The 124,239-nt window shown below is 38.3% G+C and overlaps 8 protein-coding genes, 8 long non-coding RNA genes, 1 other non-coding gene and 3 pseudogenes across 35 annotated transcripts; 6 read left to right on the top strand and 14 right to left on the bottom strand.

Annotated features, from left to right (window-relative positions):
- Window positions 1-3,833: 3,833 nt before the first annotated feature.
- Window positions 3,834-10,881, bottom strand: TIC (time for coffee). The gene is made up of 12 exons (XM_021964640.2): window positions 10,476-10,881; window positions 9,919-10,380; window positions 9,641-9,810; window positions 9,230-9,545; window positions 8,634-9,036; window positions 8,486-8,546; window positions 8,306-8,380; window positions 7,967-8,225; window positions 7,758-7,824; window positions 7,578-7,644; window positions 7,107-7,472; window positions 3,834-7,020 (listed from the first exon to the last, which is right to left on the bottom strand). The coding sequence occupies exons 1-12, from the start codon at window positions 10,570-10,572 to the stop codon at window positions 4,477-4,479; spliced, it is 4,887 nt and encodes a 1,628-aa protein (XP_021820332.1). The 5' UTR covers window positions 10,573-10,881; the 3' UTR covers window positions 3,834-4,476.
- A 7,105-nt stretch (window positions 10,882-17,986) lies between these two features.
- On the bottom strand, window positions 17,987-28,708 carry LOC110762043 (disease resistance protein RGA2-like). Its single transcript, XM_021964637.2, has 11 exons — window positions 27,504-28,708; window positions 21,993-24,810; window positions 21,583-21,640; window positions 20,582-21,112; window positions 20,414-20,513; window positions 20,224-20,295; window positions 19,498-19,764; window positions 18,870-18,959; window positions 18,628-18,720; window positions 18,444-18,522; window positions 17,987-18,335 (listed from the first exon to the last, which is right to left on the bottom strand). The coding sequence occupies exons 1-3, from the start codon at window positions 28,638-28,640 to the stop codon at window positions 21,600-21,602; spliced, it is 3,996 nt and encodes a 1,331-aa protein (XP_021820329.2). The 5' UTR covers window positions 28,641-28,708; the 3' UTR covers window positions 17,987-18,335; window positions 18,444-18,522; window positions 18,628-18,720; window positions 18,870-18,959; window positions 19,498-19,764; window positions 20,224-20,295; window positions 20,414-20,513; window positions 20,582-21,112; window positions 21,583-21,599.
- Window positions 28,709-29,797: 1,089 nt separating this feature from the next.
- Window positions 29,798-47,681, bottom strand: LOC110762046 (putative disease resistance protein RGA3). 3 transcript variants are annotated; one of them, XM_088246371.1, is made up of 4 exons: window positions 45,825-47,681; window positions 31,038-33,057; window positions 30,217-30,569; window positions 29,798-30,108 (listed from the first exon to the last, which is right to left on the bottom strand). In XM_088246371.1, the coding sequence occupies exons 1-2, from the start codon at window positions 46,308-46,310 to the stop codon at window positions 32,086-32,088; spliced, it is 1,458 nt and encodes a 485-aa protein (XP_088102497.1). In that variant the 5' UTR covers window positions 46,311-47,681; the 3' UTR covers window positions 29,798-30,108; window positions 30,217-30,569; window positions 31,038-32,085. The 3 variants fall into 3 exon arrangements, with proteins under 3 accessions (XP_088102497.1, XP_088102493.1, XP_088102490.1); XM_088246367.1 differs by having other exon boundaries at window positions 29,798-30,623; XM_088246364.1 differs by having other exon boundaries at window positions 29,798-30,569.
- On the bottom strand, window positions 35,525-45,818 carry LOC148297110 (uncharacterized). Its single transcript, XR_015826634.1, has 2 exons — window positions 44,484-45,818; window positions 35,525-35,679 (listed from the first exon to the last, which is right to left on the bottom strand). It is a non-coding gene; the product is annotated as an uncharacterized LOC148297110 (long non-coding RNA).
- Window positions 47,682-52,560: 4,879 nt separating the features above from the next.
- On the top strand, window positions 52,561-53,777 carry LOC148297109 (uncharacterized). The gene is made up of 2 exons (XR_015826635.1): window positions 52,561-52,701; window positions 52,782-53,777. It is a non-coding gene; the product is annotated as an uncharacterized LOC148297109 (long non-coding RNA).
- A 2,741-nt stretch (window positions 53,778-56,518) lies between these two features.
- Window positions 56,519-59,435, top strand: LOC110745565 (uncharacterized). Its single transcript, XR_002524844.2, has 3 exons — window positions 56,519-58,402; window positions 58,738-58,879; window positions 59,104-59,435. It is a non-coding gene; the product is annotated as an uncharacterized LOC110745565 (long non-coding RNA).
- On the bottom strand, window positions 58,877-60,991 carry LOC110745562 (uncharacterized). Its single transcript, XR_015835928.1, has 5 exons — window positions 60,805-60,991; window positions 59,708-59,905; window positions 59,480-59,604; window positions 59,298-59,369; window positions 58,877-59,191 (listed from the first exon to the last, which is right to left on the bottom strand). It is a non-coding gene; the product is annotated as an uncharacterized LOC110745562 (long non-coding RNA).
- A 1,759-nt stretch (window positions 60,992-62,750) lies between these two features.
- Window positions 62,751-67,004, bottom strand: LOC110751569 (uncharacterized). 7 transcript variants are annotated; one of them, XM_088246577.1, is made up of 11 exons: window positions 66,619-66,997; window positions 66,303-66,384; window positions 66,123-66,180; window positions 65,526-65,706; window positions 65,122-65,420; window positions 64,952-65,030; window positions 64,733-64,790; window positions 63,662-63,744; window positions 63,421-63,521; window positions 63,239-63,310; window positions 62,751-63,129 (listed from the first exon to the last, which is right to left on the bottom strand). In XM_088246577.1, the coding sequence occupies exons 5-10, from the start codon at window positions 65,220-65,222 to the stop codon at window positions 63,262-63,264; spliced, it is 471 nt and encodes a 156-aa protein (XP_088102703.1). In that variant the 5' UTR covers window positions 65,223-65,420; window positions 65,526-65,706; window positions 66,123-66,180; window positions 66,303-66,384; window positions 66,619-66,997; the 3' UTR covers window positions 62,751-63,129; window positions 63,239-63,261. The 7 variants fall into 7 exon arrangements, 6 of the variants coding, with proteins under 6 accessions (XP_088102703.1, XP_088102704.1, XP_088102705.1 ...); XM_088246578.1 differs by having other exon boundaries at window positions 65,122-65,514; window positions 65,614-65,706; XM_088246579.1 differs by having other exon boundaries at window positions 65,122-65,514; window positions 65,614-65,652.
- Window positions 64,522-64,962, top strand: LOC148297108 (uncharacterized). Its single transcript, XR_015832801.1, has 2 exons — window positions 64,522-64,628; window positions 64,708-64,962. It is a non-coding gene; the product is annotated as an uncharacterized LOC148297108 (long non-coding RNA).
- A 2,707-nt stretch (window positions 67,005-69,711) lies between the features above and the next one.
- Window positions 69,712-70,353, bottom strand: LOC148297107 (putative disease resistance protein RGA1). The gene has a single exon (XM_088246915.1). The coding sequence runs from the start codon at window positions 70,351-70,353 to the stop codon at window positions 69,712-69,714; it is 642 nt and encodes a 213-aa protein (XP_088103041.1).
- A 4,921-nt stretch (window positions 70,354-75,274) lies between these two features.
- Window positions 75,275-97,931, bottom strand: LOC148297103 (putative disease resistance protein RGA1; annotated as a pseudogene).
- Window positions 88,575-92,720, top strand: LOC148297104 (uncharacterized). The gene is made up of 4 exons (XR_015832800.1): window positions 88,575-89,029; window positions 89,142-89,203; window positions 89,354-89,429; window positions 92,396-92,720. It is a non-coding gene; the product is annotated as an uncharacterized LOC148297104 (long non-coding RNA).
- Window positions 89,936-92,377, bottom strand: LOC148297105 (uncharacterized). Its single transcript, XM_088246683.1, has one exon. The coding sequence runs from the start codon at window positions 92,375-92,377 to the stop codon at window positions 89,936-89,938; it is 2,442 nt and encodes an 813-aa protein (XP_088102809.1).
- On the top strand, window positions 91,886-91,990 carry LOC148297106 (small nucleolar RNA R71). Its single transcript, XR_015833269.1, has one exon. It is a non-coding gene; the product is annotated as a small nucleolar RNA R71 (small nucleolar RNA).
- A 1,561-nt stretch (window positions 97,932-99,492) lies between the features above and the next one.
- On the bottom strand, window positions 99,493-102,022 carry LOC148297102 (uncharacterized; annotated as a pseudogene). Its single transcript, XR_015832870.1, has 3 exons — window positions 101,360-102,022; window positions 100,909-101,170; window positions 99,493-100,440 (listed from the first exon to the last, which is right to left on the bottom strand). The product of XR_015832870.1 is annotated as an uncharacterized LOC148297102 (transcript).
- LOC110751566 (putative disease resistance protein RGA3) lies at window positions 102,020-106,358 on the bottom strand. The gene is made up of 2 exons (XM_088246573.1): window positions 105,089-106,358; window positions 102,020-103,576 (listed from the first exon to the last, which is right to left on the bottom strand). Exons 1-2 carry the CDS (start codon window positions 106,214-106,216, stop codon window positions 102,023-102,025), a joined length of 2,682 nt encoding a protein of 893 aa, XP_088102699.1. The 5' UTR covers window positions 106,217-106,358; the 3' UTR covers window positions 102,020-102,022.
- A 2,991-nt stretch (window positions 106,359-109,349) lies between these two features.
- LOC110745563 (uncharacterized) lies at window positions 109,350-113,538 on the bottom strand. Of its 9 annotated transcripts, none has more exons than XR_015835919.1 (11): window positions 113,485-113,538; window positions 113,305-113,362; window positions 112,798-112,890; window positions 112,306-112,698; window positions 112,113-112,214; window positions 111,917-111,974; window positions 110,831-110,928; window positions 110,255-110,521; window positions 110,043-110,114; window positions 109,861-109,932; window positions 109,350-109,751 (listed from the first exon to the last, which is right to left on the bottom strand). It is a non-coding gene; the product is annotated as an uncharacterized LOC110745563 (long non-coding RNA). The 9 variants fall into 9 exon arrangements; XR_015835918.1 differs by having other exon boundaries at window positions 112,798-112,836; window positions 113,485-113,528; XR_015835914.1 differs by having other exon boundaries at window positions 112,306-112,890; window positions 113,485-113,537.
- On the top strand, window positions 111,638-112,055 carry LOC148297101 (uncharacterized). The gene is made up of 2 exons (XR_015835922.1): window positions 111,638-111,812; window positions 111,892-112,055. It is a non-coding gene; the product is annotated as an uncharacterized LOC148297101 (long non-coding RNA).
- Window positions 113,539-114,521: 983 nt separating the features above from the next.
- LOC148297100 (putative disease resistance protein RGA3) lies at window positions 114,522-116,507 on the bottom strand. Its single transcript, XM_088253225.1, has 3 exons — window positions 116,370-116,507; window positions 116,001-116,058; window positions 114,522-115,908 (listed from the first exon to the last, which is right to left on the bottom strand). Exons 2-3 carry the CDS (start codon window positions 116,022-116,024, stop codon window positions 114,670-114,672), a joined length of 1,263 nt encoding a protein of 420 aa, XP_088109351.1. The 5' UTR covers window positions 116,025-116,058; window positions 116,370-116,507; the 3' UTR covers window positions 114,522-114,669.
- On the bottom strand, window positions 116,066-123,375 carry LOC110751565 (disease resistance protein RGA2-like; annotated as a pseudogene). Its single transcript, XR_015832869.1, has 3 exons — window positions 122,100-123,375; window positions 118,347-119,624; window positions 116,066-118,164 (listed from the first exon to the last, which is right to left on the bottom strand). The product of XR_015832869.1 is annotated as a disease resistance protein RGA2-like (transcript).
- Window positions 123,376-124,239: the final 864 nt, after the last annotated feature.

The following is a 124,239-nucleotide window of genomic DNA, read 5'->3' as shown; positions in this document are numbered from 1 at the left end:
ACCCGTATCTGCGATTTTTCTGGTTTATTACGTTAATTTTTGTAACATTGCTGTCTCGGTACAAATACATGATACATCTACACGGCAGCACATTTCTTTGTCCAAGCACATTTCTTTGTCCAATGCATTTTCTTTGTGCAATTTTTCTGGGTCCCACCCACCCATGACCCCATATTTCTGTGGCGGGAAAGCAAACAGATGGATATGAGTCCTATAATTATAATCCCTGTGAATATGGGGGGAAGTATTTTTCATATAGTTTATGAGTCAAGATTTCAATCCCTTCCCTTCTCAGCAATGAAAGAATTGAGCAAAAGGTGTTTCAAATTCTTTATTTTAATCCCTCTCTTATCCCTTGCTACAAAAAAAATATATTCTTTGGGGATGTAAGCAATCCTTGTATCTAAGTTTGAATAAACAAAGCCTAGCTAATTGGGTTGGGTTAGGTTGGGTTGGGTCCCATTGATATTTTATCAGTATTTTGGGTCAAAGATCTTTGAAGCATTCATTCCAAGTTTCCAAAACCGAATTAATATGAAACCTGCATTCATATCACTATTTAGTTTCAGTGAAGAATTAGTAACTAGGGTAGGGATGATCAAGGTTCCAATCTTACCCCTTTACCAAACTTGTTGGTATTAAATGTCGACAAGATTGTTGCTTTTGGTTTATGTGTTATATTAAACGACCAAATGGACCCCAATAACAGCAGACACCAATGGAGAGATGGAGGGAACCAGTTGCAAATTTTAAAATGCGTTGGAACCCACCATTTCCTAATAAGCTTGCTGCATACTCCATGCCCCTATGATTAATGGGGTGTAAAAGCCTAAAAGGTGAGAAGAGGAAAACAATAGAAACCCTGTTATGACATATTGTTAATATATATTTCAACTATTGAAATTTCAACATAGAGTTTCATTGGTCATTGGTCGGGGAATGCTTGCAACCTTAATTTTATATTCTTTGTTGTCCTTCTCAATATACAAAGTTGTTTGATAATTGAATACAATATCATTTTCGATGTCATTTGTCAAGGATCATTAATGCCCAAAAAATAGTGAGTGAAAATGGTCCATTGAATTAACAATGTGATATTTCAATGTTTGATCAAAACACTAGATTTGTCTATTTAGTTGATAACAATTAAATACCTAAATGATTTCTAATTTGGTTGGGAGATGATTTTTAAAAGGTGGCTTAAGAAGATAGACAATTCTGATCATAAAATAACATTGCAAGTTCCAATAAGTGTGAGGTTTTATCACAAAAGGCTTAAGTGATCTTGATCAGGAGTTGTGCTGGTGGTTGAGGAAGAAGGCACAAGAAGTCAACTTTCCCCCATAACTCAGACGAAATGGCGGCAAGGGGCTTCTGGTTGGTTGGTGGTTGTAACTGTTATGTTGCTCGTGTTTGAGGAAAAAGATTGAGTTCGACAAATAATTAGTATCCTAATACCATATGTACAAGCAGAGGTAATGAACTAGATTAACGATCTCTACATATTTGGGTTGGGGATTTGAAACACAACCCTAATACCCAAGAAGAAATCTATAATAAATCAAACACCATATTATATGAAATTCTAAGCTGTTGAAAAATGTGAACACACTGTAGTAAATGTCGCTAGTTAGTTAGAGCAGTGCGTCTGTCCCTTTGCACACAAGTTTGAATCTCCTCTCTTTATATTAATATAGTAAATTGTCGACTTGTCAACTAAAAAAGTTGGACATTTTGTAAATTAAAAAAAATGTATATATATATTGAAAATGTTTTATATATGTTTATTTGAGTATTAGAGAATCTTTAATCACCCCCACATTGGCGTCACTCTCATGAGTCATAACTACTCTTTTTTTTTTTCCTTCGTATATATAATATTAAATTTCAGGTAGTTTGACATATTGACTAAATATTAATTAGGGATTCCATGGGTCTTTTAACAGAATATTACGTCAACACCTTTTAAAAGTTGCTTATCTATATCCATTTCAAACTTGTCATTTTTTCTTTTTCTTTTCTAATGAATTTTATAATAAACTTTCTTGTTCAAATTCTGTGAACACAAAATAAGTCATTGAATAAATAACTTTAATTAAAGGATAATTAACAAGTAATTTGAACACGAGAAATTGTGGATCACGTTATTTGTGCGGCCACAAAGACAAAGAAGGGGGACCCTCTACATTGGAGTGGGACCCAGCATAGCATGGGCCTATGTGGAACCAAATAATGTGGTCACTCTCGTTTGTGTGTGTAGTTGGACGGGTGACGTTGTCCAACTATCTATTCCAAGAATTTTTTTCCAGCATTACACTACCACATACTTTTATATATTTGAAGTGGGGTCAGTGCGGTGTGTCATTACCTAATTTTGGGTGTGATAACGTAATCTGTTTTTAAAATTTTAAAATTCAGGATTTTATGCATTATACAATGGGACTTTCCTCTGTAGGTCACTTTCTCTCTCTCTCTCTTCTCTCTCTCTAGGGTTCTCTAGGGTTTAGGGAGAGAGAGAGAGAGAGAGAGGGCAATCAAGTGCAAAGATGTAGAAGTTTGAAATATTCTTCCAAGTCTCCTTATTCCATCACGTTGGTTGAGCATGGGATTGGGAGATATAGATGTATGAATGTATAAGATCCCTTTCTTTAATCTTTTTGGATGGGAGATATGGATGGGGTACATCTACAAACAAGAATCCACCCCCAAATCTTCTCAATTTTTTTCTTTAATTGGTCCCACACAATTATGGAATACCTAAACTCACTTAACATCCACAAGGAGGACCAAACACCAAAATAATTAATTTTATTTATTGATAGTAGAATTATTTCCAAAAGCAAAGGCCAAAGACCAAAGGGTGTCACCAAGTGTTAAATTTTCTGCCTTTTGTGGTTCTCTTTTTCCTAATAAAGAGTATAAAGCATGTGCATGGATGGACCAAGTTGGCGTTTACCCTTTTTCCCTGAAAACCCAAATGAAAATGAGAACATAAAGAGAGATGTGAACACGTGTGCATATGAGACTAAGTTTTTAAAAAATAAAACACATACAAGCGATAATCTAAACTTACTCACACATTATAAATTTTCACAAGATTGAAATCTAATCAAGACCTTTTTTCACTAGACTGACACACCGTGTGTGTGTGTGTAGATGAGACGAAACTTAATTACAAAGATATTTGTTTAATCTATCTCATCACCAAAATAAATTTAGGGATAGACCTAAAAAGATAAAGCTCCAATATCTCTACAAAAAATGGACATCATCCACGTGTAAGATACTGACAATAAAAGAGGCGCGCCCTTTTTCAACAACCAACTCCTGTCGAAAGACTAGTGGGTGCCATTAACTATTTGGCAAATCAAAGAAATTATATATAAAAAGGCCACAATGAGTGGGAGTGACTTTGGGGCCCCACCCACCATTGTCCATTTGTATGAAATCAAAACACTTTTAAAGTCTGAAAATGGAGAGTGTACAATTTGAACTTCCTCAGGCTCCTATTTATACACATCACCCTCACATCACACGTCTCTACAATTATCTATTAACTCTGTCCAAAAAAAGTCTTTCTACTTTATCACCAAATACATTTATCACAAGGTAAAGCTTGTGTGAAACTTATCTTCGGCCAATCACAACATTTTCCACTCAGAGATACTGTGATTGACCGAAAATAATAATAATTTTGCTATACCCATTCGAAACAAGCGTTGCTCCCTCGTAAGTGAGGAGATCTTAAAGGTAAAGTGAGGCAACCCCCAAATTCAGATCTTAGATTCACATTCACCAGGCTAAGTAAATGAAACATATAGTGACAATTTAAATAAAAAAATATTAGGAGGGTTACCCATTATATGTTCTAGAAATATACACATACACCCTCCTCACATTCCATTCCATATATTATGTCAAAAGTTTTAATGCTCTTTCTGGAAATTTAAACCTCCCAAAAAGAAATAGGAAAAAAGAAATCCACCGTTACAGCCCCAAAAGAAGGAAAGGCGGGTCTCGCTCTTCCTGCTAATCATCATCCTCCTTTGTGCCCAACATTTATAATAATTTCTTTTCTTTTCTTTGCCTTTTTCCCCCTACATTGCCCAACCTATCCTCTCATCAAACCAATCCAATTTAATTAGACTTCACCATCGACCCTGTCAGAGTATAGACACAAAGTGTACATGGCTGAATACACATTCATTAGGACAAAGTTCCCCACTTGCTAAACTTCCTTCCAAAATTGCGGGTTCAATTCCACCTAGCCTCCCTCTGCTCCGTGCTTCTTCACATGTGTCTTCTTCCATTTCTTCTCAGGCTGCCAGAGGCTATGCAAACTTGTCACTTCCTTGGCAAAAATCAGCCATTCCCTTCATATGTTCACAATCCCCATCCAAATATATTGCAGCTTCTTTTTCCACTTTCATTTGTCAATATATGGGGGTTGCAATGTTTTAACACAGGAACATCATTCTACTCACCAGCAGGTTGTTTCTTCTGTTCTGCCGGTTTCACCTGGACCACGGTAGGAACAGCATGTACATAAGGGTATCCCCCAGGTACAATCTGATGTGGACCAGAGGACTGTGCAGCAGCAAACTGAGCATGATGCATAAGAGTCTGTGAGGACAAGCCACTACCTTTCATGTTGTTAGCAGCTGCAGCCGCTGCCGCCTTTGCAGGATCAGTGGTGCTAGTATTAGAATGTGTAACAGGCGGGCACAGTGACAGCATCCCACTCGAGGATGATCCTGATGAGCCCTGTGGCGGCTGCTGTTGCTCAGGCCGACGTCTTGGAATATGATAATACCCACTTGAAGGGGCGGTAGAGGTGGCATTATTTGAATGTGAAGCTTGTGCTTGGATGTAGGCATTAGAGAAGTACAACTGCGCTGGCTGAATTGATTGCTTAGATAACTGCTGCTGATGTTGATGCTGCTGTTGTTGATGTTGATGCTGCTGCTGCAGGAGTTGATGCTGCTGCTGTTGCTGGAGTTGTTGCTGCTGCTGTGGCAATTGTGACTTGGTTCCAGTGCTAGAAGAGGTAATATGGGTGTTGCCTAGGATCGAAGGGACATTCCTCCCGCCAACAGGAGATGACTTCTGACTGGGCACTGATGGTGAGTTCTTGGCCTGCTGAGACGAAAAAGAAGAAGCTTGGCCAGCTTTATTTCCTGTGGAAGTCGAAGTAGTTGTTCTTGGGCTTCCACCAGCACTCTTGGACATTGACGAAGTTGTGGGTGTTGGTGAACCAACCATTACTGGAGGAGATGGGGACTGATTGCTACTGGCAGGTTGTAACCCTTGAGATTGGGTTGAAGACTTTGTGTTGGCTGCAAAAGATATCTGTGTGTGGCTTTGCTGCGTACGAGCATGCTTCTGAGGAAGGTTTTTGAGGGATGATGAGGTTGACGAGGCCAAAGACGATGAAGGAACTTGGGAAGTGGTTGTCCTTGCAGAATTCTTCCACTGAGGAGATTGAGCTGGACTGCTGCAACTTTGGACAAGGTTTTGGGGGAATGAAGATAGAGCATTAGGAAACTTTGCAGCCATAGAAGAGGTTGAAGGAAGGTGATCAGAGTAGACGCTGCCATTACTAGTTGCTGGTGTCTTGCTTCGGCCTGGAGCGGAAAATTGCTGCTTCTGAAGCTGAATCATCTGTTGCTGTTGCTGCTGCTGCTGCTGCTGCTGATTCCGCATTTGCTGGAGTTGCTGCTGAGATGTGGGAGCATTTACAGAGCTGACAGCGGGTGGCAAAACAGAACTAGAAGTCCGGCCAGGAGTAGAGCTGAGGTTAAGAGTTCGCGTTGAGCTATCAATGACATTGCTGCTCGGTATTGTAGAACCGGATGTATCTGTCAAGTCTGTCCTGGAGAATGCAATGGAGTGCCCAAGAGTTGATGAAGCTTTTCCTCCCACGGCCTTTCTTTCTTCCTCCACATTAGGGGAATCACCTCCTCCCGTTTTCCCTTCTTCAGGAACACGATAACTCTTCTTATGTTGTACTGCTTGGACAGCCATAAAATGTTGATAACCCTGCCTAGTAACCTCTGGAAAGCTCTGGATAATTGCATGATTATGAGCAAGCGATGTAAGGTCAATGCCAGTCGCAGCGGTAGCACCATTCATGGAAGCAAAAGACATAGCAAAAGCTTGAGATGCTTCAACCCCAGTCTTCGGGCCCTGCTGCTGTTGCTGCGGCTTCTTCTCAGTACCACTTGCACCTGTTGCACCACTGGCACTACCACTTGAAGGAGGTGTCATCAATGGAAAGTTTGGTGGGCGCATTGGCATTGCAAAATTCTGACCATAAATGTTCATGTTCGCACGAGAGACTCGACTATCAGCAGTTGATGGGCTATCTTCGCCCCCCATTTCAGTCTCAAGTTGGCGAGCTTGGTGTGGAGGATGTGGGTTCTGCTGCTGTTGCCGTTGCTGCTGCTGCAGCTGTAGTGCTTGTGAAGATGGGTTTTTTGAGGTAGGAAAGCCTTGCAAGCTTCCACTGCCACCATTGACACCACTGGGATGTGGCCTCTGCTGCTGATTTTGCAAATGTTTTTGGGATGATGATGAGCCACTAGAAATGCTAGGGTTTTGATGACCTTGTTGACTTTGCTGTGACTGGGATGGTGGTTGTTGCTGCTGCTGCTGCTGCTGCTGAAGATGAGAAGGATGGAGCATTTGGGAAGGATAGAAAGACCCATTAAAATAAGGCATTGGCTGAGCATGGGGTCCTCTATAAGCCGGCGGTGCACCTACATGAGTCTGCATTGTAAATGGATATGCATTATTCTGCAAAATTGCCAAATACTGAGGTTCGTTCCCTGCCATATTTGGGTAATTGAAGCTCATTGATGGAGCTGGAGCAGCGGTTGCTGCAGCTGTCATTGGAGCAGAGTTAGATGTACTTGACAAAGCTGCAGCACCAGCATTAGGAGACTTCACAGATGCAGGTCGGACAGAAGCAGCAGCAGCTGCCTGTTGCTGGTTCAAAGGGAATATGAAAGCAGGACCGTGCTGAAATTCAATAGTTAAAACTGCATTAATACTCAAATCCTCCCCAGCAATACAATTCAAAAAATATCAAGAGAAGAGAAACATACCAAGATATTACTAGGTGCCCCTGGAGGCAGAGCTTGCTGGAGAACAATTTGCTTTCTCTGTGCACCATCCACAAGGTTTGCTGCTTGTGAACTTTTGTCCTTCGCAGATGGACCAGGAAACATACCAAGCCCCTGTCCCTTGTCCTGCGCTGAATTCACCCCTCTACCTGGAATATTCCCATGCAATTCTGGAGGTAATACATTGGGATTGCAATGCTTTCCCCCATATAGAGATCCAGAACCAGCTGCTACTGGCCAAAAAGGATTCATCCTTGACATTTGCTGGTGATAGTATATATTCCTTGCAATGTAGCAATGGGTTTCACACCTCTTTGGCCGAGGTTGATTAAAAAGCAAATGTGGCGGCTGTACAAGTTCAGAAGTTCATTAGAAATAGAAGACCACACAGCTCCAAAGAGTTCGAAAAAAGAGAGAAAAAAAAGTATAAGAAAATAACCAAAAAATACATACTTGTATAGTAGCTGAAGAAACGGTGCTCCCATCCATGGATACAACTCCTTGTAAAGGTGCCATATACCTGCTGATGAGAACAGTCATTCCCCCAAGAGAAGTGTATGTATAAAAACCACGGAAATACACAAATAACCCAACAAAGAGTAAGGAACACATAACAAAATAACGCAACCGTACCCCATTGGAGGAAGCCCGCCTGGCCAGGCAGCCACAGACATTGGCAAAGGTACAGAGCTCGATTGGACTGAAGAATAAGAAGACAAGATCTTTGAATAAGTAACCCAAATGGGTCAGTCAAAGCTCCAAAAACCCAAAAGGAGAGAGAGAGACAGAGAGAGACAGAGACAGAGAGGGGAAGAGAGAAATGAATGCACAAACTAAATTACCAGTTTTCTCAGTGTTTTGCTGCTGCTTAGCAACATTATGATGCAGCTTGTTTCCACTAAAACAAGCAGTGCCACTATCCCTATCAGTCTTCTCCAAATCAAGCTGGAGATCAATATTCCTTTCTTTACTACCAACAATAGGCTTCTTGAACTCAGCTTCTTCCACCGCAGCTTTGCAGTTCTCAGTTTCCACATTTGCATGCTCTTCCTTGCCAAATTTCACAACTTTGTCATCTTCTCTGGTCACAGGCTTTATCTCCTGCACCCAAACAGTGACCCACATTAATTAAACTTTCACACCAAACAAGACTAGGCAAATGGCAGGGGTGGCCCACTCACCGTTTCTGCATCTATGACCGTAGGCTTAGGATCTACAGAGATAAAATCAACTTCACCATCCCTTTCTGGGGGAGCCTAAATGAATCAAACAAAAAAATGCACAGATTAAAAATTGCCCTTAAAGAACATTAGAAATAGAAAATCGAAGATAAAATCCTGTTATGACAAGAAGATCCTCACCATCAGATCTATCTGGAATTTTTCTTCTCGCTGGTTCTCAATCTCGGAGACCGTTGAATTTCTGAATAAAACCCAAGAAACGAAAATTAGAAAAGAGAATTAAAGGTTCTTTTGTTTCCAAAAAAGGGAATCAATCTTTGGTGCTCACGCTTTAGTCATTGTCATATCCTGACGATTATCATCCAGTCTGAGAGCAGGAGACTCCTTTTTGGGCGATTGAGGTTCCTCTTTGCTCACTTGAACATTTTGACTCTCTGATTCATCATTTGCTGGCTTTGAATCTGAGGCAGCTTTGCTCTCCGGCATATCTGGCTCCGGCTGAGCTTCTGAGGATGCTGGAACAACGTGAGAATTGGCCAAATTGTACGAAAATCCGCCATTTTCAGCTGCAGATCCTGAGTTTCTCTCCAATTTCGGAGATGAAGTCTCAACCTTTGCAGGCTGATCAGTCACCACTTTACTCGTAGTCGAAATGGCACTGTTTTGAATGGTGAAAATTGATGGGTTCTCATCGTCATACTTCACAGGTCGCGGTCTTTTCCTCTTGGGTGCTGTTGATTCGAATCAAAAAGACCAAATTTTCATCAGTCACCATAAAAACACAAAGACCCAGCTCTGTTTGCTCACCGAAAAACCAAGCTTTTCAATCCCTTTATTCTCAGTCTCTCAGCAACCAAACGGAGCATTGGGGTACCGAGCAAGAAATGAATAAAACCGAGCTCTGAGAGAACTTAAAATACCCACCAACAGCAGACAGAGAAGTGACAGAGGAGCTAGAATTCTGAGTAAAAGCCGACGGCAGCTGAGGCAACGCGCACGGCGAGTTCGAGATCGGCGACGAAACTCTCGATTTGGCATCGCTGGCGGACTTGTTGGCCTCTCTTGATTCAAACTTAATTGAATCGGTGACTACAATTTCCTGCTTTGTCGGTCCCTGTGGCTGCCTCTGCATGCCGTACAACACCTCGGCGATCTCTATTTCTATCTCGTCCTGATTAGACGACGTCGTCTTTGCCGAAGACGACATCTTCGGCGGCCTCAGCTTGGGTCCGTTGGGCTTCTGCAACCAAAAAAAGTCACTCAACGTTAGAAATGAAAAGTTCCAAAATAAACAGAACATAGAAATAAATCGAATTGATGAAATTGAAGACCCACCAGCTTCTTCCGAACCGCCGAGGCGTGGGAAGAAGAAGGCGAAGACGGGGATGGCGCCGCCATCGACGATGTAGCGGGCCGAACCGGAGATGTTGAAGCTTGCCGGTGAATATGGTCTCCTCCTACAACACCACAACTCGAAGGCCATTCATGAGACCTCTTCGTCGACGCTGAAAAACGACAAAAAAAAAAATACACATCAGAATCCCAGAATCCATTAATTTCTGACGACTTGGAGCTTCTTTTTTTCCATTAAATCACTTCATTTTTTGCTCTACCTGACCGTGCTTTTCTCGGTACGGACACACCAATCATCTCATCGGTGACCTTCAACGCCGGGTGTGGTCGAAAATGCTTGTTGTTACTACTGATATTATTCACCGGGGAGAAGCTTTTCCGGTGATTCAACAACGACGACGAAATAGATGTCGTTGATGATGGGTTGGGTGGAAGCATCCGAATCGACCCACCGCCTCCACCGCTCACACCAACGCCTCCACCGCCGTCGTCGTCCTCGTCTTCATCTTCGTCGTTCACACTCTCCTCCGAGCTGTCATCGCCGCCATCTTCTCTATTGCTTCCGTGCATCAATCTCTCACCTCTTCGCCTCTTGCTCCGGCTCAACCGATCCCTATCGCGGTCCCGGTCCCGGTCTCTCTCTCGATCCCGATCTCGATCTCGATCCTTCTTCCGATCTCTGAGCCTCGACGTCTCTTGTAACTCCACCGGACCATCGTCCTCTGCAAAACCAAAAAAGAAAAAAAGCCATTAAAACCAATGAAAAACCCAACAGCTGGGTATTGCAGAGAGGGCTTAGATCTGGTGAGGGTCGAACCTGGAGAGTCTCTGAGGCTGCTACTTCTATGTCTTCGCCTTGACAACCCATTTGGGGCCGCCATAGCTGCTCTTCTCGCATCTCTATTTCTATCCATATCTAATATAATTATCTACCAGCAAATCAGCTAAAACCGGAAGACTAATCCCATCTCTCATCACCGGAAACCCATCACAATTCGCCGGATAATTTAGTCAAAGAGACCGGATTTGCACGCTCCGAGCTTCGAACCTTGCAAATGATCCCCCACAAGTCTTTTCACACAGCCAAAGATCTCAGCTTTCGCTTATCTTCTTCACCTCTCACTCTCTTAAGCCCCCCCCCCCCCTTTGCCCTTCTCTTTTCTCTCTCTCTCTCTCTCTCTCTCTGCCTTCTCTCTATTTCCAACTCTCTGTCTTCTTTTTGTGCTCTCTATCAGTCTATCTCATCCTCTTTTCCGCTATTTCACTCCGAGCGAAGCCCACCCCAAAGTCCCGTAGACGGCCACGATTCACAGCTACAACACATCCTCCATTATCAGCCGTCTATTTCACGACACATCCTGCGGTTGACATTCAAGAAAACCTACATGGCAAAATCCCCGCCGTTCAAACCCGTACCCCAACCTTTTCCTTCTGGTACCGCCACGTGTCATTGTTTTTATTTTTCTTCCTTCCCAAGCTTCCATGTTTACTCACTCACTACCGATTTGGTACTTTTATACTATAAAAATCATAAAACAAATCAAATAAATACCGATAATCAATGAATATCGATAAAAGATAATAATATTATTATTTCCTTTTATTATTTTATTCCTCTCATAAACAAGAACACTGTATCCCACGAATCCACGATCAAAGTTTAATATTTTATAATTTAAAACAAAAAACAAAAAACCCTGAAATTGGCCTAAGCGACGTCGTTACCGGCTATTCCCGGTTGCAAAGACCTCGGTAAAAGCAACGTGACGATCACAAGGAATCTACATGACCGCAGATAATATCGTTCCAACCGGTCAAATTCATTATTTCGGTCCCACGTTTTTGTGTTTTCCTTTTTTTCTCCCTCCTTTAAACACTTCGTTTAATTAATTAATTACGGGTTAATGGCAAAATTCTAAAAACAATTGCCATAAATTGACAGCGCGGGCCCCACCCTAATGGAACTAGATGGCCGCTGAACGCTCCGGATCTTCCCGTTACCAGTAACACGAACTTTATTCGCCGTCCGATTGCGTTCTGACGTGGCGATAAGTTAATAAATAAAGAAACCCCAAAAACCCAGATTCGTCCGAGCTGGCACCAAACTAAAAGGGCTCGTGCGTGTCGATCAGTGCGCCTCATCTGGACCGTAAGCTCATTTCCATCCAACGGCGGATAGAGAGGCAGGAGGGAGGGAAGGAAACTCGAGTCACGGTCACGGAACTTCCGAGAGATGTGTGGGTCCCACGTTAGCTGCCGATCTAGAAATTATTTTCTCGCGTTGGCCTATTGTCACGTTCGTGGGATATGGCAGCTTAGTGTGACGTGTACTGGGTCCAACTTTACGAATAAAATAATATAATTGGTTTGTTTTTTTATAATGTTTTTGTTTGCGCGGTCAAAATTTACAGCGCAGTTAAAAAAAGGTTAATTTATTAAAAAGGTGGATATATTACATTTTTTTTATAAAAAAAAAAGCGCTTTCCGGCTCTCACTCCACGCGCTTATGGCGGAGTTCACATTCAATTACCCAGATATATATATAAAGCTGGTCACTCGTGGCAGTGTCATTTTCTCTACGTGGCGCTCGGTTATTTGGACACGTAACCTGTGATTTGCTGATTCGTCGCCATGGATCTTGCTATTGGCTACTTTTCTACGCTCACTAGCTAGTAAATATCTTTTTGTTCGGAGGTGGCGTGATAATCTCACCCGACTGTGAGTTTCCAGCTGGAGCGGCTGTGTGCGAGGTCTTATGGCACAGCTGGGTGGGTTAATTAGTGCTCCATAAAAATAAAAAGGAAAGTATAATTTGGGGGACAAGTGTGGCCACGTCAGACTGGGCCCGCGGAAATGGTTGACCCACCACAATGGATCCCTTTCTCCAGCTTTTGTCGCTTTGCCAAGGGGAAGGGGGAAGGGGTTTTGGCTTTCAATTCCCTCCCTCGCTGTCGCGAAGTCCCGAAGAGGTGCCACGTGTCCGGGAGTGGTGCTACGTCATCTGCCTCCGTGGCTTTGTTTATGACCGTTTACGTGAAACCCTAGCCGTCAACAACACCACCAATACACACACACAAACATAATCACACAGCCATAAGTTGGGCTTATATAATTAGATTAGATTAGATTATACTCACCACCACCAGTCACCACCCATTAATTGATAAATAATTAACTACTCTAAATGGATTTGATTGACGCATTATAATATAATACAGTCCCATTTGGTAACATAATTGAGTATGATAATGTGACAACCAAAATTAGAATAATAAATAATTTATTGTTATGTTGCATAGTTGCATAAGAATATTGATTGTCGATAAGGAGATACTCATTTTTTTTGCGAATCACAGTTTGACATATATGCAAAAATAGTTTATAAAAAATACAAAATGAAAAACTTATGCACACATGTTAGCATGAATGTAGTAACTCCTACTTACATTGTAAGGAATGAGGGAAGTATTTTCTGTCGCGTAATTGCAATATAATATTATTTCCAATTGGGGTGCATAAATGAAAAAGCAATTTGTTACTTGGGTAAGTTTATGAAATGTTAACACTTTTTGTAACCCGAATATACCACAAAGTTAGTCTATATTTGGTAGCAATATCAAGTTGAAGATTCCGATTTTCAACCCTGATTCTTGATTGTTCTGTGTTGTTCAAATGTTGGTTATTTCGCACGTGTTTGTTTTATCCCAATTTGATGAGGAAAATGACAAGGTATCTGCTACTCGATTTATGTATGTACTTAAAGTATAGACTACGGATCAGGTTGCATGAAAATCAAATCTAAAACGCAAGTTAATTAAAAGTGACTGCAGCAGGTACAATCCAAAACAAAAGGGTCAATTAGTCAATTGCAATACCATTATCCCATATTTAGCAATCATGGTATGTGATTAGCCTTTAGATTTTCTACATTTCTTCCTTTTCATAGAATTGTGTTTAAGGCTTTGTGATGTGACTGTCAGTTTTGGGTTGGTGGTCACCTGTTTGCAATGAATTGGGGTAGTAAATGTATAATGCTGCAGAGTCGCACAAGTCAATCTAGAATGCAGATTTTATTTATCTCAATTTAACCTATTTGAGATTGATAACAAAATTAGCCAATAAAGTTAAATGAAAGTGATATGGAATTAGTAAATATTAGGGTACAGTCTGGATTGGATCAGTTTTACTTTAAAATCACGACGGAATCAATTACAATATAACATTTGGTTCAATTTGATTTTGACAAAAGTTATGAAGAAAACCAAACCAATTTAAGATTGTTTGATTTGGCCGGTTTGGGCTTAAGCCCCATTCTCTTTTATTTTGCATTTTTTCAATATTATTAGCCCAATTACAACCAACAAATTCACAACTTGCTCCATTTTTAAATCATTCTCATATATTTATTACCTAATTACAATATTATGCATGTAAAATATAATAAAAATACACATAAATGGTTTAGTTTGGTTTGGTTTAGACCGGTTTACAAAAGTTCAAAATCAAACCAAACTAAACCATATATGGTCCGATTTGTTTTTTAAAACATTGGAATTTTTCTTGATCAAAACCAAACCAAATCGGTAATTACGATTTGATTCAATCGGTAATTACGATTTGATTCAATCGGTTTCATCGGTTCCGCCGGATTGATGCCCATCTCTAGTAAATATAGATCGGTTATTACTTAAGTAGTTTTAAAAATGACAGGTTTTACATCACATAATGTCATTTTTATTTCATTTCTTAAATTTGTATTGTACGAATCCTTCTAGCATTATAAGCTCTTTTTGCAAAAGCATTTTTACTTCAAATGTACAAGTGAGTGATGAGTGCATATAGTTTATAAACTCATCATGTCTAATGTTTATCATTTACGAATTGCATATGTCAACTCAAGCATGACATGTTGAATAAACATATCAAATTAGTGTTAGGTCATTTAACATTCTTAGGTAAATAAATCAAGTTAGAGCCGGCATGTATTTCACGTGTATTCAAACGGACAAGACAATATATGATACAAAATGTCACCGCTTCTTGATTGTCATTGTAGTTATTGCACGTGAAACATGAAATTATGCAATCAGTGGGGGTGTCGAATGGGCATTTTAAAAGAATGACACACTATTTGGAAGATTTGGCAAGTGAGGTTGCGACCCAATGTAATAGTGTTAGATGAGTTTATCACAATGTAATGGATCTAGTTTTAAATGGTAATATGGAGTCGTTTGGTGGGTGCCCATGTCGTTGCTTTAAACAAAGTGGTTTTGGGGATGAGATGCGAGTGAAATTGGAAATTTAGTTTAAGTACTTGCGTAGTTATATTTGCTCACATTTTAAATTGTGGTAAGTTTTATTCTTACATTTAATCTTTTTTTGGGAAAACGTAAATCTCTAATTTATATTTAATTTTTAAAATTAAAATAATTATCAAAGGAAAAAAGAATGGGCAACCTTCAGGCAGTGGGAACCCTAAAATGCAATGTTATTCTGGTTCTTGTTCTTTCTTAGATTAGGTTAAGAAATTAAAAAAAGAAAAAGAAAATCTAGTTCTTTCTTGTTGAACTCAGCACATTAGTTAATTAATATTTCATAATAAAAAATAGTTATCTAGTAAATAAAAAAGTGAGATGCATTTTTTTAATTATAAATATTTGCTAACAGCTAAGAAGTAATATTATATAGTACATATTACAAAATTCAGGTATAAGAATGAAGGAAATAATAATAATATATGAAAGCAAACTTAGGGTATGGTACTCATACAAACAACCTTTAGTGTGAACAAGCCATGTTGACCATAAACCCTAATGATGTGTAGCCTATGAGTTAGAGCAACTCCATCCATTTGCCTTTTGCCATGGCAAGGGGGGCGTGAATAGTGGTTACCCTTGCAAAAGGCATTTCCGTTGCCACCCATTGCCATGGCAAAGGGCAATTACTATTCATTTTTTATATTTTTTTTTACCTCAATAATTAATTTGGATAATATTTTCGGATAAAATTTTCGGGTTCCTACGTGTCAATACTATTCATATCTCACAATCGGATAAAATTTTCAATTTCAAATTTATAGAAAAAAATTCATTAATTTTTGGGTTTTTTAAAAAAAAATTCCGAATTTTTTCCAGTATTTTATTGTAAAAAAATTGGCTATCGTTGGATTGGAGGAAAAAATCCGATCGGAGAGCCCAGACGATGCCATGTGGCAACATAACAAAAAAATCAGATGAGTGGGCTGACGCCAGCCTGGCGTTAGCGATGACATTAGCCCAATCCTCGGGCTTGAGCTCGGGCTGAATTGGCTTGAGGGCCAGCCCGTCTTCGTGGGTCCCACTCCTAACCCGGGCTTGGGCTCCTCGCTAGAACGTCATTTTTGTTTGCCCCCCCCCCCCCTCCCAGTCTTGGGCTCAGCTAACCGGTGGAGTTGCTCTTAGAGTCCAATAGTTGAAAAAGAAAAATTAAAAAAAAGAAAAAGAAAAAGAGAAGAGCAAGCTTTTGTGGTAAGTTATTTTTTGACGGTGCAACGTTTAAAAGCAAAAAAAACAAAAAACAAAAAAAAAAAACAAAAAAACACGAGAAAGGTCCACAAAGTGGGACAAAGCTTGTAGCAATACAGTGACTTTTTAAATCGGGCTTTGTTTACTTATAATAATCCAATCCAAACTTTGCTTCTCTCTTTCCTCCTTGTATCCGAGTTTTGAGCCCCAGAAAGAGGCCTATCTTCTCTTTAATTTGCTAAAATACATGGAACTAAATCTTTAAAAAAGCACATAACATTTTTCACAACATATCCTATTGGAATTTGGATTGTTTTGACCTAACCTAAGCAAAGATTCAAATATTTTATTTCACTAAACTATTCATTTTATGTATGATAGTGGCACACGAACCTCTCATTTCATGCTCTCTATTAGTAGAAAAATGAGAGAAAAAAAAACACAATTATCTTGTCTTCTAATCTCAAGATTCAAGCTTATGTAATTGTGGACAAAAAGTCATCAGCATAGTTAATTTTCTGTTAATAGATTGTTAAGGGTTATTTTTGTATTGAGTCATGTGACAAAGAGCAAGGCTATGACTTGGAATTTTTGAATTAGTTAGCATGTCACCAATATGGTTCGTGTATTTGGGGTTGTTGCTTATTTGAGTAAGGAACAAAGGGTGTGTGACATGTGGCAACTAGTCATACTTTTCTTAGTTTAATTTTTCATTACCAACTATGATTTAGGAGGGATTTACTTCAGTTATTGCTATTGCAGTGCATGATTTTACTATATATTACTCAGCAATATCCTGCAATTTGTTTATTATTGCAAGATTTCGTTACTAACAAATGTATCAGTAATTTATTTATTTCATGTATGGACTCAATGTGAAAATTATTTATTTACAATATAAAAATGGAAGTTTCTTTTGTTTACTTACATTCCTTTATATATTTTTTAATATTTTTATAATTATTATTAAAAAAGAGTGTAAGTATTCAAAAGAAAAGTGGAATAATTAGTTAGTAACCAAAAATTAGTGTAATAAGGCTGATGGTGTTTAGCTTAATGAAAAAGAGCCTTGATTTGCATAGTCTTAGGTTCGAACTCTCATGACATATTGGTATTATGTTTGTGATAAGCGCCCTCCTCCTTATAATTTAGAGTACCATTTGTATTGTCCATGGTTTTAAGAAGTTGCAGTTGAATAAGAATAACTGACCTAATCCTAAATGATTTACGTTGTTGATTTTACTCTGAGATATAGAAAGTAAAAGAATTTTGTATTGTTCAGGATTTGTAAATTTACTGGGGTAAGAATGCTTAACACTGTAATCTCCAATTTCAAAACCTGCTCCAGCAACTGAAGATAAGAATGCTTATTGGGCTGCTCTCCAACTACTCGAAAGTAGGACGCATAAATGCCACTGGTTCTGTAAGTTGTGGGCCGAGCATTTTTTTATCTTCTAACAAAAAACAAAAAACCCAGCAATTTTACATAATTTAACCGACTAATTCTTAGTTTCATAGTGAAACTTTCCTTTCAACGTGAACGTATAGATAAGTAAAATCATGTATAATGTATGCAGTGACCCCTTATTTCTCCATTTATAATGTATGTATAAATGGAGATTTTAAAGCAATCTGTAGATAAGTTTTATGTCAGGACCATATAAGCTAATAAGTTTGACGTGAGTAATTTTTGTGATTATGAAAACAACCCAATGCAAGTTGCAACTATACTTTTGATGTGTAGCAGAATAAGGAATTTGTCACATTTAATTTAACTAGTGAGGAAGAAAAAGTAAAAGCATAAACACAAAAAGAACACACCATATTTAACGTGGTTCACCCAAAGTTGGGCTACATCCACGGGCGACGATGCCAATGATAATTCACTTAATCAAAAGAAAAAGAGTACAAAGAGTATGACAAGAAAGAACAAATAGGTTCTCACCATCAAACTAAATTTATCTCGCTTCTCTCATCCCATTATTCCCTATAGAAATAGAACCCCAAGTAGTAAGTACATCAAAAGGTCTCTCATAAAAGCAATTCAACTATCTTTCTTCGAAGAGACAGGACGCAGAGCATGACTACCCAGGAAAAGTATTCTCTACAAGGAGTGCTTCTCTTAATTAAGCTGCACTTCTAGAAGTCGATTTAAAGCACTTTCCCTCATTAAACTGCATAACAACAAACAAAAGTTGACCCTATGATGCAAAATTCATAAGAATATAACTCAGATTTGATTCTGAGTGTCAAGAAAACAAACTAAAGGGAAAGTAGCTTACTATTTTGTCCAAAACAATAAGGTCTAGACCACAGGCACATCGCGATTCGCATGCATGAGTTTCTCTTTCTATCTTGACTCTGCACGGTCAATATAACACCAAGACCAACTTAGCAAGAAATGTTCAAAATAACCTTCAACTTTTCAAATGGTGGTAAAAAGCTTATAACTGAAGATTCCTTTACCTGAGTCTTGCAATAGCATAGGTAAATGACATGCTATCAAATAAGACTAGGAACAGAGGCCTTTGTTCTCTGTGATATGCAAGAGTCCATGACCTTAATTACAGAAGCAAGAAAAAGGAAAATAGATCAACACCTTCCAGAAATAGTAATTTCCTTACACTACATGTATATATTATGATTGTTTTAGGGTACTCTAAGATATGTAAGTAAAAAAATCACTTCACCATCAAGAAATGATATACCATTTATATAGCAGAAACCTGCATAAGGAACCACACGTTGTACACAAAAGGTTAGACAGCATATGAGTATTGATTGCAGTATCTCCTTGCCTGTAAAAGAGAAAAATTAAAATTTGAAACATAAAATTACAGATGCCGCAACGACACCAAGGACTCATAAACACCTACAATTATATAGATTGCCACAAAAACAAAGCAGTTCTGTGAAACTAATGACTCAAAGCTTCTGTTCGATGATCCAAAAAATTGGAATGAAATCGTGCAAGAGCTGAAGTGTCTTGCCTGTTCTGTATGTATTAGTTTGTCTTCTATACTAGCAAACCTAATTTTCCTCAACAATCTTAAGTGTTATCCCGCAAAGATTGTGAAAACACAATGTCATATTTAAAGCAATAAGTTTTATTCTTCCATGATGCAAGAAAGTCTAAGATATTGAAACCAAACCACTAAAGAGTTGAATATATTCCTGCAATGTATAGTAATGCCAAAACTTTTTTTTTGGGTATAGTAATGGTAAAACTACTCCTTTTCTCTCTCTTTCTTTCTTTTTCTTCTTCTTCTTCTTTTGTTTTGTAGTAGAGAAAAAACTTAACTGCCATTAAGTTAATTAACTATAAATGAAACGTACACTTGAATCTTGGAAATATGAGAAAATCTTTGCCACTTGACTTGGGCGGCTCTTCTCGGTGCATCTTTTTGTTTTGGGGACATTTTCGGAGCCTTCAACTGCCGGTAGATACTCATTACTCGAGTAAATCCTCACAGAAACAAATAGATAGTTCATCAACAGCTGCAAGGTTCCCTCATCACTCGAGTAAATCCTCCAGATCATCAAATTTGTATAAACAACTTCTAGGGACTCTTTAAACTTCAAATGGATGCTTGTCCCAAAAATCTGCAAATGAGTATCATCAATTTCATAAATAACACAGGTTCTTCAGAAATGGTTACACAACAAGTGAAGAAAGGTGAAAGATACATCCAGTGGTAAGATGGAAGGATATAAAAATACTAAACACAACATTTAGCAAGCTACAGATGAACACATATAAAACACTTCAAAAGTAAACAATACTAAACACAACATTGCTAGGGAAATGTATATATCTCAAATGATAAGGACTGAAGCTAAACATGTGAAAACTTTTCTCATATATAAATAGGAGAATGATTTCTAAGAATAATTGTTTTCTCCATGCTAGTAAAGTGATCTTATGATTAGAAGATGTGAATGTATGATATGATTATTAGGGTAATTCTAATCAATCCCAGTCACCATTTTTTCTTCTTCTGCATTTATATCCAAAGAAATGAGTAAATAACAATGCAGGGAAAGGGAACTGAAGCGAAGTACCTGGACTAAGTTTGCACCTATTCCGCATCACCTATTCCGGAATTGAAATCCAACAAATTGTACCAAATTCAACTGACAGTAAATGCCATCAGTAACACAACATATATAGGAAGATGCTAGAGAAGAGCAGAAATCTCTGCTCTGAAAATATAGTTTAATGATTAATCTGATCAGAGAGGAACGTAATTACTTAGAGAAGAAGAGTAGGCCCACTCTCAGAATCATCACCACTTGAAAAAGAATGCTCGTAATAGGTTGGGTTACATCTTCGGAGTGGGAGTGGGTCAATACTGAAGAAAAGAAAAGTGAGAAGGGAATTGAACAAACAACGAAGGATTTCTTTTGAGAATATAATTACCAGATATACATGGGACGTGAGAAATCTTGTGCCATTCTGGGCCGCTCAGGAGGGTGGATCTTCCCCCTAGACCAGGACATGTAACAAGTTTGGTGAGGCGTTGCATAACCTCAACGGCAGGAAGATACACCAGATTCTCACATGCCTTAATCCTCAGATGGGTAAGAGATGTAAGGTTACCCCAACCACTCTGGAAGAGCCTCCACGCTGTCGAAATCCTGCATATACAAATCTTGTAGACAAGTCCAGTGTTGAAATTGTTGTTGAGGTAGAGACTTGAGCTTTGGCTACCCTGTGATCTTCAGCCATAACAAGCAAAGAACTAGCTCATACAAGATTACTACCACTGGAAGCCAACACATAATGGTCTGTATCAATATTATCTCATGATTCCTGCAAATTACCATATTTCATCCTTATCAGTTTGTGCTTGCCATGACACATCGTCGTTGATCAGCTTCACAAATCCATCTGATGGACACCTTCACCTACCTCATGCAAGGATCTATAGCAAATACATCCCCATCCCCTCTGGAAAAGAATTAAGTGGTGAGAATGAGGCAGATGAAAAATGCTGATCAAAACCTGACCCGAAAAAGTATAAAAAGTTGAAATGACAACAAAACTTATGAACATATTACTGAAACTGATATGTAAACTAAACTCACATTCGTGTAAGCACATCAAACTTAAGTGCACTGAGAATGAACAGAGGCTAGTATCTACTTAATGATAGTATTTCATGTGTATGTAATCTGTATTGAAACAGGAGGAATATCATCTATATATATATAAAGCAAAAGTGTGAATACTTTTCTCATATACAAATTGGAGAATGATTTCTCAGAATACTCGTATTCTCCTCCGTGCTAGTAAAGTGATGTTATGATTAGATGGGAATGTATGATATGATTATTAGGGTAATTCTTTCTTTTTCTGCATTGATCTCCAAAGAAATGAGTAAATAACGATGCAGAGGAAAGGGAACTAAAGTGAAGTACCTGGACTAAGTTTGCATCTAATGCGCATTATTTGTTCTTCCAATTGCGTAAGATCCTTCTGCAAACCAACAACGTATATAGGAAGATATGGAAAACATTAAGCAGAGGCTAGAGAAGAGTAGAAAGCTCTGAAAATCTAGTTTAACGATTAATCTGATGAGAGAAGAAGAGTAGACTCACTTTGTGCTCCAACTGTGCTAGCTAGTTTGTGAAGGGGTTGCATTCAACTAAAAGGTTCCGACGATTTGTATTCAACTAATTAAAAATTGTGTTTGGTCAATAATACTGAAGAAAAGAAGGGAGATTCTTCTAATCTCCTAATTAAATCTAACAACACATCTAATGAATGCAATCCTTAACTTATACTTATTGGAGAATTGAATGATTTCATTTGAGAATATTGTAATTACCAAATATATCTGGGATGTGAGAAATCTTGTGCCATTCTGGGCCGCTCTGGAGGGCGGATCTTCCCCCTCTTCCCCCTAGACGGGGACATGCAGCAATCACTAGCTTTTGCAATTTGGTGAGGCGTTGCATAACTTCAACGGCAGGAAGAGACACCAGATTCTTACAGTTGTGAATACTCAGGAAGGTAAGAGATGTAAGGTTACCCAACCACTCTGGAAGAGCCTCCACGCTGTCGAAATCGTATATATACAAAACTTGTAGACAAGTGCAGTGTTGAATTTGTTGTTGAGGCAGAGACTTGAGCTTAGTCCACCCTTTCATCCTTAGAATTCGGATTTGTGATGGAAGCTCAAAATCAGGGAAACAATCGAGCTCCTCCGAAAACGCACCCATTCTCAACTCCTGAAGAGAGATGCAATATTCTAACCTGGTCGGCAAGCTTGATAATTTCTCACAATCCACAATCTTCAATTTGCGGAGACATGACATGCCCTTGCCCTTGCCCTTGCCCAGGGTAATTGGAATGAACTCGAGACTAGAGCAATACATTACAGTCAAGTCCTCGAGAAGAGGGAGTGTGGGAGCATCAGAGTTAGATTGTGAAAGCGGAATGGATGTTAGATTGGAGCACCTAACTATAATCAACCTACGAAGAGAGGTGCAATATTCCAACCCACTTGGCCAGCTTGATAATGCCTGACAATTTTCAATCAACAATTCACGAAGCCCAACCACTCTGTGTAAAGAAGGCATATACATGAGATTCTTACACTCCTTGATACTCAGGTGGGTAAGAGATGTAAGGTTACCCAACCACTCTGGAAGAGCCTGCACACCATGGAAAGATTCAATCTCCAAAGATGTTAGAGAAGTAGTCGAGTGTTGAATTTGTTGAGGCAGAGACTTGAGCTTAGGCCACCCTTTCATCACTAGTCTTTGGATTTGTGATGGAAGCTCAAAATCAGGGAAAGAATTGAGCCCCTCCCGAAACGGACCCATTTTCATAGATTCTAAACGCGTAAGAGAGCGTAGCCCCTCTATTGGCAAATAGTTTAATTTCCGACAATTAAATATATGTAAAGAGGAAAGAGACTGCAACCTGGATACATCGAGATCTGGCAGAGATATCAAATTGTGGCATGACCCGATTCTCAACTTCTTAAGAGATGTGCAGGATGGTAGCCGACTCGGTAGACTTGTCAATCCATGACAACCCTGAATATCCAACTCCTGAAGAGAGATGCAATATTCTAAGCTAGTCGGCAACCTTGATAATTTCTCACAATCCTTAATCTGCAATTTGCGGAGACATGGCATGCCCTTGCCCAGGGTAATTGGAATGAACTCGAGACTATCGCAATTCCTTATAGTTAACTCCTCAAGGCAGGGAAACACCGCTACTTTCTCATCTGTTGGCAGTTTCTCCCATTTAATTAGAGCTGGGCAAGAATCAATAGTTAAGGTTTTCAATGCTGGAAACAAAGTCTCTGTCTTCTTCGTACTCGTAGCCGCACCGTTAACATGGTTATAACCATAAAACTCAACTCCCACACATTTAAGCTCTGACATATCACTAAACTCAACAAGCCTAAGATTTGGTAAATGGCCAAGTGATGGGACTTGTTCGCATTCTCCGCAATTCCATAACCGAATCTCTGTCAATTTAAGTGGCAACGAACCACTCATCATCCATGATGCTAATTTAGAACCCATGAATCCGCCAATCTTTAAGACTTCTAACTCAGAGTTGGGTCGGAGGCCTTCTAGTACATCAATGTCAGAGGCCGCCTCGTTTCTGCCCCTGTAAGAAGAAGACCATTCTAATGTCAACCTTCGTAGATTTGCTTTCCCAACTAAATTTGATGCCCCTGCTTGGCCTCTGTCCCTCACATATTCCAAACCTCTAATAATTAGTTCACCTTTTAATTGGTTTAAGCCACCCAGCTCGTCAATTCCACGATTACTTTCCTTGTCCAAAGTAAACGAAGGAGATATTGTTTGCAAATGTTCCAATCGTTCCATCCCAAATGGAACTGGCGTATCATAATCGAAATAAGCATGCCTCAAGTTGATCAAATTTTCCATTTCCTTTGGAAATGTAACAGCATGCCATGTATGCTTCATTCTAAACGTCTGTAGGTTATAAAGCTTGCCAATAGACTTAGGGAGTTTTTTTATTTTTGTTCCAGAAACGTTCAAATGCCTCAAATGTATCAAGACGCCAATTGAACTTGGCAGCTCCTCAATATTAGACCAGTACAAATTTAAAACACGCAAAGCCTTAAAGCTTATAAGTAATGTATTATTACTAAGGTCTTGATCACCATACACAAACAGTGACCGCCGTTTCTCAAGATTTCTTTCGGAACTGTTGGAAGGATCCCATGCCACGTGTTGATTCTCAAGTTTATCTTCCATTTCAGATCTTGATACAAGCTTAGCAAGATCGTGTACAAGATCGTGCATCTTGCAATGGGTAATAATACCAAAGTGATCCCTTATAACATCTTGAAAGAGGGAGTTTTGCAACAGAATCATAAAATATTCATCACCTATATCCTCCATATCTTTGTTAGGAGAAGAACACAGAAATCCTTGAGCCATCCATAGCTGGATCAAGTCTTCCCTTTCTATTTTAAAATCTTTCTTGAACTTTGAGCAATATGCAAAACACTGTTTCAAAAAAGGTGATTTCAAATGATCAAAACTCAACTTCAAAACCGACATAATTCTTTCATCTCCTTCTGGTAATTCCCATATCTTACTTTTTTGAATTTCCAACCAGTCATCGATAGAACGCATCATGCTTCCCAAAACCTGTTGGTACATAAATTAGTGTATATATTAAAGATTAACTAGGTGACTTGGCTATAATAACAGGAAACATCATTTGTTTTTTCAATAAACTTAGTTGTATGTTACCAGTAAATGTTAACATTGCACCAAAAACTGGTATTTTGTTGGAATGTTTAATCCTTAGCCAATGTTCATGTGTGTAAATAGTAAATTTGTGTTTTCACCTTCAAACAAATTTTTTCTTACCTACAACCCATCACATTTTTTTTTAATGTTTTATAAATAAAACCCAATTTTTTAAAGTAAAACCAAATAACTAGGATCTAGCTAAGCGAGTTACCTAATTAAGCTTAATGTGTTAAATGTTATATTTTTTGATTCCTAAAATACCCCTAATAACATTGTAACGATATTCTTTTCAACAAATTATTTGCAATTCAATGCTAGTAATGGTGTTTCAATTTTGCATAAATTTAGGGATTGGGGGGTCTTTTTTTATTTTATATATAATTAAAGCTTTTTTTATATAATGGAATATATAATTAAACAATGAGTAAATGATGTGTTTCCAAATTTGACTGCGTGATAATTTTTGTTTTTGTTTTCAAATTGATTAGGTAGTTATTTCCTTTTACTTATATCAAAGTTTCAAATGTTTTCATTGTTATAGTTTGAAATTAATTTTCAAAGAGAAAGAACACGTTTTGCTCTTCATAGGTCTTGTTGAACTTGCAAAATCTAGGTACATTAATATGGGTTAAATAATGTACCTATATATATATTTATTTATTTATATGTCACATTTAGTATTTTCTTAGTACATACCTATTATTTTTATGTGAGTAATGTCCCTTATATAAATTTTACATATTAAATTGCCTATACTTTTTAAGTACATATGCCTAATCATTGTACTTGCAAATATTGATAAAGTAGCATGCATGTAAATGAGTAATGCTATTTAGACACACAACATTAACTACCTTAGCTGATCACCTTATGTGGCAACTGATGTGTCATGTCATGTCAATTAATGAATGTTGCCATGAGGCCACTTACTAGGAACGCTAGGGTTTTTTAATTGACATGGCGACATTCATTAATTGACTTGGCATGACATATCAATTGCCACATAAGGTGGTCAGCTAAAGTGGTCAATGTTGTGTGTCTAAATAGCATTACTCCATGTAAATATAGGTAAATTAACACGCATTCAAACGACATCAATTTTTTCTGCAATGGGGAGCGACTAGTACATATTAGACATGTCATGAAGCCACTGTGGCATCGATTTATTTTCAAAAGGAAATAAACAATGTGCAAAGGATTTTTCCCTAAATCCTTAGAAGTTATTTTACAAATGGGTAAATTTATCGTTAAATATTTGAAGATAAGGTGGGTGGGGAAATAGGACAAGAGTGTGGAAATAACAACATTCATTGCCAAACCTGGTATCACAATTCACGAAAATATTGCTTATTGATGTGGTAATTCGTTAAACCTTGCTTCTTGTCATTAGTTTTAATTTACCTAAGAGCATCTCTAATAGGGGGTGGGCGCGGTCCGGTTCAGTCTGGTTTCCACCTCAAACCAAAACCAAAATTGGTACTATTTAACTGGTCCGATTTGGTCTAATTTTAGTAAAAACCAATCGGTCCGATTTGAACCAATTTTGGTCTAGTTTCTGGTCTGGTTTGATTTTGGACCGGATTATTATTATTATTATTTGGGGGTTGAACTAAAATAAATTTTTACTTTTTGGTCTGATTTTAGACCGAATTATTATTATTATTATTATACAAATTCAAACTCTTTTTGTTTTTAGGCTTAAAAATTAAGAAATGATCCAATTTCATACAAAGAGAGATTTTGGGCATAGAAAAGAGAAATGTTTTGAAGTTGGGCTTGGGGAAATATTAGTTATGAGATTTAAAATGTAGCATTGGATTTAAATAATTTTGTAAAAATAAAATAAAATAATACACAATAGGTACTAATTAAAATTTGGAAATAATAATGGCTAAAAATAAGGGACTAAAAAGGGAGAATGTTGAGTGCTAAACGTAGGGGGTTATGGCAAGGGATCGTAAAAAGGATAATACTTCCCTCTTTGCCCATAAGGAGGGAAGCATTATTCTTAACACTTGCCAATTTTTATTTTTTTTTCAAAGGTGCATTTATTTTTTTTTGGTCTAAACCATGAGGTGGTCCTGGATGGGCCCCAACTATGGGTGGCACCTTTAAGCCTTAACCACAACCCAGACTAATCCCCACTCACACCGGGTCGGCCCGTAAGGGGTAAAGTGTTGGCCAAAGTGGTGACTCCGTACGAGAGCAAGGATCGAACCCCTGACCTCTCTTAAGGAATGAGAGTGCCGAACCACTCACACCAACCAACCTAACAAGAGAGATACATGTCAGATTGTGGATGAGCCATATCAGTAGGCAAAGAGAAGTTCCTTCTTATGGGCAAGGAGGGAAGCATTATCTTTGTAAATAATTTACAAGGATAATTCAATACTAATGGAGAATTTGTCGTTCAATTCAATTTTGGGTGTTTTAGTTAGAATATATTAAAAAAGTATGTGACTATTTTAGTTGCAAAGGGCTATATCTAAATATCTTGTATGTAAATTATCTGAATACTTTTAGTACTTGTAACAAATAAAGAAATGCATGCCGATGAAACTTCAAATTGATATATCGGTACATACCTTTGCCACTAACGGTACACCTGCACAATTTTTGGCAATCTCCCTTCCAATTGTTTCTTGATCATTTGCGATAGGAGCACTACCATATGGAAATGCTCTTTTCTTCAGTATGGCCCAACAATCATCAATGGATAGACTTCCCAAAACACACCTTTGAAGTATTACTTCCGTGATTGATGCAACAGTGGCACTGCGTGTAGTGACAATAACGACACTTCCCCGAGCACTCTGAAGTTTTGATAAACAAGTCACCAAATCGCTCCATTTTTGAGGATCTTCGTTCCACACGTCGTCGAGAACGAGAAAATATCTCTTTTCTTTTAATTCTTCTATGAGGTTTTTAAGCAATGCATCTTGGCTTTGTATCCCAGCCTTCGTTGGGTTAAGAGATTCTAATATCGAGCTTAAAATCGACTTGACCTCGAAAGTATTAGATACACACACCCATATTTTCTTCTCAAAATGTCCACCAATTGAATCTTCATTGAATAGTGACCTAGCCACAGTTGTCTTCCCTAGGCCTGCCATTCCTACAATGGGCATTACTGAAAGATTTTCTTGATCCAAGTTGGAGTTGGTCAAGGTTGTAATTATATTTGACAGAACTTCATCCCTTCCAACGAAGATTTCATCTTCCTCAAAGATTGAGTCGGTTTCTCTGGCCCCTACAATTTCTTGTGGGGTTGCATCTATTTTCTTGGAAACTAGTCCAACGAAAGATGCCTCAGATTTGAGATCCAACAAAGATGCATTGATCTTCTTGATTTTATGTGCCATGTTTCGACGAAACCAGGAGTTTGAAAGGGATTTGCATACCTTTGTCCTCTTTTGGCTTGGCTGTTCTACTTGCCTGCGGAGATCTTCGTAGTTGATTTCATCCAAGACATTGTCAGCATCATCAGCTATGTCCTTCAGTTTCCTCACCCACTTCTCCACTGCCTTGCCCCGTTGCTGTGGCTGGTGGGCCACATCGCCTAAGAAATCTTGAATCGCGAGTAACGATTGACGAAGCTTTGCTAGTTCCTTTTTGAATCCCCGGAAAAGACTGATTTCTTGAGCAGCAAGTGAAGCCAGCTTGTTCAGTATTCCCTCCACAGGAAAAGTATAGAGAACTTCTAACACCATTGCAGCTTCCATAGTCACGCGCGACAGAGATGAGAGAGCAGAGAAAGCAAAAAGATAGCTAGGGAAGCAAGAAGAAGAAGATTGAAGACGCGCGTAGTGTTTCAATGTTTCTCTCTGCTACACGATACTATCAATTGTGTATACTTTATTTTTAAAGAGCGTGATCACCAATTCGCATTGTTGGAAGACGAATTTTAAATTAGTATTGGCATGGCTATTATAAAACAAAATGCTTTAATTATTAGCTTTTCCTTTTGTCTTTTTTTTTTTTTTTTTTTTTGTTGTGGTGCTAAGGAGGGCTAAAGCCCAAACAAAGAAACAACAACTATAAAGGAATTAAACGAGGACTAGCCACATTGCTAGTATCAGCAGCAAGGACGGTACTAAGAAAGGCACATTGCTAGTATCAGCAGCAAGGACGGTACTAAGAAAGGCAGGCTCCTTTTATCTTCTTCGATATCTTCTTTTGATCAAAACTTACCACCGTAGCTAAAACGGGCTGCCAGCTATTGCTATAAACTGAACTATCATTTTTGCCCTTTTACCAGGCCGAGAACATTAATGAGAGAAATGAAAAACCTCATTTGGTTAAAACGGAAGTCACTCAAAATTTGGTCCTCACACAAATTTTCAAGCAATGCACACAGCAGCACAGGGCCTCCTTTCTCATCCATATGCGCTCTCTTTAAAATAAATAATAAATAAAAAATCCGAAAATGCAAGATAAATTCTTCAAACCATTTTTTCCCAGAAAAAAGAAAGGTACTTATATTCGGTCGAATCACGGAAAAGTTACTAATTTCTCCTCATTTCTCTCATTAATGTTATTGGCCTGATAAAAGGGCAAAAATGGTAGCACAAGCTGGCATTTAAGTTGCTTCATAGACTTCCAACGGTAAGAAATAGGAGTCTAGATATTGTTTTAGACGTCCTTGCATTTGGACTGTTTATCAAGTTCTTTTCATCTTGATCAGTTTATTTGTGGCATGGTTTCTTTGTTTCATGCGTATCTGTTTGCATGGGCTTCTTTATTACTGATTATACTGGTCTCCCTTTGGAGCTTTCTTCAGTAATGAAATCATAATCTTTCTTCGACCCAAAAAAAAAGAAAGTACATTATGGAAGAGTCACTCAAAATTTGGTCCTCGCACATGACTTCTATATTGCAATTTGCATTGAACAACTGTGCAGGACGGTGCATAGTAAATAGTGCATTCATTGTTTAATCCATTTTGTGTCTGAATCAAAATGGATTAAGAATTGTTCTTCAAAGACAGAAAATGGGTTACATCTTTGGAGTGGGAGTGGGTCAATTAATTAAAAAAGGTGTTTGGTCAATACTGAAGAAAAGAAAAGTGAGAAGGGAATTGAACAAACAATGAAGGATTTCTTTTGAGAATATAATTACCTGATATACATGGGATGTGAGAAATCTTGTGCCATTCTGGGCCGCTCAGGAGGGTGGATCTTCCCCCTAGACCTGGACATGTAACAAGTTTAGTGAGGCGTTGCATAACCTCAATGGCAGGAAGATACACCAGATTCTCACACGCCTTAATCCTCAGATGGGTAAGAGATGTAAGGTTACCCCAACCACTCTGGAGGAGCCTCCAAGCTGTCGAAATCCTTCATATACAAGTCTTGTAGACAAATGCAGTGTTGAAATTGTTGTCGAGGTAGAGAGACTTGAGCTTTGGCTACCCTGTGATCTTCAGCCATAACAAGCAAAGAACTAGCTCATACAAGATTACTACCACTGGCAGCCAACACATAATGGCCTGTATCAATATTATCTCATGATTCCTGCAAACCACCATGTTTCATCCTTATCAGTTTGTGCTTGCCATGACACATCGTGGTTGATCAGCTTCACAAATCCATCTGATGGACACCTCCACCTACCTCATGCAAGGATCTATAGCAAATACATCCCCATCCCCTCTGGAAAAGAATCAAGTGGTGAGAATGAGGCAGATGAAAAATGCTGATCACAACCTGACCCGAAAAAGTATAAAAAGTTGAAATGACAACAAAACTTATGAACATGTTACTGAAACTGATATGCAAAATAAACTCACATTCGTGTAAGCGCATCAAACTTAATTTCATTGAGAATGAACAGAGGTTAGTATCTACTTAATGATAGTATATCATGTGTATATAATCTGTATTGAAACAGACGGAATAACATCTATATATATAAAGCAAAAGTGTGAATACTTTTCTCATATATAAATAGGAGAATGATTTCTCAGAATAATCATATTCTCCTCCGTGCTAGTAAAGTGATGTTATGATTAGATGGGAATGTATGATATGATTATTAGGGTAATTCTTTCTTTTTCTGCATTGATCTCCAAAGAAATGAGTAAATAACGATGCAGAGGAAAAGGAACTGAAGTGAAGTACCTGGACTAAGATCCTTCTGCAAACCAACAACGGATATAGGAAGATATGGAAAACATTAAGCAGAGGCTAGAGAAGAGTAGAAAGCTCTGAAAATCTAGTTTAACAATTAATCTGATGAGAGAAGAAGAGTAGACTCGCTTTGTGCTCCAACTCTGCTAGCTAGTTTGTGATGGAAGCTCAAAATCAGGGACAGAATCAAGCTCCTCTGAAAATGGACCCATTTTCATAGATTCTAAACGCGTAAGAGAGCGTAGCCCCTCTATTGGCAAATAGTTTAATTTCCCACAATTAAATATATCTAAAGAGGAAAGGGACTGCAACCTGGATACATCTAGATCTGCCAGAGATATCAAATTGTGGCATGACTTGATTCTCAACTTCTTAAGAGATGTGCAGGATGATAGCCCACTCGGTAGACTTGTCAATCCATCACAACAAAAAATCTCCAACTCCTGAAGAGAGATGCAATATTCTTAAGATAATTTCTTACAATTCTGAATCTGCAATTTGCGGAGACATGGCATTCCCTTGCCCTTGCCGAGGGTAATTGGAATGAACTCGAGACGAGAGCAATGCCTTATAGTCAAGTCTTCAAGGCAGGGAAACACCGCTACTTTCTCATCTGTTGGCAGTTCCTCCCATTTAATTAGAGCTGGGCAATAATAAATAGTTAAGCTTTTCAATGCTGGGAACAAAGTCTCTTTCTTCTTCGTACCGTCAACATGGTTATAACCATAAAACTCAACTCCCACACATTTAAGCTTTAACATATATCTAAACTCAACAAGCCTAAGATTTGGTAAATGGCCAAGTGATGGGACTTGTACGCATTCTAAGCAATTCCGTAATCGAATCTCTGTCAAATTGAGTGGCAACGAACCACTCATCATCCATGATGCTAATTTAGAACCCATGAATCTGTCAATCTTTAAGATCTCTAACTCAGAGTTGGGTCGGAGGCCTTCTAGTACATCAATGTCTTTCTCGTTTCTTTCCGTGTCATACCAACTAAATTGTAATGTCAACCTTCGTAGATTTGCTTTCCCAACTAAATTTGATGCCCCGCTTGGCCTCTGTCCCTCACATGTTCCAAACCACTAATAATTAGTTCACCTTTTAATTGGTTTAAGCCACCCAGCTCGTCAATTCCAAGATTACTTTCCTTGTCCAGAGTAAACGAAGGAGATATTGTTTGCAGATGTTTCAATCGTCCCATTCCAAATGGAACTTCCTTATCATAATTGAAATAAACATGCCTCAAGTTGATCAAATTTTCCATTTCCTTGGGATACGTTACAAGATGCCTTGTATCCTCCATTCTTAACGTTTGTAGGTTATAAAGCTTGCCAATAGACTTAGGGAGTTGTTTGATTTTTGTTCCAGAAACGTTCAAATACCTCACATGTATCAAGTCGCCAATTGAACTTGGCAGCTCCTCAATTTCAGCCCCGTACAAATTTAAAACACGCAAAGCCTTAAAGCTTATAAGTAATGTATTATTACTAAGGGCTTGATCACCATTCACAAACAGTGACCACCGTTTCTCAACATTTCTTTCGGAACTTTTGGAAGGGTCCCATGCCACGTGTTGATTCTCAAGTTTATCTTCCATTTCAGATCTTGATACAAGCTCAGCAAGATCATGTACAAGATCGTGCATCTTGCAATAGGTAATAATACCAAATTCATCCCTTCTAACATCTTGAAAGAGGGAGTTTTGCATCAGAATCATAAAATATTCATCACCTATATCCTCCATATCTTTGTTAGGAGAAGAACACAGAAATCCTTGAGCCATCCATAGCTGGATCAAGTCTTTTCTTTCCATGTCAAAATCTTTCTTGAACTTTGAGCAATATGCAAAACATTGTTTCAAAGAAGGTGATTTCAAATTATCAAAACTCAACTTCAAAACCGACATAATTCTTTCATCTCCTTCTGGTAATTCCCATGTCTTACTTTTTTGAATTTCCAACCATTCATCGATACTATATTTAGAAGGCATCATGCTTCCCAAAACCTGTTGGTACATAAATTAGTGTATATATTAAAGATTAACTAGGTGACTTGGCTATAATAACAGGAAACATCATTTGTTTTTTCAAAAAACTTAGTTGTATGTTTCCAGTAAATGTTAACATTTCACCAAAAACTGGTATTTTGTTGGAATGTTTAATCCTTAGCCAATGTTCATGTGTGTAAATAGTAAATTTGGGTTTTCCCCTTCAAACGCATTTTTTCTTACGTACAACACATCACCTTATTTTTCCATAAATAAAACCTGATTTTTTTAAAAATAAAACCCGATGCTAATTACATTGTAACGATCTTTTTTTCAACAAATTATTTGCAAGTCAACGCCAGTAATGGTGTTTCAATTTTGCATAAATTTAGGGATTGGGGGGGTCTTTTTTTATTTTATCTATAATTAAAGAATTTTTAATGGAATATATATTCAAACAATGAGTAAATGATGTGTTTCCAAATTTGACTGAGTGATAATTTTTGTTTTTGTTTTCAAATTGATTAGTTAGTTAGTTCCTTTTACTTATATCAAAGTTTGAAATTAATTTTTCGAAGAGAAAGAACACGTTTTGCTCTTTATAGGTCTTGATCCTTGTGTTTTGGGTACATTATAATTTACCTACAATTTTCTGAGGACATATCTAGGAAAATTGTTGAACTTGCAAAATCTAGGTATATATTTATAATGTAACATTTGTATTTTCTTAGTACATACCTATTATTTTTAAATACATATGCCTAATCATTGTACGTAAATAATTAAATATTGATAAAGTAGCATACACGCATCAAATTGTATGTAAATAATTAAATGACATCAAATGTAGGTCAATTAAACTGCATATATATGCATGCAAGTAGGTAAAAGAAATGAGATGAAACACTGAGTAACTGTCAAACTTGATGCTCCATCAAAACTAGGTGCACTAATTTAACCTCAATATTAATATTTTCCTACCCACCTTATTTTCTAACTCATTATGTAAATTTGAAAAAACACAATCATATCTTTCCACTCACCATTATTCTCAAAATACCCTTTAATTATTAATTCAAGTAAATTCATCTTAGGAAAGGTATCGATATTCTGAATGATAAAATCTCTATTGTTGAAATTTTTTCCTTATCTTTCTTTACTTCCTAACGGAATGCTTCTAGTTGATTTCCGGCTTGTGATATGAATGATGTTTTGAATTTGTTAATGGCACTTGATCAGAACTACAGATGCGTTGATCTAGTAAAATGCGATTAAAAAACATGAATTTGTCAGCATATATGGTCTCCCATATTAATGGCACAGCTAAGGCAAGCAATTGCTGATTCAGAAGCAGAACCAGCATCAATTTGTTTTGCAATGGGCAGGGACGGACCCAGGATTTTAAATTAGGGTGGGCTAGATTTACCTTACGTACAAGACTTGAAGGGAGGAACATAATCAATGGGATCGATGTGTACAAATTCCCAATTTGTTTAAAAACACGAAACCTATATTAATTAACCAAAACAGAAACTCACACTAACCAACAAAAGAAATAAACTCAGACAAATTAAACAATTACAAATGTAGAAGCTATTTTTTTCTTTCCAAAAATGTAGAAATTTTTAGGATTAAAGCTTTATGGCGTAAAACATGAATGATTACAATTAAAAATATATTGGAATTTTAGGGGACTATAAGGGGTTGACCTACTTTCATTTGTTTATTTTTAATTACAAAATCTGTACAATCGAATGTTTTGGCCAAGCCGAGAAAAAAAAACTTTACATATAATTTTTTAAAATAAAAAATTGTAAATCCTTAATTGATACTTCATAAACTCTTAAAAGTCCCCAAATTTCAACATCAACAAATTAAGACAATAAAAGAAGATTAATAATTGAAGATTAATTTGGTTTGCTTTAATTAAGCATTGAAGGGCATGGTTGATTGGCGTGTAGCAGGGATGATTGGCTCTTTCTTCATGTTTTTTATCTCTCTCCGTGCATTAGCTAAGGTGAGGTTTGCTTGGGTAGGCTGGGAGCATTGATATAGGCTAAAACAAATCAAGACACCTGGGCTACAGCCCAGGTTAGCCTGGGAATGGGTCCGTCCCTGGCAATGGGAGCGACTAGTACATATTAGACATGTCATGAGGCCATTGTGGCATCGATTTCTTTTCAAAAGGAAATAAATAATGTGCAACAGTTTTTTCCCTAAGTCCTTAAAAGTCATTTTACAAATGGGTAAATTTATCATTAAATATTTAAAGATAAAGTGAGTGAGGAAATAGAACAAATGAGTGGAAATAACAACACTCATTGTCAAACCTGGTCTCACAATTCACGAAAATATTGCTGATAAGTTGATATGGTGAAATATAGTTATTTATTCGTGCATAGACAATTTAAAACCGTGATTGAAGTAAGTTTACGGTTTATTTAACCCCTTTAAATGTAAAGAAAAATTGCTACACTTAAGCCTATGGCCTCGAAATATGACTATGTAAAGATTTGCTCACTTTTCAAAAAACAAGAAATTGCCTCTCTTTCCTCTACCTAACCTAGCTTTTCTCTCCAGCGCCGCGACTCAGCAAAAACCACATCCAGCGCCGCATCTCCTCTTTTGGGGGGAGGAGGCCTGATCGGTTCATAATTGTATATCATTTTGTACCCTTCTAGCTTATGATTTGGTTATGTTTTTGAGTTAAACTTGTGCTTTTAATCCTTTTTGTGTTTATCTTTCAGTTCATTGAGCTTTAGGTAATAATGAGGGCTTTGGATAGTAAATGATGGAATCCATGCATGTTAGGGCCTAATTTGGATGAATGGATGAAGAGCTTAAAGACAAACTCAATTTTGGCTACAGTCCCCTGCCAGCCCAGTTTCGTAGGTCATATTGCAAGCTTTGTTTCAGCAACCTACATAGCTCGGATGAGGCCACATTCTTCATGAAAGTTGTTCCAATGGGTGTATACTATAACATATCCAAAATTCAGCCCCATTGGATAAATATGGAGTCTGTTACCTAGCAAACACAAAACCATGCTCAGGATGGATCTTATCAGCGCGGAAAATGAGTTAGCAATTTGTTTCGGCCTTAACTTCTTCCTCCGACCTTGGATTGGCCCAAATAACATATGGCTGAAAAGAAGACATTCTGAACTTCAAGGTCGAGTGCTTAAAGTCCTAATTTGATTAAGAGAAGCCCAAGTTGTAAGCCCTTGAAGTTGCTGGTCATGCTGACCTCAGCATGTGCTGGTTGGATGCTTGGTCATGGTGAGCTAGGTATGAGCTATCATTTCTGGTTGGAAGCTTGGTCATGGTGACATGAAGATGAGCTAGGGCTGCTGGTGGGATCTATTGGTGAAGTGCATCAACCATTTCAGATTTTATAAAACAAGTGTTGTATGCATTAGCCATATTGAATTCAGATTTTCACTTCCCCTAGGCCTATAAATAGGGAAGTTCTCTAAGCTTGTAAACACACCCCAAGGGGGGGAGCTCTCAAACACTTCTCTAGAGCTCCCTTCCCTTCTCTCCCTCAAATTCTCTTAGTTTCTCTTTCTAGTTTTCAATTGTTATAATGAGATCTTTGTGCTGAAATTCTCCTTAAGTTTTTCCAAGTTCTACTTAATTTTCATTGTTATGTAAATTCTTTTCTTTAGTTTCAAGTTTGATTCGTTTCCAAGTTTCAATTATGATTTTTGTTCTTATTCATTATGCTTATAAGTTAATATGCTAGTTTGAATGATTGATCACCATTTAGGCTTGCATGTTAGCTATCTTGGTTTGAATTAAGAGTAGACACCATGCTTTAATTCGAATTGAACTATGAATAGGAAGAGTATGTATGGACATTCGACAACAGGGATTAGATACATGCTTGGTTGTTTAAATTGTTCTTCTATGCTTAATGGGTTCCTAATGCTTAATTTTAGGTTAGACAACAAATGATCAAATTAGGGAATTAGGAACACAAGGTTATGACCACACACCATGGCTTAATCATACTTTAGCTAGAATCAATCCATTAATCTAAATTGAACTTGGGAACTTATCTGCTTGAGTTAGTTATTTCTTTCTTCCTTGTTTTATTTATTTCCTTTTGTTTTCATTTATGTTTTGTGTAGGGAAATGAATTGGATCATTCAATCACCAATCCTCGTGGGATCGACCTCGCACTTACATATGCTAAACTACCAACGGCTCGTGCACTTGCGAGTATCACAAGTTGAGGATGCAACTGAATCCATTTTGGTGCAGCTGTATCTACACAACAAGTTTTTGGCGCCGTTGCCGGGGAATCGGTAACATTGTTTGATTCTATTTGGCTTTCCTACTTTATTTTTTTTTTCTTAACTGAACAATTTCAAGTTTTAAAGTTAATGACGTTAATGGACAAGTTGTGTTTGTAGTCCAACAGAAAAGGACAATTGCCCAACAAGCAAGAGAACTGGGTTTAAGTCCCAGCTTACACAACCCATTGGTGCTTGTTGCTTTGAAGCATGGAATTGGACTTGTGTTGATTTTTCCCTTTCATTTTTTTTTTTTTTTTATATTTCGTAATCCTTTAATTCCGTTTCAAGTTTTTGTATGTGTTTGTTTTAGCAATGTAAATAGCTCAATAAAAATGGAGAGAGATGACAACTTCAAAGATAGGAAGTGTGGAGTAGTGGGAGAAGTCGCGACCTCCAAGTGCATCACACTCGACCTAATCGCTTCAAGGGGGAGCATTTCAATCCTTTCTCTTCTTTGAATTCTGTTTATTTCCGTAGTTGTTTTTGCCTTTTGGTCCACGTTGAGTTCTTTGTTTTTCTATGCTGAATCCAACCATATAAAGAACGTAAAATTTGGACTTACGGTTGGAAAGTTATAGCCTAAAAACTGAACATAGGTCGAAGCTGAAAAACATAAAAACAAATCTGTCCAAATGGTGATAAATAGGTGATAGAAAGTGCTGTTTGTTTTTTTTTCTTTGGTTTCTTGGTTTGTTTCTTTTAGTACAATAATTTATATCGTTTGTTTGAGTTTGTTTAGAGTACTTAGTTCATTTTCGTTTATGGTTTGTTGTTTCATGTTATCTTAATTTGTTTTTGTTTCTTTTTCTTACGAGAATATATTTTTAAAAAAATTTAAAAAAAAAAAAAAATTATTTTTCATATGAGTCGACTTATGGTAACCCCAGTGAGCACTTCCGTTAATACAGTGTCTAGGAGTTCTTTAGGCGACACCTTCGGTGTCTAAGAAGTTTGGGTTTTAAGCGGGACCATTGTGACCCCTCCAACCTTCCCGGATCCCCTGGCTGTGTTTTCTGAGGCCCTTAACTGGTCATCCGTGAGTTGCTTGTATATTCGTGTGTTTTTAAATTAAGTTTTATTTATTTATTTATTTTCTTTGTTTTCTTTTCTGTATAGTCTTTGCTTTTGTTTTGTTAAGTTAGTTTATTTATTTATTTACGTGGTATGGTTAGTTAGTTTATTTCTGAGTGTTAAAACACATTTTTATTTCAAACGCTGCATTAAAAACAAAAAAAAAACAAAATCAAAAACAAAAAAACAAAAAAAAAAAAAAAAAACAAAAAAAAACTTCTTCTTCTTCTTCTTCTTCTTCTTCTTCATCTTCATCATCATCATGGCTTGCCTCTATTTTCTCTTACTTGCAGAATCTGCAGCAGCTCGACATGGTCCTCATTTTTCCTCTGCAGTGCTTCCACGTGCTGATTGGCACAGTAGAGCCGCTTCTGCAAGTCCGCCACCATAGCCTTCAAGGAAGCTATTTCCTCGCTCATCGCGGCACACTCCCTTGTCCTCGCTAGTAGGCGCATGCCCAAATTGGTAGCGGAGACCGCGTGGAGCACAGTTAAATTGTGGGACTCCTCTACCGCTGCCTTGTCAGACCTCTGTGCCACATGCAGATGATCTGTCGGAGTGAGCTTGCTGCTAATCATGCCTCCTAGCAGCACTGCTCTGTTCGGCAGTACCTCAGAAAAGTTCGGTATTGCCTCAGCAAAGTTTGAGGCCGTACCGTGATGATATGTGGAGTTTGGGAAGACACGGTTTGGAGGAGCCCTTATCTGGGCATTCGGAGGTGCAAGGGATAGCTCAAGGTCGAGATCATCAAGGTGAGTGCATGAGGATGCCATTTGTTTTGCTTCTGAATTTTTTGATGTTTTTCCTTGAGTTTGCAGGAAGAAATGCTGGGTATCATCCGCTTGCAGAGGTGTGGTTTAAATAGACATGCTGATGAGAGAGAGCCAACACCATTTCGGATTTCCCGGGCATGCTCGACCTAATCGCTTCAAGGGGGAGCACATTAACTTTCACTTTACTTTTCTTTTTTCCGTGTTTTCTGGTGTTTTATTGTTTTGCCCGTTACTTTCATTTTCTAGAGCTTTGTGTTTTTGCCTTTCCCTTTCGGCTATCATCTTTATTTGATTTAAGTTTGGAAAGTGTGCTTTCTTTTCCGTTTTCTTTTTCCTTCTGCAAATTTACTCTTTTATTTCCAAAACAAAATAAAGACAAAAACAACCAAAAAAAATAAAATAAATTAAAATAAAAACATCAATAATGCAGTAGAAGTCATTTCTTCACAGTGCTCGGTGTCTCGACCATTGGAGCTTTGAGTTTGGCCCTCTGGCTGTCCTCTTCCTGGGCTTCATGCACAGCCTCTTGGGGCTCACCACTTGAGCTCCCAAAGATCGCAATCTTAGCTTGAGCGTAACTACTCTCACGATCTGCTTGCTTGCGTTTACCCGGTCGGTCTAGGTCTTCCAGCTGTTTTCGCATGTCGCGAGAGTACAACTCTACCATCTTTGATAGGTTTCTATTCTCGTCCCGCAATACTTCTAGCTGGTGTCGATTCACCTCCACTATCCTTGACCTCTCCCTTTTCAAGCTTTTTATAGCAGTCTGACACTCCTCAACCATACTTCGCTCCGCCGCCAACTGACCTTTCAGCACCTCTACCTCATGGGACTTCGCAAGTAGGCGATGACCCAAACTTGCGACTGTTGCCGTACTCTGCACGCTCAGTGCCAGGGCATCGCTCACGACCCGGTTGTCATCCCTTGTCCCCAGAACACGTATATCTTTAGGAGTCACTAAATTTCTAGCCACTCCAATGGCAACATCGTTGTCCAGGAGTATTGAGTCAGTTACTGTCACAGGCCCCCGTGCGGAAGCAAAGTAGGGCATCCATACTGGTGCCGCTGCTTGGCCTCGTGTCTGAGTCGGTGGAGCTAGGTTGAGATCCAAGGAAAAGGGGTAGGAAGAGGCCATTTGATTTCTCACTCTCTTTTCTTCTTTCTTTCTTTTCTCTTTTGTGTGTTTCTGAGTTTGTGTTTTTTTACCCTTTCTTTTTACCTTTTATAGACTTAGTCTGCTAAACCCTAGCCGCTGCGGTTCTGAGTTCTGTGCGGCCCTTACTGCTTATCTCTATATGTCGCCGCACCCGTTTCCCAACCCCCTTAATTGCATTTTCACCTTTCACCACCTTCTAGTGTAAAAGTCGTCCCGCTTCACCCAAGAAGCCAATAATTCTGGCTTGGGGGATGTGACAGCTGCTTCTGCGCGGCGACACGTCCCTCACCCCTTTCACCCGTGACTTCCCAGGAACCAAGGCATCAAGGACCACACTTTTTCTGTTTCGTAAATACCCGCCTTCGCACTCCCAATTCACGTTTCATTAAATTAAAATAAATAAATAAAATAAATTAATAACATGTGGGCTTCGGACTTCATTGTGGGCTTCGGGTTTTTACCGTTGTTAGGTTTCAAAGTGTGTTAACTTCTTTTGGGTTGGGCTTTCAATCGTTTGGGTTTTGGTTTGTGTAAGACTGTTTGTTTTCTGTTTCGAGTGTTTTACTGTTTCGTTATTTTTATTTTTTTTTTAAATTTTTTTATTTTGTTTGTAATTTTTATTTTGTAATTATTTTATTTCAATTCTTGTGTGTTTTGTGATTTTATATTTACTTTAGTACCTTTCATTTCTTGTTATGACATTGCTTGTTCCTAATTTTTAAACATTGAGGACAATGTTCATATCTAGGTTTGGGGGTATTGGAGTTTACCAAGTAAATTTAGTTTCTCTTATTAAAAAAATATATATATATATTTCTTGCTTTTTTTTTTTTTTTTTTTTTCTATATTTTGAGTCTTGTTTTGTTTTGAGTCACTTTCCGAACACATTTGATGAGATTGTGATAAATGTTTGCATGACTTAAATGAAAATTGAATTTTATTTATTTATTTATTTATTTATTTATTTATTTATTTTATTTATTTTTGTTCCTTGTAAATTCTTCTTGTAAAATAAAAAAAATATATAAAATAATTCATTAATTAATTAATTTGGCATCGTTCTAGCATGGTATGTTCGAAACCTTCTTTGCACTTGCCATTTGTTTCATAATTTTCCAATTAAAGGATTTGCATGACCCAAAGAATTGTATCAAGCATAAATTAGACTTATATAACCATATAATGTGAGCTTTTGAGCCTTGTGCTTCATTTCATGAGTGTTATACACATACTCTTATTTTCTTGTCATCAAAGTTGTTGTTTGATCTCATTATTCATTGATTTGGTTGAACACTTAAAAGTCATTCATTCTTATGCAATTTGATTTCATGACATTTAAAGAAATGATATTAAGGCCTTCTTTGGATCGTTTGTACCTTTCAAGCTAACCTTATGCATGCTTAAGCATGATTTTCCATTGTTAACCATTTTGAGCCTACATGTAAACCTTTTTCTTTCATTTACCAATTATATTTCCTCGCCTTAGCTTGAAAAACAAATATTTACCTTTCTAAGGAACTCATGAGCTTTAATTGGGATGTGTTTTTCATACTAAGTTTGGGAATTTCGAAGAAAAAAATAAATCACACAATTGGTGAAAGAAAAGAGAAAAGTTGTGATTAAGTGGTGGTTGAATGAAATTTCATTTTTGGGTTTCATTTTTGGGCCTTCAAAATAAATTGGTGTTTAAGGAAAGGAGTTTAAATCATTGTAAATGAAGGTATAAGGAGTTTTGATCGTGTAAAAGAAAAAATCTAATCGTGATGATTCGAAGTCTTGAATTGCATGAAAAAATCTAATCGTGGTGATTCAATTGCAAAATCTGGTGTTGTGAGCTTTTCAATTTATGTGCCTTACATTTCAAATGTCAATGATCTTGTTTATATGACATGCTCTACTTTGTTCCTTAGACTTTGTATTTCAATATCCATTCCTTTTCTAACCATTACATTACATCCATGAGTAAAGTCCTATTGATTTTGGTTTACCTTGGCAAACTTGTGTTCATTCTTGCAAGAATTTATATCGTTGTTTGAGAAGCATGAGTTGTATCTTCATGGCTACTTCACACACACACACCTTGAGCATGATTTTTGTGAGATTGTGGTAGCACTTGAATAATGTTTAGAACTTCCTTAGTGCTTGTTTTGTTCCTTGTTGAGCCATGTCTATGAAGTTTAAAATTTCTGTCTGGTTGGAAGGTTAACGTTTTTTTTTTGTTTTTGTTTTTTGTTTTTCTTAAGGACTAACAAATCTATTAAGTTTTCTAACCACTTTGTTTTGTAGAGTTAGAAAAACGTTTGTGGGTATCGTAACTGTTAAACCCTCAGGAGACACAACTCCTCCTACTAGGGATGCCTAGAGGTTTAAAGGCTTGTCGCATTCGCTCAATGCAATCGAGTTACCTACGAAAGTGGTCTAGTTAACTTCTTGTTTTGTTTTTAACTTTGTTTTGTGTTGTTTTGCTCGAGGACTAGCAAAATCTAGGTTTGAGGGTATTTGATCGGTTCATAATTGTATATCATTTTGTACCCTTCTAGCTTATGATTTGGTTATGTTTTTGAGTTAAACTTGTGCTTTTAATCCTTTTTGTGTTTATCTTTCAGTTCATTGAGCTTTAGGTAATAATGAGGGCTTTGGATAGTAAATGATGGAATCCATGCATGTTAGGGCCTAATTTGGATGAATGGATGAAGAGCTTAAAGACAAACTCAATTTTGGCTACAGTCCCCTGCCAGCCCAGTTTCGTAGGTCATATTGCAAGCTTTGTTTCAGCAACCTACATAGCTCGGATGAGGCCACATTCTTCATGAAAGTTGTTCCAATGGGTGTATACTATAACATATCCAAAATTCAGCCCCATTGGATAAATATGGAGTCTGTTACCTAGCAAACACAAAACCATGCTCAGGATGGATCTTATCAGCGCGGAAAATGAGTTAGCAATTTGTTTCGGCCTTAACTTCTTCCTCCGACCTTGGATTGGCCCAAATAACATATGGCTGAAAAGAAGACATTCTGAACTTCAAGGTCGAGTGCTTAAAGTCCTAATTTGATTAAGAGAAGCCCAAGTTGTAAGCCCTTGAAGTTGCTGGTCATGCTGACCTCAGCATGTGCTGGTTGGATGCTTGGTCATGGTGAGCTAGGTATGAGCTATCATTTCTGGTTGGAAGCTTGGTCATGGTGACATGAAGATGAGCTAGGGCTGCTGGTGGGATCTATTGGTGAAGTGCATCAACCATTTCAGATTTTATAAAACAAGTGTTGTATGCATTAGCCATATTGAATTCAGATTTTCACTTCCCCTAGGCCTATAAATAGGGAAGTTCTCTAAGCTTGTAAACACACCCCAAGGGGGGGAGCTCTCAAACACTTCTCTAGAGCTCCCTTCCCTTCTCTCCCTCAAATTCTCTTAGTTTCTCTTTCTAGTTTTCAATTGTTATAATGAGATCTTTGTGCTGAAATTCTCCTTAAGTTTTTCCAAGTTCTACTTAATTTTCATTGTTATGTAAATTCTTTTCTTTAGTTTCAAGTTTGATTCGTTTCCAAGTTTCAATTATGATTTTTGTTCTTATTCATTATGCTTATAAGTTAATATGCTAGTTTGAATGATTGATCACCATTTAGGCTTGCATGTTAGCTATCTTGGTTTGAATTAAGAGTAGACACCATGCTTTAATTCGAATTGAACTATGAATAGGAAGAGTATGTATGGACATTCGACAACAGGGATTAGATACATGCTTGGTTGTTTAAATTGTTCTTCTATGCTTAATGGGTTCCTAATGCTTAATTTTAGGTTAGACAACAAATGATCAAATTAGGGAATTAGGAACACAAGGTTATGACCACACACCATGGCTTAATCATACTTTAGCTAGAATCAATCCATTAATCTAAATTGAACTTGGGAACTTATCTGCTTGAGTTAGTTATTTCTTTCTTCCTTGTTTTATTTATTTCCTTTTGTTTTCATTTATGTTTTGTGTAGGGAAATGAATTGGATCATTCAATCACCAATCCTCGTGGGATCGACCTCGCACTTACATATGCTAAACTACCAACGGCTCGTGCACTTGCGAGTATCACAAGTTGAGGATGCAACTGAATCCATTTTGGTGCAGCTGTATCTACACAACAAGGCCCCTTTCCCTCCCCCCCCTCTCTCTTCCGTGGCTTTTGATCTTCTTTTGCAGTTGCTCGAGCTTTCCTGCTCGCTCTTGTGGCTTCTTGCCTTTTGCTGGGGCTTTATGCCTCTTTGCTGGGGCTTTATGCCTCTCTGCTGGGGCTTTATGCCTCTCTGTTGGGGCTCCTTGCCTCCTATCTTTATTGTTCCCTCAAATCACTACCAATCCACTTCGCTCCATGGTATCCCTTGGTTGTCCTCCAATCGGTTCCTGCTACCCTTTGTTGTAGCAGATAACCGGCAAAGCGATTTATCGCAGTTATCTGGGAAGGTGCGTAGAGTCACGGCTCTGCTACGGCTCAGGTGCTTGCACCACCTCCTTCCTGTCCTGATGGTTCTGTTTGTTTTGCCCTGGGGTTGCCTTGAGTGTTGCTGGGTTTTGGTGGCTGTTTGGTGGGGCATCTGCTTCTCTGTGGTAGTTGTTGCAATGTTGTTTTTAATTTATTTTTAGTTTTGTTTATCTGTTTGATATCATTATCTGGGGTAGTCTGTTGCTTGCTCCTGTTTCTTTTGATATTGCAGATTAGATCTGTGTTTACTTGTATTGTTGTATCTGTTCCACCTATTTGGGTGAGTTTTCGTAATGAAATTTCATCCTTCGACCAAAAAAAAAAAAAAGATTTGCTCACTTTTGACAAAATCCTATGAGAAGGAGATAAGACGGCAGCTAGTTGTGCTGTATATTCACTTTCCAAAACTGCCCCCCATGGGTATGATCAGGGAGGGATTGGCACCAAGTCAAGCAACTGAATCTGAATTCTAAAAGCCGTATTAATTAATTTGGACTTATTTTGTGTTGGACCTACCACATATATATGCATGACATGAAGGCATCGTCACACTTTTACTTTTTGACATAGAATACGCATGACACCTTTTAAATTAATACTTGGTTTTTTTTTATTCTCAAATGTGTATTTATTTTTCATTTTAAATATTCTTAATAAAAGAGACAAGTGTTAGATTGTGGTTGAGCTACATTAGTAGACAATGAGGAATTCCTTCTTATGGGTAAGGAGGGAAGCATTATTCTTGCAAATAATTTAATACTAATGAACAATTTGTTGTTGAATTCAATTTTGGTTTTTAGTTAGAATTTAAAAAGTATGTGAGTTTTTGTCTAGACTATTTTTTTTGGTAACATTTCTCTCTTTTTTGGTAACATTTGTCTAGACTATTTTAATTGCAAGGGGCCATATCTGAATATCTTGTATGTAAATTATCTGAATACTTTTAGTACTTGTAACAAATAAAGAAATGCATACAGAAGAAACTTCAGTTTGATATATCATTACGTACCTTTGCCGTTAACGGTATACCAGCACACTTTCTGGCAATCTCCTTTCCAATTGTTTCTAGATCTTTTGCAATAGGAGCATTACCATCTGGAAATGCTCTTTTCTTCAATATGTCCCAACAATCATCAACAAATAGACTTCCCAAAACATATATTGGAAGTACTTTTTTCGTGATTGATGCAACAATGGCACTGCGCGTTGTGACAATAACGACGCTTCCCTGGGCACTATGAAGTTTTGACAAACAAGTCATCAAATTGCTCCATTTTTCACGATCTTCGTTCCACACATCATCGAGCACAAGAAAATATCTCTCTTTTTCCAGTTGTTCTATGAGCTTTTTAAGCAATGCATCTTGGCTTTGTATCCCACCCAATGTTGAGTTAAGAGATTCTAATATCAACCTTAAAATTGACTTGACCTCGAAAGTGTCAGATACACACACCCATATTTTTTTTATCAAAATGCCTACAAATAGAATCGTCATTGAATACTGACTTAGCCAAAGTCGTCTTCCCTAGGCCTCCCATTCCTACAATGGGCATTACTGAAAGATTTTCTTGATCCAAGTTGGAGTTGTAAGCTGACTTATGTGAGTTAGCCTAATTACGTGTTATGATTATCATATTAGAATGAGATAATGGGATTTATGTTTATCAGTTATTGTTAGACTTTCAGTTTTGACAGACTTTGGTTAGTTTATATTGATTAGGACTCAATCACTTAAGTATATTAGTTTTGTTTAAACTCTTACTCTATCTATAATAGGAGAGATAGTGTTAAGGTTTCTTTAATATAAAAGAATCGGTCCCTCCTCTCACAATACACAAGTTCTGTGGCGTGCTTGACCTATTGATAGCAAGAACATTCTGGTGTTGCAGAGAGAAGAAGATCATTCCCATAGTTGTCATGTCTTCTTCACTGAGTATGAATCAATCGATAAGTTTTCTTTATTCATGTTGTAATTCATGTGTTTATTGTATTTAACTTTAGTTTTGCTTACATGTGGTATCAGAGCCTAACAATTGAAACCATGATTTCACATGCTTAATTTTGTTTGACCTGCTGCTTGGAAACTGATTGTTTTAAATAATATTGAAGGGCGTGAATTTTGTTTTCTAATCTTATGTTCCGCATAACTGTCATGCTACTAACCCAATGCAACAGGTCAAGAGCTATTTCAAAAAAAAAAAAAAAAAAAAAAGAAGAAAAAATACAGTTGTTGTCTATGTCATCACCAAATTGTTTCTTGAGTTCAATTCAATTAAGTGATGACAGTTGTGTTTTTTCAATACATTAACAAACACTAGAATTCGATCGACTCATTCGATTGTTTTGGCTAGTGGCTTTATGTTCCTTTAAATTATTAAAGGAAATTATGTTTGTTATACACAAACTTGATCTGTTTTAAAATTCTTTGGACCAATTGAATAATCTACCAAAGTGGTTTATTTGATGTTATTATGAAAGAATTTTTTTTTTTAGAAAACTCAGATTCGTAGTTTATGGGTTATGACTGGTAGGCTAATTTCCAAAGAAATTGTCTTCTAGGTTCTACTGTAAACTAATGTATAGTGAGTCATGAAGAACTTGAACATTATGTATTTCATCTTGCCTAAAGGTGTTGGAATTTATAATTTTTGATTCTCGTTGATTTATGCTTAGCTATGCAAACACATTTTGATAAAAAGTTTCTTGCCTACAGGTGAAGCTGATTCAATTTTTATTATAACAGAAAACCTTTTGTTCTAGTTTTCTGTTGTAATAATAAGATATATATATATATCTTTTCACATCAAATGAGTTATCAATGCTAGGTGCCAATCCCCTAAACTTCACCAACATTCAGAAACTGAATGGAAGCAACTACAAGAAATGGAAACAGGAGATTGACATTCTGCTAGGACTGTTGGAATATGATGTAGCTTTAAGAGAAGAAAAGCCAGCTGATCTGACTGCAGAAAGCACTGAAGCAGAGAAAAGTTTTTTTGCCAATTGGGAAAAGACCAACAGGTTATCACTGCTGATCATTCAGAATGCCATGGAGGAACATGTAAGAGGTGGAATCAAGAAGTGTGACACTGCAAAAGAATTTTTGGCTGCGATAAGTGAGAAGTATCAGAAATCCCAAAAGGTAGAAACTGGAAATTTTTTGTCGACATTTACCACCATGAAGCATGATGGTACTGGAAGTGTTCGTGAGCACCTTTTGAAGATGGTTGATGTGGCCAACAAGTTAACTAGCCTGCAGATACCTATTAATGATGAGTTTATAGTTCATATGGCACTCAACTCCTTGACTCCTGAGTATGAACAAATTAAAGTCTCCTATCATACTCAGAAGGACAAATGGTCAGTCAATGAGCTAATCTCAATTTGCTGTGAGCAAGAAGACAGACTCAAGAAGGGAAAGGCAGTGGCTGTTAATTTGGTTGATACAGTCGATGGCAAGAAAGCTGGTGGTCCAAAGAAGTATGGAAATCAGAAATTTGGAGGATCAAAAGGTGGATCAACCTCTGGTAAGAAATTTTCCAATGATTCTGCTGTACCTGCTAAAAATGCTCAAATCCCTCCTACATCTGAAAACTTGAAAGTGAACAAAAAGATTGTCAAATGCTACTTTTGTCAAAAATCTGGTCATGTTAGAAAAGATTGTGAAGGTTTCAAAGCATGGCTGGTGAAGAAAGGTAATAATACTGTTTTCAACAATGATTTTATTAATGTATGTGTTGAGTCAAATCTTGTTTTTATTCCTCAAAATTCTTGGTGGTTTGACACTGGTTGTACAACACATATTACAAATTCTTTGCAGGGATTCAGAAGGGAAAGGATGCAAAGTAAAGAGAACTACAGAGTTTTTGTTGGAAATGGATCTAGATTAGAAGTTGAGTCAGTTGGTAGTATTGAGTTAAAATTGTCTTCTGGTTTTCTTTTGTTTTTAAATAAAGTACTCTATGTACCTTCGATGAGGAGGAACCTAGTGTCAGCATCTAGTCTTGTAAAAGATGGTTTTTCTTTCACTTGTGACAGTGAAAGCTTAAAACTTTTTCGAAATGATAATTTAAATGATTTGCTTGGTTATGCTTTCCTGAGTGGTGATTTATGGCAAATTCAATGCACTGAAGTTCAAGAATGTTTCAACTTTGAATATTCAGCACCCAAGAGAATGCTCACTAATGAAAACTCTTCTATGCTTTGGCATAGAAGATTGGGGCACATCTCAAAGGATAGAATGACTCGGTTAATAAAACAAAACATTTTACCAAACTTGGATTTAAAGGATTTTGAAATTTGCATAAACTGTTTCAAGGGTAAAACTACTAATACAAGAAAAATTGGTGCAACCAGAAGCAATGACCTTTTAGAAATCATTCACACAGATGTGTGTGGTCCATTTCCAACAAGAACCATTTGTGGCAACTCTTACTTTGTTACATTTATAGATGACCTCTCTCGATATACCTATTTGTACTTAATTTCTGAAAAGTCACAAGTCTTAAACTGTTTTAAAATTTTTAAACTTGAAGTTGAAAAGCAATTGGACAAACACATTAAAATTGTAAGGTCAGATCGTGGAGGAGAGTATTTTGGCAGGTACACAGAGGCTGGACAACAGAAAGGACCATTTGCTATCTACTTGCAGGAAAATGGGATAGTAGCTCAATACACAACTCCTGGAACACCACAACAAAATGGCGTGGCTGAAAGGAGGAACCGAACTCTTAAAGACATGGTGAGAAGTATGCTTACTAGTTCACAACTACCTGATTTTCTGTGGGGAGAGGCACTAAAAACGGCAAATTATATTTTGAATAGAGTTCCTAGTAAATCAGTGCCTAATACACCTTTTGAAATGTGGACTGGAAGAAAACCTAGTCTTGCTCACTTACATGTTTGGGGTTGTCCATCTGAAGCTAGAATCTACAATCCAGTTGAAAAGAAATTAGACTCAAGAACAACTAGCTCCTATTTCATTGGATATTCTGAAAAGTCTAAGGGTTTTAAATTTTATTGTCCACACTCTTATACTAGAATTGCAGAGAGTCATAATGCAAAGTTCATTGAGCATTCAGTTGCAGGACATACTAATTCTTCGAAGAACTACAACTTTGAAGAGACAGAGTCATTTGCACATGCCTCTACATCAAATGATCAGACCCTTATGCTGCTCATTCCTTTTGTCCCTCTCAAAGCTCACGAAAACATTGCACCAGTTTCTGCCAACACTCCTCAACCGCAAGATATTGCTCCACAAATTCTTGTACAGCAAATTGACAATCTTTTTCAGGTTGAGCAGCCTACTACACAGGTTGAGCAGCCTACTGCACAACTTGAGCAGCCTACGACACAACTTGAGCAGCATGATATACCTCCTGTAAGAAGATCTCAAAGGGCAAGAAAATCTGCAATACCAGCAGATTATATGGTTTATTTGCAGGAAGTAGAGTTTGATATTGGTGATGAAGATGACCCCAAGTCATTTGATCAGGCTATGAAGAGTGCTCAAGCTCCTTTATGGCACAATGCAATGTTGGAAGAGCTAAATTCAATGGCGAAAAATGGTGTCTGGACCTTGACAGATTCCACTTCTCCCAGTAAACCCATAGGATGCAAATGGGTTTTTAAAACCAAAAGGGACTCACAAGGAAGAGTAGAAAGGCTAAAGGCACGACTGGTTGCTAAAGGATTCACACAAAGAGAAGGTTTTGATTACACTGACACTTTTTCCCCAGTGTCCTCCAAGGATTCTCTACGTATCATTATGGCCTTGACAGCCCATTTTGATCTTGAATTGCATCAAATGGATGTCAAGACTGCTTTTTTAAATGGGGATCTTAAGGAGGATATTTTTATGCAGCAACCTCCAGGATTTGTTGAAAGGGGGAAAGAGCATTGTGTGTGCAAGTTGAACAAGTCCATTTATGGTCTTAAACAGGCTTCAAGGCAGTGGTATCTCAAGTTTGATGAAGTGGTAACATCTTTTGGTTTTGTAGAAAACAGACTTGATGATTGCATCTACCTCAAAGTCGACAAATCCAGGTTCATTTTTCTGGTTTTATATGTTGATGATATTTTACTAGCAAGTTCTGATTTTCAGTTACTACTTGAGACAAAGACTATGTTATCTAATAGTTTTGATATGAAGGATTTGGGTGAGGCTCATTATGTGTTGGGCATTGAAATTATGAGAAACAGATCTAGAAATCTTTTGGGGTTGTCTCAGCTCAATTACATCAACAAGGTACTTAAAAGATTTAATATGGAGGCTTGTTCTCCTGGAGATCTTCCTATTGGCAAAGGCGATAGGCTTTCAAGGGACCAATGTCCCATGACTGAACAAGAGCAGGCAAACATGAAGAATAAACCATATGCATCTCTTGTGGGCAGCTTAATGTATGCCCAAGTCTGTACTAGGCCAGACTTGTCATTTGCACTCAGTGTATTAGGAAGGTTTCAAGCAAATCCTGGTGAACCACATTGGGTTTTAGCCAAAAAGGTGCTGAGATATCTAAAGAAGACTAAATCCCTTATGTTAATGTATGGTCATGTTGACAGTTTGGAGCTCACGTGCTATTCAGATTCAGATTTGGCTGGCTGTGTGGATGACAGAAAATCTACAAGTGGATATATTTTTCTTTTGGCTGGAGGTGCAATCTCTTGGAGAAGCAAAAAGCAAAATTCTATATCTACATCCACTATGGAGGCTGAATTTATTGGATGTTTTGAAGCAACTAGGCAAGGATTGTGGATCAAGAATTTTGTAACAGATATGAAACTAGTGGCAAATATTGACAAGGCTTTGAAGATCTACTGTGATAATAAGGCAGCCATATATTTTGCCAAGAACAACAAACGATCATCAGCTTCGAGAATTATGGATATAAAGTATCTGTCGCTTCAAAATAAAGTCAAGGAAGGTATTGTTGAAGTAGAGTACATAAACACTCACTCCATGTTAGCAGATCCTTTGACTAAAGCTTTGGCTGTGGGAGTCTTTCAAGATTTTGTGATGCGCATGGGATTGCATGAATCTTTTGACTCGGTTTAAGTGTGGGAGCAAGGTTATTTCTATAACCTATTTTGATTATTTTGAGCTGTTCTTTTCTTGTTTTTGTTTTGATAGATGATGAATAAGTTCTATTCTATTTAAGAATGGTTGGCAGTTTAAGTTTTGTTTAAGTTTCTTCACAGTTTTGTCTTGCTTAAGCTTGGATTTCCATTAAGGAAATGATTTTGGGAGTCTCTTTTGAGCTCCATTACGTGGACCAGAAATGTGGGAGTTATTTAGGTACCTAACTCTCCACTTATTATCATTATGTCTGCAGCAATGTATTCTAGTGTATGTGTATGTGATTTTAGGGTGCTGGCACAGTTGAATTTGTGTCAAGTTTTCTAAAGTTCTGCATATACATTCGTTTGACAGTTGTTTTGGAAGTTACACTGATGTTTGAATAAATCCAGTGATCACTATTGCCTTGTTTTTGGTATGATATGATACAATGTAATTAGGCTGCACTCATGTGGGAGAATGTAAGCTGACTTATGTGAGTTAGCCTAATTACGTGTTATGATTATCATATTAGAATGAGATAATGGGATTTATGTTTATCAGTTATTGTTAGACTTTCAGTTTTGACAGACTTTGGTTAGTTTATATTGATTAGGACTCAATCACTTAAGTATATTAGTTTTGTTTAAACTCTTACTCTATCTATAATAGGAGAGATAGTGTTAAGGTTTCTTTAATATAAAAGAATCGGTCCCTCCTCTCACAATACACAAGTTCTGTGGCGTGCTTGACCTATTGATAGCAAGAACATTCTGGTGTTGCAGAGAGAAGAAGATCATTCCCATAGTTGTCATGTCTTCTTCACTGAGTATGAATCAATCGATAAGTTTTCTTTATTCATGTTGTAATTCATGTGTTTATTGTATTTAACTTTAGTTTTGCTTACAGGAGTTAGTCAAGATTGTAATTATCTTTGACAGATCCTCCTTCCTTCCAACCACGATTTCATCTTCCTCAAAGATTGAGTCGGTTTCTCTGGCCCCCCCAATTTCTGGAGGGGTTGTATCTATTTTCTTGGAAACTAGTCCAATGAAAGATGCCTCAGATTTGAGATCCAACAAAGATGCATTGATCTTCTTGATTTTATGTGCCATGTTTCGACGAAACCAGGAGTTTGAAAGGAATTTGGGTACCTTTTTCCTCTCTTGGTTTGGCTGTTCCACTTGCCTGCAGAGATCTTCGTAGTTGATTTCATCCAAGACATTGTCAGCATCATCAGCTATGTCTCTCAGTTTCCTCACCCACTCCTCCACTGCCTTGCCCCGTTGCTGTGGCTGGTGGGCAACATCGCCTAAGAAATCTTGAATCTCGAGTAACGATTGACTAAGCTTTGTTAGTTCCTTTTTGAATCCCCGGAAAAGACTTATTTCTTGAGCAGCAAGTGAAGCCAGCTTGTTCAGTATTCCCTCGACAGGAAAAGTATAGAGAACTTCCATACTCGCGCGAGACAGAGATGAGAGAGCAGAGAATGCAAAGATAGCTAAGGAAACCAGATGATTGAAGACGCACGTACAGTGTTTCAGTGTTTGAGTGTTTCTCTCTCCCCCCGTTGATAGAAATAAAAAGTTCCAAGTCATTTAATGTGATGAGGGGTATATCGTCTTTGCTTTGCCATCAATATTGGCCTCACATTATGATAGGTGAAATTCAACCAAGTAAAAGTGCTAGACGACATTATGATCGGTGGCTTTATCATTTCATGACTTCTCTGCATGGCTGTCGGTGGGTCAATTATTGTTTTGTTGGTCAATTATTTCATGCCTTGTCTGCATTGCTTTACTTTTTTCTCATGTAACTCATCTTGGATGTTTTTAAGCAATGCCTGTACAAATTAAGAAGAGAAAGAAAAGAAGAGAATTGAGAATTGGAGAGATTATTTATTTATTTCCTCTGTTTCTGTGTGAATGATGAATTGAGTACAATATAGTTGTTATAACTTATATACTGTTTTGAGTACAATATAGTTGTTACACAAATTATGGAATGGATGACAAGTGTAGGACTAAGAATTGATCAGCCATTATCCAAATTTGTTCTTCTAGAAAGATTGTCTTCTAGAAAGGTGCTGAGGTTGTGATACACTGGTCTTGATTTTCAGCTTTCAATACCTACTGACTTTGTACTCCGAATATTTCTAGATCCTTTATATTTAGTTTTTTTTTAGAGAAAGTTGATTAAAAAAAGCTTTATTACTTTACTTATTTTTAGTTATTTTCATAATTTTCTATGAAGTCAGTTGTTTCAGAATTACAAGTCAAGACAGCTTAAGCTGCATTCCCATAAGAACTGGGCTGCTGTGTGAGATTGAACTTTTGAAGACTTTTTTGATTTCTTTCTAGTGGTGTGCGATATATGCTTGGAAAGCTTAGCGATAAAGCTACATGTTTCCTATTTTCCTATAATTTTCCAGGAAGTGGAACAATCCCAAATATAGCGTCCAAGTCAGCTGACGTGTCACGCGTAAAGCAATTAAACTTGCCAATAGATTTTCTCTTCTTATAAAGCGTGCTAATAGATTTTGGCAATTCTTTGATTTTTGTTCCAGAAACATTGAACACGCGTAAAGCAATTAAACTTGACTTGAACGGGTCATGTTAAATGTATGGATGGATCCGTGCGATTGCGGGGACTAACCCTCGAGGTACTGTCGGGCTCAAAACGGGGACCTCTCCCAACAAAGTCTGCTCTATTCGCAAGCGCCTGTAATCGAACCCAAGACCTCTTGTTTAAAGGATCTAAGCCCCTTCCACTTAGACAACAGAGTTGGTCAATTAATTTTATTTCAATATGTAATAAGTTAGCAACTAATTGAATGGGATAACCAGCAGCCACGGCTCCTTTATTTTATGATATTAAAATCTAGAAATTTTGGCAAAGAAACCCGCAACCATGGCTCCAATTAATATGCATTTCAAAGCAATCATGCATCTATTTGGCGGCGTGGTTACTGATTTGACTCCTTATGAGGCTGAAATTTATGGTCCCGGCTGATCTCTTTTTGGACAATCTGATTAGAGTTCTAAATAGACTGGATGCCATTGCTGAATGCTGATTGCTCACCCTAACGCTCAGAGAGTCGAGAAAAGGGTAGAGAAGGAGTTACAAGTAGAAAGACGAAGAAAGTTTGAGAGTTTTGGGTAGTGTGTGATTGGCAATTATTATGTTATAATAATAATAAATGATGTTGAATAAAAGTATTATTATAAAGATAATAATACATAATGTCACGGATCCGCCCCTTAAAATATATTATTAGAAAGATAATAATGTATCCAGCCACACATGATTTCTATATTGCAATTTGCATTTAATAATTGGAATTATGCAACGGTGTATGACACATAGCAGTCATTGTATAAATCCATTTTTGTGTCTTAATCAAAATGGATTAAGCATTGTTATTTAAAGACAAAATAGGTGGTAGAATACTTAATCAATTATTATAGCACTCAAAGAACGAGAAGTAGATTAGCCAACAAGGGTTGGATGAGCTGGTAAAGATTGTTCTCTTCGCTAGCAAAGCCTAAGTTTCGAGTCCCCTATTGACAATTTCTCTTTATGGGTAATCTGTAAAAACCAAAAAAGGAGCTAAGACTCCCTTTGTAAGTTCTCAAAGCGGTCTTGATATGGCCTGACCCTAAATGGAGTAGCCTCTAGTCCCTCTAAACTTTTTTTCAACAAAAGAAAAAAAAGAACGACAAGTAGATTGAAGACCTACGCAAAAGTGTTCTGATCTCCTCTATATTGAATTTTTAAACGTAGAGGACAAAAACATATGCATATATGATGGGCACTAGTTTTAAAGAATCTGGAAATAATTAAGAACATGTTTCTAGAGGGGAGAGTTGCAAATAAAACAGATTAAACAATGACTTAATTACTTGCCGGGCACCTTCCTGCATAATTGAAAAGTGCTATATTGACAAATTTGCAATGTTAAGTAGTGCACGCACGCGTGATTGAAAAAAGTCATCTCAAGTGACCCTGAGCGCCACACATCTCACTCGTTGAATTAATCCAACAGCCCATAGTCTTAGTAACTTAAAAAACTCATGAAGCAAACCAATCATGTTAATTAGGTTGACTTATAAATATTAATCTCATTCACACATGACTTCTATATTGCAATTTGCATTTTACAATTGGAATTATGCAGGACGGTGTATGGCACTGGTAAGTAAGTAATGCAGTCATTGTTTAATCCATGTTTGCGTGTCTGAATCAAAATGGATTGAGAATTGTTATTTAAAGACAGAGTAGGTGGTGCAAATAAAACATATCAAACAATGACTTAATTACTTAACGGGCACCTTCCTATATAATTGTGTTTGTTAGGGGTGGGCATTGGAACCGCAAAACCGCAAAACCGCAAAACCGAACCAAACCAATTCGAAAAAAACCGTGTTGACCAGAAAAGTCAAAAATTGAGACAAATCCAAACCGAACCGGTTCAGACCGGTTTCGATTCCGGTTTTTCATCCTAAGAAACCGGTCCAATCCAAACCGATCCAATAGAATTAATTTTTATATTATATATATATATATATATTTATATTTAAAATACCAAATTTTTTAGACCCAAACCCAACTATTTCAATATACCAACAAAAAGCCCAAATTTTCCAAGTCCATTGCCCAAGTCCAACAAGCCATATTTTAATATGCTAATCCTATCAAATATCACTTCACTCTCTCTCTCTCTCAATTTCCCAAAACTGATGCAAGGCATGCTTTTCATGTTTTCAATGTTACTTTATTTTTCCTGTCCGATTCGTCTTTTCATCTCCCCAACCTTTCTTTCTTCTTTCTTCATGTTTCTTTTTCTCCCTCACGCTAAGTCTCTTCTGTGTCTTCTTCCTTTCATTTTATTTTATTTTCTATCCATCTCATCTTCTTCCTTTTCTCTTTTTCTCCCTCTCTCTCCGTGTCTTCTTCCTCTTCTTTTTCTCTCCCTCTCTCTCCTCCTCTTCTTCCTTTTTTTTTCTTCTCTTTTTCCACACTCTTTCTCTGGTGCAGTTTTCTTCTCTTGCTCTGGTTTTTCTCCTTCTCTCTCTGCGATTTTCTTCTCTCTCTAGTGTTTGGTTTATTTATGTTTCTCTCTCTTTCTTCTTGTAGATCTAAAATTAGATATGTGGGCATTTGTTTGTTGAATATGTTTAGCAATTTAGATCTGTTATTTTTTAATATGTTTTTAGCTTGGTTTATTTGTATTCCTTTGTTTATGTTTTAGATTTTTCTTATATGGTTTTGGGTTGCAGAGGAAGTGATTAGATATGAGTATGTAAGAAAAAAAAAAAAAAAAAAAAAACCAGTTTGAAACCTTGAATCGGAAGAACCGAACCGGTCTTTATAGGTCTGGATTGGTTCGGTTTTGCCACTCATTTTAGTTAAAAACCGGACCGAACCGGACCGGATGAACAGTATGGTTTCGGTTTCAATTTTAAGCGAGAACTGGTCCAAACCGGACTGCGCCCAGGCCTAGTTTTTGTACCATATCTGATCCTCCACTCATCCATTGACACGTGGATTGCTTAAACTCCCCAAATGCCCAAAGGCTCCGAACAATCGGCATCGACTACCGATGATATTGTCTCAAAGCAGCAAAAGATCGCTACAGGCCCAACACAGCCTACAATCGGTATCCCTTATCGATTCTGCAGAATCAACCTCGAAGCACCCGCCCGAAGTATCTAAGGACTCGTGTCAACCTCATAAGACCCTCCCACGAGTCCCATATCGAAATTAAGTACTAAGAGCATACGAAATGCCCTCTATAAATAGGCCCCTCCACTACAATACAGGATAAGACTTTTCAGCTTGACTTTTATATTTTTATATGGTCAACAGCAAGAGCTCTTAGAAACAACCTTACTTTGGCATCGGAGGGTCTTAGGCTGGTTCCACACCGGTTCCATAGACCTCACGAGTCTCAACTCTCTTCTATTCAGGATCTGCATCCAATGACAAGAAGAATCTGCATCTATCATTCAATCGATCTGCTAGATCGTCCTCACCGCTTGTAAGTTGCACTCATCTCTAGTTTTAGTGCCAACAAATTGAAAATTGAAAATTGCAATTTTTTAAATGCAAATAGAAATCTTTAATTATGCGGGCAGGTGCCTGGTCGGTAATTAACTGAGTTTGTTAATTCCATTTTGTTTGGAATCATTCATATTCTAAGTCCCACTCACATTTGTTTAATCTGTTGGTTTGAATCTTCTCATGTAGAAAAAATATCTTATTTTTTTAATTTAAATGTAATCTTTGTCGCTTTATATGCACTCACATTTTCTACTTTGTTGAATTTGCCAACTGATAATTTGAGTTTAAGGAGTGTTTGATAGAGAACCTGCATATACCGAGAAGAAGCATGGCCTTTCTAATCAATCATATATTTATAAGACTGCCAAACCAAACTAACAATGTGAAATTAAGGACTCAAAAGCAACTGTCTGCTGATCTGAACTGGCATGAAATCTTGCAAGAGCTGAATTATCCTCCCCTGTTCTGTAAGTAGTAATTTGTCTTCTGCGATACTTAACACTTAATTTTCATCGAAAATCAAAAGTGTTATTCCAAAAAGATTGTAATAGCAGAGTGTTATGTTTAAAGCAATTAATTTTAATGGCTGAGAATTCATATTTTTCTACAATAACTGAAACATATATCGATGCAAATTAGCTGTGACGTCTGGAACATGAGAATGGTTAAGTATTTTATACTTTAATAAAGTGTAAAGCAATCCCACCAGAATTTCTTTATTGATAAATATCCTTTTAACTTTAATAAAGTGTTTTTATACTTTATTGTTGGATGAGATTCTCATTGCTTTACTTTTCACCAGAAAGAAAAGATTGATGCAATACAACATTGGTACTATGAGTCTGAGGTTAGTGGCAAGCATGGTTCTTCCAAGCAACTCATGAAGATCACAAATGAGCAACTCTATTTTATATATCATCTTGGTTCCAAACCTAATAGAATAGGTAGGTATCGCTTTCATGTAACTCATCTTGGATGTTTTTGAGCAATACCTACTGATTTTCTACTCCAGTCTTTACTGATAAATGCATCCATCCATAGATCTAAACCCTAAGTAGAGACATACTAGAGTAACAAAAAACTCCATAAATGCATCCATAGATCTAAACAAAAATTACTCTTATCACTTCGATATTAATTTAAACTATCTTTCTTTTAATCCTTGCAGGAGACAATATGCAGGGCTTGAGTAGCTACGAAAAGTGCTTCTGCACTGCACCTCTAGAAGTTGATTTAAAGCACTTTTCCTCATTAAACTGCACCACAACAAACAAATTGACAATGTGATGCAAAACTCATAAGAATATAACTCAGATTTGATGATGAGTGTCAAGAAAACAAATTAAAGGGATCACAGCTTACCATTTTGTCCAAAACAATAAGTTGTAGACCACAGGCACATTGCGTGCATGCGTTTCTTTTTCAATCTCGACTCTGCAATGCATGGTCAATATAAAACCAAGACCAACTTAGCAAGAAATGTTCAAAATAACCTTCAACTTTTCAAATGGCGGTAAAGAGCTTATAATTGAAGATTTCTTTACCTGAACATTGCAATAAGCATAGGTAAATGAAGACTCGCTAACGTTGGTGAAATTTTATCCAGTAACTTTAGGAACAGAGGCCTCTGTTCTGTGTGATCATATGCAACCATGCAAGAGTCCATGACCTGAATTATAGAAACAAGAAGGAAAATGGATACTCAAGGGTACTCTAAGATACTCAAGGTAAATAAAAAGAATTAATAATTCAACATCAACAAATGATAATACCATATATATAGCTGAAATGAAAACCTGCACCACGAAAACACCATATTGGTTGCATTATGTGGTAAATAGATCTCAAGTACCTGCACAAAGAAATAGAAACTGATTACCTCTGTAGGAAAACAGAGGTAATAGATCTCAAGTACCTGCACAATATGTTGCACACCAGTTCTTCCTTTGACTGATGACCTCTTTGAAAACCTACAAATCAAACCAAAGTAACAATAAAAGTCCATCTGCATATATACAATACAACAGACATGGCATGGACACATCAAAGTAGTAGATATCTTCCAGTGCCAGGAATGCACTGAGGACGTGAACTAAAATCAATTAATAACTGCAAATAGACAGTTCTTCAACAAATTAGGCTCCCCGATCACTCTGGTAAATCCTCCAATTCATTAAATGTATATAAACTACTATTACTACTACTACTACAGACCGTGTATACTTGGAATTAACAGAGACTGACATAAACTTACTAAAAACATTTTGTATAGGGCAAGCATATGTCAAGTAAGATACTCGTAACTGATACTGATGGGAAGTTACCAGATATCTAAGACAATCACCTATTGAGAAGGCCTCCAGGGAAATGTGTATATCTCAAATGAAAATAATTGAAGCTATACCTGTACGTGTGAATGATTTCTAAGAATAATCATATTCTCCATGCTAGTAAAGTGATCTTATGATCATTAGATGGAAATGTAAGATATAATTATTAGGGTAATTCTCTGTTGGAAGTTCAATCAGTAAATGCAGTTGGTAAAATTGGACAGTGGTCTTCACCACTATTGCCTTTTCAACTAGCTTGTTTATTTTCATTTGCGTGTGCAGCTGTAACTTTTGATTTGGCAGCTATTATAGTTAATTTTTCTTTACCATCTAATTTCCCTATAAAAGGGATATGAGTGTTTATGACTGGCAGCAGCAGAAAATTCTACATCAACATATGAAACTAGATTTAATTTATAGGTAGAATCCTTATGAAGAATCAAGATTTAAGTACCAAATGCTGCAATTTTATGAGTTGCCATATTTTTCCCTTATGAAGAATTAAGAAAGATACTCATAACTGTATGATGGGAAGTTACCAGATATCTTCGACAATCACCTACTGATCAGCACCTTGGAATCTGAACCAAACTGCTATTTCTCCCACTTCCACACCTCTAACCCTCTACTGATCACCTCAGCAAGGATGTATTGCAAATACATCCCCATCTCCTTTGGAAAAGAATCCAGTGGTGAGAGTGAAGCAGATGCAAACCTGACCCAGAAAAAGTATAAAAGTTGAAATGACAACAAACGTTATGAAGAACATTACCGAAACCGATATGTAAAATAAACTCACATTTGTGTAAGAGCATCAAACTAAAGTGCATTACGAATGAGCAGAGGTTAGCACCTAATTACTGATAACATATCATGTGTAGGTAATCTTTTTTGAAATAGAAGGAATATCATACAAATGATTAGGGAGCCAAAAGTTTTTCTAAGTTACATCAAGTGTGCATGCAATTTAAAGTCTGTTCATGTACAAAACTAGGCCAGCAGCATTAAAATGTTGAAGAAAAAAACTGCTAACGATTTATGGTAAAGAGATAAAATTAGCAGTAATTGAATACAGTAGATTGCAAAGGTAGCAATGAAGAAATTGACTTTAAACTAGTTGTCGTCATTTATTTCTTTCATTGTAAGTCCCTCCTAATAGGGTAGAATTATAGCATTTTATTTATAAATGAAGGCAGAGTAGAGTCAGAAATTTAGCAAGCTACTGATGAACACGTATAAAATACTTCAAAAGTAAAAACAATATGATTATTATTAGGGTAATTCTCATCCAAAGAAATGAGTAAATAACGATGCAGGGGAAAGGGAACTGAAGTGAAGTACCTGGACTAAGTTTGCACCTAAAAAAGGTACAAACTAGAAGATTCCGACTATTTGGTTACTAACAAATGTATCAGTAATTTATTTATTTCATATCTAGACTCAATGTGAAAATTATTTATTTACAGTATAAAAATGAGAGCTTCTTTTGTGCACTTATACTACTTTATGTTTTTTTTTAATACTTTTGTAATTACCATTAAAAAAAAGTGTAAATGGACAAAAAGGGAGTGAAAAATTTAGTTAGTAACCAAAAATTAGTGTAATAAAGCTAACGAGGTTTAGCTCAGTGGAAAATAACATTGACTTGCAAACCAGTATTCATAAGAAGTTCATGATTTACATAAGTTAATGTCTCTAGTATTGCCGTTGGTTATAAGAAGTTCATTTGCAGTTCAATAAGAATAACTGACCTAATCCTAAATGATTTACCTTGTTGATAGAAATGATATTTACTCTGAGATATAGAAAGTAAAAGGATTTTGTATTTTTAAGGAATTGTAAATTTACTGGGGTAAGAATGCTTAAATGCCAAGTCGAAAGTAAAAGGAATTGTAAATTTACTGGGGTAAATTTACTGGGCTGCCCTCCAACGCCAAGTCGAAAGTAGGACATGTAAAAGTGATCTCAGGTTGCAGTTTTCCTATTTGGGCCACATAAATGCCACTAGTTCTGTAAGTTGTGGGCCGAGTATTTTTTTTCTTTCTAACAAAAAACAAAAAAACCAGCAATTTTACAAAATTTAACCGACTAATTCTTAGTAAACTTTATTTTCAACGTGAACATATAGATAACTAGTAAAATCATGTACGTATGTAGCGACCCAGGTGTTAATGTAAAGATTATTACCAACCCCCAATTGCATTGCATTTGTCCCCCTTCCCTTATGCGCTAGCTACATGTAGTTGAGTTTTCAGTGGTCATAGGAAAGAGCAGAAGCTAGATACAAGTAGCCATGCCACGCTGCACGCACCTAGTGAAATGTCTTTGGATGATCAAATTATAAATGGAGATTTTGAAGCAATCTGTATATAAGTTTTATGTCAAGACTAAATAAGCTAATAAGTTTGACGTGAGTAATTTTTGTGATTCTAAAAACAACCCAATGCAAGTTGCAACTACACTTTATGCGTCAATACGAAGCAGAGTAAAGAATTTGTCACATTTAATTTACTTCCCTAGTTCGAGCCCACAAACCAAACGCAACAAAAGTAAACACAACAAGAAACACCATATTTAACGTGGTTCACCCAAAATTGGGCTACATCCACGGGCGACAATGCCAATGATAATTCACTTAATCAAAAGAAAAAGAGTACAAAGAGTACAAAGAACAAACTAAATTTATCTAGCTTCTCTCATCCCATTATTCCCTATAGAAATAGAACCCCAAGTAGCAAGTACATCCAAAGGTCACTCATAAAAGCACTTCAACTATCTTTCTTCGAAGAGACAGGACGCAGAGCTTGACTAGCCAGGAAAAGTATTCTCTTAGAAGTTGATGGAAAACACTTTTCCTCATTAAACTGCACCACAACAACAAACAAGTTGACCCTGTGATGCAAACTCATAAGAATATAACTCAAGATTTGATGATGAGTGTCGAGAAAACAAATTAAAGGGATAGTAGCTTACCATTTTGTCCACAGCAATAAGTCCTAGACCACAGGCACATCGCATGCATGAGTTTCTTTTTCAATCTCGACTCTGCAATGCATGGTCAATATAACACCAAGACCAACTTAGCAAGAAATGTTCAAAATAACCTTCTACATTTCAAATAGTGGTAAAAGGCTTATAACTGAAGATTCCTTTACCTGAGTCTTGCAATAGCATAGGTAAATGACACGCTATCAAATAAGACTAGGAACAGAGGCCTTTGTTCTCTGTGATATGCAACCATGCAAGAGTCCATGACCTTAATTACAGAAACAAGAAAAGGGAAAATAGATCAACAGCTTCCAGAAATAGTAATTTCCTTACACTACATGTGATATGTGTTGTAGTAGAGAAAAAACTTAATGGCCACTAAGTTAATTAACTCTAAATGAAACGTACACTTGACTCTTGGAAATATGACAAAATTTTTGCCACTTGACTTGGGCGGCTCTTCTCAGTGCAAAATGAATGCTGATCAAAACCTGACCCAGAAAAGTATAAAAAGTTGAAATGATAACAAAACATATGAAGAATATATTACTGAAACCGATATGTAAAATAAACTCACATTTGTGTAAGAGCATCAAACTAAAGGGCATTAAGAATGAGCAGTGGTTAGCATCTAATTACCGATAATATATCATGTGTATATAATCTTTTCTGAAACAGAAGGAATATCATACAAATGATTAAGGAGCCAAAAGTTTTTGTATGTTACTTCATAGAGTGCCAGTAACAGACTAGTAATGTGGCCACATCAGCCAACTATGCTAATCTGAGAATTCAAATCTCTGTCATTGCAAATCAAAGTCTGTTTTCATGATACAAAACTAGTAGGCCAGCAGCAGCAATAAAATGTACATGGAAAATACTGCTACAGATTTACGAGAAAGAGATAAAATCAGCAGTAATTGAATACAGTAGATTGCAAAGCTATCAAGGAAGAAAATGACTTTAAACTAGTTATCACCATTTTATTTTTCTGTTGTAAGTCTCCCCTAAGAGCGTAGAAATATAGTATTTTATTTAGAAATGAAGGTAGAGTCAGAAATTTAGCAAGCTACAGATGAACACGCATAAAACACTTCAAAAGTAAACAATACTAAACACAACATTGCTAGGGAAATGTATATATCTCAAATGATAAGGATTGAAGCTAAACATGTGAATACTTTTCTCATATATAAATGATTTCTAAGAATAATTTTTTTCTCCATGCTAGTAAACTGATCTTATGTTATTGTTATTTCATGCTGTAAGATAGTGGAAGGAAGAGAATAAAGCCAATTGAAGCCACATGGGTCAACTCTTTTAAGACAAATGCGACCAAGCAAGCATGATGTGAATGTACGATATGATTATTAGGGTAATTCTAATCAATCCCAGCCACTTTTTTTTTCTTCTTCTGCATTTATATCCAAAGAAATGAGTAAATAACGATGCAGGGGAAAGGGAACTGAAGTGAAGTACCTGGACTAAGTTTGCACCTATTCCGGAAGTGAAATCCAACAAATTGTGCCAAATTCAACTGAAAGTAAATGCCATCAGTAACACAACATATATACGAAGATGTGGAAAACATTAAGCAGAGGCTAGAGAAGAGCAGAAATCTCTGCTCTGAAAATATAGTTTAATGATTAATCTGATCAGAGAGGAACGTAATTACTTAGAGAAGAAGAGTAGGCTCACTCTCAGAATCATCACCACTTGAAGAAGAATGCTCGTAATAGGTTGGGTTACATCTTCGAAGTGGGAGTGGGTCAACTTACTGAAAAAGGTGTTTGGTCAATACTGAAGAAAAGAAAAGTGAGAAGGGAATTGAACAAACAATGAAGGATTTCTTTTGCGAATATAATTACCTGATATACATGGGATGTGAGAAGTCTTGTGCCATTCTGGGCCGCTCAGGAGGGCGGATCTTCCCCCTAGACCGGGACATGTAACAAGTTTGGTGAGGCATTGCATAACCTCAACGGCAGGAAGATACACCAGATTCTCACACGCCTTAATCCTCAGATGGGTAAGAGATGTAAGGTTACCCCAACCACTCCAGAAGAGCCTCCATGCTGTCGAAATCCTGTATATACAAATCTTGTAGACAAGTGCAGTGTTGAATTTGTTGTTGAGGTAGAGACTTGAGCTTTGGCTACCCTGTGATCTTCAGCCATAACAAGCAAAGAACTAGCTCATACAAGATTACTACCACTGGAAGCCAACACATAATGGTCTGTATCAATATTATCTCATGATTCCTGCAAATTACCATATTTCATCCTTATCAGTTTGTGCTTGCCATGACACATCGTCGTTGATCAGCTTCACAAATCCATCTGATGGACACCTTCACCTACCTCATGCAAGGATCTATAGCAAATACATCCCCATCCCCTCTGGAAAAGAATTAAGTGGTGAGAATGAGGCAGATGAAAAATGCTGATCAAAACCTGACCCGAAAAAGTATAAAAAGTTGAAATGACAACAAAACTTATGAACATATTACTGAAACTGATATGTAAACTAAACTCACATTCGTGTAAGCACATCAAACTTAAGTGCACTGAGAATGAACAGAGGCTAGTATCTACTTAATGATAGTATTTCATGTGTATGTAATCTGTATTGAAACAGGAGGAATATCATCTATATATATATAAAGCAAAAGTGTGAATACTTTTCTCATATACAAATTGGAGAATGATTTCTCAGAATACTCGTATTCTCCTCCGTGCTAGTAAAGTGATGTTATGATTAGATGGGAATGTATGATATGATTATTAGGGTAATTCTTTCTTTTTCTGCATTGATCTCCAAAGAAATGAGTAAATAACGATGCAGAGGAAAGGGAACTGAAGTGAAGTACCTGGACTAAGTTTGCATCTAATGCGCATTATTTGTTCTTCCAATTGCGTAAGATCCTTCTGCAAACCAACAACGTATATAGGAAGATATGGAAAACATTAAGCAGAGGCTAGAGAAGAGTAGAAAGCTCTGAAAATCTAGTTTAACAATTAATCTGATGAGAGAAGAAGAGTAGACTCACTTTGTGCTCCAACTGTGCTAGCTAGTTTGTGAAGGGGTCGAATCATCATCACTAAAAGATTCCGATCTTTCGCATCCGTAAACTAATTAAAAATGTGTTTGGTCAATAATACTGAAGAAAGAAGGAAGATTCTTCAATAAGTATTTTATGTTAGAGGATTGGGTTACAATTTCTAATCTCTATATTAAATCTACCAACACATCTAATGAATGCAATCCGAGATTAGAAATATATATCCAATCCTTAACTTATACTTATTGGAGAATTAAGTGAGAAAAGGGAATTGAATGATTTCATTTGAGAATGTTGTAATTACCAATTATATGTGGGATGTGAGAAATCTTGTGCCATTCTGGGCCGCTCTCAAGGGTGGATCTTCCCCCTAGACGGGGACATGCAGCAATCACTAGCTCTTTTAGTTTGGTGAGGAGTTGCATAACTTCAACGGCAGGAAGAGACACCAGATTCTTACAGTTGTGAATACTCAGGGTGGTAAGAGATGTAAGGTTACCCAACCACTCTGGAAGAGCCTCCACGCTGTGGAAAGACTCTATGGACAATGCTTTTAGACAAGTGCAGTGTTGAATTTGTTGTTGAGGCAGAGACTTGAGCTTAGGCCACCCAGTGATCTCTAGAGTTTGGATTTGTGATGGGAGCTCAAAATCAGGGAAACAATGGGCTCACATCCTGTCGTAAATGAACCTTTTTCAAATTCAATGGCCACTATTACGCATGCCTTTTCCCCTAGTGCTCCAGCTATTGGACGTGTAGAGGAAACTCTAGGCGTGCCAATTGAAACAAATTCTGAAGCCCTCAATACCAACCCTTTACTGGGCCCTGCAAATTCCTTGGCTTGTGTCAGAAAAGACCCTACCCATGATGGTGAGTCAGAGATTTTTCATGCGGCTGTGAAAGCTGTCGCACTCCACAAGCCAACATCCTTGATTACTGAATCTGATCCCACAAGCGAGAAGGAGCAGCCTCCACAACAGAAACGTAGTAAGAAGAATTTTAGTCTTGAAGGTGGCAACCCCTCGTCAAAAAGGAAAAAATTTCTTCCGTCACTTAGCTCAGGCTGCTCTCTAAAACTCACTAGAGGAACCGTGGGGGTTAGAGCTGGTGCTAAAGGGGGGCGTAAACGGGCACAAGGCTCCCCTGGTGTGGCAAAGTCTGCAATCAATGACTCATCGTTGTGTGAGGTAGTGGTGAGTCCTTCCAAAGAGTTGGAGATCCTAGAACTGAGGGCTAAGAATGGTCATACTGACGGCGGTGGTGGCTGGCCTTTGACAGCCACAAGAAGTCCATGAATCTACCATTTTGGAATTGTCATGGTCGGGGCATTTTCCTGACAATTCCTCTTAGAGTGATGCTTTTATGCTCTTTAAGCCCCTCTACACAGTGCCTCTATCTTCTTGGAGGTGTCGGCAGCTTTGTTTTTGTACGTTTGTCATTGTTTCCTATTTTGCTTGTCCCCCTCCGATTCCTTGCGGCTTTGTCTCGATGTTGGACCTTCTCCACCGTGTTACGATCTGGAGCGTCTCTCCTCAGTAATACCATTGCTGTTGAGGATGCTTTTAAAGTGCATTTGGCACTTACCTCTCGGATTATGGTAGCGCTCTTTGTAGCTGTGATGGCGTATCCATCACCATCTTCCTCTCGGTTCTTTGGCTTCTGTGACTTCTCTGGTGGCTTTGGTCTTGCGTTGGGTGCCTTGCAATGGGTTATTGGTGGTGCGGCATTTCTCAGTCTCTTGTATTACGGATTTTCTTTTGTTTCTTGGTTTTTGTTGTTTTTTTAATTTGACTGGGCAGGAAGCTTGGTTCTAGCCTTGTACTGAGGTCTAGCTGCTTCTACCTGGTTCGTGTATTTCTGGCTCAGTTTGCAATCTATCCCGTTTTGGTTTCTTTGAAACCAAACATTGACCAAAAAAAAAAAAATCGAGCTCCTCCGAAAACGCACCCATACTTATAACTTTTAAACTCGTCAGAGAGCGTAGCCCCTCCACTCGCAAATATTTTAAATTGTGGCATGACTCGATTGTCAACTTGTTAAGAGATTTGCAGGATGGTAGCCCACTGGGTAGACTTGTCAATCCATCACAACCCCCAATAGACAAGTCACAGAGGGATGTGAGGTTGTCTAAATTGGGAATAGCCTCTAGATTAGGGCAATCAGCTATTGTCAGGTCCTCAAGAGAGATGAGGGTTTGTAGCCCATCAGCCGGTAAATGCCTCAAATTTTGACAATCACTGATATACAGTGAACAAAGAGAGGTACAACCCGTAATACTCAATCCATCACAACTCGTAATAGTCAAGGAACGGAGGGATGTGAGGTTGTCTAAATTGGGAGTAGCCTCTAGATTAGGGCATCCCTGTATACTCATCTCCTCAAGAGAGATGCAATATTCTAACCTGGTCGGCAAGCTTGATAATTTCTCACAATCCTCAATCTTCAATATGCGGAGACATGACATGCCCTTGCCCAGGGGAATTGGAATGAACTCGAGACTAGAGCAACTCTTTATAGTCAAGATCTTGAGAAGAGGGAGTGTGGGAGCATCAGAGTCAGATTGTCAAAGTGGAATGGATATTAGATTGGAGCACCCAAGTATACTCAACCTACGAAGTGAGGTGCAATATTCCAACCCACTTGGCCAGCTTGATAATGCCTGACAATTGTCAATCAACAATTCACGAAGCCCAACCACTCTGTGTAAAGAAGGCATATGCATGAGATTCTTACACTTCTTGATACTCAGGTAGGTAAGAGATCTAAGGTTACCCAACCACTCTGGAAGAGCCTCCACACCATCGAAAGATTCAATCTCCAAAGATGCTAGAGAAGTAGTCAAGTGTTGAATTTGTTGAGGCAGAGACTTGAGCTTAGGCCACCCTTTCATCACTAGTCTTTGGATTTGTGATGGAAGCTCAAAATCAGGGAAAGAATCGAGCTCCTCCAAAAATGGACCCATTTTCATATATTCTAAACGCCTAAGAGAGCGTAGCCCCTCTATTGGCAAACAGTTTAATTTCCCACAATTAAATATATGTAAAGAGGAAAGAGACTGCAACCTGGATACATCGAGATCTAGCAGAGATATCAAATTGTGGCATGACTCGATTTTCAACTTCTTAAGAGATGTGCAGGATGGTAGCCCACTCGGTAGACTTGTCAATCCACGACAATGAACAATCTTCAACTCCTGAAGAGAGATGCAATATTCTAAGCTAGTCGGCAAGCTTGATAATTCCCGACAATACTCAATCTGCAATGTGCGGAGACATAGCATGCCATTGCCCAGGGTAATTGGAATGAACTCGAGACTATCGCAACACCGCTACTTTCTCATCTGTTGGCAGTTCCTCCCATTTAATTAGATCTCGGCAATAATGAATAGTTAAGCTTTTCAATGCTGGAACAACGTCTCTTTCTTCTTCGTACTCGTAGCCGCACCATTAACATGGTTATAACCATAAAACTCAACTCCCACACATTTAAGCTTTGACATATATCTAAACTCAACAAGCCTAAGATTTGGTAAATGGCCAAGTGATGGGACTTGTTCGCATTCTCCGCAATTCCATAACCGAATCTCTGTCAACTTGTCCGCAATTATCATCCATGATGCTAATTTAGAACCCATGAAGCTGTCAATCTTTAAGATTTCTAGCTCAGAGTTGGGTCGGAGCCCTTCTAGTACATCAATGTCTTTCTCGTTTCTGCCCCTGTAATTACTGCCCCATTGTAATGTCAACCTTCGTAGATTTGCTTTCCCAACTAAATTTGATGCTCCTGCTTGGCCTCTGTCCCTCACATGTTCCAAACCGCTAATAATTAGTTCACCTTTTAATTGGTTTAAGCCACCCAGCTCGTCAATTCCAAGATTACTTTCCTTGTCCAGAGTAAACGAAGGAGATATTGTTTGCAGATGTTTCAATCGTCCCATTCCAAATGGAACTTCCTTATCATAATTGAAATAAACATGCCTCAAGTTGATCAAATTTTCCATTTCCTTGGGATACGTTACAAGATGCCTTGTATCCTCCATTCTTAACGTTTGTAGGTTATGAATTTCCAAATTCACAATTCACAATCAACAAAAGAAAAAGCGATGTAAGCACCATCTTCAACGGTCAAAGTTGGAGCTATTAGGGTGCTGGCTCACGATGTGAGACCCGCCGCGTTCCCCCCCCCTCCCCATCTCAGGCAGCTTCCCTTCTTTTCTAGCGGGCCTCCTTCCCCTATCCAACGCCTCCCCCTGTTTTGCTATTCACTATTCCAGACCTACCCCACACCCAACGTCTCTTCCTTTTCTCAATCCCACTTTTCCCCCCCTCCCCAACCCAGACTCGCTCCCCATCTCTTTTAACCTCCTTTTCTGGCGGGCCCTTCCCCTCTTTTTCAACTCTTTCACCCTTTCTGCTTTTCCTCTGCCAGATCCACCATCTAACCCCTACCCCCCTTTTTTTCTTCTTTTTCTTTGGATGCCCCCTTTTCTGTCTGCACTCCCGCTTTGTCGGCTCTGTGTGTAGTAAATTTTTCTACATTGTTACTAGTTTGATGCTATTTTCCCTTTGCTTTTTGCAATTGGGTTATCTGCTTGCGACGGGCTTCAAGGTTTTTTCCTAAGTCGGTCTGTGCAGTGTGGCTAGTGAAGAAGCACGCCAGGTGTTTGTCAGTGTTCCTCTGTCAAGTAGCTGATGCATGTTTTCTGACTCTTGTCCAACTCGTGAGGAACCTTTTTGGTTCTTTCTCGTTAGCCTCTATTGGCTGTGGTTTGTGCTCTATTTTGGGAAGGCCCCCTCTCGTCGAGCTTCATGAACCTTTTGAGCTGGAATTGTCAGGGGCTTGGGAACCCTCCGACTGTTCAGGCGGTGGTGAACCTCATTCACCAAAAAAGGCCAAAAGTGATTTTTCTTAGTGAAACAAGATGTAGCATGGCGAAGATGGAGCAAATTAAATTCCGGTTGGGGTTCTCGAATTTGTTCGTTGTTCCAAGCAGGGGCAGTGCTGGTGGCCTTTGCCTCCTGTGGAGGGAGGAAGTGAATATTGTCATCAAATCTTCCTCTCTCAATCATATTGATGCTGAGTGCGATTCGGGTGACTCGGTAGGAGTTTGGAGACTGACTGGGTTCTACGGCTGCCCCCAAGTGTCTGATCGTTTTTTCTCTTGGAATATCCTATCTCGTTTGGGTCAGCAGTCCTCCTTACCGTGGTTGTGCTTTGGGGATTTCAACGAAATCCTAAGTAATCAGGAGAAGTGCGGTGGTCTCTTAAGATCTGAATGGCAGATGGATAACTTCAGAGATGCCCTCGCTGATAGTGATCTTTCTGACCTTGGCTTCGTAGGGAGTCCTTTCACTTGGTCTTCATCCAGGTCTGGTGGGATTTCTTGCAGGTTGGATCGTGCTGTTGCTAACTTTCCTTGGCGGGACAAGTTCCCCCATCATCGTGTGGTGCATTTGGCTCCTAGTAAATCTGATCACTTGCCCGTCCTTATCGAGGTGCGAACTGGAGTCTCTCGGACTGCTTCTCAATCAAGGCGTAGATTCCGTTTTGAGGAGTTTTGGCTCCAGCATTCGGAATGTGAGCAGATAGTTCGGTCTGGCTGGAGCACAGCTGCTCCCGGAGTGCCTATGGCTCAAGTGTGTGAGAAACTCAAAGCAACCAGGTTTGCTTTACTTCACTGGAACAGGCACACCTTCGGTCATTTTAAGGCTGAATTGGAAGGAATCCAGAACTCTCTTGAGGTCCTTTGGAATTTGCCCCCTTCTAGTCTGGTGCATGCTCAGCAGAAGGCCTTGATGGGGCAGCTCGATTCCCTCCTTTCTCGCGAGGAAATTTACTGGCGACAACGCTCTCGCTCTATGTGGCTTAAGAATGGGGATCGGAATACTCGGTACTTTCACCAGCAAGCCTCAAATCGGAAACGTAGGAATTGCTTAAAGGGGCTTAAAGATGCTCAAGGAGTTTGGCACGACGATGAAAAAGGCATTAAGGTCATCGTTCTGGATCATTTCAGGAAGATTTTCTTGGCGCAGGGAGAGAATACTTCCGCTGTTCATGAGGTGTTAGAGGTGGTTGAGCCCAAATTCACTAGTACAATGAATGATGCTTTGTGTGTAGAATTTTCAGCCGAAGAGATTAGGTTGGCTTTGTTTTCCATGGCCCCCTCCACTGCCCCTGGCCCTGATGGTATGGCTCCAGTCTTCTTTCAAAAATTCTGGAATATCGTCGGTGATGATGTGGTCTGTGCAGTTCGCTCTTTCTTGTTGGGGAATGGTTTTCTTAAACAAATCTGCTTCACTCATGTGGCCCTGATTCCTAAAACTCAATCTCCTCAGGATATGTCGCAAATCCGCCCTATCAGTCTCTGTAACGTGCTTTATAAGATTGCTGCTAAGGTTTTGACGAACCGACTGAAACCAATGATGGATTCTATTATATCTCCCTTTCAGAGTGCCTTTGTCCCTGGGCGTTTGATTTCTGATAACTCTCTTGTTGCGGCAGAGGTTGCGCACCATTTGCATGGCAAGCGTGGTGGGAATTCAGGTTCCATGGCTATTAAACTAGATATGAGCAAGGCTTACGACCGGGTTGAATGGTCTTTTTTAAGGGCTATGATGTTGCGGCTGGGTCTGAATCTCCAGTGGGTTGATATGATCATGAGATGTGTTACTTCTGTCTCTTATTCCTTTTTTATTAATGGAGTCCCAACAGGCTTTGTGGTTCCCTCTCGCGGGTTGAGACAAGGGGATCCCATATCCCCGTATTTGTTCCTTATGTGTGTGGAAGGGTTGTCTGCTCTGATTTCTAGTAGAGAGCGGGATGGTTTAATCCAGGGGGTTAAAATTTGCAGGAACGCCCCAAGTATACATCATTTACTCTTTGCAGATGACAGCTTCATTTTTGCTAGAGCTTCTAGGGATGAATGTTCTCAAGTGATGAAAATTCTGCGGTCTTATGAACTAGCCTCAGGTCAGGTTGTCAATCTCCTAAAAAGCAGCGTGGTCTTCAGCAAAAATGTGAAGGAACACACTCGTGCTGTGCTTTCTAGTATTTTGGGGGTGCTCTGTGTCTCGGTCCATGAAAAGTACCTTGGTTTGCCTACTTTTGTGGGTCGGGCCAAACGCATGGTCTTTGCTTCCCTCAAAGAAAAGTTGTGGAATAAGCTTAAAGGGTGGAAAGGTAAGCTTTTGAGTGGGGCTGGTAGGGAGATTTTGATTAAGGCAGTGGCTCAATCTCTGCCAACTTACACCATGAACTGCTTTTTGCTTCCTAAAGGCTTTTGTGATGAATTAAATAGTGCTGTTGCCAAATTTTGGTGGAGTGGGGATAAAGACAAACGTAAGATTCATTGGCTGCCTTGGAAGAAGTTGTGCAACTTCAAGTTGGAAGGTGGTCTGAACTTCCGTGAACTCCGTGCTTTCAATTTAGCTCTTTTGGCCAAACAAGGATGGCGGCTTTGTCAATAGCCAAACTCTTTGGTGGCTCGCTTATTCTGGGCTAAGTACTACCCTGGTTCTGACTTCTTATTGGCCCCAGAAGGAAATAACCCTTCCTTTTGTTGGCGTAGCATCTTTGCTGCCAAACAGGTTCTGGAGAGAGGGATGCGTTGGCAAGTCGGCAATGGGTCTTCCATTAGGGTGTGGTTTGATAAGTGGATCCCTAGACTTCCTTCTTTCCAAGTCCTCTCCCCCCCACCCCATGACTCTTTCCGAAATCTGAGAGTGGATGCCCTCCTTGAGGCTGACGGAAACTGGAATTTTCGACTCCTCCATGATCTTTTCCCGGTGGGGGAGGTGGAGGCTATTAGTTCGATCCCTTTGAGCTTTCGCAAGCCTCAAGATCGTCGGGTTTGGCACCACGAGCCAAATGGTTGTTTCACCGTTCGCAGTGCCTATGGTGTTGCCCGGGATTGGCTGATAAGTGGGGAGGTGGCCCTCCCTCAATTTCCTGCTGCTGTTGTTGAGACTGATAAGAAGTTTTGGTCTGCGATCTAGCGTGCAAAGATCCCTCCGAAAGTTAAAATTTGTGCTTGGAAAGTTGCTTGGGACATTATTCCTACCCGAGTAAGGTTGTATCATCGGAAAGTGGATATTGGTACAGACTGTGTGAGGTGTATCTCTTCTGAGGAATCTTCCCTGCATCTTTTTGTCCAATGCCCTTTTGCTACCGCTGTCTGGTCGGCTTCTCCTCTGGGCCCGAAGTTGTCTCGTCTCCGTGCGTCGAGCATGTCAGATTGGTTAAAGGCTGCTTCTATCCTTCTCTCTAAGCAGTCGTTTGCTCTAGCTCTTATGCTTCTTTGGGCTCTTTGGAAAGACCGTAATTCTCGTATCTGGGAGTGTGTGGGTACTAGTCCCACAGGTTTAGTGTTTCAGGCCTCTTCGTGGTTGCAGGAGTTTCATAGTCTGCTCTTGGGTCAATCACCTTCAGTCCCCCTTCAGCCTATTCACAGATGGATTGCGCCTAGGGACGGTTTTGCCAAAGTCAACGTCGGTGGAGTGTGGCTTGCTGCCGATCGTTGTGGGGGTATTGGGGTGGTGATCCGCAACGAGTCAGGGAGCGTTCTGGCGGCTTGTTCTAAAAAACTTAGGAATATTGGGTCTCTTGATCATCTTCACGCTGTGTCTTTGCTGGCGGGCATCCGGTTTGCTGTGGAGTTGAATCTCCAACGGGTTTGTTTCGAGTGTGGCTCCGCCAAGCTTGCTATAGCTGTCTCGCAAGATACCTCTATTGCTTCTAGTGGGGGGGTTTTGATTGATGACTGTTGTGTGCTCCTCTCTCACTTCCAGTCATCTTCCGTGGCCAATGTGCCTAGGCTTTGTAACCGTGTCGCTAACAGGCTTGCCTTGTTTGCTTTTCATTTGCACCAAGATTGTTTTTGGTTTGGTGAGGCCCCTGAGCTTGTTCAGGAACTCCTCACCCAAGACTGTTGCCTCAGCTAATCTTCATTGCAATGAATCGGTTTATTTCAAAAAAAAAAAAAACGTTTGTAGGTTATAAAGCTTGCCAATAGACTTAGGGAGTTCTTTGATGTTTGTTCGAGAAACGTTCAAATACCTCAAATGTATCAAGACGCCAATTGAACTTGGCAGCTCCTCAATATTAGCCCCGTTCAAATTTAAAACACGCAAAGCCTTAAAGCTTATAAGTAATGTATTATTACTAAGGGCTTGATCACCATTCACAAACAGTGACCGCCGTTTCTCAAGATTTCTTTCGGAACTGTTGGAAGGATCCCATGCCACGTGTTGATTCTCAAGTTTATCTTCCATTTCAGATCTTGATACAAGCTTAGCAAGATCGTGTACAAGATCGTGCATCTTGCAATGGGTAATAATACCAAAGTGATCCCTTATAACATCTTGAAAGAGGGAGTTTTGCAACAGAATCATAAAATATTCATCACCTATATCCTCCATATCTTTGTTAGGAGAAGAACACAGAAATCCTTGAGCCATCCATAGCTGGATCAAGTCTTCCCTTTCTATTTTAAAATCTTTCTTGAACTTTGAGCAATATGCAAAACACTGTTTCAAAAAAGGTGATTTCAAATTATCAAAACTCAACTTCAAAACCGACATAATTCTTTCATCTCCTTCTGGTAATTCCCATATCTTACTTTTTTGAATTTCCAACCAGTCATCGATAGAACGCATCATGCTTCCCAAAACCTGTTGGTACATAAATTAGTGTATATATTAAAGATTAACTAGGTGACTTGGCTATAATAACAGGAAACATCATTTGTTTTTTCAATAAACTTAGTTGTATGTTACCAGTAAATGTTAACATTGCACCAAAAACTGGTATTTTGTTGGAATGTTTAATCCTTAGCCAATGTTCATGTGTGTAAATAGTAAATTTGTGTTTTCACCTTCAAACAAATTTTTTCTTACCTACAACCCATCACATTTTTTTTTTAATGTTTTATAAATAAAACCCAATTTTTTAAAGTAAAACCAAATAACTAGGATCTAGCTAAGCGAGTTACCTAATTAAGCTTAATGTGTTAAATGTTATATTTTTTGATTCCTAAAATACCCCTAATAACATTGTAACGATATTCTTTTCAACAAATTATTTGCAATTCAATGCTAGTAATGGTGTTTCAATTTTGCATAAATTTAGGGATTGGGGGGTCTTTTTTTATTTTATATATAATTAATGCTTTTTTTTAATGGAATATATAATTAAACAATGAGTAAATTATGTGTTTCCAAATTTGACTGCGTGATAATTTTTGTTTTTGTTTTCAAATTGATTAGGTAGTTATTTCCTTTTACTTATATCAAAGTTTCAAATGTTTTCATTGTTATAGTTTGAAATTAATTTTCAAAGAGAAAGAACACGTTTTGCTCTTCATAGGTCTTGTTGAACTTGCAAAATCTAGGTACATTAATATGGGTTAAATAATGTACCTATATATATATATATATATATACAGAAATTCTCTTATGCGGACATCCGGACATTATTATCGTGCAGACGCCGTGTATTTTGTACTACCCCTCTCTGTTTTCCTGCCTGTTTACAATAGGATCCGCACGATAATAACGTGCGGACATCCGGATAAGAGAATAACTGTATATATATATATATATATATATATATATTTATATGTCACATTTAGTATTTTCTTAGTACATACCTATTATTTTTATGTGAGTAATGTCCCTTATATAAATTTTACATATTAAATTGCCTATACTTTTTAAGTACATATGCCTAATCATTGTACTTGCAAATATTGATAAAGTAGCATGCATGTAAATGAGTAATGCTATTTAGACACACAACATTAACTACCTTAGCTGATCACCTTATGTGGCAACTGATGTATCATGTCATGTCAATTAATGAATGTTGCCATGAGGCCACTTACTAGGAACGCTAGGGTTTTTTAATTGACATGGCGACATTCATTAATTGACTTGGCATGACATATCAATTGCCACATAAGGTGGTCAACTAAAGTGGTCAATGTTGTGTGTCTAAATAGCATTACTCCATGTAAATATAGGTAAATTAACACGCATTCAAACGACATCAATTTTTTCTGCAATGGGGAGCGACTAGTACATATTAGACATGTCATGAAGCCACTGTGGCATCGATTTCTTTTCAAAAGGAAATAAACAATGTGCAAAGGATTTTTCCCTAAATCCTTAGAAGTTATTTTACAAGTGGGTAAATTTATCGTTAAATATTTGAAGATAAGGTGGGTGGGGAAATAGGACAAGAGTGTGGAAATAACAACATTCATTGCCAAACCTGGTATCACAATTCACGAAAATATTGCTTATTGATGTGGTAATTCGTTAAACCTTGCTTCTTGTCATTAGTTTTAATTTACCTAAGAGCATCTCTAATAGGGGGTGGGCGCGGTCCGGTTCAGTCTGGTTTCCACCTCAAACCAAAACCAAAATTGGTACTATTTAACTGGTCCGATTTGGTCCAATTTTAGTAAAAACCAATCGGTCCGATTTGAACCAATTTCGGTCTAGTTTCTGGTCTGGTTTGATTTTGGACCGGATTATTATTATTATTATTTGGGGGTTGAACTAAAATAAAATTTTACTTTTTGGTCTGATTTTAGACCGAATTATTATTATTATTATACAAATTCAAACTCTTTTTGTTTTTAGGCTTAAAAATTAAGAAATGATCCAATTTCATACAAAGAGAGATTTTGGGCATAGAAAAGAGAAATGTTTTGAAGTTGGGCTTGGGGAAATATTAGTTATGAGATTAAAAATGTAGCATTGGATTTAAATAATTTTGTAAAAATAAAATAAAATAATACACAATAGGTACTAAAATTTGGAAATAATAATGGCTAAAAATAAGGGACTAAAAAGGGAGAATGTTGGGTGCTAAACGTAGGGGGTTATGGCAAGGGATCGTAAAAAGGATAATGCTTCCCTCTTTGCCCATAAGGAGGGAAGCATTATTCTTAACACTTGCCAATTTTTTTTTTTTTTTCAAAGGTGCATTTATTTTTCACTTTAATTATTCTTAACAAGAGAGATACATGTCAGATTGTGGATGAGCCATATCAGTAGGCAAAGAGAAGTTCCTTCTTATGGGCAAGGAGGGAAGCATTATCTTTGTAAATAATTTACAAGGATAATTCAATACTAATGGAGAATTTGTCGTTCAATTCAATTTTGGGTGTTTTAGTTAGAATATATTAAAAAAAGTATGTGACTATTTTAGTTGCAAAGGGCTATATCTAAATATCTTGTATGTAAATTATCTGAATACTTTGAGTACTTGTAACAAATAAAGAAATGCATGCCGATGAAACTTCAAATTGATATATCGGTACATACCTTTGCCACTAACGGTACACCTGCACAATTTTTGGCAATCTCCCTTCCAATTGTTTCTTGATCATTTGCGATAGGAGCACTACCATATGGAAATGCTCTTTTCTTCAGTATGGCCCAACAATCATCAATGGATAGACTTCCCAAAACACACATGTGGGAGCAGAATAATTCCCTACCGATCCGCCACGTCACGGGATCGGACTAAGGCACAACCCAACATAAGTGTGGATGGGCATTGGCCCAATGTGGGTTCGCATGCGCGAAACACGAGCTCGAATTGGCGTCGGTCCAATATGAGTTCATATGCGCATAAGCCCAACGAAAATTCATATGTGCATTGGACCAATACCGGTCCGCATGCGCGTAAACCCAATGCGAGTTCGGATGTGCACCGCCCAACACGGGTTCGGATGTGCACCACTCAACGTGGGTTCACAGGCGCATTATCCCATATGGACTTGTACACAAGCGACACGACGTGGGTTCGTGGGTACGTACAAACGCCCGCATTCCCCAACCCGCGTAAATCGAGGGATAACGTGAACACAGTTGGGAGCCGGTAACGCATGACTCTCAGTTGGTGGGTTCGCGGACATAAGACGTGTTTAGTGAAGCTTGCATCCGAAGGTTGGCATCAGGTATAAATGCAAAGCTTCACAACCAGATGAAGGGACGGATTTCCAATTAATTGAAGCACTAAAATACATACAGAAATTGACTTGAGCGTCGGAGTATCTTTTGCAGGTACCCAACCCTCGCTCATTTGACTTTGGAGGAGTGTTGCTTGGAGACTCATCAATCCTGAGTGCGGAGTAAAGCCAAGAACCTGTGGAAGCTATTCTTATTGTAAGAATTTCTGCTCCAACAGTTGGCGCCGTCTGTGGGAACTCTCGCAAAATTAATCAATGGCTGAATCCGCACAAGACACTCCAGCCCGATCTCGTCCTCGATCCGCAGATGTCAGATCAAATTCCCAGGAAGCAGAGCCCAGTCTCGCGGCCATCCAGTTTAAGAAGATAATGAAAGAGTTGCGTGAAACGAGGAAGATGGCAGCCGAAGCTTTGGAGAATTCCAAGGGCAACCATACGTCGCGTCCGGAAGGCCTCAAGGGGAGCAAAAGGAAGGAGAGGATAGAATTATCAGATGGAAGTTCCACCGAAAGTATCCATTCCGATGATCAGCAGAATGACCATGAAGAACACCAGGACCAGAGGAGGGAATGGAAAAAGTCCAAAGACAGCGAGCTGCGGAGGCAAATTGAAAAGATTGTGAAAGGGTACAAACCACAAACACCTGCCGAACTGGCTGTTGAAGCTGCCAAAGGAATTTGCAAATCACCCTTCACCAGTGATATTCTGAAAGCTAAGAAGCCCGCGAAGTTTACTCAACCCAAATTCGAGTTATTTGAAGGCGTGGCCGATCCCATTGAGCATATCTATCACTTCCAGCAGCAAATGGTCCTCGAAAGCGAAGACGAAGCGTTGTTATGCAAACTATTCCCATCTAGCCTGTCAGGGTCGGCCTTGACGTGGTTTAGGCAGTTGAAGCCAAGATCCATCGGCAGCTTCACTGAGCTTTGCGAAGCTTTCATATCCCAGTACGTGTGCAATCAAAGGAGAAAGAGGTAACTTGAGAAGGGGGTGCGTACCGCAAAGTCAGTTTGAATTCGAGTTGGGTTCAGAGATCGACGCAACCCAAGCCGGATAAGTAAGACTTGAGGGGTTCAGCTTAGTCAAAACACAACCCCAGAGGTGAGTAAATCTCCTGAGAAGTCAGAAATAAAAGTAGTCAGAAGTCAACCATAGCATTCGCACGTACGGGTTAACTACACATTAGGAAAATGCACAGTATGCATATATCAATTGACCTTAGTTTATAATTCTACTAAGTCAAGTGCAACTAGAACATATTATAATTAAATAAGTTGAGTAGTGTTTCATGTCAACTTCATCTTCCTTATTAGTTTTGTAAGTCTGTGGGTGTTTAACACCAAGTATTTATGTGGGTTGCTTTGCCGTGAGTAGCCTCAGCCTTTAGCAGACCATGCTATGTGTTTTGGGAAGTACTGATGGTGGGTATAACCCACACTATGTAGCAGGTATCAACGTAAGGTCTACATCAGATATCCCAAAAAACGGTTGTTCTCCCAAGAGAAGAGGTGCTAGAGGAGTAGAGATTTGCTCTGGTGAGGGTTCTTCAACTGGTTCGCCAGCGAAGTCATCTGACTGCTCTGAAGTTCCGAACTCGTTGCCTAGTCGTGAATGTAAATCCAGGACTCGGTCGAGATCTGACAACAGATGCGGATTCCATTCTGGCTCTCCTTCGGTTTGTTATGGGCACTCACCAGATTGCGTTAGAAGAGAAAAAGAAAGTCCCAAACCTTCTCGCTTGAACAGAGGTGATGCTGGCCCTTTATACTCTACGAGGGACGACCCTGGGCTGTCACGTTTCGGACATCGTCACCTGCATTCTGATAGGGATAGAGAAACTTCTCCATGGACAAGTTTTTATCAGATGGAAAGGGAAAGAGACTTACTAAGGGAAACCTTGACTCGCCTTAGAAGGGAACTGGCAGATGTGGACCGTGTCGTGGCTCACGCTCACTCTGAAGGGATTCGTGACGGCTTCCAGCAAGGGGTCAGCTACTTTCGTGACAGAGCCAAAGCAGCTTATTCGTTTGTTGATTGGGATAACTTCCCAAGAGGGACAAATTGAGTTTAGGGAGTGGTAATAAATTGGGTTTCAATGCCCGATCCTCACTAGGGTTCTAGTGGGGTAAGTCCAACTAGTTAATTGTCTAATCTGCTGTTTCGTAGTATTAGTTTGTTTCATTTTGCATCGGCCCACGACCTGTTATGATTTCTTGTACCTTTGAGTTTTTGAATAAAGTCGGAAGGATTCTACTTCCCATTCGGTTTCCCACAATGTGTGCAAGTTTAAGTGTATTTAAATTCCTTCGAGGCGATCTTGGAATCGGCGTGGTCCCAACTAACTAACCCTAGAGGACTGACAACCTTAGGGAAATGTTAGGATTCGCACGGATCCTATCCTCTTCCCCTAGAGGATCAGTAATTTCTGGGTGATGTTGGGATCGTCCTGGATTCAACTGACTGCCCCCAGAAGATTGGCCACCTCGGGGTAGTGTTGCGATCGGCATGGATCCTATTGATTGCCCCCAGAGGATTGGTAACCTCTGGGTGTTGGGATCGGCATGGATCCAATTGACTGCCCCCAGAGGATTGGTCACCTCGGGGTAGTGTTGCGATCGGCATGGATCCTGTTGATTGCCCCCAGAGGATTGGTAACCTCTGGGTGTTGGGATCGGCATGGATCCAATTGACTGCCCCCAGAGGATTGGTCACCTCGGGGTAGTGTTGCGATTGGCATGGACCCTATTGATTGCCCCCAGAGGATTGGTAACCTCTGGGTGATGTTGGGATCGGCATGGATCCAATTGACTGCCCCCAGAGGATTGGTCACCTCGGGGTAGTGTTGCGATCGGCATGGACCCTATTGATTGCCCCTGGAGGATTGGTAACCTCTGGGTGATGTTGGGATCGGCATGGATCCAATTGACTGCCCCCAGAGGATTGGTCATCTCGGGGTAGTGTTGCGATCGACATGGAGCCCGATAATAAGTTAAACACAATTGAGTTTGCAACAATTTTAAGCCAAGTGCGTGAATCAGCATTTGAATGGGAGGTGCGGAATAAATATAAGTGGGATGATGAATAAGTAGATTAATTTAAACATAATACTTCTTCAGGTGAGTTGCATTCCAAGGGCGTGGCATATACTGACCAGTCTCAACCCGTTTTAGCTTGTAGGCGCCCTTTCCGTATGCTTCGGTGACTTCGAACGGTCCTTCCCATGAGCGACCAAACTTGCCTGCGTTTAAATCTTTGGTGTTTTCCATTACTTTCCCGAGAACCCACTCACCAACTTTGAACCTTCTCGGGTGGATCCGCTTGTTAAAGTAGTTAGCGACCTGGTTCTGATAGTTTGCTAGTCGTAATGCTGCGACCTCTCGGTGTTCCTCAATCAAGTCTAGGTTGCGAGCAATCTGTTGGTCGTTATCCCCACCATCCACCACCAATGTTCGGATTGTGGGCAGTCCGATCTCAGTTGGGATAACAGCTTCACTTCCGTAGGCTAAGGAAAACGGACTTTCCCCCGTTGGCTTTCGCTTTGTGATTCGGTACGCCCATAACACATTCGGGAGTTCCTCAAACCATTTACCCTTGCGCTGCTCAAGCTTTTTCTTAAGACAATCGAATATGGTTCGGTTTGTTTTTTCCGCTTGTCCGTTTCCTTGGGGATAGCTGCAGGACGAGAACTGTTGAATGATCCCTTTCTCAACGCAATATTTCTTGAACTTCCGATTGTTGAATTGAGTCCCATTATCTGAAATGATGGCTCTGGGTATCCCAAACCTGCAAATGATATTGCGCCAGACGAACTTTATCACATCAGTCTGGGATACTGTCCCATATGCTTCAGCCTCCACCCACTTGGTAAAGTAGTCTGTGGCCAAGAGAACGTATTTTTTGCCCCCAGGCGCAGTTGGCAACGGTCCTACGATATCCATCCCCCATCGGGCGAACGGCCATGGTCCCACAATCGGACTAAGCTCTTCTGCAGGTCGCCTAATCATAGGCGCATATTTCTGGCACTTATCACATTTCCGCACGAATTGTTCAGCCTCTCGAGCCATGTAAGGCCAAAAGTAGCCTTGCGTTATCGCCTTGTGTGCCAAGCTCCTCCCTCCAGAATAATTGCCACAAGTTCCCTCGTGTAGCTCTTTCAGGGTCCACTCTGCTTCGGATGGGCTTAGGCAACGTAGATAAGGGCCTGAAAAAGACTTCCTGAATAGGACGTTTTCTATGAGCGCGTACCTGGCAGCTTTCATCCGAAGTTTTCTGGCCTCAACTGGATCTGCGGGTTGCGTTCCTGTCGTTAGGTAACTTTCTATTGGCGTCATCCACATCACCTCTGAGTCAACTTGCATAACCCGAGGTTCAGCAACATCTAGGCTAGGGCTTTCCAAACATTCCACAGACACGACCCTTGTGGAGTCCTCTCCCGAAGCCGAGGCCGATGCCGCACATGCCAACCGATCCGCCCGTTCATTTAGCTCTCTCGGAATCTGCTTTAGTTCGAACTTCTTGAATTGTTGAGACAGACACTTTGACAGCTGTTGATACGCCTGCATCCTTTCATCTCTGGTCGCATACTCCTCATTTGCTTGATTGACTATGAGTTGGGAATCACTGTACACCTTCAAATTATCTATTTTCAATAGTCCGGCAATTTTCAATCCCAATACCAAGGCTTCATATTCGGAAACATTGTTTGAGGCAGGGAAATCTAGTCTAACAGAGTATTCTAGCTCTATTCCTTCTGGGGAAGAAAGGACAATTCCGACCCCAGCCCCTGCTCGGTTGGATGAGCCGTCTGCATATAACTCCCACGGTGTTGCCGCGTTACACCCTGCTTCCGTCGTATCACTCTGTTTCTCATGCGTTCCTTTTATGGGATAACACTCGACGAGAAAATCAGCAATTACCTGTCCTTTTTTAGATGTCCTTGGTTGGTACCTGATGTCAAATGCTCCTAACTCGATTGCCCATTTTGTGACTCTTCCCGACAGATCTGGCTTGGACATGATTGCTTTAATAGGCTGGTTCGTGAGCACTGTAATGGTATGAGCTTCGAAATATTGTCGAAGCTTCCTCTTGGCTACTACCAATGCCAAGACAAGTTTTTCTGCAGGAGTGTATCTCTTTTCAGCATCAATCAGGCTCTTGCTAACATAGAAAACAGGTTGTTGGAGGTAGCTCTCTTCTCGGAACAATGCTGCGCTTACTGCCACTTCGGTTACAGCAAGGTACATATACAACATCTCTCCAGGCTTTGGTATAGTTAGGATCGGGGGACTTGTCAAGTATCGTTTCAGTTGATCAAAAGCTTCCACCTGCTCTGGCCCCCAAACCTCATTTTTCCTATTCTGGATTGCTCGAAAGAATGGTTTGCATCGGTCTGATAGACGTGAGATGAACCGGCTCAATGCCGCTACCCTCCCTGTCAGCACTTGTACTTCTCTTGGAGTCTTCGGGCTTGGCATGCCTCGTAATGCCTCCACCTTCTCCGGGTTTGGCTCAATGCCCTGCCTATTCACGATGTGCCCCAAAAATTGGCCTGATGAGACACCGAAAGCACATTTGGTCGGGTTCAGCCTCATCCGATATCGCCTCAGCACCTCGAAGGTTTCCTGAAGATGACCTATGTGTTGGGTTTTCACCGCACTTTTGACAACCATGTCATCTATATAAACTTCCATTGTCTTTCCAATTTGATCCTTGAACATCTGATTCACCAACCGTTGATACGTTGAGCCTGCATTCTTCAAACCGAATGGCATCACCGTATAACAATACAAGCCACGCTCGGTGATGAAAGTTGTTTTTTCTTGATCTTCGACTGCCATTGGGATTTGGTTGTACCCTGAGTAAGCATCAAGAAAAGTTAGAAGTTCATACCCGGCCGTGGCGTCCACCATTTGATCAATTTTAGGCAGAGGGTAACAGTCTTTCGGGCAGGCTTTGTTTAGATTGATGTAATCGACACAAACTCGCTGAATCCGCTGGTGAGCAAGAACGATCTCCGAACGGGTTGGGTTGGGCACTACAAAACAAAGAAACCATTCAATAAGCTTCCTCTGGAAAGTCATATCAGAATCAATATCAGTGGAATAGACATAATCAAGAATACCAGGTTCGGGCCCGAATGATGAAGGAATAGAAACACAAGACATCTCAGGGGCCGCCCAATTCCTAGTAATCATCAAGGGTCGGGTCTTCCAATCTTTCGCGGAAGATGGTTTGTAGCCAAAAAATTTACGATTAGGTCGAGGGGTTAGGTAGAAATACTCAGTCTCACATCTAACCGTGGCAACATAATGGTGGTAAAAGAAATCTAGGAAGCCTAGTGACACCCCCCATTTGAGGCCAACTGCTAGCATACCACTGATCAATAAGTATGAATTTGGATTTAATTGCATAGGGTGGAGGTTCAAAGAATTCAACACAAGATGAAATAAGGGGTGAAGCGGAAACCTAATAAACTCTAGGTGAGATGGTGAGAGTGATAGGCTTTTCAGTACCTGCGCAAACAGGGTTAAAACTCCTACAAAACTTGCAAGAATGACAAGGTTATTGTAGTATAAATGATTCTCGCAAGGTCGTTCTCCGCAGGGATTATTAAATAACTCGTAGCAACCAAATTCTAATTAATTATTGTAAAAGAGAAAGTTGAGATGTTTGATTTTAAGACCTTAACTTAAAACGAATTTAACTAATAAAAATAAGGCAATATGTAAATTTAAAGCTAAGGGCAAGAGAAACAGTTGTGTTTTTAGAAATTAAATTAAGAAAGCACTAGGGATCCGCCGTCACCTTAACAATTCTATATAGTTCTCCCAATTACTTATGACCTATACATGCATATTTCGAAGGTTAGGTATTCCTAATATATGCCTACTTGGACCCCCAACATAGAGCGTATATCACACATGCAATCCGTCTGTGGTATTCAGATCAAATCTAAACATACATGACTCATTAAGTTCTGTGAAACCTTTTGAAAAACCATGCAACCCTTAAGACGTGGTATTCATCCTAAGTGAACTTGCACATATTAATCACAAGAAGCCTTCGTCAATTTCAGGGACCGACCTCCGACCGAAACTGCATCAAATTACTTTTCTAAACATCCTAATGGTGATCAAGCATTAAGACACTTAGATAGTTTAACCCAGTGATGAATAATTCGAAAACCTGCATGCATATAATCATAAGCAAATTGGACAGAAACTACATATTCTTGCTAAGGCTCGTGGCCTCACCCTAGCAAAAGAGAGTTAGTTACGCATGTTCATAATAAAAATAATCAAGTTCTTCATTAAAATAATAAAGATCGAAAACACCTTGAAGTAGAAGTTCTTCTAAAAATCCTAGCAAAGTCGCGTTCAAACGCCAAAAGAGAAGCCCCAAAATTCTGTGAAATAGAACTTAAATACTCCCTAAAACCTAGCTGCCAAGAACCTGCTTTTCTATCCCCACAAGGAAACTAAATAAAATAAAATAATGACATGACATAAAATCCAAATTGGACTAGGAGAATCTGCCCCCAATCTGCCCAGCCACGTTTTGGCCTCAAATCTGATCCAAATCCGGCCCAATACAGCTCATTTTAAAGATAAAAACGTTCTGAACACTTCTCCAGAAGGCCACGAATCCATCAGAGGTCATCTCGGGCTCCAAAAACGCCATAAAAGCCCAACACGTCACTTTCCAGCACTGCACACTGCTCCTTTATTTTATCGCCAGAAAATAACCGCTTGGTAGAAAAGTCTGAAATTTTGATACGATCAAGCCAAGTGACTCACGAACATCCTCCAACTTGAATTACTCCAAAATTCGTCCATTTGATTATGTTTTGCTCCAGAGAAAGTCGAAAGTCCTATATTGAGAATACAATTCAAAGTATCAAAATTCTTCCAAAATATTAACCAAAATATATTAAGAATGGGGCTAAATATATAATATAAAATATGCCCATCAAAATACCCCCAAACTTAGCTTTTTGCTTGTCCTCAAGCAAAACAAGACTCAAAGAAAATAAAAAAAACTTAACAAACTAGACACAAGGCTAAAACTTAAACAAGACAAAATTTCCACCTTCAAGTTGCAATCCATAGAAAATGTTAAAAATCCGAACATCTTTTCAAAAGCTCCAACCAATCCCAATACAGAGTCTAAACCATTGAGAGTCAATTAGAAAAGAATCCACAAATTTCCTTCGGTGTAAAGTGAGCCATCATAATTAAGGAGACTCAACCAAAAACCCTTACCTTTCATCCCATTTATTCACACTTCACCCACTAACTTCACACATAATTTTTTTTTTTTTTCTTTTTCTCTTTTTGCTTCTCTCTCTCTCTCTCTCTTTTTTTTTTTTTTTTTTTTTTTTTTTTGTAACAGTGGTGGTCGTGCAATGTCAGATCACTCAAGCTTTCGATCCAACCCATGTAACGAGCTTTAGGTCAATGACTCCCAAACCAAATAAGGCTTTAGGGCACTAGGTGTAGAACACCCCTAAGGACTTATTAACCCGAGTTGGAAAGGCTACGAAACCAACTAACCACCCTGCCCCATGCCAAAACTCTACCGTTGGACTCGAGAATCACTGCTGATTAGGCAGGACTGGCCCGGTTACTAGGCAAAGCCTCGGGTGAGACAATTATTACTTTAAAACACATACTAATTTTATTTTATATAGAACAAAAATTAAAACACACTTGGACAAAAATTTAAGTATTTTGATCTCACTCCCCACAAACCATGTTGGTGTGATGTGCAAATTTCAAAGTGTAATTCATGAATTAGTATCCAAGCAACAATAAATAGAAAAGACTCTAATGAGGGATTGATCTTCACCATGTCTATCTGTTCTAATGTTTAAAATAATCTATGGATATTAACTTAAAAACGAAAATTTTAAACAAGACTCAAAAAAAAAAAAATTAAAATTAAAAAATTAAAAAACTAAAATTTACTTTCCCACCCCCAAACTTAAATCACACATTGTCCCCAAGGTGTGGAAAAGAAAATAAAGGAAATAATAAAAATAAAAAAAATAAAAAACTAAAAGAAAACAGAAAAATAAAATGCGAGCACAAATAAAAGAAAAGACCAAAGAAAAATTTTAAATAAGAAAAGAAGGAAAAGAACACACCTGGCAATTGCTGAGGGACCACTAAAATTGAACAGCAAGAGCATCCGCTTGCCATTACCCCACTTGGATGAAATTGGCTCCTCATTTTAATGACAATAGAGAAAGGGTGTGAATGAGTTGGTCCATGTCAGTGGATGAATAAAAAAAACGAAATAGGAATCAAATAGACTCTTGACTAGAGCCCAGAGCCAACGGCTCTCGTTGTCCCTTTGCTCATCAGAACCCATACTCCATTCAATTTTTCTTAGAATCCACGCCGTCACCTACTCAAAACCCAAAAGTCTCTCTCTTGTGTCTTTCTCAAAACGCAAACCCTTCCCTTTCTCTGTTAGCCCAGTCACCTGCGCAGATATTCCTTTTCGCAAATATTTCTTCTGTGCACTAATAGCGCTTCTTTATCTTGCGCACACTCAAACCTTCTCTCATAGGCATTTCTCTCAGAAACCCACACTCCGCTCTCGTTCGCAGCTGTTTCAAAACTCAAACTTGGAGTTTTCTGTGCTGGATTTGCTCGAAATGGTATTTGGAGTAACCAAGGAGCCGCTCCGTCCTTAACGATGCACTTCAAACATCAGATCTGAGAGGCCAAAGGTAAAACCCTCCTCAGATATTGGAAATTTCGTTTCAGAATTGATGGTGTGAGCAAAGTCTAACCCTTGCGTGTATGTGTATCCATGTGCGGTCAACCCCCAAACTTGCAAAGCTGAGCAGATTTACACCACACATTGGTCTTGATGAAAATTATGTTTCTGAGCTTGGGTAACGGTAAGCCTCGCGGTTTGCTTGTAATCCATCACTGTCAACTTCGTTTGATGGAAGTAGCAATTTTGGCGTCAGTTCAGTTAGGACTGAAGAACCTCTTTGCCTTGTCTTGAGTGACTCATCCACATCTGTTTTCATCTGCTTCAATTTTAGATTTGCATCAACTTGGAAATAAGACGTGGAGACTGCCGGATGTCAGCGAGCAAGTCAATCTTCAAGTTGCGAGCAGGTATAATATCGAATCCCTGCAAGTTTTGTGGTTGTAATCTGGTAGACTTGCTGCTGGGTGCATGATTCCAGCATAGGAATAGCTGCCTTTGATGTTCATGTAGACTTGCTACTGGGTGCATGATTCCAGTGTAGGATTGCTGCTGGGTGCATGATTCCAGTATAGGATTATCTGCTAGTATGTTTGCTGCTGATTGTTGTGTCCTACATTGAACCAAATATGTGTTAGGAGTAGAAAGAAAATAAAAACAACTAGATAAAGAAAACCAACAAAAAGAAGTAACGAGTTTAGAAAAATTGGGTTGCCTCCCAATAAGCGCTTTATTTTAAGTCTGTAGCTAGACGTTGCAGAAGCCTGGTGGTTAGATCACTGGTTCCTTCAGAGTCAATGACTCGCGTGCAATATCGAAGGGCGACTCCAAATATGGTTTCAGCCTGTGACCGTTCACTTTGAATGTGTTGCCATTAATTTCACTTGTAATATCAACCGCCCCATGAGGATAAACCTTAGTAACCAAATAGGGGCCATTCCAACGAAGACTTTAATTCTCCTGGAAATAACTTAAGCCTTGAACTGAATAACACAACCTTTTTCCCTGGCCGAAATTCCTTCCGCAAAATTTTACTGTCATGAAATGCCTTAGTTCTTTCCTTGTAGATGCGAAAACTGTTATAAGCACCTTGACGAGTTTCCTCTAGCTCCTTTAACTGCAATTTCCGCTTTTTCGCTTTTCCCCTGCTGAGCAACTTATCTGTATTTGAACTTGCCTGAAAGCTGGCTTGAACCATATTGTCTACCACATCAATGTGCATACATTCCTGCTGTTCAGCAGGACGTTTTGCTCCTTCAAACAAATTAAAAACCACATATTGGTCTTGAACTCGTAAAGTTAATGTTCCAGCTTCCACATCAATTAAAGTCCTAGCTGTTGCCATAAACGGTCTCCCCAAAATAATCGGTGTTTGCATGTCTTCATCCATATCCAAGACCACAAAATCTGCAGGAAGATAGAGATTATCCACTTTAATAATGAGATCTTCAATAATTCCCCTAGGGTAAGCAACTGAACGATCCGCTAGTTGTAGAATAACTGATGTAGGCTTGATTTCTCCTTGTCCTAGTCTCTGAAAAACAGAAAAAGGCATTAAATTAATACTGGCACCCAAATCAATTAAAGCACGTTTAAAATTAGAATTTCCAATTGTGCATGAAATTGTAAAACTCCCTGGGTCTTGTTTCTTTGGAGGCAGTTTGTGTAATAAAACTGCACTGCACTGTTCTGTAAGAATAACTTTTTCAAAATCCACGAGCTTCTTTTTCTTTGTGCAAACATCCTTTAAAAACTTGGCATAAGATGGAATGTTCTTAATTGCATCAATCAATGGGAGATTGATCTGAACTTTGGCCAACGTCTTCATAAAATATGTCAACTGTTGATCTTTAACTTTGGGCTTCAACCTTTCGGGATAAGGCATTGGAGGCACATAAACACGTTCTGCATTTTTTGCAGCAATTTTTTCACTGTTTTCGGATCTGCCCATAGACTCTGTAGAATCTGCAAAAATTGCAGAATCTGCAGCAATATCAGATTCGGTGAATTTTTCTGAATCTGTTTGTGGCTGTGATGCTGCCTGCGAACTTCCAGCACAAATTTCACCTCTATTGTCATAACTTTTACCCGAACGTAGAACTCGAACTGCCTTACAATCTGCGCCTCCCCTTGGATTCTGTTCAGTTTGGCTAGGAAATGTACCTGGTGCTCTTTCTGAAACTTGGAATGCAATCTGTCCCATTTGTTTTTCTATGTTTTTCACTGTTGCCTGTAGATTTTGGAATTCTTGACTAGTGGCGTTTGCTAATTTTTCAATTGCAACCTCCCAAGCAGCCTTAGGCGCAGCAGGTTGCTGTACCTGTTGTTGAAATTGTGGCCTTGCAGGCTGATCTCTGTCCCACTTAAAATTAGGATGATCTCTCCAACCCGGGTTGTAAACATTTGAATACGGGTCATATCTTGGACGTTGAAAATTATTAAATGCATTAACGTGTTCTGCTGCAAATTCCGGATAAGCATCTTTATGCGGACAGCTCAAAAAATCATGGGTTGTCACATTGCAAATGCTACAGGCAGCTGGTAAAGGTTGCTGTACAGCAACCTGTGAACCTGGAATTCTTTGTAATAACATGTCAAATTTTGCATCAAATCTTTCAAGCTTTTTCTCCATTTTTTCAATTTGTGCCGACATATATGGAGAACCATTAGATATCTCAAAAATAGACCTAGATTGTGGCTGCTCAACTGCCCATTGATGTGTATCTGCTGCCATTTTTTCAAATAATAAACAAACCTCTTGTGCATTTTTATCCTTGTACGAACCGCCGCATGAAGCGTTGACAAGAGTTTTTGTTGTCATATTTAACCCTCTGAAAAATATATGCACTTGATCCGTACTGCTAATACCAGAATGTGGGCATTTTCTATTCAACTCTTTAAACCGTTCCCACGCCTCATGAAACTCTTCATTTGGTTTTTGGGCAAAAGATAGAATTTGAGTTCTCATGTCGAGAGTCTTTGAAGCTGGATAATACTTGTTTAAAAATTTCTCACTGAGTTGGTTCCAAGTGCTAATGCTTCCAGATGGAAGTGTGAGGAGCCATCTCCTTGCTTGATCTTTCAATGTGTATGGAAATAAACGAAGCTTAATAGATTCAGCTGAAAATCCTTTCACCAAAATATTCTTGCATCCCATTAAAAATTCTGCAGTGTGCATGTTAGGATCATCGGTTGATAACCCATGAAATGTAGGTAGAATACTCAACATGTGATGCTTGATTTCGAATGTAGACCCCTCTTCCACTGCTGGATATGTAATGCAACCTGGTATGTTAGTGGCACGAGCTGTTAAAGAATTACCCAAAGGCTCACCAGCCTCTGGAATAACAAAAGCCATTGTTTCTTTACTGTGCAGGTCCTCAGAATATAAAGATTGCAGAAAAGTCCCTTGCTGTGAAGGAACCCACAACAAATTTTGCTCCCTGCGTCTCCTCCTTAAAGATTGCTCAGGTTCTGGATCAAACGGAAACAATTGCTGAACTGCTGAACGTATGCTGACCATGCACAGATTGTAATCTGCACTGCTCTGCTGTGATCTGTAAAAATAAAATAAAAATGGAAATTATTTCTTCTTTTTTTTTTATTTTTTATTTTTAATGTATGTACAGCAATAATTAATGCAGAATCTGATTAGAACGAATTATTTTAAATAATCCCCGGCAACGGCGCCAATTTCTTGATAGGCTTTTCAGTACCTGCGCAAACAGGGTTAAAACTCCTACAAAACTTGCAAGAATGACAAGGTTATTGTAGTATAAATGATTCTCGCAAGGTCGTTCTCCGCAGGGATTATTAAATAACTCGTAGCAACCAAATTCTAATTAATTATTGTAAAAGAGAAAGTTGAGATGTTTGATTTTAAGACCTTAACTTAAAACGAATTTAACTAATAAAAATAAGGCAATATGTAAATTTAAAGCTAAGGGCAAGAGAAACAGTTGTGTTTTTAGAAATTAAATTAAGAAAGCACTAGGGATCCGCCGTCACCTTAACAATTCTATATAGTTCTCCCAATTACTTATGACCTATACATGCATATTTCGAAGGTTAGGTATTCCTAATATATGCCTACTTGGACCCCCAACATAGAGCGTATATCACACATGCAATCCGTCTGTGGTATTCAGATCAAATCTAAACATACATGACTCATTAAGTTCTGTGAAACCTTTTGAAAAACCATGCAACCCTTAAGACGTGGTATTCATCCTAAGTGAACTTGCACATATTAATCACAAGAAGCCTTCGTCAATTTCAGGGACCGACCTCCGACCGAAACTGCATCAAATTACTTTTCTAAACATCCTAATGGTGATCAAGCATTAAGACACTTAGATAGTTTAACCCAGTGATGAATAATTCGAAAACCTGCATGCATATAATCATAAGCAAATTGGACAGAAACTACATATTCTTGCTAAGGCTCGTGGCCTCACCCTAGCAAAAGAGAGTTAGTTACGCATGTTCATAATAAAAATAATCAAGTTCTTCATTAAAATAATAAAGATCGAAAACACCTTGAAGTAGAAGTTCTTCTAAAAATCCTAGCAAAGTCGCGTTCAAACGCCAAAAGAGAAGCCCCAAAATTCTGTGAAATAGAACTTAAATACTCCCTAAAACCTAGCTGCCAAGAACCTGCTTTTCTATCCCCACAAGGAAACTAAATAAAATAAAATAATGACATGACATAAAATCCAAATTGGACTAGGAGAATCTGCCCCCAATCTGCCCAGCCACGTTTTGGCCTCAAATCTGATCCAAATCCGGCCCAATACAGCTCATTTTAAAGATAAAAACGTTCTGAACACTTCTCCAGAAGGCCACGAATCCATCAGAGGTCATCTCGGGCTCCAAAAACGCCATAAAAGCCCAACACGTCACTTTCCAGCACTGCACACTGCTCCTTTATTTTATCGCCAGAAAATAACCGCTTGGTAGAAAAGTCTGAAATTTTGATACGATCAAGCCAAGTGACTCACGAACATCCTCCAACTTGAATTACTCCAAAATTCGTCCATTTGATTATGTTTTGCTCCAGAGAAAGTCGAAAGTCCTATATTGAGAATACAATTCAAAGTATCAAAATTCTTCCAAAATATTAACCAAAATATATTAAGAATGGGGCTAAATATATAATATAAAATATGCCCATCAGAGAGCACCAAGGCTCCCTCCGGGATTCCAACCCCTGTGTACATATCCGCTCCCTTAGGTATTCGACCAATAGTAACGTCATTAGGAATGCGGAATTTCTCCCGCATTTTATTTATCTCAGGCTTCGAGGGATGTCCCACCTTTGACTTCGCCCAAAGGTTAAGTCTCGGCATCGAAGTAATTAGAAGGCAAGCAGGTGAAACAAAAGTTGAATGAAAGAGGTAACTTGAGAAGGGGGTGCGTACCGCAAAGTCAGTTTGAATTTGAGTTGGGTTCAGAGATCGACGCAACCCAAGCCGGATAAGTAAGACTTGAGGGGTTCAGCTTAGTCAAAACACAACCCCAGAGGTGAGTAAATCTCCTGAGAAGTCAGAAATAAAAGTAGTCAGAAGTCAACCATAGCATTCGCACGTACGGGTTAACTACACATTAGGAAAATGCACAGTATGCATATATCAATTGACCTTAGTTTATAATTCTACTAAGTCAAGTGCAACTAGAACATATTATAATTAAATAAGTTGAGTAGTGTTTCATGTCAACTTCATCTTCCTTATTAGTTTTGTAAGTCTGTGGGTGTTTAACACCAAGTATTTATGTGGGTTGCTTTGCCGTGAGTAGCCTCAGCCTTTAGCAGACCATGCTATGTGTTTTGGGAAGTACTGATGGTGGGTACAACCCACACTATGTAGCAGGTATCAACGTAAGGTCTACATCAGAACTATTATATAGATATATATATATACTATATATTATATATAATACGCATACCATGCATAGATTTATATTGGCATTGGCCATGCACAAACTTTTTCATATATGCAATATACATATATAGCAGTCCAGGGAAAGTATATATATATATATATATATATATATTAATATATGCACATGCAAAACTACAAAGTAGTAATGCCTACATGTCGCTATCAACATATAATATATATATATATATATATATATATATATATATATATATATATATGAATAGTAGTGCACACACATGCATCATATTTCTCTCAGATGTTCCTTACTTGAATACAAGCACATAAACATTTAGTTTTATATACATGCTCATCGCCATTGAGTTAGTGCGAATAGAAATGCATAGATTATTACACACTTAGGTGGTACCTGGGTAAAGAAGTTATTGGTGATGAAGGAAACCTCAAAGGAGAGGGGCGGTTGGTGATAGATCTGGCAGAGTGCAAATTGTAGAAGGAAAGCAGTACCCAGGTGTGGACCTGTTTAACAGGCCAGCCATAGAAAAATACCTAAGCATCGTTGACACGCAATTAAGCAAGAAGCCAACGCAGATTATGGGAGGCCTTCCCTCTTCTCCTTTCCCCCATTTTTCTCTTTCTCTTTTCTTTTGTTTTCACTCATGTTGCCTCTGTAGTATGTTCACCTTCTTTTATAAGTGAAGAGGGAAGTGCAAAATTCTAAAGGAGAAGGAGGAGTACTAAGTTGATGTCAGGAGCAAGTTTCGAAAAGCTAAATTGTCAGGTCATAGAAGTCCATTATCTTTTGGAGATCCCTTGAGTGCATGGTAGATTATATGAGACATCTTATCAAAGTGATTGGCATGCACTTGCTAGAGCTGAAGCAGAATCCTTACCTACGTTGCCAGCTGTTACTTATTCAAGTATGCCCATGTCTAGACTCAGGAAAAAGTGTCTTCTCCCATCTTTCGATAGTAGTTAATAAGACTTCTTGTCTTGTTGAATCTGACACACTACACACTATTCACGTAGATATGCATGTACCCTAGTGATCTTTCATGAGATTGGTGACTGTCGTTGTTGTCCTGTTGATTGTCAAGTTAGACACAAGCGTTTGTCCAATGGTCTAAGGGGGCAAAGATAATATCCCAAAGAGAGTGTGAGTTAAGTTGAGTTTTTCCCTCAACCCACGTGCTAGGCGCAAGGGGGAAGAGGAAAAAAGGGGGCAATGTGGGAGCAGAATAATTCCCTACCGATCCGCCACGTCACGGGATCGGACTAAGGCACAACCCAACATAAGTGTGGATGGGCATTGGCCCAATGTGGGTTCGCATGCGCGAAACACGAGCTCGGATTGGCGTCGGTCCAATATGAGTTCATATGCGCATAAGCCCAACGAAAATTCATATGTGCATTGGACCAATACCGGTCCGCATGCGCGTAAACCCAATGCGAGTTCGGATGTGCACCGCCCAACACGGGTTCGGATGTGCACCACTCAACGTGGGTTCACAGGCGCATTATCCCATATGGACTTGTACACAAGCGACACGACGTGGGTTCGTGGGTACGTACAAACGCCCGCATTCCCCAACCCGCGTAAATTGAGGGATAACGTGAACACAGTTGGGAGCCGGTAACGCACGACTCTCAGTTGGTGGGTTCGCGGACATAAGACGTGTTTAGTGAAGCTTGCATCCGAAGGTTGGCATCAGGTATAAATGCAAAGCTTCACAACCAGATGAAGGGACGGATTTCCAATTAATTGAAGCACTAAAATACATACAGAAATTGACTTGAGCGTCGGAGTATCTTTTGCAGGTACCCAACCCTCGCTCATTTGACTTTGGAGGAGTGTTGCTTGGAGACTCATCAATCCTGAGTGCGGAGTAAAGCCAAGAACCTGTGGAAGCTATTCTTATTGTAAGAATTTCTGCTCCAACAACACCTTTGAAGTATTACTTCCGTGATTGATGCAACAGTGGCACTGCGTGTAGTGACAATAACGACACTTCCCCGAGCACTCTGAAGTTTTGATAAACAAGTCACCAAATCGCTCCATTTTTGAGGATCTTCGTTCCACACGTCGTCGAGAACGAGAAAATATCTCTTTTCTTTTAATTCTTCTATGAGGTTTTTAAGCAATGCATCTTGGCTTTGTCTCCCAGCCTTCGTTGGGTTAAGAGATTCTAATATCGAGCTTAAAATCGACTTGACCTCGAAAGTATTAGATACACACCCATATTTTCTTCTCAAAATGTCCACCAATTGAATCTTCATTGAATAGTGACCTAGCCACAGTTGTCTTCCCTAGGCCTGCCATTCCTACAATGGGCATTACTGAAAGATTTTCTTGATCCAAGTTGGAGTTGGTCAAGGTTCTAATTATATTTGACAGAACTTCATCCCTTCCAACGAAGATTTCATCTTCCTCAAAGATTGAGTCGGTTTCTCTGGCCCCTACAATTTCTTGTGGGGTTGCATCTATTTTCTTGGAAACTAGTCCAACGAAAGATGCCTCAGATTTGAGATCCAACAAAGATGCATTGATCTTCTTGATTTTATGTGCCATGTTTCGACGAAACCAGGAGTTTGAAAGGGATTTGCATACCTTTGTCCTCTTTTGGCTTGGCTGTTCTACTTGCCTGCGGAGATCTTCGTAGTTGATTTCATCCAAGACATTGTCAGCATCATCAGCTATGTCCTTCAGTTTCCTCACCCACTTCTCCACTGCCTTGCCCCGTTGCTGTGGCTGGTGGGCCACATCGCCTAAGAAATCTTGAATCGCGAGTAACGATTGACGAAGCTTTGCTAGTTCCTTTTTGAATCCCCGGAAAAGACTGATTTCTTGAGCAGCAAGTGAAGCCAGCTTGTTCAGTATTCCCTCCACAGGAAAAGTATAGAGAACTTCTAACACCATTGCAGCTTCCATAGTCACGCGCGACAGAGATGAGAGAGCAGAGAAAGCAAAAAGATAGCTAGGGAAGCAAGAAGAAGAAGATTGAAGACGCGCGTAGTGTTTCAATGTTTCTCTCTGCTACACGATACTATCAATTGTGTATACTTTATTTTTAAAGAGCGTGATCACCAATTCGCATTGTTGGAAGACGAATTTTAAATTAGTATTGGCATGGCTATTATAAAACAAAATGCTTTAATTATTAGCTTTTCCTTTTGTCTTTTTTTTTTTTTTTTTTTTTGTTGTGGTGCTAAGGAGGGCTAAAGCCCAAACAAAGAAACAACAACTATAAAGGAATTAAACGAGGACTAGCCACATTGCTAGTATCAGCAGCAAGGACGGTACTAAGAAAGGCACATTGCTAGTATCAGCAGCAAGGACGGTACTAAGAAAGGCAGGCTCCTTTTATCTTCTTCGATATCTTCTTTTGATCAAAACTTACCACCGTAGCTAAAACGGGCTGCCAGCTATTGCTATAAACTGAACTATCATTTTTGCCCTTTTACCAGGCCGAGAACATTAATGAGAGAAATGAAAAACCTCATTTGGTTAAAACGGAAGTCACTCAAAATTTGGTCCTCACACAAATTTTCAAGCAATGCACACAGCAGCACAGGGCCTCCTTTCTCATCCATATGCGCTCTCTTTAAAATAAATAATAAATAAAAAATCCGAAAATGCAAGATAAATTCTTCAAACCATTTTTTCCCAGAAAAAAGAAAGGTACTTATATTCGGTCGAATCACGGAAAAGTTACTAATTTCTCCTCATTTCTCTCATTAATGTTATTGGCCTGATAAAAGGGCAAAAATGGTAGCACAAGCTGGCATTTAAGTTGCTTCATAGACTTCCAACGGTAAGAAATAGGAGTCTAGATCCCCCCGTCCCCAATCTCCTGTCTCTTCGTATCACCTATCTAATATTTTGACATCTGTCCATAAAAGCCAAACTCTGTTACTCATAAAAGCCAAACATCTATACAAGGAAGACCTTCCCTGTCCTCATCTCTCCTAGGTGGGTTGCGACTGGTCTAGATATTGTTTTAGACGTCCTTGCATTTGGACTGTTTATCAAGTTCTTTTCATCTTGATCAGTTTATTTGTGGCATGGTTTCTTTGTTTCATGCGTATCTGTTTGCATGGGCTTCTTTATTACTGATTATACTGGTCTCCCTTTGGAGCTTTCTTCAGTAATGAAATCATAATCTTTCTTCGACCCAAAAAAAAAGAAAGTACATTATGGAAGAGTCACTCAAAATTTGGTCCTCGCACATGACTTCTATATTGCAATTTGCATTGAACAATTGGACAGTGGCGGAGCTAGGATTTCACATTAACGGGGGCCCTTCACAAAAAATTTAAAAATAATTCGAATAGGAGCCCTCAAGCACTAACCGGGTTAATAAGTTAATAACATCATTTCATATTGATTAATAATTTATCCATTTATTACAATCATAATTGTCTTGAATATCATATTTAACATGGTTGAATATTAATCTCATCATCTACACTATTAAAGACTCAAAATTTAATAATTTATACTTCAACAGAGAGAAGAAATACAAAAAATGTTCATAAATCCCAATATTAAGATGCCCTACTTAGACATGTAAAATAGGAGAAAGGGAAATTTATAAAGCTTAAGTTAATCAAAAGAGGAAGAGAATGAGAAAAAAAAAAGAGTTTTTACTCCAAGAAGCAAACATATAGCAACACATATAAGTAAAAATATGAGAAAATAAAAAATATGAATGAGGGCCTGGGTCCACCCTAGTTCTTAGGTGGCTCCGCCACTGCAATTGGAACTGTGCAGGACGGTGCATAGTAAATAGTGCAGTCATTGTTTAATCCATTTTGTGTCTGAATCAAAATGGATTAAGAATTGTTCTTCAAAGACAGAAAATGGGTTACATCTTTGGAGTGGGAGTGGGTCAACTAATTAAAAAAGGTGTTTGGTCAATACTGAAGAAAAGAAAAGTGAGAAGGGAATTGAACAAACAATGAAGGATTTCTTTTGAGAATATAATTACCTGATATACATGGGATGTGAGAAATCTTGTGCCATTCTGGGCCGCTCAGGAGGGTGGATCTTCCCCCTAGACCTGGACATGTAACAAGTTTAGTGAGGCATTGCATAACCTCAATGGCAGGAAGATACACCAGATTCTCACACGCCTTAATCCTCAGATGGGTAAGAGATGTAAGGTTACCCCAACCACTCTGGAGGAGCCTCCAAGCTGTCGAAATCCTTCATATACAAGTCTTGTAGACAAATGCAGTGTTGAAATTGTTGTCGAGGTACAGAGACTTGAGCTTTGGCTACCCTGTGATCTTCAGCCATAACAAGCAAAGAACTAGCTCATACAAGATTACTACCACTGGCAGCCAACACATAATGGCCTGTATCAATATTATCTCATGATTCCTGCAAACCACCATGTTTCATCCTTATCAGTTTGTGCTTGCCATGACACATCGTGGTTGATCAGCTTCACAAATCCATCTGATGGACACCTCCACCTACCTCATGCAAGGATCTATAGCAAATACATCCCCATCCCCTCTGGAAAAGAATCAAGTGGTGAGAATGAGGCAGATGAAAAATGCTGATCAAAACCTGACCCGAAAAAGTATAAAAAGTTGAAATGACAACAAAACTTATGAACATGTTACTGAAACTGATATGCAAAATAAACTCACATTCGTGTAAGCGCATCAAACTTAATTTCATTGAGAATGAACAGAGGTTAGTATCTACTTAATGATAGTATATCATGTGTATATAATCTGTATTGAAACAGAAGGAATATCATCTATATATATACAGCAAAAGTGTGAATACTTTTCTCATATATAAATAGGAGAATGATTTCTCAGAATAATCATATTCTCCTCCGTGCTAGTAAAGTGATGTTATGATTAGATGGGAATGTATGATATGATTATTAGGGTAATTCTTTCTTTTTCTGCATTGATCTCCAAAGAAATGAGTAAATAACGATGCAGAGGAAAGGGAACTGAAGTGAAGTACCTGGACTAAGTTTGCACCTAATGCGCATTATTTGTTCTTCCAATTGAATAAGATCCTTCTGCAAACCAACAACGGATATAGGATGATATGGAAAACATTAAGCAGAGGCTAGAGAAGAGTAGAAAGCTCTGAAAATCTAGTTTAACAATTAATCTGATGAGAGAAGAAGAGTAGACTCGCTTTGTGCTCCAACTGTGCTAGCTAGTTTGTGATGGGGTCGAATCATCGTCACTAAAAGATTCCAATCATTCGCATCCGTAAACTAATTAAAAATGTGTTTGGTCAATAATACTGAAGAAAGAAGGGAGATTCTTCAATAAGTATTTTATGTTAGAGGATTGGGTTACAATTTCTAATCTCTATATTAAATCTACCAACACATCTAATACTTATTGGAAAATTAAGTGAGAAAAGGGAATTGAATGATTTCATTTGAGAATATTGTAATTACCTCTTATACATGGGATGTGAGAAATCTTGTGCCATTCTGGGCCTTTTTGCAGGGTGGATCTTCCCCTAGACGGGGACATGTATTAATCATTAAATTTGTTAGTTTGGTGAGGCGTTGCATAACTTCAACGGCAGGAAGAGACACCAGATTCTTACACTCCTGAATACTCAAGTGGGTAAGAGATATAAGGTTACCCAACCACTCTGGAAGAGCCTCCAAACCATCGAAAGATTCAATCTCCAAAGATGTTAGAGAAGTAGTCAAGTGTTGAATTTGTAGAGCCAGAGACTTGAGCTTAGGCCACCCTTTCATCACTAGTCATTGGATTTGTGATGGAAGCTCAAAATCAGGGAAAGAATCAAGCTCCTCTGAAAATGGACCCATTTTCATAGATTCTAAACGCGTAAGAGAGCGTAGCCCCTCTATTGGCAAATAGTTTAATTTCCGACAATTAAATATATCTAAAGAGGAAAGAGACTGCAACCTGGATACATCTAGATCTGCCAGAGATATCAAATTGTGGCATGACTCGATTCTCAACTTCTTAAGAGATGTGAAGAGAGATGCAATATTCTTAAGAGATGCCAGAGATAGCCCACTCGGTAGACTTGTCAATCCATCACAACAAAAAATCTCCAACTCCTGAAGAGAGATGCAATATTCTTAAGATAATTTCTTACAATTCTGAATCTGCAATTTGCGGAGACATGGCATTCCCTTGCCCTTGCCCTTGCCCAGGGTAATTGGAATGAACTCGAGACGAGAGCAATGCCTTATAGTCAACTCCTCAAGGCAGGGAAACACCGCTACTTTCTCATCTGTTGGTAGTTCCTCCCATTTAATTAGAGCTGGGCAATAATAAATAGTTAAGCTTTTCAATGCTGGGAACAAAGTCTCTTTCTTCTTCGTACCGTCAACATGGTTATAACCATAAAACTCAACTCCCACACATTTAAGCTTTAACATATATCTAAACTCAACAAGCCGAAGATTTGGTAAAGAGCCAAGTGATGGGACTTGTACGCATTCTAAGCAATTCCGTAATCGAATCTCTGTCAAATTGAGTGGCAACGAACCACTCATCATCCATGATGCTAATTTAGAACCCATGAATCTGTCAATCTTTAAGATTTCTAACTCAGAGTTGGGTCGGAGGCCTTCTAGTACATCAATGTCTTTCTCGTTTCTTTCCGTGTCATACCAACTAAATTGTAATGTCAACCTTCGTAGATTTGCTTTCCCAACTAAATTTGATGCCCCTGCTTGGCCTCTGTCCCTCACATGTTCCAAACCGCTAATAATTAGCTCACCTTTTAATTGGTTTAAGCCACCCAGCTCGTCAATTCCAGGATTACTTTCCTTGTCCAGAGTAAACGAAGGAGATATTGTTTGCAGATGTTTCAATCGTCCCATTCCAAATGGAACTTCCTTATCATAATTGAAATAAACATGCCTCAAGTTGATCAAATTTTCCATTTCCTTGGGATACGTTACAAGATGCCTTGTATCCTCCATTCTTAACGTTTGTAGGTTATAAAGCTTGCCAATAGACTTAGGGAGTTGTTTGATTTTTGTTCCAGAAACGTTCAAATACCTCACATGTATCAAGTCGCCAATTGAACTTGGCAGCTCCTCAATTTCAGCCCCGTACAAATTTAAAACACGCAAAGCCTTAAAGCTTATAAGTAATGTATTATTACTAAGGGCTTGATCACCATTCACAAACAGTGACCACCGTTTCTCAACATTTCTTTCGGAACTTTTGGAAGGGTCCCATGCCACGTGTTGATTCTCAAGTTTATCTTCCATTTCAGATCTTGATACAAGCTCAGCAAGATCATGTACAAGATCGTGCATCTTGCAATAGGTAATGATACCAAATTCATCCCTTCTAACATCTTGAAAGAGGGAGTTTTGCAACAGAATCATAAAATATTCATCACCTATATCCTCCATATCTTTGTTAGGAGAAGAACAGAGAAATCCTTGAGCCATCCATAGCTGGATCAAGTCTTTTCTTTCCATGTCAAAATCTTTCTTGAACTTTGAGCAATATGCAAAACATTGTTTCAAAGAAGGTGATTTCAAATGATCAAAACTCAACTTCAAAACCGACATAATTCTTTCATCTCCTTCTGGTAATTCCCATGTCTTACTTTTTTGAATTTCCAACCATTCATCGATACTATATTTAGAACGCATCATGCTTCCCAAAACCTGTTGGTACATGAATTAGTGTATATATTAAAGATTAACTAGGTGACTTGGCTATAATAACAGGAAACATCATTTGTTTTTTCAAAAAACTTAGTTGTATGTTTCCAGTAAATGTTAACATTTCACCAAAAACTGGTATTTTGTTGGAATGTTTAATCCTTAGCCAATGTTCATGTGTGTAAATAGTAAATTTGGATTTTCCCCTTCAAACGCATTTTTTCTTACGTACAACACATCACCTTATTTTTCCATAAATAAAACCCGATGCTAATTACATTGTAACGATCTTTTTTTTCAACAAATTATTTGCAAGTCAACGCCAGTAATGGTGTTTCAATTTTGCATAAATTTAGGGATTGGGGGGTCTTTTTTTATTTTATATATAATTAAAGATTTTTTAATGGAATATATATTCAAACAATGAGTAAATGATGTGTTTCCAAATTTGACTGAGTGATAATTTTTGTTTTTGTTTTCAAATTGATTAGTTAGTTAGTTCCTTTTACTTATATCAAAGTTTGAAATTAATTTTTCAAAGAGAAAGAACACGTTTTGCTCTTTATAGGTCTTGATCCTTGTGTTTTAGGTACATTATAATTTACCTACAATTTTCTTAGGACATATCTAGGAAAATTGTTGAACTTTGCAAAATCTAGGTACCTATATATACCTATATATATTTATAATGTAACATTTGTATTTTCTTAGTACATACCTATTATTTTTAAGTACATATGCCTAATCAAATATTGATAATGTAGCATACACGCATCAAATTGTATGTAAATAATTAAATGACATCAAATGTAGGTCAATTAAACTGCATATATATGCATGCAAGTTGGTCTACGTTTACATGAATTGTAGGTAAAGAAATTTACATGTACAATTGTAAAAGAAATGAGATGAAACACTGAGTAACTGTCAAACTTGATGCTACATCAAAACTAGGTGCACTAATTTAACCTCAATATTAATATTTTCCCACCCACCTTATTTTCTAACTCACTATGTAAATTTGAAAAAACACAATCATATCTTTCCACTCATCATTATTCCTAAAATACCCTTTAATTATTAATTCAAGAAAATTCATCTTAGGAAAGGTATTGATATTCTGAATGATAAAATCTATTGTTGACGGAATGCTTCTAGTTGATTTCCGGCTTGTGATATGAATGGTGTGTATTTATTTTTCACTTTAAATATTTTTAATAAAAGAGACACATGTTAGATTGTGGCTGAGCCATATTAGTAGACAAGGAGGAGTTCCTCCTTATGGGCAAGGAGGGAATCATTATCCTTGTAAATAATTTAATACTAATGAACAATTTGGCGTTTAAGGGTTTTAGTTAGAATTAAAAAAGTATGTGAGTTTTTGTCTAGACTATTTTAATTGCAAGGGGCCATATCTGAATATCTTGTATGTAAATTATCTGAATACTTTTAGTACTTGTAACAAATAAAGAAATGCATGCAGAAGAAACTTCAAATTGATATATCATTACGTACCTTTGCCGTTAACGGTATACCAGCACACTTTCTGGCAATCTCCCTTCCAATTGTTTCTAGATCTTTTGCAATAGGAGCATTACCATCTGGAAATGCTCTTTTCTTCAATATGTCCCAACAATCATCAACAGATAGACCTTTCAAATCATAGATTGGAACTACTTTTTTCGTGATTGATGCAACACTGGCACTGCGCGTAGTGACAATAACGACGCTTCCCTGGGCACTATGAAGTTTTGACAAACAAGTCATCAAATTGCTCCATTTTTGAGGATCTTCATTCCACACATCATCAAGCACGAGAAAATATCTCTTTTTTTCCAATTCTTGTACTAGGTTTTTAAGCAATGCATCTAGGCGTTGTATCCCAGCCTTTGTTGGGTTAAGATATTCTAATATCCAACTTAAAATCGAATTGACCTCAAAAGTGTTAGATACACACACCCATATTTTCTTCTCAAAATGTCCACCAATAGAATCATCATTGAATACTGACTTAGCCAAAGTTGTCTTCCCTAGGCCTCCCATTCCTACAATGGGCATTACTGAAAGATTTTCTTGATCCAAGTTGGAGTTAGTCAAGATTGTAATTATCTTTGACAGATCCTCCTTCCTTCCAACCACGATTTCATCTTCCTCAAAGATTGAGTCGGTTTCTCTGGCCCCCCCAATTTCTGGAGGGGTTGTATCTATTTTCTTGGAAACTAGTCCAATGAAAGATGCCTCAGATTTGAGATCCAACAAAGATGCATTGATCTTCTTGATTTTATGTGCCATTTTTTGACGAAACAAATGGGGATTGGAGCTTGAAATGAAGTTGAGTACCTTTTTCCTCTTTTGGTTTGACAGTTCTACTTGACTCCGGAGATCTTCATAGTTGATTTCATCCAAGACATTGTCAGCATCATCAGCTATGTCTCTCAGTTTCCTCACCCACTCCTCCACTGCCTTGCCCCGTTGTTGTGGCTGGTGGGCAACATCACCTAAGAAATCTTGAATCGCGAGTAACGATTGACGAAGCTTTGTTAGTTCCTTTTTGAATCCCCGGAAGAGACTTATTTCTTGAGCAGCAAGTGAAGCCAGCTTGTTCAGTATTCCCTCGACAGGAAAAGTATAGAGAACTTCCATACTCGCGCGAGACAGAGATGAGAGAGCAGAGAATGCAAAGATAGCTAAGGAAACCAGATGATTGAAGACGCACGTACAGTGTTTCAGTGTTTGAGTGTTTCTCTCTCCCCCGTTGATAGAAATAAAAAGTTCCAAGTCATTTAATGTGATGAGGGGTATATCGTCTTTGCCATCAATATTGGCCTCACATTATGATAGGTGAAATTCAACCAAGTCAAAGTGCTAGACGACATGTAATGGGGCTTAAGATTTTCAATATTGGTGGCTCCGTTTAGTTTATCACTTATGAATTGTTGTTGTCGGTGGCTTTATCATTTCACGACTTCTCTGCATGGCTGTCGGTGGGTCAATTATTGTTGGTCAATTATTTCATGCCTTGTCTGCGTTGCTTTACTTTTTTCTCATGTAACTCATCTTGGATGTTTTTAAGCAATACCTGTACAAATTAAGAAGAGAAAGGAAAGAAGAGAATTGACAATTGAGAGATTATTTATTTATTTCCTCTGTTTCTGTGTGAATGATGAATTGAGTAAAATATAGTTGTTATAACTTATATACTGTTTTGAGTACAATATAGTTGGTACACAAATTATGGAATGGATGACACAAGTGTAGGACTAAGAATTGATCAGCCATTATCCAAATTTGTTCTTCTAGAAAGGTGCTGAGGTTGTGATACACTGGTCTTGATTTTCAGCTTTCAATACCTACTGACTTTGTACTCCGAATATTTCTAGATCCTTTATATTTAGTTTTTTTTAGAGAAAGTTGATTAAAAAAAGCTTTATTACTTTACTTATTTTTAGTTATTTTCATAATTTTCTATGAAGCCAGTTGTTTCAGAATTACAAGTCAAGACAGCTTAAGCTGCATTCCCATAAGAACTGGGCTGCTGTGTGAGATTGAACTTTTGAAGACTTTTTTGATTTCTTTCTAGTGGTGTGCGATATATGCTTGGAAAGCTTAGCGATAAAGCTACGTGTTTCCTATTTTCCTATAATTTTCCAGGAAGTGGAACAATCCCAAATATTGCGTCCAAGTCAGCTGACGTGTCACTCGTAAAGCAATTAAACTTGCCAATAGATTTTCTCTTCTTATAAAGTGTGCTAATAGATTTTGGCAATTCTTTGATTTTTGTTCCAGAAACATTGAACACGTGTAAAGCAATTAAACTTGACTTGAACGGGTCATGTTAAATGTATGGATGGATTTCGGGTCAATCTGTCAACCCATTAAAATACATGTTTAACTCATTTAGTAAATGGGTCATGTCAACCCATGTAATACCTACCAACCCGCCCAGCTTTGGTATTCTCCATAGCCTCAATGCCCACCGTTCATACTCAGATGGAAACAAAGCAATGCATATGGAGTTTGAGAAAATACCCAACTAACATGGGATTGTTAGGATCAGAAAACACTTCTCTCCACTTAAAATCAGAACGAATTTGGGGGACTTCCATGGGAGGGCACAGTAATCATGCTCTTAGTTTCTTGAAATTTCATTCGAGATTATCACAACTAATTCCAATTAATTTTATTTCAATATGTAATAAGTTAGCAACTAATTGAGTGGGAGAACCAGCAGCCACGACTCCTTTATTTTATGATATTAAAATCTAGAAATTTTGGTGTGCATGCAATTTAAAGTCTGTTCATGATACAAAACTAGGCCATTAGCAATAAAATGTTGAAGAAAAAAACTGCTAACGATTTATGGTAAAGAGATAAAATTAGCAGTAATTGAATACGGTAGATTGCAAAGGTAGCAATGAAGAAATTGACTTTAAACTAGTTGTCGTCATTTTATAAATGAAGGCAGAGTAGAGTCAGAAGTTTAGCAAGCTACCGATGAACACGTATAAATACTTCAAAAGTAAAAACAATATGATTATTATTAGGGTAATTCCCATCCAAAGAAATGAGTAAATAACGATGCAGGGGAAAGGGAACTGAAGTGAAGTACCTGGACTAAGTTTGCACCTAATTAAAAAAAGGTTCAAACTAGAAGATTCCAACTATTTGGTTACTAACAAATGTATCAGTAATTTATTTATTTCATATCTAGACTCAATGTGAAAATTATTTATTTACAGTTTAAAAATGAGAGCTTCTTTTGTGCACTTATACTACTTTATGTTTTTTTTAATACTTTTGTAATTACCATTAAAAAGGAGTGTAAGTAGACAAAAGGGGAGTGAAAAATTTAGTTAGTAACCAAAAATTAGTGTAATAAAGCTAACGAGGTTTAGCTTAGTGGAAAATAACCTTGACTTGTAGACCAGTATTCATAAGAAGTTCATGATTTACATAAGTTAATGTCTCTAGTATTGCCGTTGGTTATAAGAAGTTCATTTGCAGTTCAATAAGAATAACTGACCTAATCCTAAATGATTTACCTTGTTGATAGAAATGATATTTTCTCTGAGATATAGAAAGTAAAAGGATTTTGTATTTTTTAGGAATTGTAAATTTACTGGGGTAAGAATGCTTAACATTGTAATCACCAATTTCAAAACCTGTTCGGGCAAGTGAAGATCAAGAATACTTGTTGGGCTGCTCTCTAACGCCAAGTCGAAAATAGGACAAGTAAAAGTGTTCCCCCAGGTTGCTGTTTTCTATTTGGGCCACATAAATGCCACTAGTTCTGTAAGTTGTGGGCCGAGAATTTTTTTATCTTCTAACAAAAAACAAAAAAACCAGCAATTTTACAAATTTAACCGACTAATTCTTAGTCTAGTGAAACTTTCTTTTCAACGTGAAAATATATATAACAAGTAAAATCATGTATGCATAATGTATGTAGTGACCCCCTATTTCCAACCCCCAAAATTGCATTGCATTTGTCCCCCCTTCCCTTATGCGCTAGCTACATGTATATATATATTTTTTTTTGGGTCTGGAATTCATGTTGTATAGTTTGCAGTGGTCATAGGAAAGAGCAAAAGCTAGATACAAGTAGCCATGCCACGCTGCACGCACCTAGTGAAATGTCTTTGGATGATCAAATTATAAATGGAGATTTTGAAGCAATCTGTATATAAGTTTTATGTCAAGACTAAATAAGCTAATAAGTTTGACGTGAGTAATTTTTGTGATTCTAAAAACAACCAAATGCAAGTTGCAACTACACTTTATGCGTCAATACGAAGCAGAGTAAGGAATTTGTCACATTTAATTTACTTCCCTAGTTCGAGCCCACAAACCAAACGCAACAAAAGTAAACACAACAAGAAACACCATATTTAACGTGGTTCACCCAAAGTTGGGCTACATCCACGGGCGACAATGCCAATGATAATTCACTTAATCAAAAGAAAGAGAGTACAAAGAGTACAAAGAACAAACAAAATTTATCTAGCTTCTCTCATCCCATTATTCCCTATTGAAATAGAACCCCAAGTAGCAAGTACATCCAAAGGTCACTCATAAAAGCACTTCAACTATCTTTCTTCGAAGAGACAGGACGCAGAGCTTGACTAGCCAGGAAAAGTATTCTCTTAGAAGTTGATGGAAAACACTTTTCCTCATTAAACTGCACCACAACAACAAACAAGTTGACCCTGTGATGCAAACTCATAAGAATATAACTCAAGATTTGATGATGAGTGTCGAGAAAACAAATTAAAGGGATAGTAGCTTACCATTTTGTCCACAGCAATAAGTTCTAGACCACAGGCACATCGCATGCATGAGTTTCTTTTTCAATCTCGACTCTGCAATGCATGGTCAATACAACACCAAGACCAACTTAGCAAGAAATGTTCAAAATAACCTTCTACATTTCAAATAGTGGTAAAAGGCTTATAACTGAAGATTCCTTTACCTGAGTCTTGCAATAGCATAGGAACAGAAGCCTTTGTTCTCTGTGATATGCAACCATGCAAGAGTCCATGACCTTAATTACAGAAACAAGAAAAGGGAAAATAGATCAACACCTTCCAGAAATAGTAATTTCCTTACACTACATGTGATATGTGTTGTAGTAGAGAAAAAACTTAATGGCCACTAAGTTAATTAACTCTAAATGAAACGTACACTTGACTCTTGGAAATATGACAAAATTTTTGCCACTTGACTTGGGCGGCTCTTCTCGGTGCATCTTTTTGTTTTGGGGACGTTTTCGGAGCCTTCAACTGCTGGTAGATACTCATCACTCGCGTAAATCCTCACAGATACAAATAGATAGTTCATCAACAGCTGCAAGGTTCCCTCATCACTCGAGTAAATCCTCCAGATCATCAAATTTTTATAAACAACTTCTAAGGACTCTTTAAACTTCAAATGGGTGCTTGTCCCAAAAATCTGCAAATGAGTATCATCAATTTCATAAATAACACAGGTTCTTCAGAAATGGTTACACAAGCAGCGAAGAGATGTGAAAGATACATCCAGTGGTAAGATGGAAGCATATAACAAAGGATGATTAATACAGGAAACAAACAAATTACAAAAGGCTGCTTCCAACACAATTCTTAATGAAACAAAAGACATACCATTAAAGCATGAGCAAAGGTTAACATCAATTCACTAATAATAATTCAAGCATGCATAATTCTTAAGAAATAAGTAACTGACCAATGTAGGACAACAGGGGAAATGGATCTCAAGTACCTGCACCTTGGAATCTGAACAAGCTGCTATTTCTCCCACTTACGCACCTCTAACCCTCCACTGATTGAAGCAGATGCAAAATGAATGCTGATCAAAACCTGACCCAGAAAAGTATAAAAAGTTGAAATGATAACAAAACATATGAAGAATATATTACTGAAACCGATATGTAAAATAAACTCACATTTGTGTAAGAGCATCAAACTAAAGGGCATTAAGAATGAGCAGTGGTTAGCATCTAATTACCGATAATATATCATGTGTATATAATCTTTTCTGAAACAGAAGGAATATCATACAAATGATTAAGGAGCCAAAAGTTTTTGTATGTTACTTCATAGAGTGCCAGTAACAGACTAGTAATGTGGCCACATCAGCCAACTATGCTAATCTGAGAATTCAAATCTCTGTCATTGCAAATCAAAGTCTGTTTTCATGATACAAAACTAGTAGGCCAGCAGCAGCAATAAAATGTACATGGAAAATACTGCTACAGATTTACGAGAAAGAGATAAAATCAGCAGTAATTGAATACAGTAGATTGCAAAGCTATCAAGGAAGAAAATGACTTTAAACTAGTTATCGCCATTTTATTTTTCTGTTGTAAGTCTCCCCTAAGAGCGTAGAAATATAGTATTTTATTTAGAAATGAAGGTAGAGTCAGAAATTTAGCAAGCTACAGATGAACACGCATAAAACACTTCAAAAGTAAACAATACTAAACACAACATTGCTAGGGAAATGTATATATCTCAAATGATAAGGATTGAAGCTAAACATGTGAATACTTTTCTCATATATAAATGATTTCTAAGAATAATTTTTTTCTCCATGCTAGTAAACTGATCTTATGTTATTGTTATTTCAAGCTGTAAGATAGTGGAAGGAAGAGAATAAAGCCAATTGAAGCCACATGGGTCAACTCTTTTAAGACAAATGCGACCAAGCAAGCATGATGTGAATGTACGATATGATTATTAGGGTAATTCTAATCAATCCCAACCACTTTTTTTTTCTTCTTCTGCATTTATATCCAAAGAAATGAGTAAATAACGATGCAGGGGAAAGGGAACTGAAGTGAAGTACCTGGACTAAGTTTGCACCTATTCCGGAAGTGAAATCCAACAAATTGTGCCAAATTCAACTGAAAGTAAATGCCATCAGTAACACAACATATATACGAAGATGTGGAAAACATTAAGCAGAGGCTAGAGAAGAGCAGAAATCTCTGCTCTGAAAATATAGTTTAATGATTAATCTGATCAGAGAGGAACGTAATTACTTAGAGAAGAAGAGTAGGCTCACTCTCAGAATCATCACCACTTGAAGAAGAATGCTCGTAATAGGTTGGGTTACATCTTCGAAGTGGGAGTGGGTCAACTTACTGAAAAAGGTGTTTGGTCAATACTGAAGAAAAGAAAAGTGAGAAGGGAATTGAACAAACAATGAAGGATTTCTTTTGCGAATATAATTACCTGATATACATGGGATGTGAGAAGTCTTGTGCCATTCTGGGCCGCTCAGGAGGGCGGATCTTCCCCCTAGACCGGGACATGTAACAAGTTTGGTGAGGCATTGCATAACCTCAACGGCAGGAAGATACACCAGATTCTCACACGCCTTAATCCTCAGATGGGTAAGAGATGTAAGGTTACCCCAACCACTCCGGAAGAGCCTCCATGCTGTCGAAATCCTGTATATACAAATCTTGTAGACAAGTGCAGTGTTGAATTTGTTGTTGAGGTAGAGACTTGAGCTTTGGCTACCCTGTGATCTTCAGCCATAACAAGCAAAGAACTAGCTCATACAAGATTACTACCACTGGCAGCCAACACATAATGGTCTGTATCAATATTATCTCATGATTCCTGCAAACCACCATATTTCATCCTTATCAGTTTGTGCTTGCCATGACACATCGTCGTTGATCAGCTTCACAAATCCATCTGATGGACACCTTCACCTACCTCACGCAAGGATCTATAGCAAATGCATCCCCATCCCCTCTGGAAAAGAATTAAGTGGTGAGAATGAGGCAGAAGAAAAATGCTGATCAAAACCTGACCCGAAAATATATAAAAAGTTCAAATGACAACAAAACTTATGAACATATCACTGAAACTGATATGTAAAATAAACTCACATTCGTGTATGCGCATCAAACTTAAGTGCATTGAGAATGAACAGGGGTTATTATCTACTTAATGATAATATATCATGTGTATATAATCTGTATTGAAACAGAAGGAATATCATCTATATATATAAAGCAAAAGTGTGAATACTTTTCTCATATATAAATAGGAGAATGATTTCTCAGAATAATCATATTCTCCTCTGTGCTAGTAAAGTGATGTTATGATTAGATGGGAATGTATGATATGATTATTAGGGAAATTCTTTCTTTTTCTGCATTGATCTCCAAAGAAATGAGTAAATAACGATGCAGAGGAAAGGGAACTGAAGTGAAGTACCTGGACTAAGTTTGCACCTAATGCGCATTATTTGTTCTTCCAATTGCATAAGATCCTTCTGCAAACCAACAACGTATATAGGAAGATATGGAAAACATTAAGCAGAGGCTAGAGAAGAGTAGAAAGCTCTGAAAATCTAGTTTAACAATTAATCTGATGAGAGAAGAAGAGTAGACTCACTTTGTGCTCCAACTGTGCTAGCTAGTTTGTGAAGGGGTCGAATCATCATCACTAAAAGATTCCGATCTTTCGCATCCGTAAACTAATTAAAAATGTGTTTGGTCAATAATACTGAAGAAAGAAGGAAGATTCTTCAATAAGTATTTTATGTTAGAGGATTGGGTTACAATTTCTAATCTCTATATTAAATCTACCAACACATCTAATGAATGCAATCCGAGATTAGAAATATATATCCAATCCTTAACTTATACTTATTGGAGAATTAAGTGAGAAAAGGGAATTGAATGATTTCATTTGAGAATGTTGTAATTACCAATTATATGTGGGATGTGAGAAATCTTGTGCCATTCTGGGCCGCTCTCAAGGGTGGATCTTCCCCCTAGACGGGGACATGCAGCAATCACTAGCTCTTTTAGTTTGGTGAGGCGTTGCATAACTTCAACGGCAGGAAGAGACACCAGATTCTTACAGTTGTGAATACTCAGGGTGGTAAGAGATGTAAGGTTACACAACCACTCTGGAAGAGCCTCCACGCTGTGGAAAGACTCTATGGACAATGCTTTTAGACAAGTGCAGTGTTGAATTTGTTGTTGAGGCAGAGACTTGAGCTTAGGCCACCCAGTGATCTCTAGAGTTTGGATTTGTGATGGGAGCTCAAAATCAGGGAAACAATCGAGCTCCTCCGAAAACGCACCCATACTTATAACTTTTAAACTCGTCAGAGAGCGTAGCCCCTCCACTCGCAAATATTTTAAATTGTGGCATGACTCGATTGTCAACTTGTTAAGAGATTTGCAGGATGGTAGCCCACTGGGTAGACTTGTCAATCCATCACAACCCCCAATAGACAAGTCACAGAGGGATGTGAGGTTGTCTAAATTGGGAATAGCCTCTAGATTAGGGCAATCAGCTATTGTCAGGTCCTCAAGAGAGATGAGGGTTTGTAGCCCATCAGCCGGTAAATGCCTCAAATTTTGACAATCACTGATATACAGTGAACAAAGAGAGGTACAACCCGTAATACTCAATCCATCACAACTCGTAATTCTCAAGGAACGGAGGGATGTGAGGTTGTCTAAATTGGGAGTAGCCTCTAGATTAGGGCATCCCTGTATACTCAACTCCTGAAGAGAGATGCAATATTCTAACCTGGTCGGCAAGCTTGATAATTTCTCACAATCCTCAATCTCCAAATGGCGGAGACATGCACCGGCTAATAGTTAAGCTTTTCAATGCTGGAAACAAAGTCTCTTTCTTCTTCGTACTCGTAGCCGCACCGTTAACATGGTTATAACCATAAAACTCAACTCCCACACATTTAAGCTCTGACATATCACGAAACTCAACAAGCCTAAGATTTGGTAAATGGCCAAGTGATGGGACTTGTTCGCATTCTCCGCAATTCGATAACCGAATCTGTGTCAAATTGAGTGGCAACGAACCACACATCATCCATGATGCTAATTTAGAACCCTGGAATCCGACAATACATAAGAATTCTAACTCAGAGTTGGGTCGGAGGCCTTCTAGTACATCAATGTCTTTCTCGTTTCCGCCCCTGCCAGAATGGTCCCAGCCTAATGTCAACCTCCGTAGATTTACTTTCCCAACTAAATTTAATGCCTGTGCTTGGCCTCTGTCCCTCACATGTTCCAAACCTCTAATGCTTAGTTGACCTTTTAATTGGTTTAAGCCACCCAGTTCGTCAATTTCATAATTCCTTTCCTTATCCAAAGTAAACGCAGGAGATATTGTTTGCAGATGTTTCAATCGTCCCATTCCCAATGGAACTGGCTTATAATAATAGAAATAAACATGCCTCAAGTTGATCAAATTTTCCATTTCCTTTGGAAACGTTACAAGATGCTCTGTATACTCCATTCTTAACGTTTGTAGGTTATAAAGCTTGCCAATTGACATAGGGAGTTGTTTGATTTTTGTCCTAGAAACGTTCAAATACCTCAAATGTATAAAGTCACCAATTGAACTTGGCAGCTCCTCAATATCAGCCCCGTACAAATTTAAAACACGCAAAGCCTTAAAGCTTATAAGTAATGTATTATTACTAAGGCCTTGATCAACATTCACAAACAGTGACCGCCGTTTCTCAACATTTCTTTCGGAACTTGTGGAAGGATCCCATGCCACGTGTTGATTCTCAAGTTTATCTTCCATTTCAGATCTTGATACAAGCTCAGCAAGATCATGTACAAGATCGTGCATCGTGTATTTAATGGGATACCTTCTTGTAACATCTTGAAAGAGGGAGTTTTGCAACAGAATCGTAAAATATTCATCACCTATATCCTCCATATCTTTGTTGGGAGAAGAACAGAGAAATCCTTGAGCCATCCATAGCTGGATCAAGTCTTCCCTTTCCATTTCAAAATCTTTCTTGAAGTTTGAGCAATATGCAAAACACTGTTTCAAAGAAGGTGATTTCAAATGATCAAAACTCAACTTCAAAACCGACATAATTCTTTCATCTCCTTCTGATAATTCCCATATCTTACTTTTTTGAATTTCCGACCATTCATCGATACTTTTAGAACGCATCATGCTTCCCAAAACCTGTTGGTACATAAATTAGTGTATATATTAAAGATTAACTAGATGACTTGGCTATGATAACAGGAAACATCATTTGTTTTTTCAAAAAACTTAGTTGTATGTTACCGGTAAATGTTAACATTTCACCAAAAACTTGTATTTTATGTTAGAGGATTGGGTTACAATTTCTAATCTCTATATTAAATCTACCAACACATCTAATGAATGCAATCCGAGATTAGAAATATATACTCAATCCTTAACTTATACTTGTTGGAGAATTAAGTGAGAAAAAGGAATTGAATGATATCATTTGAGAATATTGTAATTACCATCTATACATGGGATGTGAGAAATCTTGTGCCATTCCGGGCCGCTCTCGAGGGCGGATCTTCCCCCTAGACGGGGACATGCAGTAATCACTAGCTCTTCTAGTTTGGTGAGGCGTTTCATAACTTGAACGGCAGGAAGAGACACCAGATTCTTACAATTGTGAATATTCAGGGTGGTAAGAGATGTAAGGTTACCCAACCACTCTGGAAGAGCCTCCACGCTGTCGAAAGACTCTATGGACAATGCTTTTAGACAAGTGCAGTGTTGAATTTGTTGTTGAGGCAGAGACTTGAGCTTAGGCCACCCTGTGATCTCTAGAGTTTGGATTTGTGATGGGAGCTCAAAATCAGGGAAACAATCGAGCTCCTCCGAAAATGCAGGATGGTAGCCCACTGGGTAGACTTGTCTATCCATCACAACCCCTAATACTCAAGTAACACTCAAGTAACAGAGGGATGTGAGGTTGTCTAAATTAATAATGGCCTCTAGATTAGGGCATCTCTGTATACTCAACTTCTTAAGAGAGATGCAATATTCTAACCTGGTCGGCAAGCTTGATAATTTCTCACAATCCTTAATCTCCAATTTCAAGCGACATGTCATGCCCTTGCCCTTGCCCAGGGTAATTGGAATGAACTCGAGACTAGAGCAACTCCTTATAGTCAAGTCCTCAAGAAGAGGGAGTGTGGGAGCATCAGAGTCAGATTGTGAAAGTGGAATGGATGTTAGATTGGAGCACCCAAGTATACTCAACCTACGAAGTGAGGTGCAATATTCCAACCCACTTGGCCAGCTTGATAATGCCTGACAATTGTCAATCAACAATTCACGAAGCCCAACCACTCTGTGTAAAGAAGGCATATACATGAGATTCTCACACTCCTGAATACTCAGGTGGGTAAGAGATGTAAGGTTACCCAACCACTCTGGAAGAGCCTCCACACCATTGAAAGATTCAATCCCCAAAGATGTTAGAGAAGTAGTCAAGTGTTGAATTTGTTGAGGCAGAGACTTGAGCTTAGGCCACCCTGTGATCTCTAGTATTTGGATTTGTGATGGAAGCTCAAAATCAGGGAAGGAATCGAGCTCCTCCGAAAACGGACCCATTTTCATAGATTCTAAACGCGTAAGAGAGCGTAGCCCATCTATTGGCAAATAGTTTAATTTCCCACAATTAAATATATCTAAAGAGGAAAGAGACTGCAACCTGGATACATCGAGATCTGGCAGAGATATCAAATTGTGGCATGAATTGATTTTCAACTCCTCAAGAGATGTGCAGGATGGTAGCCCACTCGGTAGACTTGTCAATCCATCACAACCCCAAATCTCCAACTCCTGAAGAGAGATGCAATATTCTAAGCTAGTCGGCAAGCTTGATAATTTCTCACAATCCCCGATCTTCAATTTGCGGAGACATGTCATGCCCTTGCCCAGGGTAATAGGAATGAACTCGAGACTATCGCAATGCTTTATAGTCAACTCCTCAAGGCAGGGAAACACCGCTACTTTCTCATCTGTTGGCAGTTCCTCCCATTTAATTAGAGCTGGGCAATAATAAATAGTTAAGCTTTTCAATGCTGGGAACAAAGTCTCTTTCTTCTTCGTACCGTCAACATGGTTATAACCATAAAACTCAACTCCCACACATTTAAGCTTTAACATATATCTAAGAGCATCTCCAACCGATATGTCAAAAGTGCCACATAGACATTTAACAGCTAGAAATAACATCTCACACACTCCAACCGATGTGTCAAAGCTGATGTGGAATGAAGGCTGAAGATTGAGATGTTATTTTTGACATCCCAAAAGCAAGATGTCAAATGAATATTTTATTATTTTTTCTTTTCTATTCTTTTTAATTAAAAATAAATCAACACTAAAATGTAATAAACTAATAATTTAATTTGACATATCGGGTGGAGTCTAAAGCTGTGTAAGATGTCAAATTGCCACATCAGCCATCAAATTTAAATTTGATGTTTGGTATTTGACATCTCCCTTGGAGATGCTCTAAACTCAACAAGCCTAAGATTTGGTAAATGGCCAAGTGATGGGACTTGTTCGCATTGTCCGCAATACCTTAACTGAATCTTTGTCAAATTGGGTGGCAACGAATCACTCATCATCCATGATGCTAATTTAGAACCCATGAATCCTTCAATCATTAAGATTTCTAACTCAGAGTTGGGTCGGAGCCCTTCTAGTACATCAATGTCTTTCTCGTTTCTTTCCCTGTCACACTCCCATTGTAATGTCAACCTTCGTAGATTTGCTTTCCCAACTAAATTTGATGCTCCTGCTTGGCCTCTGTCCCTCACATGTTCCAAACCGCTAATAATTAGTCCACCTTTTAATTGGTTTAAGCCACCCAGCTCGTCAATTCCAAGATTACTTTCCTTGTCCAGAGTAAACCCAGATATTGTTTGCAGATGTTTCAATCGTCCCATTCCAAATGGAACTGGCTTATCATAATTGAAATAAACATGCCTCAAGTTGATCAAATTTTCCATTTCCTTTGGAAACGTTACAAGATGCCTTGTACGCTCCATTCTTAACGTTTGTAGGTTATGAAGCTTGCCAATAGACTTAGGGAGTTCTTTGATGTTTGTTCCAGAAACGTTCAAATACCTCACATGTATCAAGTCGCCAATTGAACTTGGCAGCTCCTCAATTTCAGCCCCGTACAAATTTAAAACACGCAAAGCCTTAAAGCTTATAAGTAATGTATTATTACTAAGGTCTTGATCAACATACACAAACAGTGACTGCCGTTTCTCAACATTTCTTTCAGACCTTTTGGAAGGATCCCATGCCACGTGTTGATTCTCAAGTTTGTCTTCCATTTCAGATCTTGATACAAGCTCAGCAAGATCATGTACAAGATCGTGCATCTTGCAATAGGTAATAATACCATATTCATCCCTTCCAACATCTTGAAAGAGGGAGTTTTGCAACAGAATCGTAAAATATTCATCACCTATATCCTCCATATCTTTGTTAGTAGAAGAACAGAGAAATCCTTGAGCCATCCATAGCTGGATCAAGTCTCCCCTTTCCATTTCAAAATCTTTCTCGAAGTTTGAGCAATATGCAAAACACTGTTTCAAAGAAGGTGATTTCAAATTATCAAAACTCAACTTCAAAACCGACATAATTCTTTCATCTCCTTCTGATAATTCCCATATCTTACTTTTTTGAATTTCCGACCATTCATCGATACTTTTAGAACGCATCATGCTTCCCAAAACCTGTTGTTACATAAATTAGTGTATATATTAAAGATTAACTAGATGACTTGGCTATGATAACAGGAAACATCATTTGTTTTTTCAAAAAACTTAGTTGTATGTTACCGGTAAAGGTTAACATTTCACCAAAAACTTGTATTTTGTTGGAATGTTTAATCCTTAGCCAATGTTCATGTGTGTAAATAGTAAATTTGGGTTTTCCCCTTCAAACGCATTTTTTCTTACCTACAACATATCACCTTATTTTTCCATAAATAAAAATGATTTTTTTTTTAATAAAACACGATATTTTTTTCAACAAATTATTTGCAAGTCAATGCCAGTAATCGTGTTTCAATTTTGCATAAATTTAGGGATTGGGGGGTCTTTTTTTATTTTATATATAATTAAAGATTTTTTAATGGAATATATATTCAAACAATGAGTAAATGATGTGTTTCCAAATTTGACTGAGTGATAATTTTTGTTTTTGTTTTCAAATTGATTAGTTAGTTAGTTCCTTTTACTTATATCAAAGTTTGAAATTAATTTTTCAAAGAGAAAGAACACTTTTTGCTCTTTATAGGTCTTGATCCTTGTGTTTTAGGTACATTATAATTTACCTACAATTTTCTTAGGACATATCTAGGAAAATTGTTGAACTTGCAAAATCTAGGTACCTATATATCTATATATATTTATACTGTAACATTTGTATTTTCTTAGTACATACCTATTATTTTTAAGTACATATGCCTAATCATTGTACGTAAATAATTAAATATTGATAAAGTAGCATACACGCATCAAATTGTATGTAAATAATTAAATGACATCAAATGTAGGTCAATTAAACTGCATATATATATGTATGCAAGTTGGTCTACGTTTACATGAATTGTAGGTAATGTAAAATTGTAAAAGAAATGAGATGAAACACAGAGTAACTGTCAAACTTGATGCTCCATCAAAATTAGGTGCACTAATTTAACCTCAATATTAATATTTTCACACCCACCTTATTTTCTAACTCACTATGTAAATTTGAAAAAACACAATCATATCTTTCCACTCATCATTATTCCTAAAATACCCTTTAATTATTAATTCAAGCAAATTCATCTTAGGAAAGGTATTGATATTCTGAATGATAAAATCTATTGTTGAAAATTTTTCCTCATCTTTCTTTACTGCCTAACGGAATGCTTCTAGTTGATTTCCGGCTTGTGATATGAATGATGTTTTGAATTTGTTAATGGCACTTGATCAGAACTACAGATGCTTTGATCTAGTAAAATGCGATTAAAAAACATGAATTTGTACAGCTAAGGCAAGCAATTGCTGATTCTGAAGCAGAACTAGCATCAATTTGTTCTACAATGGGAGCGACTAGTACATATTAGACATGTCATGAAGCCACTGTGGCATCGATTTCTTTTCAAAAGGAAATAAATAATGTGCAAAGGTTTTTTCCCCTAAGTCCTTAGAAGTTATTTTACAAAGGGGTAAATTTATCGTTAAATATTTGAAGATAAGGTAGGTGAGGAAATAGGACAAAGAAGTGGAAATAACAACACTCATTGTCAAACCTAGTCTCACAATTCATGAAAATATTGCTTATTGATGTGGTAATTCGCTAAACCTTGCTTCTATATTTTGAGTTATCACAGGCTGATAAGTTGATATGGTGAAATATAGTTATTTATGATTACATAGACGATTTTAAACTGTGATTGAAGTAAGTTTACTGTTTATTTATCCCCTTTAAATGCATACATCTGGTGTGGTAACAAATGTAAAGAAAAATTGCTACACTTAAGCCTATGGCTATGGCCTCGAAATATGACTATGCAAAGATTTGCTCACTTTTGACAAAATCCTATGAGAAGGAGATAAGACGGCAGCTAGTTGTCTTGTATATTCACTTTCCAAAACTGCCCCCCATGGGTATGATCAGGGAGGGATTGGCACCAAGTCAAGCAACTGAATCTGAATTCTAAAAGCCGTCTTAATTAATTTGGAGTTAATTTGTAATGAAGGCATCGTCACACTTTTACTTTTTGACATAGAATATGCATGACACCTTTTAAATTAATACTTGTTCTTTTTTTTATTCTCAAATGTGTATTTATTTTTCATTTTAAATATTCTTAATAAAAGAGACACGTGTCAGATTGTGGTTGAGCTACATTAATAGATAAGGAGGAATTCCTTCTTATGGGCAAGGAGGGAAGCATTATTCTTGTAAATAATTCAATACTAATGGACAATTTGTCGTTCAATTAAATTTTGGGTTTTAGTTAGAATTAAAAAGTATGTGGGTATTTTGGGTTTTAGTTAGAATTAAAAAGTATGTGGGTTTTTGTCTAGACTATTTTAGTTGCAAGGGGCTATAGCTGAATATCTTATATGTAAATTATCTGTTACTTTTAAGTACTTGTAACAAATAAAGAAATGCATACAGACGAAACTTCAGATTGATATATCATTACGTACCTTTGCCGTCAACGGTATACCAGCACACTTTTTGGCAATCTCCCTTCCAATTGTTTCTAGATCTTTTGGAATAGGAGCATTACCATCTGGAAATGCTCTTTTCTTCAATATGTCCCAACATTCATCAACAGATAGACCTTTCAAATCATAGATTGGAACTACTTTTTTCGTGATTGATGCAACAATGGCACTGCGCGTTGTGACAATAACGACGCTTCCCTGGGCACTATGAAGTTTTGACAAACAAGTCATCAAATTTCTCCATTTTTGAGGATTTTCATTCCACACGTCATCAAGCACGAGAAAATATCTCTGTTTTTTCCAATTGTTCTATGAGCTTTTTAAGCAATACATCTTGGCTTTGTATCACACCCAATGTTGAGTCAAGAGATTCTAATATCGTCCTTAAAATTGACTTGACCTTGAAAGTGTCAGATACACACACCCATATTTTTTTATGAAAATGCCTACCAATAGAATCATCATTGAATACTGACTTAGCCAAAGTTGTCTTCCCTAGGCCTCCCATTCCTACAATGGGCATTACTGAAAGATTTTCTTGATCCAAGTTGGAGTTAGTCAAGATTGTAATTATCTTTGACAGATCCTCCTTCCTTCCAACCACGATTTCATCTTTCTCAAGGATTGAGTCGGTTTCTCTGTCCCCCACAATTTCTGGAGGGGTTGTATCTATTTTCTTGGAAACTAGTCCAATGAAAGATGCCTCAGATTTGAGATCCAACAAAGATGCATTGATCTCCTTGATTTTATGTGCCATGTTTCGACGAAACCAGGAGTTTGAAAGGAAGTTGCGTACCTTTTTCCTCTTTTGGTTTGGCAGTTCTACTTGCCTGCGGAGATCTTCGTAGTTGATTTCATCCAAGACATTGTCAGCATCATCAGCTATGCCCTTCAGTTTCCTCACCCAGTCCTTCAACGCCTTGCCCTGTTCTTGTGGCTGGTGGTGAACATCACCTAAGAAATCTTGAATCTCGAGTAACGATTGACGAAGCTTTGCTAGTTCCTTTTTGAATCCCCGGAACAGACTTATTTCTTGAGCAGCAAGTGAAGCCAGCTTGTTCAGTATTCCCTCGACAGGAAAAGTATAGAGAACTTCCATACTCGCGCGAGACAGAGATGAGAGAGCAGAGAATGCAAAGATAGCTAAGGAAACCAGATGCTTGAAGACGCACGTACAGTGTTTGAGTGTTTCTCTCTCCCCCGTTGATAGAAATAAAAAGTTCCAAGTCATTTAATGTGATGAGGGGTATATCGTCTTTGCCATCAATATTGGCCTCACATTATGATAGGTGAAATTCAACCAAGTAAAAGTGCAAGACGACATGTAATGGGGCTTTCTCACGTATGAATTGTTGTTGTCGGTGGCTTTATCATTTCTTGACTTCTCTGCGTGGCTGTCGGTGGGTCAATTATTTCATGCCTTGAATGCCTTCTCTGCGTGGCTGTCGGTCATGCCTTGAATGACTTCTCTGCATTGCTTTACTTTTTTCTCATGTAACTCATCTTGGATGTTTTTAAGCAAAGCAATACCTGTACAAATTAAGAAGAGAAAGAAAAGAAGAGAATTGACAATTGAGAGAGTTTTGATTTCAGCTTTCAATACCTACGGACTTTGTACTCCGCTCTCTACTGACTTAAGTAGAGACATCCCTGGTAATCGTAAATGCTAAGTTTCTTGTAATTCCTGCTCCAAGTCTTGGTTCAATGAGACATGACATGCCTGCCTTGTTCTGTGTAATGTGCAACCATGATCAACTTAATTATACATGAAACAAACAAATTACAAAAGCCTGCCAACACAATTCTTATCGAAACAAAAGAAATACTATTAAAGCGTGAGCAGAGGTTAACATCAATTCACTAATAATAATTCTTATTGAAACATAAGGAATAATTTTAAGGAGCCAAACACTTCTCTTGGTTACTTTGTAGAGTGCCAGTAACAGAGAAGTGGTGTTGGCACGTGAAAGAAGCTATGCTAATATAAGATTGGCAGCACCATAATTTTTTACAGCAATATGAACCTAGGTTCAATTTTACAAGTCGAATCCTTATCTAGAATCATGAGTTAATTTGGGATTAACAAAAATGCCACTCCTGTGTGTTTTGATTTGAATCC

This window comes from Prunus avium, chromosome 1 (genome assembly GCF_965620075.1).
Source record: "Prunus avium chromosome 1, drPruAviu1.hap1.1, whole genome shotgun sequence".
NCBI classification, from domain to species: domain Eukaryota; kingdom Viridiplantae; phylum Streptophyta; class Magnoliopsida; order Rosales; family Rosaceae; genus Prunus; species Prunus avium.
The sequence above is the reverse complement of the archived record's forward strand: the minus strand, read 5'-3'. Positions and strand labels throughout refer to the sequence as shown.

Excerpts from the sequence above, each read along its gene's own strand:
- LOC110751566 (XM_088246573.1), bottom strand. The coding sequence starts at position 106,216 with ATGGAAGTTCTCTATACTTTTCCTGTCGAGGGAATACTGAACAAGCTG. Across the intron at positions 103,577-105,088 it reads GTATACCGTTAACGGCAAAG|GTTTTGGGAAGCATGATGCG; the intron begins GTACGTAATGAT and ends ATGTACCAACAG.
- LOC110762046 (XM_088246367.1), bottom strand. The coding sequence starts at position 46,310 with ATGACGATTCTATTTGTAGGCATTTTGATAAAAAAAATATGGGTGTGT. Across the intron at positions 33,058-45,824 it reads GTATACCGTTAACGGCAAAG|GTTTTGGGAAGCATGATGCC; the intron begins GTACGTAATGAT and ends ATGTACCAACAG.
- LOC148297107 (XM_088246915.1), bottom strand. The coding sequence starts at position 70,353 with ATGGAGGATACAAGGCATCTTGTAACGTATCCCAAGGAAATGGAAAAT.
- LOC148297100 (XM_088253225.1), bottom strand. The coding sequence starts at position 116,024 with ATGAATGGTCGGAAATTCAAAAAA. Across the intron at positions 115,909-116,000 it reads ATGGTCGGAAATTCAAAAAA|TGTTTTGCATATTGCTCAAA; the intron begins GTAAGATATGGG and ends TCTTTGAAACAG.
- LOC110751569 (XM_088246576.1), bottom strand. The coding sequence starts at position 65,222 with ATGCCTCACCAAACTTGTTACATGTCCCGGTCTAGGGGGAAGATCCGC. Across the intron at positions 65,031-65,121 it reads TCACATCCCATGTATATCAG|TAAGTTGACCCACTCCCACT; the intron begins GTAATTATATTC and ends CACCTTTTTCAG. Across the intron at positions 63,522-63,661 it reads CATATTTCCAAGAGTCAAGT|GTCATGGACTCTTGCATGGT; the intron begins GTACGTTTCATT and ends TCTGTAATTAAG.
- LOC110762043 (XM_021964637.2), bottom strand. The coding sequence starts at position 28,640 with ATGGAAGCTGCAATGGTGTTAGAAGTTCTCTATACTTTTCCTGTGGAG. Across the intron at positions 24,811-27,503 it reads GTGTACCGTTAGTGGCAAAG|GTTTTGGGAAGCATGATGCG; the intron begins GTATGTACCGAT and ends ATGTACCAACAG. Across the intron at positions 21,641-21,992 it reads TCACATCCCAGATATATTTG|AAGGATCTTACGCAATTGGA; the intron begins GTAATTACAATA and ends GTTGGTTTGCAG.
- TIC (XM_021964640.2), bottom strand. The coding sequence starts at position 10,572 with ATGGATAGAAATAGAGATGCGAGAAGAGCAGCTATGGCGGCCCCAAAT. Across the intron at positions 8,226-8,305 it reads CGGTCATAGATGCAGAAACG|GAGATAAAGCCTGTGACCAG; the intron begins GTGAGTGGGCCA and ends GTTTGGGTGCAG. Across the intron at positions 7,825-7,966 it reads GCAAAACACTGAGAAAACTG|TCCAATCGAGCTCTGTACCT; the intron begins GTAATTTAGTTT and ends CTTATTCTTCAG.
- LOC148297105 (XM_088246683.1), bottom strand. The coding sequence starts at position 92,377 with ATGGCTTTTGTTATTCCAGAGGCTGGTGAGCCTTTGGGTAATTCTTTA.